Source organism: Abrus precatorius, unplaced genomic scaffold (genome assembly GCF_003935025.1).
Source record: "Abrus precatorius isolate BTA unplaced genomic scaffold, Abrus_2018 Scaffold11, whole genome shotgun sequence".
NCBI classification, from domain to species: Eukaryota; Viridiplantae; Streptophyta; class Magnoliopsida; order Fabales; family Fabaceae; genus Abrus; species Abrus precatorius.
This window is the reverse complement of record NW_020874303.1, coordinates 10,766,700-10,910,878: the sequence shown is the minus strand read 5'-3', so window position 1 is coordinate 10,910,878 and position 144,179 is coordinate 10,766,700. Positions and strand designations below refer to the sequence as shown.

The following is a 144,179-nucleotide window of genomic DNA, read 5'->3' as shown; positions in this document are numbered from 1 at the left end:
AATGTGGAAAACAACAAAATTTAATATGCACAATTAGTTCAAGTGCAATAATAATATGCCCATCACAAAATTTCTTACTTACTATGATCCCGCCTAAGGGTCTCAGATCACAATAAATAAGAGAGACGAATACGATGCACAAAGCTTCATGTCACAAGAATCCTAACACAGATAGGGTATCAGTACAAAATTGACATAAACAAAACACAACTGCATGGTATTTTCAAATCACATTAATAACAACATATCAATAGGATATAGTTATTATTAATGCAATATATAATTATATAATTTACACAAGTCATGTGTAAATGGTCTCATGATAGGTGAGATGACATTTATATAGAATAATCATGCATTTATAATTAATTTAAATATGTATGTTATGCATGAAATCATAATTATACCATAGTTACATCAAATAATTTATATAAAATCAAAAAAATTAAAATATATAACATTCAAAAGGAGAGTGAATAGTATAAAAATGTCATAAATATCAAATAATAGTATAATCATGTGTATTTTAAAAGTTTGGACCATATTCCATCAATAAAGTAATTATTTAATTAATTTAGGCACATGTTAATTAATTAAAAATATCTACAGTGTCCAAAAAAATTTATAAAAATTGTCTAAAATATCAAAAATTTAATTTCAAAGGGATTAAAAAAAAAATTTGGGCCCAAATGGACTCCTAGAGCATCCTCTACGCGCCACACTCTCCCAGCCTCATGAGTGGGCTTCGTGCACCTAGAAAAGAAAAAAAATCATCAGCTTCAAATGGGTCCAACAAACCCAGAAACTCGACCTAGTTCAATCTTGCATTCTAGAGCACCAATTCATGTTGTTTTGAAGACATTCAGCCATATGGGTGTATTTTGAACAAAAAAAAAGGAGAGTTTTGAGGGCTAAAACAAGCGCAGCTATAGAGGATTCAAAGTGGAATTCGAGCAACCCAAACAGTTTCTTTCAACGAGTAAAGGTCCACTACATTCTTTGTGATGTGTACAACAAAGGCTTTATGACTATTTGTTGAAAAAGGTTTTTATTTTAAGGAATTGAAATAAAACAAAAATAGGACAATGACAAACGCAAAGAAGGAAAGAGCAAACAAATTCTCAGTCTAAATTGAATAAAATAATGAATTAATTATTAGGTTATATTCATGTTCAATTTATTAACAAAAGCCTGTAATCAATTTTTTTTTAAAAAAAAACTTTACCTTTTTGAGAGAATTTGAAAGAAAACAATTGTAGGGTTCATAGTTTCAAAAAATAGGAAATTGTGAAATTCTCTTAATATACTCAACAAAAATTAACAATATTTGGATATGATATTAATGAATATAAGAGGAACAAAGGCCCTAAATTATTTTTCAAATCCATACATAAAATTATAGCATTTTGATTGCTCAAAGTTAGAAAATTACGATGTGTATTAAGTTGGCTCTGATACCAATTGCAGAATTTTATATATAAAATTAAAGATACCAATGATTATATATAACACACATCATAACATCTCAATATAATTCCAGCGATATATGATTAAATAATTGCATTAAACGCTTACCTAATATGAATATGCGAGTCATAAGCAATCCTTCTTCTCAAGTGAGTTTGTATTACTCTCTTATCTGATTGCTATTTTTCCACATTAGTAACTGTCTAATAGGGTAACAGTTATATATAAGCATAATCAGATGAGAGCAGGAACCTCTCACTCGACACAAAGAATGGCACAACCCATCACGGACCATTCACATTAGAGTCCAATCACAAAATCTATATAATTAATAATAATTATACATATTTATTTTATTTCATAATTAATAACAATATAGATATAATAATTTAATAATACTAATTCACAATTAATATAAATATTAATATTAATGTTAGAAAATATAACAAAAGGAAAAAATGAGAATACTAGAAGGTTGGTTCAATGAAGACTGGTCCATAGTAGAATCATATTTTTTTTATTTTTGGTGTGGGAATGATATGTTATTAGGACTTCGCATTTTGATTTTGCAATTATTTAATTTAAGTTTTAATGTATTTTGATTATGACTTGTAAATAATGAACTCATATATTTGAGGAATATCAAATATGTTAATTATTTACTGCTCTTTAAATTTTATTTTATTTAACGAATTATGTTGCAACGAGAAACATTTAATTATATTTTACATTTTATCATTTTAAGTATTATTAAACTTTTTATGGATTGAATGGTGAAAAGTGGAAGTTTTATTAAGATTTTGCTAAGTTTTCTTGTATCACAATTAAGAAAGACTTAATTAATAATTTAATTAAAATTAAAATTTCTTATAAATTATGAAAAATGGTTTATAAATTAAGAGTGCTATATTTGTTAAATATAAAATGAAAAGAGTTTATAACTTTTGAAAGGTAATCTTTTAAAAGCTATTAATGCATGTTAACCAACTAACTATCAATATTTTTATTATATTTTTACTCTTTATTTTTTTTTTTATAGACAATTTGAGTTGATGTACAAGTAAAACTTCACATGTATAAATTAGTTTTGTTGCCTTTTGTTCTATTTATCTTTGCAACAATCACATTCCTTTTTCTTTTCTTTATTTTTTTAATCTATTTTCTTTTTTTTTCTATCTAAATATCTTTTATATTAAAAAAATATATAATTTAAAATATTTCATGTTTAAGTATATATGAATAAAAATTTTATTTTTATATAATTATATAATTAATTTATCATAAATAAATAAAATAAATAATAATTAATTTTAATATTATATATTATTTTAAGTCATTTAATATAAATAAGCTAAATAATTAATTAATTTGTCAAAAAAATTTAATTTTATAAATTAGTATGCAACTATAAACTTTCATGTGCGAATTTATAGTTAAAAACTACAAATTTACATTTTTTTTTACTCGTTTTATCGGTCATAGCCTAAAAGTTGAAGTTTGTTTACATTAAACCCGCAGCTTATTCAGGTGATATTTAAATTGCAGTTTTTGTTACTGTTGCATTACAATTGCTATGACACTGATTGGTTTGGGTTTAGGTAACGACTGCAACACTGAGATGCTGTAGCACAATTTCAAATGCTACTTAAGTCGTTACATGTTACTTAAATCTTTTATTTCGTAATTAGGTTTAGATAGATAGTTAAATAACTTATAAAAATGGTTTATAATTATTATGTTTTTTTTTAATTTGTTTTAACAAAATTTTTATTTAATATATCTTATTAAAGGAATCTGTTTTTAATTTATTCTAATAAATATTATAATTAAATTTAATGATATAAGTCATCATTAAAATATTACATTAAATAAATATTTAATTAAATCATATATATAAATGTTTTTATTCATTAAATTTGACTATAAAAATTATAAAATAAATAAAAATAAATTTTATATAAGAAATTTTAAAAAATCATAAATTGTGCTAATTTAGTGACTTTAAACATATTTCAACACTTGTTTAATTTCTTACTAATTACTAGATCACAGCATAGTTTTAATTAATTTGTCAATCGCTGTCTACGCCTAACTCTTGTCATATGCTTCTCCCAGCCATTATCTTCACGTTTGCATCTCATTTTCGTGCTTCGATTTTGTCCACAACGCATCAAACCACTTCTTCCCCGCCAACTAACTCTATCTCCGAATATTGTGCCTGATATGTGCTCCACGTATCCAAAACGTGTTAATACTCGAAACTTCTCTTGAGGACTTATTGTAAAAGGAATAGAATTTACAGAGTTGCTCTCATAAATATGACCAGTGTTGAATTATAAGAATAAAACGACAATGTAGATGTCATTTTCCACAGGTTGTGTGTTTTCGTCACCCTTATCAGGAACATTCGGTACAATTCCAAGGAAATAACCAATTTACCAGTTCGGTACATGTAAGGTATTTATTGGTATGAGTTGCATATTATGTATCAGTTTTTCTGACTTTCGGAATATTATATTATTGAAAATTTTTATATTTAATATATTATAATTATAATTATTAAATATTATAATTTCTAATAAATATTTATTATATATAAATTGTTAATTATGAATAATATTACACAAGTTAAAAAAAAATATTATATATTTATTTTAGACATTAATCAACCCTTCAAATTGTGAAACTATAATTAGAATGCTTAGTTATAAATAAAAAATATAAAAGATAATAATGTCATTTATATTATTAAACTTTTTATCATTCTCACTTTTTAATATTAAACATCCGAATAGGAGAGATGTTTAATTCTCTTTCTCTTCTCCTCTTTCCCTTTTTAAACCATTTTCTCCCTTCCTCTTTCAAGTTAGATACATTACAATTTTTTCGGCTCAAGTTAACTTGAGTTAGTAAGTAAATAGTGCATGAATGGGCCTTTTTAAATTGTTAGATTTATTTTTTAAAAATTAAACGGTTGAGATATTTGACATGTAATTTAATAATACTAATTTTTATATATTTATGATTTAATCTTCTTTAAAAATTTGTAAAATTATTTGACCTTTAAAACTTGTTATTTTATCTCTTTATATGATTGTATTGTCATTTTTTTATCTTTTCTAAGCAAATCTTATATGCATATGCATTTAGGTAGTGATTTTAAAAAAATTTACATTCATATGCACTGATGCAATTTCAATTTAAAATTACAAATAACTTTTGAACTAATAAAACATTGAATGTCATTTTAAATATTTAGGATTCTTTGCAAACTCCATGTATGAAATTTATGATTTTCATACACATTCACTCTCACAATCTCAATTCATTATGAAAATAAGTTTTTGTATTGATAAATTATTCAATGTTATTTTAGATCTTCCTCATACTTTTTTGGTATAGTGGTCGCATTTGCTTTGCATAATTTTTGTACATTTTGCTTAAACCATATTTTTATCACTTAAGTTAAAGTTACAAGAAAAAAATAGCTCACGGGATAAATATCGCTTAAGCGATCATTAATTTGCTCAAGTCACACAAGATATTCAAATATTTACTTAAACAAATAAAGTCCAACTTAAGCGAAGATTAAATATCATATTTTTGCTTAAGCTAAATTATTACAGCTCAAGCAAAATTGAATTATTTAAACTAAAAATAATGACTTAAATGAATATTAAAAAATTTATATTTTCACCGATGTATAAAATTAGCTTAAGCGAATATGATATTACTTAAGTAAAAATTATAAAGAATAATTTTTTTACATTTTTTTAGCTTTTAATTACATTTCTTTAGTCATTGTCTTTAATTTTGATTTAGCTAAATTGTTTGTTTTTAAAAGAATTATGATAAATATATGTTTTTTATAAATTTAATTGATTCTATTTATAAAGATCACAATTCAAACATGACAATGCAAAGAGGTTGCAAGATTTAGGAAACATGTTTGCATTCTATTTGGGAAGAAAAATAAAAACGAATTGAAGCAGGATAAATAGTAATTAAACAAGTTTTCTACGATACTATTCTAAATATAGATTACTTGATTTTATTTTATCACTTATTTTGGATATCACTTTCGAGCTTTTATTACTTAAATTTTAACAACAATCATGAAATTTATCGAAATATTTATTAGAAACACAAAGAAAATGTTTGAGTTAGCTTCAAAAATAAAGATGAAATAAAATGAGTTTGAAATAATAGAATTGGATTTTATGTAAATGAAAAAAGAAACTTACTTTTATAAATGTTATAATTATGTTTTTAAAAGGTATTTATTTTAGAAGAAAAATACTTTTGAAGGACTTGTTTAAAATATTTAATGTTTTTAAAAATCTTTAATTTATAAAATTTATTAATAATTAAATTATAAATACTATAACTTTTAAAATTTGTTATAATAAATTATCTTATTAACTTGTTTATGAGTCATATAATATACTAATTCACGTTAGTTGTTATATTTTTTTAAAAATCTCTTAAAAAATAAGATTATTTATATAAGATAAATATGAACTAAAAATGTTATTACAAATACTTTTAAAATTATGCTAAATTATAAAAGTAATAATTAATACCTAGAAATTCAATATATAATATTACTTAAAAATTTTGATGAAATTTTAGTGCCTGTTTACATTCTTATTTAAATAGTGATAAAGTTACTTATATTTCAATGTTACTAATTTTATATTTTATTTTAAAGCCATGTCTATCAGTAAATAAAAAAATCATATTTGAAATTTATTAATTTAAGTAATTTAAAACATCAAAGAGATATATTTAACGTTACTCAACTAAATAAACAGAAAAGGTACATCGTTACATAAAAGTCGCTCTTTTAATAATTCAATCAACAAATGTATTAATAGTAAGATTTCGTCAAATAAACAAAATTACAGAAAAGGGATAAGAAGTACCAAACCTGAATGGTAGCTGAAAGAGATCGATGGTAATGCTTGGAATAAACAAAAAAGAAATGCTAGAAGTGATTTAGAAATAATCAAACTAAACTCTGACTCCAAAATCAATAGTACATTTGATATTTTGCTGACTAATCAGACAAAAAGCCAGAACGTGAGAATGGCAGAATGAACAGTAAGTATAAGTATGCGTGCAAATGTAAGAAACACTAAACACGCTCACCCAAGCAAATGCTGGGCGAAGGTAAGTATATAAAATAAGATCTACCCGCTTAAAGAGGCAAGAGAAAAAGCGAAAAGCTAAAAATAACAGAATGTTCTCTCTCTTCTCTCTTGGGTGTGTTTATGTGTGGTGGCGCAACATCTCTATCTCTTGGGGAGACAACCTGCATATGTCTAATCAATTGCTCCATTTTTTGCTTTCCCTCAACCCTTTAACTTCTCTTATTGTTTTTGCAGAGGGTAATTTCTTGAATACCTTCCACCCACTTTTGCTCACTTCTTTTACAGTGAAATTTAACAATATGCCTCTTCATGATATCCCCTCTTTCTCACCATCAGAATGAACACTTGCATTTTACCATGTCTGATTAATTATTGTATAAATAATTTGCTCAAATATATAATTTAGGTTTTATTCTTTTAGTACATATAAAAGGAAAATATTAACCAATATCTTTTATTAAAAATATTATTAATATATCCTCATAATTTTTTATGTATTTATATGACTTTTAATATAAAAATTGTTTAAATTTAAATCTTTTTATCAATATTTTTAGGACATTAATTAACAAAATATCATATAAAAAAGATAAAAATGATTTTAATAACATTAATAATTTAAAAATCATTCTCTTGTCGTCAATTAAAAAAACTTTACTGTGGAGCATGTGAATTAAGTTTCAAGGGTTGTTTTAATTTAACATATAATATTAAATTAAATTTAAATCTCAATAAATTTAATTATATTAAATATTTAGAAGTTAAATTTTATTATTTATAACAGTTATATCCAACTTGAATAGTGTATTTAGCATAGCTTTTACGCACACCAAATCACTTGTGCATTTTTTATAACTTTTCTTTCACTCAACTAAAATATAACACTAAATAAAAAATAACAATTGGGAAAAATTATATTTTTAACTATAAAATAGTCTTTTAATCAATAGAAAAAGAATAAATACAAAACTATTAATTAGGAAAAATATTACTTAATTATACAATTTTTTAATTAAGATAACAAGAAATAAGACAAAAAGAAATTAGAAGAAATGATTTAAGTCCCTCTCCCTTTCTCTCTCTTCACATGCGCGCAATATATTTATATATCACTCTAATCTTACAACTGGCCAAAGATCCAAACCTTCTAAGGATTTCACTATGACAGATCCTCAGTCCAATTTATACAGTGGATGCTTCAACTTCATGCCCCTTCATTCTCACTACACTTCTTTCACTAATTCTCAATCCAACCTATTCTCTTCCTACCCTTTTCCATACTCAAACGACAACACCTTTTCCATTCAATCCGAACCTTCATCTTTGTTAGCTCCTCCTTCTTCCCCTCCTCTCAGAGAAGCCCTTCCTCTCATAAACAACATAAGCCTCACAAATCAGAAGGAAAATGAACCCTCAAACAGTACTAGCGCTGTTGAAGAGGAAGGGGAGAAGAAAAAGGACAAAGATGAGAGCCTTTTGATGACTAGTACTGAAGAGGTTGATGATGAAGCTGTGACAGTAGCACTGAGCATAGGGCTTCCTAGCATGGCTGCTTCTGATCTTCTGGGATCAAGGGAGATGTCAACTTGTGCACAAATGGGTGAAAAGGGGGAAGTGAATGTTATTTCTGGACACCCTTTGGATAGATTAAACAAGGTTCAGTATTGGATTCCCTCCCCTTCTCAGATTCTTATTGGTCCTACTCAGTTCTCATGTTCTGTGTGCTCTAAGACTTTCAACAGATATAATAATCTTCAGGTATGGAAATATGTTATTTTTTTTAATTTCCTTGTAATCTTTATACATAAAAAAATGTAAAAAGAAAATCCTGGAAACTTTACATACAGTACTTCTGTATTTCTTGTGCGTGTGTGTGTGTGTGTTTTTTTTTTTTTAAATGTAAAGTCACCAATTTTCGAAAACATTTTCACAATAATATTGGCACAGGTGAGGCCTGCGGTGTTTCCTCATTTGGTGTTCTTATCTATTCTTTTGCATGGTGTTTTGGATCTTTGTGTGTGTGAACGTGACTAGCTTTTTGGTATTAGACTCAGAACTTTGATTAAGGATTGCATTTGTTTTTTCAAAAGATATTGTGTGTTTGAATTAATGTTCCTTCTGTATTCATGTAGCCCAGAATTAATATTGTGTTGCGCTGTCTAAATTTATGAAATTATTAATCAAAGTGCTATTTTCAGGATTTGGATGTTATTTATCATAAGTGTGAGTTCACTATTGTTAAAAGCACAGTAAAAACGTCCAAAGCCAAGTCTAGGAGAAGATTCATACATCGAATCACCTGAAATGTCTCGAGAATAACGAGCCACTCCTCTACCCCATGATTTAATTTTTGTAGAATTGAGAAAGCCTCGTTAATATTCGTGCCAGTAACTATTTTGTGCAAATTGTAAAAGCTTCCGGTTGCTGCGCTATACGCCATCTTGGGGTGGAAACTAGAAATATTATTATTTGATCCTTCTGTTTGGCATTTGTTTTGATTTTGCTAGTTAATTAATATAATAGTATTTTACCTTGTGATTTCAAGGGCAGTTTGAAAGTTGAAGCTGATTAATGAAACATCCATGGCACTTTCATAAATTAATATATCACTCTTTCTCTTTCTCTTTCTCTTTCTCTTTCTCATTATCTTATTTACCTTTCTTAAGAACTTTTCTTTTGATGGTGGGAATGGGGAGCTAGTTTCAAATTTCTGGTTGTTTGATATCTGTTTGGCTGCAAGTTATTTAAATCTCAAAACTGAGAATGTGCCAAGTCTGACGGTGAAAGAGCTCATAATTTGGTTCTCTCTTTTTGTACATGTATCAATGAATTTCATTATTAGAGCTAGTACTCTAATAACGTGAATAATTTTTATACTATCATCCAATAATAATTATTTTAAAAATTATATAATTGGTATTCTTTTAATTGGTTCACTCTTTTTTATTTATAATTTACGTTGTATATCAAAATTAAACTCATTAGAATACATATATTAAATTTCCCATTACTTTGCAGATGCATATGTGGGGACATGGATCACAATATAGAAAGGGGCCTGATTCTCTAAAAGGGACACAACCATCAGCTATGTTGAGGCTTCCATGCTTTTGTTGTGCCCCAGGTTGCAAGCACAACATTGACCACCCAAGAGCAAGGCCCCTCAAGGATTTCAGGACTCTTCAAACGCATTATAAGAGAAAGCATGGCATAAAACCCTACATGTGTAGAAAATGTGACAAAGCATTTGCAGTGAAAGGTGACTGGCGGACACATGAGAAGAACTGTGGCAAAATTTGGTATTGCTTATGTGGGTCTGATTTCAAACACAAAAGATCTCTAAAAGATCACATAAAGGCCTTTGGCCATGGCCACGGTGCTATTGACATTGATTGCATGCAAGAAGAGGATGAAGGGGCCTCAGAAATTGAACATGATGGGGAAAGCTCAATGTGAAATTAAATTGGAAAACGAAAATTGAAGTGACTTCTCATGTAGTTAATTTCGCATACATGCTCAATTGTAATAGATTGTATAATGTGTATTTTGATATACCTTCTTTTTTTAGACTTTTTTTTTTTTAACATGTGTTATCAGAAAAATATTTTAATAAATGAAACATAAAATACAAAGAAGTAAAAGTATTCACTATCTAGAAAGCATAAATTATATTTAATATTTTCTAAAGTAATAATGTAAATTATTTATTTACTTGTTTAAATTATTGACACTGTTAAACGCTAGCTTCTTAAATAACTATGAATACCAAGAAGGGGCCATGGTTTGATTGCAAATCATCTTCAACCAGCCATGAAACAGCTAAGGATGTGGAAAAGAGAGCAATATGGATTAAGTAAGGAGAATAACTTCTTTCCTATTATAATTTCCATACGAAATATTCTGCAATTTTTTTATAGAGTTTCACGTCGGTAACGTTTTGTAAATAAAATAGATAATTTACCCATTATTCATTGGGTCAAAATATATCCTTCACCTGCGTTAGATTTGCAGAATTAGAAATTTTTTAAAGCTAGTTCCAAAGTGAGGCTTGTTCTCGCAACATATGAAGGCTTGAAGCTTGTAATTTTTTTTAGGGTAACCTCGTATAGTTTTGCGCTTTCTTAATTTATTTCTTACATTTTCATATCATTAAACTCTCTTGTACTTCTTTTGTTACATCACTCGTTTCTGCTCTCAAAATAATTTGTATTGACCAAATAAATATAGAAAGTAAATAAAAAACAGGGAGGTAAAATATAAATTATCTTTTTTTTTTTTCCCTATACGTAGGTGTGTGCTTAACATTTTTAACTTATGTTAATATCATTTTAAATATCATTATTTTTTTTCTCTTTAAATATTAATTATTGGTCCCATTAAATTCTTTAATTTTTGACAAGTACATGATCGTTAACAGATAAAATAAATAAAAGTTTAAAAAATAATTATATTAAAAATAAAAATATTTTGACATTTAGAAAACAAATTTTTAGAAATAGTAATTAATTAAGCAAGAAAATTATTACATTAGGTCACTTGTGTAGATATTTAATTTTGTAAATTTCATGTTTCAGATGTCTAATTTTATGAGTGAAGGGAATGTATTAAGATTTCACACTTATAAGACTTAAAAAATTTCTTCTAAACTAATTAAACATTTAGAGTGTATTAGATTCGGTTCATTTATAAATAATATATGCTCAAATTTTGGGTTTTCAACTTCTCACTTTATTGGACAATATTTTCATGATTTTACAGTGTTTCTTTTTATTTAGAGGCTTAAATTAAGTGTATTTTTAAGCTTAAATTTACGGTTTTTTTTTGTCGGGTCCACGTTTAGCAAACATTCTCCTTAGTAACTCATGAGTTAAGGATGTCGTTCATCATTTTTTTCAACACCAATGTGGGCACGTTCTAATCCTCAGTATATAATATTTTTAATAATGTATTGAACAAATTGTGCAATCTAAGATTTTGATTGTATTTCCATTTGTCATCACTGGTTCACTGTTAAAGGGCAAATGTGTTTTTTTTTTTCTTTTAATAGGATCCATCTTGCTTTGCTAGATTTTAGCTGCTACTGAGATATTAGCTTTCCACGTGGGTAAAATAAAAGTTATTACTTTGTACAAGCCGACAAGAAATAGTAGGCTAACATATGAATTCCACCGTCCATCTTACGTATTTTATCTATGATTTAACTTTCTTTTATTTTTAAAACTTTTAATTTTGTTGTCATTGCTTTTAGGATTACTATTGTGAGAAAATACAATTGAAAGATATTTTGAAAATTTCGAAGCATTGGTAAATTTCTTTTTTGTGAATGAGTTCTATCACTTTGATATATAATTGAAATTGATAGACATTCTATAATTGGAATGAGGTTTTATATTAGGGATGGATATTGTATCTTCTGGACTGACAGTACCACTGCACAAGATCGTATTTATTTTTTATTAATATATATTTTTTTAAATAGGAGTTTGAAACTGAAAAAAGGGTCAAATTGTATAGTCCTCACTTTTTGTGTTTTTTTTTTTTTTTTTTTGTAATTCAATGGAGAGAATATGCCCCCTCTACTCTGGTTAATTGAAAGATTGATAGAGGCCAGAGTTTAGACGGAAGAAATAAACTTTTGAAGCATTGAACATGTATCTGTAGAAATTGAAGAAATCAGATTTCATTTTATCAGTTTCAGAACACTTTAAGATTTATCATTGGAGTAAATTCCCAATTTTAACGTAAAAAATTACATGTCTCCCTATTTCTTTAAAAATTTTAGTCACTCAATTAGTCTCTGAATGTACTTTTCTTTTTTTGTAATAAAACCTTTTTTGTTAGATATAAATTTACTATTTTTAGATACTTAAATTTAGGCCTAAAAGTTCATATTAATAAAATTTTAAATAATAACAATTTTTGTAAAAAAAATTATTGTAAAATGAAAGATATTTAATGGACAGATCTGTGCCGTTCATAATCCATGATTTTGTGATTAAGATTTACGCTACCTTGTCCTTTTGCGCCAAAAGTATTAGCATGATGCTATTAAAGATAGCAATTTCTCTCTGACAGAAAATAACGACGATTATATACAGGAAAAAAAGATAATGAAATAACTTGGTCTTTCAGACGTGAATGAAACTACTATTTTTTTTTCAATTGAATGAATCTTAAGAGTGCGTAACCTTTGTACAGTGGCCATGCCATATCTACTTTGATGATGGTGCAAGTCTATGTTGCTTGGAGGCAAGCCACCGTTTTCTGTGGGAAAGAATAAAAAAGTGGGAATCAACATTTGAAGGTGAGGGTGGTAGAGGAGGAGTTCTAGTTCTAGCTATAGGTATAGGTATAGTAGATATATAGCTTGGCCAGATTGCCTATTATATATAGCTTGTTTCCCCACATATATAGGTTTAATAGTTTGTGTTGTATTGAATGGCTCTAAATAGGATGATTTGGAATGTTTGTTTGTACATTTTTTCTGGCTGTTGAATTGTATCTTGAGGCTTCTGTCGGTAGGATTGCCTTAACCCAGATAATGTTAAGAACGTTTATCAAGCAAACTGCAAGTAATTCAATCTTCCAATTCCACAAAAGTTTGATAACTTGAATTTAGAGATCGCAATGGGTAAAATATCTGATGGATACCCGCAAAATTTATCCATAATAAGTAGGGTATTTACCCGTTATATAGATACGGGTATGAATGTGGGTAAAAACCCACAAAATTTAATTGGAAATGGATGCAGGTATGAGTATCTAAGTATCCACCCCGCTCCATACCCGCATATATATATATATATATATATATATATATATATATATATATATATATATATGCTTTGACACCTAAGGGTACCTATTAACTAAGAATAAAATTTACTGCTTAGGTCATGTGTTAAGAATTTTCTAAAATGCTTTACGTAAATTTATATCCTACTTCTCAACTTCCCCTCAAATTTGATATCTAAAGTTTGTTTGGTGGTGTTAGTTTTAAGTTAATTTTTTTAGAAAAATCAAAATCAAATTTTAGTTTTATAATTTTTAGTTTCACTTTTTGTGAATTTTAAATTTTAATGCTAAATTTAATTTTAAATTACAAAAATCACTTCTTCCTTTTTAAACAATTTTGTTTGGTACTAAAATAACAATAAGAGAAAAAAAGAGAAAAAAGGAAGTAAGACTTGATACATAGTAATATAGAAACAATGATAATTATGATAATAGCAAGTCCCTTCTTAAAGAAAACTGTGCTAGTAACAATAACTTGATAATGAAATTAGTGAAAGCAGTGACAAGTGCTAGTAGCACACTTTTGGATAGTTGTGAATGTGACAATTTGATAGAACTAGATTAATATAGACAAAAAAAAAAATCAAATTAATCGTATTTTATAAGAAAGCCTCCTAATCAAGGTGACCATGAGAGAGAAAGTACTACAAGGTTCAAAGGTATTAAAGAAATCTTAGACTCTCCCTATCCCTACAATAATTTTATTCCTTTTCCTAACCTTCCTTTTATATATCCTAATCCTTTTAATATGAACTTGATTTTTTAATGGTTTGTCATCAATACTACTCCCCTCCATCCCCACAAAGTATACACATTGTCTTCAAGGTGAAATGTAGGAAATTGTTGCTACAAAACAGATAAAAATGTTTGAAAATTTTTGCATGTTGGTAACTTGTGCCATTTGACTAAAGCCTTCACTGCACCTTTAAGCATTATGTGAAAATCTAATAAATCCTCTAGTAATTATTACAATTCTCAATCCTCGATTAGCACATCTAATAGTGGTTGGGGTTGATGTGTTCTTGGTACAATCTTTTTTAGCCTACTAAGATGGAATGTTGGGTGAATTTTACAAGTGGCTGGGAGGTGTAATTTATACGTAATTTCCTTAATGCGTTGGATAATCGGATAGGGTCTATGAAACCCATAGATTGAGCTTCTTGTTTCATTTTCAAGCTAAAGTCCTCAATCTATATAGTCGGGCTTTTAAATAAACCTAATCTCCCTCTTGAAAAACTAACTCTTTTTCTTATTTGCTTGTACTCTTATTCTATGTTAGGCCAATATTAACTTGTGCTTCGATTCATCAAACAAAAGGTCTTTGTCTTTTATCAATTGATCAATTATGCCAATGCTACATGGATATGGATTGCCTTTAAAAAAGACAAAAGAGTACCTGACATACACCACCTTGAAAATAAGTCATTTTAGTGGAGCTATGATATTTAGTGTTGTACCAAAGTTTAGCCCAACTCAACCGTTAAGACCACTATTTGAGCTTAGAACCTATGAAACATCTTAAATAGGTTTCTAAGCACCAATTTAGTACTTCTATTTGACTAATTCTTTAAAAAGTTTTCAACCAACAGACAATTATACATGTCAATTGAAATAAAAGTAAATGTTTTAGACATTTCCAATATCATTCTCACAATGACTATATTGCAAACACATACTATTATTGTTCCTCATACGTTAAGAAATTTTAAAAGTTGTAAATATTGAGAATAAATAGAGTTTGAAATTGTAAAATAAACAGAAAAAAAGAGAAATCATAAAGTTATTTTAATATGAATAAAAGCCTAAGACTTTGGTTTCTTCGTATGATTATCTATATGTTTTTTAATTTAATTTCATTAAATTATGTTAAAGTAATCATCAATCATATAATCAATTATCACAACTATCCAATGATCTTGCAATAATGACACACTTTTCTTATTTATGTAAGACTAATAATTATATATAGTAACAAATAAATAAGAGTATTAAGAAATATTTAGATTTATTAAATTTAATTAATTGATTGAAGACCTAGCTGTTAAATTGATTCTCTTAACTCCTAAACTCAAATTACTTCTTGATGTTATGATCATCTTTCAATTGGCTTTGCTCTTAAGTGATTAATTTAAGAATATAAATAAAAATAAATAAATAATTTTAATTAATAAATAATATCAATATCGTAAAATCAAATTGGGTTTCAAAAGGGATTAAATCATAAGAATCCACCTTAACTCATGGCAAGAAGTATCTAATTACACATAGTGATAAAGATAAGAGTAAAAGTAATTAAACACAAAACATCCATAACAATAAATAATAAGAAAAGAAAAACTCTCATGGTTTATCTACCCTGATGGAAACACAACTTTGTGATGAAGAATAAGAGATAGAGGTGAGAATAAGTCTAGAGTCAAGTATTTAGTGTTAAGTGTCTCTTCACCAGAGATAGTAAGTCCTTTTATTAAAAGTGTAGAATCTAAAAAGATATTATTTGCCTTCTAAAAAGATATGATGTTATATCATATCTAAAATTAAGATCTAAATTTAAAATTCAAAATTCAAATCTAAAATCTACTCATTCTTTGCTTATTCAATAAATTTTAATGATTTGAGTTATTTTAACCAAGTTACATTGTCACCATAAAACTAAAATAAACTTAGTTAGCTTAAGGAGTAAAACAATAAATCTAATGAAAAAAAATAAGGGTAATAGCTTTGGAAAAAAATTGCATGACCATTGACTGTAAGCAGTATTAGTATGAGTGATTTATAATCATAAAAAAACTAGGATTAGAATTAAACTAAAAGTAATTATAAAGAAGTATAAAGGTGAAACCACAAGCCTTAGGTTCATCTCGAACAATTTCGTGTTGGAAGTTGCACTATTTTCTCTTTACTTTTTATATTTCTTTTGATTATTTTCTCTTTATTTATATTATATATTATTTAAATTTAAATAATTAAATCACAATAATATTGGTAATTGAAAACAATTTATGTGGAACAATATTTCATAAACTTAATTTCAGCTCAATCGTTATAAGTCTCTTGTAAATTTAGTGTTTGATCTAGAATTTGAAAAAAAAAAATTGCATGTAGATAAAGAAAAGAATTCATAGAGCAGAGGATGATAATATATATCTTAACTAGGAGCTTAACATACAAAATGAGCTTCACCTAGTTTTGCCAACCATTCCATACCAAGAACCAAAATATGCACCACCTAGCTCAAATAAGTAGAAGTTTTGTTGTACTTGTAGATCCTATAACTATACAAATAAACCATTTCAATACCTCTAACTACTGACCTTGTGAACATCACTAACCTTTACCCAATATTGAGGAGTCTAAATAACTTATTGATGTTGTAATCAATCAAATAAAAAAATAATTTAAATGCAATAAACTAGGAGACTAACCTACGTCATTCTCTTGAGAACCTTGGTTACAAACACTAAAAACAAAAAATAGAAAAATAGGGAGAGTTTGAATGTAAGAAAGAATGTATTTAAGAAATTAAAACACCAAAAAATTCAATAAATCAAAAGGAATCGACCTACAATTTTTACTCTGCAAAATAAATTTGGTTTCGAAATTAATCTCACAAATTTAAATTAAAGAACACATGTCTTTAATCTAAACTCTTTGAATGATTATTAAAGATTTATGATTGATTTGATATGTTCTTTTCCCAATCTGATTTTGAATGTTCAAACTACACAAACAAATGTTTTGAGATCACAAGAGTATTGAATTTGACACATGAATTATCCAAAATTGTATCAATGCAATGCGAGACTGAAAGAAAACTATTTATGATAGAATTGAGAATGTTAAAAATAAGGTTTCAAATTGAATTGAAATAGAAATTGTTACCTCATCGCTTTGTGGGATTGAATTCACAGGTCAGCCTATGAAATTACTCCTTTATCACAATTGTAAATAAACACTAACATAATTTTAAAGAAAATTATCATGGAAAAGCTAAAACAAATTTGAAAGAAAGAATAGAAGAAATAAGAAAGAACTCAAAAAGGAATTCCATATAAAAATTAGCAAAAATGTAAAAAGAAAGAAAGTCAAAAGATAGATTCTCTTCATTCTTCTAACTACATCTCTTTTATATAGAAGCTAACTCTAAACTAAACCTAAGATAATAAGTACATAAACTAAACTGGCCATAAAGTATAATTAGGCCCAAATTATAATATGAAATATTAATGGACACTTAATTCTCGTAACAACATCAGGGAGTCAACTTCAAATGCCCATAACTCTTAGCTTAGAACTTCAAAACCAATTAATGAAGTGTCAAATCAAAGCTGGGTTAGGTTTCCAACGCAAACAGAACACTAAAAAATTTCACCTACATAAAATGTTATGATCAAAATAGTGAGTAAAGGTTAAAAGTACTAGAATACAAAAATTAGGTAGAATTACTAATTAAGGCTCAAACAAATAAAATTACCCTAAAACAGTGAAATAATCATAGAAATAGTGTCAAGAAGTAATATTAGTAATACTAAAATGTCAATATAATATGACTCATCAATAACTAACATATTAAGATCTTTCAATTGTGTGGATATGAATTGTAAAAGCCTTGCAATCTACTAATGTCAACATTTGTTTCCCTTACATCATTCCCCCATAACTTAAGGTATCTCTTAACGTAAGACCGGTCATACTAATAGGATCTAACTGAATAGATTTTACTCCCTATTATATATTCTTCTTTTTCCCATCTTTTATGACTTCCTTAGTTTCATTCAATTGCTCTGCTAATATCATAATGTCACACTCCAAAATTTCCTTACTTTTAGGTTAATTACTAATTGTATCAATATAAATAAATTAGAATTAGATCATATATATATAGTTAGGAATTAAAACACATTTAGTCAAATTTACCAGAAAAACAGACGAATTAAGGAAAAATCGAGTAACGAATTATAATGTGTAATCTAATTTTTATAAAAATAATTACCTAAAAAATAATTTTGTTTTTATAAATTTATACTATCTTAGTTATGTATTGCAAAAGTTATAATCAATTTTGGTGAATAAAAATAGAAAATAAAAAAAAATAGGTTACAACATTGGCCAAAAAGACCAAAATACCCTTAGATTAGGCCTAGAATGAAGACCCATGTTGGATAAGGAAATGATAATAAAAAAATTCTGAAATTCTTATGGCAAATTATTGGGCCAAATGAGGTTGTATTCGTTCAAGAACCAGACCCAAACCTCAACTAGAAAATTCAAACCAATTTTTTTAAATTCAGCACTCAAAGTGGTGTGAAAAGGGCTAGGCAAATGGACCAAAACTTCCAATTTTGTAATCTTATTTTATCCAACCCAATTGGCATGGTTTTGGCACAAAAAAATAGACTAAATTTGTCAATAATTGGACAAAATATCAGCTGAAGTCAAGGAAACCAATAAGAAAGAAGACTTGGTTTACTAAAATTCCTTGATGATGACACAAGGTCAATGGTTCAATCCCTAACCAAGGAGCCTAACCAAATGCCAACTAAACCCAACCAAACTTAGCCAAAAATAGTGTTATGTGAGAGGTTAAAATCTGAAATTCGAAACCAGCAACTAAAGGCAAACTAACAAGAAACACTTAGGCCAACTAGATGACATCACAAGGGTCCAAAATATCCACTTTGAGCATAATTATTAGGGACCACTTTTCACCTTGATAAAATCTGAATTTGGGAAAGCCTCCAACAGCAAAGTTACTCCACTTTAACCTATCTAAATGTTCGTGCACCCTCTGTTCCATAAAAACCAAAAAAAAAAAATTAAAAAGCATTCCCCAAATACAAGGCCTAAATTCACGTGTAAATGGAGGAAATTGGAAGATCTAGCCAAAATTCTTAAATCCAGCCAAACCAAACTCTTCTATTCACATCCAACACATGCTAAAAATAAACCCCACCACTCAGCCATGTCACTCTCCAAGCCAACAAAGTAGAAAAACTCCAAAAACACCAAATAACCCCACCACCAAATTTAGCAAAAGAACTTCAACATTTAAGGACCTTTTTGGACAAACTCAAAGCTAACTTGGAAGGGCAGTAAAGAGGCTCAAACCAGACCAAGAAAAAGAAGAGAAAGAGGAGATCAAAACATCCTTGCAACCTCACCCACGAAGACAAAGACAAAATCAAGTAAGGGAGGGGAGTATAGTTCATAAATTGGGAGAATACTTTTGCTAATTAATTTTTAGTCAAGGGAACCCTTAACCCTTTATATTAAATGAAAATTTCGTGGGTCTAATTGATATATGGAAACAAAATTTACTTGCACAAGAAAATCCAAGAAAAACGTTAAAAATAGCGAAAATAGAAAATTCTGCAGAAAAATCTTAACCAACTGTAAGTAGGTATTTTAAGGGAATTTTATTGATGAATTTGCTTGTTATGTGTTATTGTTATGATATTAGGCTGATTATATGTGAATCCATGCCTTGAAATTGATTGAGGGTTTTGTTAAAGTTTTTCGTTTATAATCAGGAGTTTTCTGTTAGAAATTATTTACTATTTCTGTAAATATTCTTTTGATGCATGATCTGAGTTCTAAGTTTTTGTTTAAGTTTTATATGGTATAAATACTATATATAAACTTAGTGAAAATTTTGTGATTAGGCTTTGGTAGAACATAAAAATGAATTTTCCTAAATTTTTAAGAAGATTTACGGTTCTAAGACAGTTATAACTGTTTTTATGTTGATTTTTATTTTTCAGATTTTTTTTAAAATCATGAAAATTCTCCTAAGATATTACCTTGTATTATCATAGTATTCTTGATATTTTGGATTTATCTTGACTTGAAATAATATTTTAAATGTATTTTTAAAGATTTTGAATGAAAGGGAAAAGGGAAAATGATTTAAAAATGGAGAAATTACTAAGAAATAAGCTAGGGACTCTTGGACAGTTTTTGGAACCTGTGAAGTATAAGAATCATACGAATATTGACCAAGTTATGAAATTCTATTTGAAAGATTGGACCTTTAGATGAGAAAATACTATGATTGGACCATAAATGGACTTCAAGAAGTTTAAAATAATTAATCAGATGAGTAGTAGGACCAAAGGAATGTTTTTAACCATATTAAGACCTGGACAATGACTTAGAGGAAAAGGAAAAACGTGCTGGACAACCTGACTTCTTAAAGTTTTGGAAAAGGGACCTAATTGTAATTAACATAAAGTAAAAGGACTAAACTGCAAATAATGTAACCTATGAGAAAATCTTTGCAAAAATTTTTGTTTGTATTTTATTCATGTAGATAGTTAAATTTTGAAACTTTTCCCACTGCTTTTACTTTTTTTGGATTTAAATTTTATTAGTTATAATTTTTCTAAAATTCAGCTACATGAAAATAGTATTCTGGGGGCAGTATACCTTGATTCAATTTTGTTTTAATATCTCTGTGTGGAATTATTTTATCTTTATTTTTTTTATAAAATTAGACTTATTAATGAAACTATTCTCACTGGTTTCACTTTATTTGGAATTGAAACAAAATAGATATGAATTTTTGAATATTATGATGTGTGAAAATGATTCCTGAAAACAGCTCACTTTAAGTTCCTTTATTCTTATAATTCATGCATAATGTGATTTTATTTATGTTTTTATACAAAACTATACTTCATGAGGAAACCATACTCACTGAGTTTACTTAAATTGGAGTTAAAACAAAATACTTATGATTTTCTAAAGTTGCTGTTATATGAAACTAATGGTTTGTGCATACTGCTGAGATACTTGATTTCGTTTTTAAGGATATATATGGCGTTATTTTATTCATATTTTTTTCATGAAAATAGATACTATAGGGAAAATATCCTCACTGGTTTGATTAATTTTGGACTTAAAATAAAATATTTATGATTTTTATATTTAACTGATTCTAAGAAGTGAGTTAATGTGAGCAATAGAGAATAATTAGGACTATTTCTGAGATATGAAAGTGATGAATTTCTACTTGTATTTTTCTGTGAAACTATATAAGCAAAGTGAAAGAATGCATTTCATGAATTTTGATGGTGAATTGAATAACTTATGATTTTTTATATATGCAGTTGCAGAATTATGCTAACTTGTGACCTGTACTAATAAAATTAAAGCATGAATTAATGTATGTAAACATTTTGAATTTGAAAGTATTTTTACTCTGAAATATATATAATAATGAAAATAATCTCATTAGTCTCATGTGTTTTGGAAGAGAATTGAATTTATTACAAATTTTACAATTTACTGGATTCTAAAAGTGGCATCATGTAAGCAGTAGAAAGAAACTAAGTTAAATGTTACTTTCTGTGTAAAAATTATTTATGTGTATATATATATATATTTTTTTTAAAGTAGACACTTAAAGAAAGAAAAACTAGGTGATTTCATGATTTTTGGATTTGTATTGAATTAGTTATGAATTTTACAAATTTATGCATGAAATCTGAAAAAAAAATTTGAAAATAGCCATGTCCATAAAATGAATGATTTTGATAGTGTGTATCCAATGGGCATATTAATGGCTAGGATTCATTTTGTGATTATGAAACAGTTCATAGGGACAGTGGTTGAAAACGCTAGGTACAAGCAAGGGGCAAATAGTGTTGGTTTTACCATAGGGGATAGTAAGGTACCCAAGTCCTAGCAAGAGACCAAACCTAGCTAATTTGTGTCACAGACAGTGGGAAATATGCTAAACTATCCTGACAGACAATAGAGCATACCAAGATTGGTTAGAGTATGAGCCGCTATGAGTGACCATAATAGAATTTGAGCATGGTTGCTCGGTTCCCTATTTGGGATGTTGTACTTATGGCACTATCTCGATTGCGGGCACAAAACTCCCAATCTTCAACCTAGAAAATTAAATGAACAATTAATTACTCCATGGAGGAAAAAAATAATACGAATAAAATACTATGAGATGTTTATTCATAAGTTATGTAGTGGTTATTTTTATTCAGCAATTAGTATTGCCTTATGAAATAATTTATGAATGATTTACTCACCCTTTCTTTGTTTGTGTCTATTAACTGTGTTATGAATGCAGAATGAGTGCTGGGAGTATTCCTATTCCTGAGCAGAACATGACTTTTAGTATGGGGTCAGGAACGTGAAGCCATAATAATGCTAATCAAACTATTATCTTTACGGGTTGTGTGATACTAACTATTACTACCATTAATAACCCCCATATTGCTCCCATAATTATGCAAAGTCCTGTTAGAGTTGAGATTCCCTACCCCATGTATGGTGCAGCAGCTTACCTGGGCCTTCATGTTGATCCTCCTCCAGATAGATTAGATGACTAGAAGAGAGATCTGCTCGTAAAGAAAAAAAAATAGTCGACAATGGGGTATATGTAAATTATGAGTGCTTAGGATCTTTTCATCTGACCTTCATTTTTCTTTAGTTTGTAAAATACTTGAATAACCTAGAAAAGGTAAGAGGTCTGTATTAAATTATCTACTGTTGAACAACAGCTCATATATATGTAGATGTGCATTATGTGTGGGATATACGTCTTCATCTATGTTTATTGAACATGTTAAATTTATTAGAGTCTCTAAGTTGAACATAGTAACATAATAATTGGGATGAAACTATTAATAATAACGGGGACGTCTCACATGACCCCTATAATTATTTGTTCTTGCATACATGTTTTGGGAAAATTTTCTCATTACACCTAAAACAGAGGTTTTTCCTCTACTTCTCATTGTACTCCACTACAAACAATTCTTTAAAACTCCTTCCCTCTTTGACTAGTTCTTATATTTTTGATAGGTTTGTTAATAGAGTTTATACTTGAACCATTGGAGGCTGAAGATTCCACACAAGTACCCCCATTCCCGATTATTGTTTCTTTGAACTTTGATCGGCTATCGTGTGCAACCATTCTTGAAACCAAATTACTCTTATTATTAGTCCCTCATTTTGCTCCTCATATACTTCCAACATTTCCTTTCCTCAAGATTACCTGATTTTTTCATCAATCAATTGTGTCATGTTTATTATTTCCACTAGGACTCCATTAAGTGTAACTTCAATTCTACCTCACCTCTTCTTTGAGACCATTTAAAAAAATTCTCTTAAAATATTATTATTCAATGATTTTTAGAGGTCTCGCATGTATCTCAAATTGTTTATGACATTCTTGCACTATGTCCTCTTATTTTAATCCTAAAAGGATTTCATATGGATTTTGTATCATTGAAGTTTTCAAACATCAAATGATTGCTTACTTAAACTACTCCCAGGATAAAATTATAGGACAAGATTCCCACCGTTATGGCCACAGTCATGCCATTTCTTCTAATCTAACCATGATCATTGATATATGTTCTCCTTCTAGTACCCCCCACGTAAATGAAAATACTTTTTGATCATGTTAACCTAACTATATGTGTCTTCTCCCTCAAAAATTGGGATTTCAAGTTTTCGTCATCGATCGTTCTTTTCAATGATGTCTTGTTCTCCAGCCTCATTCATGCTTCCAGCATCCATACTTAAATTGCAGCGTAAGCCTTCTTGAATTTCTCCTAGTCTCAACAAAATTTATTGTACATTATTTTCGGTGTTATAAATATGTGCTTTCATTATTAAACAACGTTGAGTCTCTTCTTGTTGTTGTCATAATTCTAACAAACTCCTATCAATGCTTTTACTCAACCTTTCATTATTGTCCCTTGGTGACCATTTTTGTTAACACTTGGTAAGCGGACCAAGCTTTGTTGTAGTAAATTGATATCATTCTCAAGGATTTGGTGATAATAGTGATTTCCTTTCTTGTTTATATACAACAATGGAAGGCATGATTGAAATCATGGTTTGCATGAAAATAAGTAAAAGCAAATAAAGTAAAATTTAGTAGAAAACCTTATGTAAGAAAGAGATTGGATTCAAATGCACTTACAAACACTTTATCTTCAATGAGTAAATATGATTTTAACTATCTTACTTTCATATTCATTGAGTAACTTAACCAGATCCCTCAAAATTAAGTCCTAAGGTAGTTAATCCTAAAACATTATTCCTCTATATGTAAGAATAATAACATCTTGCATTAAAAATAATAACTTGAAAATAAGTGGCTAACAAACCCAAGTCTATTTCCAGTACGAGAGTTTATTAGGTGTGATGATTTAGTTCAGATTAAGAAAATGTTTTCCAACAAAATTTCAAACCCTAGTTCATAAAACGGCTGATCAAGTCGAAATAAGCATTAAGATTAGAATCACAAACAAGTAATGTAACTGAATATCATATAAACTCAAGAAGAAATAGAGTTAATAGTTACATTGAATCAAATCCAAAAGAAATTAGCCACTCATGGTGAGGGCCATAGCAAGATATAAAATGAATTTACAAAATGAAGTAGAAGGGATGAAGAAGTCTCGTTGTTCTCAAGCAATCTGTTCCCCATGTCTTCCTTGTGCTCTATTTTTTCTTGGATATCTCTTTCTTTCGATATTTGTGTCTCCTTTCGTCTCTCTCTCCCAGATCCCTTTTTATACGCATCTTCAAAATAAGAGAAATTTAGGAATTTTAATTTCGTCACTGCAACTATAGATTCACGGCTGCAGCTGCAGATTCATAATCATGGTTATAACTCTCTAGAATCCTTGTTTTGTTGCATAATTTCGTTGCTACAGTTGTGGAGTTAAGGTTGTAGCTCTAAATTTTAGACTTCATCAAATTTTGCACAAAGAGAGGTGTTTTAAAACCAAAACACTACCACTCTTGTAACTTCTTGAATTAGATTAATTTACCTACTTCGGAGATTAACATGCCCAAAATTATTTATATTTTAACCCAAAAAGAGTGTCAAATTAATGATAAAACATGAATTTCTAGCACTTAACAACTCTCTCTAAGTTACTTTTTGTTTGTCCCTAAACAAAACAAGGACAACACAAGCCAGATTACAAATTACTTCTTTATCAACAAGAAGAAAGTTCAGCAATCAATTCACCTTCATGAAACCATTTTTAACTCACTTGAAGTGCCCACAAAATCAATCATACTCAACTATAGAATTCACACGACAAGTCAATAACATGAACACTACAAATCAGTGACCAAATACAATTCTCACGAGTGTATATCTTTCATAGGTGAGTGTTTTTCTAAACTCCACACATCATTTCTATGAACAAGCATTGATATCATCTCTCCATTATCGCTCTTGAAAAAAAATTAAGAATCACAAGGACTTTTGAGGGTTATAATAGGGCCTGATTAATGAAGAAGACATGATTTTTCTGACTAAGTAAAGTCCCAAACTCTAGAAAGCAAAATGGGTTATAATAGGGCCTGATTAATGAAGAAGACATGATTTTTCTGACTAAGCAAAGTCCCAAACTTTAGAAAGCAAAATAAACATGACTAACATCACTCAACAATGTTTCATTATCTTCAATTTTTAATTTCAACCACATCTCTCATCCAAATTTCTTCCATCAAAGTTCACTTGTACCCTCTTAATAAAATTTTTCTTTTTAACTCAATGAGGAGAACACCCTCTTTATTTTAAAATTTATGTACACTATTTTAGCTTCTTTCTCTCTTCTTTTTGTTTTTTAAGCTACTTTTGCCATATTTGTACCATGATAACACTAGAGAGGTAATTCTCACTTTAGAATTTACAACATGCTAATTTTTTTTTTCTTCAACCTTAACAAACTTCACTCCCCCCAACTTAACCTAAATTCATTTTCATCAAGCGCTCTAAGGTTTGGTAAGGGTGAGGAATTTGCATTTTTGTTTATGGTTAAGGGTTGAATAAAGCAACAGGCTCAAATAGGTTTCAAAAATATTTTTCTTTTTTTTTTTTCATTTTAGGATAGTGATTTAGCTCTAAGCTATTTTTTTTTCTATACATAATAAAATGTCATGATCTTTTCCAAAATTTCTTTCAAGAGCAAAAATTTCAAGACTCAACCAATGCAAACACATATATTATGATGATGGCTCTCAAAAATGTAAGTGTATGCATCAATTAAGGCACTCTCACTCACCGACTTGGCTAAATAGTTCAACCCACTGACCTATCATGTCAAGTTAATGAAATGCTTATGAACTCGATAATCATGAATAAATTGACTAAGTGCAACCACAAATGAGTATTGAAAACATTTTTTTTTAGAAAGTGAATTTCAAGATGAGATAATTCCTTTCTTGTTTATATTCAAATAACTTATTATAAACCAATTTAATTTGAAAAAGTTTAATTGTAAGGTTAAAGTTTAAGAATGATTTTTTATGCTTCCCAAAAAATTTGTCGTTGGTTAAACCACCTAGTTCCCAAAAAATAGTTAACCTTTGCTATCACTTTACCTATTTACAACAAGGTCATTGCATTGTAAAAAATAATAATGACCTTTCCAAATACTATTTTCAAACTAAACACCAAAGAACATCCTAAAAACTAAGTAGTAATGTCATAACCACATAAAATTATAACTAATAGCAACTGAAAATAAACTAAACCAACTAAAAGTAAATTGTAGTATTTAAATACTGGAATTTAAAATTACAAAAATTTAAAATGGAGCTCTTTTCTCCACAGTTAGACTTAGACTCTTCCTCCTCTTGCTTGTCCAACAGCAACAGGCTGTGTACTCTGAACTCCTGATTGTCGCACTCCACCCCCTCTTAAGAAAATAAGATTATTCATAGGCCACAAAACTTGGTCAACAAACTCTTCAAGGGTAAGCCAAGGGTATATGCTGCCTCCAGTGTCAACCAGGTGGAGTGTGTATGGTAGTAGAAGTAAGAACCACAAACATCTTGCATGGAAAAGTGCTCTTATGCCATAGTTCTTGAAATTTCATCAAACACCAGAAATAAACTAATCTTCACAAGAATTATACAAATGCATTCAATCCATGACAAGTATCTATGATATGCTTCAATAACCACATTATTCCAGTGCATTCATCCATTCAATTTCATATAATCATTTTGACAAACACTTAGCATGCAGCTCTTTGAAGTAGAATTTTCAAACATATTTTCATTTATGTATTAGCCAAATTGTACAACAACTTAATTCACATGTAAAGTACATTTGAATCAATCATTACAAATTATCCACTACTTGCAAATTCCACAATGGTTGGCTTTTGAGGTTAAGGTTAATCCCACAACCTTGGACTTCAAAAAGAAAGCACAAATGCAGAAATATGAAATAGCTCAATGAAATTCTAATGCACTTAATCAAGCAAGATAATCCATTTCTTCAATAAATCCAATATACAATAAAAGAGAAAAAAAGCTTGGGTTCCTTCTATGGTGAATATGTAACCACAAGCCAGGGAGAGAAAAAAAGAAAGAAGCTTACCTTTGATGCACAAAATTGAAGAACGAGAGTTCCTAAGTCTCAAAATGCATAAGGAAATGAAGGGAAATGGAAGAAAAGTGAAGGCTTAGGACAAGAGAGTTTGGAGAGCACGAGTGGCGCGAGGGAGAAAATGAGTGAAATTAACATTTTGATTTAAACTTAGACACTTAAAGTGACTTTCGCGCCTCACCATTGTGGCCTTGGGTTTGAGTGTTGTAGCGCTGGTTTATTTTGGCAGAGAATTAGCGTCACAGCTGTGAAATTGGGCGCTCCAGCATTGGCTTACAAGGACCCCTGGGACTTCTCCAAAGAGTTGGGGCTATGGCTGTGGGTGAGGGCTGCGGCGCTCATATCAGTAAGTTATTCTAGGGTATTTTTCTGCTAAATCCGCTATAGCTTGGATGAGGGTTGTAGCGGTGAGATTTAGGAAAATTTAAAATCTTGATTCTCATTCAACATTCTACTTCTAACTTCTCTTGAACATTTTTCTTCCTACTTAATCTTTCTACCAACTTTCATTCCCTTCTCTCTCCACAAAAAGACTTCAAATCAACTCAATTAAACAAACTCATATAAAGTAAATCATACTAACTAATCATCTAACGATAATTCACAATCTATGTAAATGCATATCAAATTAACTAACAACTAACACACCTCTAACTAAATACATATCAATACTTATAAAAACACTCAACACAACACTCAACTAAGCAAGCAAACAAGCAACCAAAATGACTTCAACATTCAACATCACACACACACACTTGATCACACAATATGGATACTACAAACGAAAATTCACACATAATTAACACCAAACATGCTAATTTAATGTCTTTAGCTTGACATTGCCACATGATCAAATCTCCTTGAGATGTGTGATGGTAACGAGGCTTTCAACATCACAACCCAAATAAGACTTAAGTCTTTGACCATTAACTGTCCATTTTCTTCTAGTGGCAAGCTCTTCAAGTTCAATTGCTCCATATGGTTTAACAAATTTGACCAAAAATGGGCCTGACTACTTTGATTTAAGTTTACTTGGAAATAGTCTTAACCTGGAATTGAATAGCAACACTGATTGATCGAGTTGAAAGTTCCTTCTCACTATGTTTTTGTCATGATAGGCCTTTACTTTGCTCTTGTATAATTTATTGTTCTCATAAGCCTGCAACCTCAATTCTTCCAATTCATGCAACTGAATTTTTCTTCTTTCACCAGCTGTCTTCATATCAAAATCCAATGCTTTCAATGTCCAAAATGCCTTGTGCTTCAGCACCACAGACAAATGACAAGCCTTACCATAAACAAGTTGAAATGAAGTCAACCAATTGAAGTATTTAATGTTGTTCTATAAGCCCATAAGGTATCATCAAAGTTCATGGCCCAATCTTTTCTTGAACTAGCCATAATTTTCTCCAAGATCTTCTTTAATTCTCTGTAGGAGACCTCAACTTGGCCATTGGTCTGAGAGTGGTAAGGTGTAGTCACTCTATGCCTCACTCCATAATTCTCAAGCACTTTTCTCAGTTAAATATTACAAAAATGTGATCTACCATCACTAATATGCACTCTTGGAGCACCAAACCTGCAAAACATATTTGTCTTCAATAACTTGATAATAGTCTTGGCATCGGCCTTCTGAGTAGCACTAGGTTCTACTCATTTTGACACATAATCCACAGCCACCATGTAACACTCTACTTTTTAAAGTCTAAATAATAATAATAATTTGTTGTAAAACAAAAGAATAAATTGATTTTATTCAATTCCTGAAATATAAATAGGCAAAAAATTTGAACTTCTCTTCATATTGAACATATTTGCAATATTTTTACTATTTTACGATTCATTTTTTACTATTTAAATCATAAATATTTAAAAGAAATAACAATTTATTTATAATGTAAAACGAGTAGCATGAAAATGTAATGGCATTGAAACTTTTCTAAAACAAATCCTTTCATATTACTTTACAAAAACATTATCAATACACTTTTCACAAATTTAAAATTCAACATAAAATAATATGACCGATGAATGTTACAAATACAATTTAAATTATTACTTACAATAATTGATATCAAACCTTTCCAATATTTAAATTCATCATTCATTATTTACATATCAAAAATTTATTTTTAACTAAGATTTAATCAAAACTTTTGTAACTTTAATACAATTTAAAGCCTACAGAGCAGATTCTTTCTTGCAATACCATTGAGCATATGATCCTAGAACGGACCATCCTTCACTTCAATTCCTTAAAAAGTGGTTATAAGGGCGAGTAATCTCATCCTGAATAATTTATTGATTTAAGTATTATACAAAAAATTGCACATGAGACATAAATCTGTGCCAATATAATAAGAACAACTAGTTTCAATACTAAATTAATAGAACTATAATAGCAAAAATTTTGTCATTTACAGTTTAAACCATATAATATGTACTAACATAATATCAAGTCATACATTACATTCGCTAAAATTACAACAAGTCAACAAATCATCCATCACTTTCTCATTACTTCGAACATACACTATATTCATACTATTTCCTCCATTTTTATACCAAGCAGTATGTCATAATAAGTGCATTACAACCATATTAATCAATGCATTATGATACATGCATTATAATTACACCCGTCAATGTATTACAATACCTGTATCATAATTACACTAATTAATCCGTTATGATACACCTATTATAAACACACATCTCACAAATTCACATTCATTACCTTTGGGATCCCTTGAGGTTTTACATATGTATAGATAGCTGTTGGTTAGCCGCAACAACACAGATATAACTTGCATTCCTTGGCCCCTTTTAGCAAAGGCATAGTCAGGAGTCTCATCAAGAGATGAGTGTGTGGCCTGTGAATACTTTTCCTTTCAGCAAATCATTATGCACTCTCTTACACTTAGTATTCACCGCCTTCACTTCTCCAAGATTTTCTAAATCTTCTCCAAACTCTATACCCCAGTGTATCTCTGTAACTATCTATACAAGATCTCAACATTTCTCATGACCCTTACTTCCTCAGCATTTCATATACATTCGATTTCTCAACAATTTTCATTCCAAACCATTTCTCTCAACACTTCAATATTTTCACATAACACACATCTTATCATCATTTTAGCATTTCATATTTCATACAATTTATCATCATTTCCCTTTCCACTTGATAATATATCAGTTCTTTATTCATAAATTCTGAGTAAATCCACAATTGCTATTTAAAACAATCAAATATTTTTCATAATAACATGAATTAATATTCATAAATCTCTACATTCATCAATTATCAAATACAAACTTAAAATTATGACAACACACAATTCCAGTATTAACAATTTCTTCACCTTTTTCACATTATTTATATCAACAAAATGTGCCGAAGGTCAATCACCCTCAGTCTCAAACCAGTCATGGAGTTAAACACATACTAAGTTGAATCATAGAGAAATTTGCCAGAGATTACACTCTCTTGGTCTTTTATAGAGTCGTCTATCCTAGGATTTGATCCCTTATTGTTCAAAGTCATAATACAACATTAATTATACATATATATTAACATCAAGATCACAAATTTCCTTCAAAAATTGTTTTACTCGTAAATTTTGTTACAAAATCTCATCTAGGCATTTTTCAAAAATAAATCATCAGGCTTTCATGTTCTAAAGATCCCGATTAATGAAGGCTTTACTATTTAGCACAAAAGTATTAAAGTTTCTAAATCAAAATAGAAAATACGAGTTATAGTTCAGGATTTACTCCCCTTACCTGAAGACGAGTCTTTGAGATCAAATCCTTCTAGAGAATCGAAGGAGAGAAATAACACTTCTGATGGAAAGTTTTTATCTGAAATATAGAGATCTCCCTAAATATTACAAGATAAACACCTATTGAGAAAGAGATGACCGAAGAAAAGAGATAAAACTAGTTATTTTAGCTCTGAGAAACTTACTTGGAACCGAATGGAATTGATATTTGAGCTCGAATCTGGAAGAGATTTGAAGTTCGGAAGAGTTCTCCCTTGAGAAGGGAAAAAGAGAAAACATGCAAAACAAGGAGAAAAGGTTGTTTGACGAGAAATGAATGTTTTCAGGGTTGTGGTTCCTTAAATAGCCTTCTAAACTCGCGCGATCTCGCTTGAGCGACCAGATTCTCGCTTGAGCGAGATCTACCCTCGCCTGAGCGAGATAACCTGACAATGAGATTACTTATTTTTCTACTATTCTCATTTGAGCGAGGACACTCTCGCTTGAGCGAGATACAATCTTGCCTGAGCGAGATTGAATCCAGAGACCTCCCTATTTTCCAGTGACTCCTCGCTTAGGCAAACTCCATCTCGCTTGAGCGAGCCACCTCTTCGCCTAAGGGAGATTCTCTGTCACCTAGGCAAGAGGACAGTTGGGTCAACCTTACCTTTTCTCGCTTGAGCGAGAAAGCTCCAAAACACCATCCTTTAGAAAAATCCATCTCGCTTGAGCGAGACCTATCTTGCTTGAACGAGAAGTCCTGCACCAAAATTCCTATTTTAAGGTTAACAAAATTGAGGGTGTTACACATTACTATGTATTCATTTGAGTATAAAGATGGTAGTGGACCAACAAAATCAATTCCCTAACAATCAAACAATTCAACTTTAAGGATGGTCTATAAAGGTAACTTATGCCTTTTTAAAATTCCACCTATTCTTTGGCATTTGTCATAACTCTTGTAATACTCATGAGCATCCTTGAAGAGAGATAGCCAATAGAATCTTACTTGTAAAACCTTGGTAGTTGTCCGCTCACCATTGTAGTGAGCACCATATGGAGAATTGTAGCAGTGCCATAGTATATCTCTACATTCACTCCCTAACATGCACTGTCTCAATAAACCATCAGCTTCAATCTTGAAGAGGTAAGGGTCATCTCAGACGTAGAAGTTAGAGTCTTTGAAGAATTTCTTTCTCTGGTGTCAATTGTAATCCTCGAGAATAACTCATGTTGCCTTGTAATTTGCCATATCAGCAAACCAGGGTCTTTCACTTACAGCAAACAACTTTTCATCTAGAAACTCTTCCAAGACCTCATGTTCTTGACTGATCACATGTTCATTTACAAGTCTTGATAAGTGGTCAGCAACATGATTCTCACAGCATTTTCTATCTTTAATCTCCAAATTAAATTCTTTAACAATAGAATCTATCTGGGCTTAGAGTCTGCTTTTGTCAACAAGTACTTTATTGTTGCATGGTCAGTATGCACAATAATATTTGAATCAATGAGGTAAGACCAAATTTTTTAGGTGCATACACTATAGCAAGTAACTCTTTCTCAGTTGTTGCATAATTCACTTGAGTTTCATTTAACGCTTTACTTGCATAGTGTATGATATGAAAAATTTTATCCTTCCTTTGACCCAAGGCAGCTCCTATTGCATAATCACTAGCATCACACATAAGTTTAAAATCATATTTCTAATCTGGTGTTGTGATAATGGGAGCTGAAACAAGATTTTTCTTTAACAATTCAAAAGCTTTTAAACAATCATCATTGAAATTAAATTTAATGCTTTTGAGAAGAAGGTTACCAAGAGGCTTAGCTATCTTGGAGAAGTCTTTAATAAATCTTCCATAGAAGTCTACATGCCCTAAGAAGCTCCTGATTCCTTTAACATTGGTCAATGGTAGAAGCGTAGCAATGACCTCCACTTTGGCTAGATCAACCTCTATTCCTCTTGCTAAGATTATATGCCCCAATACAATTCCTTTAGTCACCATAAAGTGACACTTCTCCTAGTTGAGTACCAGGTTTATCTCCACACACCGCTTCAATATGATGTCAAGATATTTCATGCAAGCATCAAATAAGGATCCAAATACTGAGAAATCATCCATGAACACTTCAATGCATTCTCAAGTAAACACTGAGAAATCATCTGTTCTTGAAAGTTGGACTGAGATCTAGAAGTTTTTTTTCCCTTCTAGTCTGGCTCCTTGATTTTGCATATGGTGAAGGCGATAAACACTTGAATTTTGACTTTCAAAGCCATTCTCCCAGGAGTTGGGAGGATTACTCCTCCACCCCAAATTATGATTGCCCATAAAATTTGCCTCTTCTTGCTTAAATTCTGGGCTTGTAGGAGCTCTTACAGACTGGTCTTGAGCCTTCATTAAAGATTCTGGTTGCTTTGCAAGGGCTGCCATTTGGTTCATTAGTGGGCTGCTGCTCTCTGCTTGGTAGACCGGGGCAGTCTCTTTCCTCTTGATGTCGTAAGAGTTAGTGGTGTGCCACTGAAAGTTAGAAGATGTCATCTTATTTATTAGCTTGCATGCATCATCTAGATCTTTTCTTATGAGGGACCCTCCTACTGCGGCATCAATTATAGCCCTAATGGTGATTGATAGGCCACTGTAAAAGATTTGCACCTGTCTCCATTCGGGATATCATTATGAGGATATCTCCTCAAAAGCTCTCCAAACCGCTCTCATGCCTCAAACAAGGATTCTGCTTCATATTGTTGGAAGTAACATATCTTTGTCATGATTTTTGAGGACCTTGATGACGGCAAGTATTTTCCCAAGAATTGTTTAGCGAGGTCCTCCCAAGTTGTGATGGGGTTGGCTGGGAGTGAGGGGAACCAAGCATTCACCTTTTCAGATACTAAGAATGGGAAAAGACGGAGTCGGATAACATCGTTGGAGACTCTGTTGTATTTAATGGTATTCGTCAATCAAAGGAACTTTGTCAGATGGAGATTGGGGTCTTCATTAGGTATGCCTCCAAACTGTATGGAATTTTGGACCATGGTTATGAGTGTTGGTTTAAGTTCAAAATTATTGGCCTCAACATTAGGGGCTGCAAAGCTTCTAGGGGTGCCTCTAGCAATAGATGTCATGTAATCTTGAATTGAACTTCTTCCCTCTGCCATTTCTTGCTCTCTAACTTCTTTTCTTTGTCTACGCACTGTTCTCTCAATCTTCGAATCAAACAAACAAGTTATAGAGCACTTAGAGTAAGTGAGCATACATTAAAAGAAAATTTAAAATAAATAAAATAAAATAAAAAATTATAAAAAAATAAAAATAAAAAAATTAACAATAAACAAAATAGAATTAAATAAAGCAAAACACAAATTGCTCAAATTAATTAAATTTGAAAATTTCTTAATATTGAAAAAGCAATCCCGACAACGGTGCCAAGAACTTGTTTAGAAGGCAAGTGTACCCATCGAGAAGTAATAAAAGGTTTTTAAATTAAGTTTCTGAAATATCGTCCCACAAGAATTGTTTTCCAATTACTAAGAATTTCCTAATTCAATTGTTTAAGCTTCAAATATACGAGATTAATCAAAACAAGAATTTATAAAATCAATTATGAAAATAAGAGTAAGGAATACAATGCACGTCTTGGTTCAACTTATCAAAGAGGAACCTAGGGCATATGGGTTTTCTCATTCAATCATTTATGTTATTTTTCTGTTTAACTCTAAATCTGATTTTCTTGTGATTACCAATCATTCATACGAATATTCTTAATACCCAATAGTCATGTAATATTAATATTCTTTTCTCTAAATTAACATCCCCAATGGTCATGCAAGACATCAATTTAAGAAAGTTTAAGGAGTTTATGAACTAGTTAATTTAATAACGATTAGAAGAGAAAGATTGGTTTGGTCCACCTAATCCTTTATCTCGTTTTACCCTATAGATCTATTAATTAACCGAGATACGGTTACCTGACAATATAATTAATTTAGAATTAAAAAAGAAGCGCAATAGGAAAATATCTAATCACAAAAACGAAAATTAAATTTAGATTCAAACATTAAAATCTAATAAATTCATGAACAATAGTTTTCAGAGCCCTAGCTATGGACTTAGTTAGTCATGCTAAAGACAAAAAAACTAAAACAATCATAAACAAAGCCATAAAGAAAAGTAAACTAGAATTAGATGAGTTCTCAGTCTTCAAGTATAGTCTCTCAAAGCTCTAAGTCTCGCCAAGAATATGCTAAAGATCCCTTTAGAAGAAAGGTGAGGTGAAAGAGCAAAAGCCAAGGTGTAAAACGGTGTCCCTTATGATGCCTAAGGTCTCCCTTTTAATAAGGTTTGAAAATCCTAAAGACTCTTCATAATTAGACTTCCCGCAGATGAGCACGGCTGTGCAAGGCCTTAAGCACGATCGTGCATGGACTCGAAGCACCCCTGTGCTTGTTGAAAGGGTCTAGGCGTGCTGACTGTTGTGAAGCTCTATTTTTCCATTAATTTGGGCCTAAAACGCACCCAAAGTCTACTTTCGGCATCTTTATACCAAACTGCATAATTAATATATAAATTAATATAAACTCCAAATAAAATAAAAGTCAAATATAAATATATGGGTTATAAAATAGAGCCTAATTATAGACTTATCAAATCACAAACAAGTAATGTAACTCTGAATATCATATAAACTCAAGAAGAAATAAAGTTAATAGTTACATCAAATCTAATCCAAGAGAAACTAGTAACTCATGGTGAGGGCCATAGCAAGATATAAAATGAAATTACAAAAAAAAATAAAAATGAAGAAGACTCTTTGTTCCCAAGCAATCCATTCCCCACGTCTTCCTTGTGCTTTGTTTTCTCTTGGATAACTCTTTCTTTCGATATTTGTGTCTCCCTTTCATCTCTCTCTCCCAAATCTCCTTTTATACGCATCTTTAAAATAAGAGAAATTTAGAAATTTTAATTCTGCCACTACAGCTGTGGATTCACGATTGTAGCTGTGAAGATCTGAATTTTTCTAATTGCTTTGTCTTCTCACAGCTGTAAATGCAGATTCATAGCCATGACTATAACTTTCTAGAATCCTTGTTTTGTTGCACAATTTTATGGCTACAGCTGTTGATTTGGAGCTGTAGCCCTGGATTTCAGACTTCATAAAATGTTGCACAAAAATAGAGGTATTTTAAACCAAAACACTACCACTCTTAGGACTTCTTGAATTAGATTAATTTACCTACTTAGGGGATTAACATGCTGAGAATTATTTACATTTTAATCCAAAATGAGTGGCAAATTAATGATAAAACATGAGTTTCTAGCACTTAACATCCCTACCATGAATCATACTCATGAAAGTAGAACTTAGATAGAATTTGATATAATTGGATTGATATAGATAGAAAACAAAACAAATTAATCGTATTATTCACAAGAATGTATGTTGATCAAGGTGACCAAGAGACATAAAGTGCTACAAGGTTCACATGGTATATTGAGATACCCTTGGCTCTCCCCGTCCATACAGTAATTTTATTCATTTTTTTATTTTACTTTCTCATCTTCCCTTCATATACAATTTCTCATAACTTCTTCCAACTAACATTTAGTTGGGTTCCGATCTCATATCCCTCTCCTAATTCTTTTAGCATACACTACCTTTATTAATGGTTTGCTATCACAATTACAATGTTAATAAATAAGTATAATAGCAATGAATATTGTGCGGTGACAATGATGATAATTTATAGCAACAACAATTATTATTGTAGAAAAAAACAAAAAACAAAAGTAGTACTAGTGATGACAATTGTCTTTTGCTAGTAGTGATTGTACAAGTGACAACACTTAACTTGTGGCAGTAATAATATAATTTTGAGAATGACAAATGGAAGTAATTATTATGCATGTTTTAAAAGAAATGAAAGTTTAATGATTTATTTTATTATTAAAAATAAATTTACTTTTTTATTATTATTTTAAAATTTGAGGTAAAATTAAATTAAGTTTCATTTCATTTTATTTTAATTGGATAGCATTTATTTTAAAATTTTCATTTAAAACTAAAAAAACAAAATAAAACTTGTAATTATCGCTAGTAGGCCCAAATTTATCTACATTGCAAAAAGTGCTCTTTCAAATAAGACAAGCAAAATAAGAAAGTGTTTGAACTCCACTATCGCATAAATTAATAATTTAGTTTATAAAATTAATATCTTTTTTTAGTTTAATTCATAAATTTTCCTGTGTACAAGTCAATTTCCAAATTAGTTAGCCAATAAATTTTGAGAAAGTATCTGAATCACTTATTAGTGTTTAACAAAGGTGCACAATATTTAACTAACCAACTGAAAATGATGAAATTGGTAATACTGAACACTCGAAAGTGGTTGATGAATGGGTCCATGTAGATGTGGGTTAATTTAGTCCCAGCTTTAAGTTATATATGGGTTAGGTGGGGTCAGTCTGTAACATCCTACTTTCATTTAAATAATTTCTTCTATATAAATGTGGAAATATCATCAATTAGTTGAATAAAATGGGTAAAAGATATATGAATGTATAAAATATTCCTAAATATATATATATATATATATATATATATATGTATTTTTCATAAATTCTCAACTGTCTTAACTTCTAGAAAAACTAAAATGATTATTTGGCCTCTTTTCTTGAGTAAATTAAGTAAAAGATCAATAAATATATAAGAAATATTTATTCATGTAAGTTTAGAGTTATTAAAATTGAGTAAGATAAAAAACTTCAATCATACACATTTTAATTTAATACTTTACATTTAAAGAAAACTGAAAAGCTATATTAATCATCCTTCACCATAAATTTTATCAAAGTGCTTTAACTCTAAATTAAAATTTTCATCAATATAATAGTATAGAGTACATAATTTTAAATAGAACTTATTCAATAAAATCTTTACAGTTCTCTCTCTCTTATTAAATAAATAAAATCTTTATCATATAGCATATACTCAAATTTAGGGATATATAGCTAGTTTTTTTCTCTTTTTTTATTTTCCTTTTTAGAGGTTTGAGAAACTTTCTTGTGTCTTCCCAAATTTTTTATGAAATTTTCTTTTATATCATTGTTGTTGTGTTATTCTTAATTCATATGTGTGTCTAAATTATTGTAGCACAAATTCTAGGTTAATTTTTATGTAATTATTTCATAGTTGAATCTTATTCATATTTTTTAGCAATTTGTAATAGATTGCTCATACTCTTAATGCTACCATTGATTTAGGTTATTTATATGATTATATCATTTCTCACAATAGACATATTGATTAGATTTTCAAATTTAGAGCGTCTTTTCTCCTTTTGCATTGCCTAGACATAGAGATAAAGATACATCGTGGTTGTTAACATTTCTTCTTGCACGTGTTATTCTTAGTTGGATTTCACTAAAGCATTGAATTTTATTACACTAACAATTTGGAACATGCAAAGATGACTATTAAACTAGATTGAATTTATTGTTTATTTTTGTTTTGTATGAAAATTTGTATAATTTCTCTTGTGCATCTAATGCTTCTTTTAGATGCATTGAGAAATGTAATTAGCAATGGACACATTAGTTTTATACTCAGACTTGAAGTGAGCTTAATTGTTTTTTTTAACTGCTAAATATAAGGGTTAGGCTTTCAATATAGTTATTGTTATTATAAGCATGCAATATTTGTGTGAACGCTCAATTAGACAATTATTCTACATGAAGTGAAATCTAGAAAATTTTTATGCATTTCTTGTGATTGAAATTTTATGGTGATATTTTGTTTTGTGTTATTTATTGCATTCATTTTTGTTATGTACCATGAGCATTGTTTTATCTATATATTTTTAATAATTAATACATTTTAAATAGTCTCTAACAGTATAATGTCAAATTTTAATTTCTTCTTAACTGAAACATATATTTAAAGAGGTGTTATTGATTATGTCTATAAAACATATCATTCAAAAGTAATGCCTCAGTCATGAGAGTGATGTGCCATAATATTTTACATTTGTGGTATCTCTCAATTCATCATTTCGATAATATTTGTATCTCATATATAATCATGCTTCCTAGAGGCTAAGTTTTGGTAATGTCATTCTTTCCTTTATCGTTGAATTTATTTGATATGCAAATGTCTGACCATTCACGGCCAGTTTGCTATGGTCATTGGATAGTATGGCAGTGAACGAAAATTCGATGGATAGACCTTGTCCAATTCCCTTTACGAAGACCTTGTTGAAAACATTTAACGGAGAACACCCAAAAAATAGTAATAATGGTACCTAAAAAATAAAAATACTACAATTATATGAGAAATAAAATAAACACAAATAAAATCATCAGTTTGGCTTAGGCCTGCAAACTGGACTAAAGAATATTTCGCCACCACCAATAAATTACACGGTACATATAGTCACTTCGTAGTAACACTGCACTAGAAAGAGCAACGATAGATGAACAACTTTGAAGTGCTTTTTTCTGCCCCTCTCTTTCGAAGGGTGGAAGTATATATACATATATTTTGAATAGGAAACAGCTCATTGCCAACATATGTAGTTAACTGTAAAATTGAGTTATAAGGCAACCAATGAGATAACTGACATGAAAATTAAAGCACGACGGCTAACAAAACTTTAAGTACATATAAATGATAAGTATTAAATAAATAACAGTATTACACTTCTATGCTTCAGAAAATTTTGGACCAGGTTAGAGTGAATGGTTCTACCGAAAAAAATATGAAGTAGTCAAGTGTTTGTCTATTCAACTCAAAAATCGAATTATTAGAAAAACAGTAAAGAAGCAATCGAATTAGTATAAACCAGTAAATAATTTGATATTTATTTATAACTTCTTCCTGCTCATAACTATTTTGTAGCCAAACCTTAGTTTGATGCATTTGTTTCGCGTCTGTGTTTATGTCTCAAAACGCAGTTGTACAGATTTCCAATATCTTTGGAAATTCAGTTGGTTAAAAATACAATATATTTGTTTCCTTTTTTAAAAACACTTTTCTCTTTTTAAAAATAAAAAATAATACAATTTTGTATTGTATTTTGTTTTAAAAAATTGTTTATAAAAAGGATACCAACATTCTCTAAGACAGAAAAAAAAATCAATCTTTTCGCTTCAGATGTAAACCAAGCATGTTATTAAAGCCAAGGGTAATGTTGCTTCTGGCCGAGGCTCAAGATTGGCATATAGTCACTTAATTAGACGAACAGGTCAATATCTTCCTATACTAAATGTGAACTTCATTTGTAGGATAGGCGATAATGAGTTAAACTTCTGGTTAAGGAATTTTTCTTCTGATTTCATGCTTTAGTCCCTTGTGATTTTGCAGTCCACAATATTTATTGCTTTATTTGATGCTCTTAAGTGTTCAAGCTTAAACTGGTTGGTAAGGAATGTCCCATGATGAAACAAACTAGATCATGATCATGTATCTGAAATCAAGCTTCATCTCAAAGAAACACACCCAACATTAACAGGATTTGGTTTATTACCAAAAATCTTACCAATCTTTTAGCCCATTAACCTTGAATATTGCAAGTTAGAGTAGTTTAGCTTCAACTGAGTAACCAGATCCATATTGTCTTGAATTTGAATTCGGGCTATGAACATGAGGAGTAATCTAAAGGATCATGGAAATGAAACTCTCAAAGGAATGATTCTAGTTCCAGCCTCTGGAATTTCATGACTCATTATTCTGACATGAGAAATCAAATTTTCCATGGAAACATCTCCAAAATATTTTGGAAACTCCCACGTCTCATCTCAAGAGTTTCATTTTTCAAGCTACAGTAAAACAGAACTCGCATCAGATTCAACCACAAACCACACCACATAATATTGAGGCCTGCAACCGCTAGTCCCTATTTTTCACTGTAAAAATTCCACATGAATGATTCCTAATAAAAGTTTCAAATTGAATTCAATTGTTCTGCCCAAAATGCAAGCCTGTAGACATGTAGTAAAAATTCTAATCCATCAAAGAAACTGGCTTTAGTAATCGGAAACTGAATTTCCATGATCACCCCCCAAAAACATCAGATATTGGGTTTTCAGACTACAAACAACCAGAAAAATACACAGATTCAACCGAAAACCACAGAGAATTCAGAGTTGCAAGAGCTAGTCTCTATTTTCCTTGCAAAAACTCACCATCAGGGATTCCTGAAAGTTTCAAATTGAAGCCAATTATACCACAAATTCAAGCAAGCTAACAAGCAGTAAAATGCAAATTTATCAAAAGACCCAATCCTCATAATAGATATAATCATTATCACTATAAAATATAAAACAGCAGAAGCTAATTAACTAATATGACCCCACTGTCTTAAAAGACTCATGAACATGCCTCAACATGTCCTTATCTCTATTCCATTCTGGAGTGGGAGCATTGACAAAATGAGCGTAAAGCTTGTTCTTAGCACAAGTCACTGAGATCAAGCTATGAGCACTAGCCCCATCAATCTCGTACACATAATAAACTTGTCCTTTATCATCCTTCACCTCATCAGAGATCAAGCTATCTGCACTAGCAATCAAGTCCTGCAAGACCACATCAGAGAGTGCCAAGTTGTTCAAAACCACATCCTTTGGTGCAAGTTGGCGAAACCCAGCTAAGAAAGTGAGGTACTCTTTCTCTTGCTTCTTCTTTGGGTTGTAGAACTCACTGTCAGTTCCATTGGTACCCTTTTCAACCTTTGACACCAACCTTTCCTTCCATCCATCAGGCACATCATACACATACTCAGCTGAGTCTTTCTTGCTGGCATTGCCGCCATAGCCGCCGTAGTTTGCGGCGCTGGCGGCGGTGCCGTAGTAAATTTGGTAGTTGGGGTCTGCTGCTAAGGAAGGTGAAGGTGCAGCTGTAAGGATGGTGGCTATGGCTGCAGCAGCAGTTAAGGTTGTTAGAGGTTGTTTGAAGGGTAGTTGTACGGGGAAGAGAGGCTTGCAAGAAGAGGAGGGTGGTTTTGGTGTGGTGGTGGCGGCGGAGGAGAGAACGGCTGTTGGTGATGAGAATGTGGTGGTGGCCATGGTGTTTTGGATATGTGGGTGGGGAAGTGTTTTTGTGTGTTATTATGATCCATTGAAACACAGTGGTTAAGATTGTTTTTCTTATCCGGATTGGGCTTATGTGGATGCTGACATTTTAATCTCTGCTTACTCTACCAATGGGAGTGTGACATGTGAGATTGCGAGGGACATTATTCTCATATCTCTCTCTGTGTATATATATATATATATATATGATAATTCATAATTAAATAAAAGAATTAAAGTAAAATCCTTTTAGATTGGGTGATGATAAAGTACATAAAAATTTGTTATCAAGGTATTTTTAACTTGACATTTTATCATTATTTAAAATTTAGTATTTCAAAATATTAGTTTGAACATATTATTTGTCTTCAAAACTATTAAATTTTTAATATTTTTAGTCCATTAAATCACCGTCAAAAGATTACAATCATGATTTCTCATAGAATGCAAGGACTATAAAAATATTAGTTTTAATATTATTATACTTTTCGAACGAAAATTATAATTCATTTTTTTAAAAAACTAATTTTTATATATAAAAAGTAAGAATAGAAGAAAGAGAGAGTTGAATTGATTTTTTTATTTTTGAATTTCTTCTGAACTAAATTTTATTCAATAACTATCAATTTCAAGTTACACACAATATATTAAACTGAACATAGATGTTTCTAAAATAAAATTAAGTTTTAATTTAAAGACTTTTTTTATTAGTGTAATAAATAAATAAATTTTCAAAAAAAATAAACATCAAAAGTTATATTGATTCATCCCACAATTTCAAGGCTACATTTAGTTCCTGAGAAATGTTAAGAATTTCATTATAAAATACTTTACACATCAAAAGATTTTACTCTCTAAACATTTTTTTCAGAAATCTTTTCAAACTCAATCTCAAATATGCTAAGAATAATTGTTTAAATTAATAATAAAAGTTAAAATATATAACTACATACACCAAAATAATTAAAATTCATTTTTTATAATTAAAAATTAAAAATTTATTTATATAATATATAGTTTTTACATGAAATTAAAAGAAACATCAAGATGTTTTAAAAGAGAATAAAAGAAAATAAGCTATCACATGGCACGACCTACATTGAACAAGACTAGTATTACCTCTTATATTGACAAAATTAGTCTTGCTTACTAAATGGACCAAATCAATTAAGTGTTGCTATGTGATAACATCTTACTCACAAAATATTATATTGCACTTTTAAGATGTAAATTTTATTTAATTTTTAAATAAGTATCATATTTAGGAGGAATAAAACTTGCTAATGACATGATCAAAAAAATACTCCTAATAAGTAAATAATTTTTAACATTATTTTAATAAATTTATTTATTTATTTATTTTTGTCAAAAAGTCCCAAAATTATGAGAACTAAATATATCTAAGAATTAAAAATTCCATAAAATTTAAAATAAAAAAGACACAATCATGTCAAACATTATCACTAATTTAAAATTTAATTTAAACACACCAACATTTTTATACTTATTTTGGACTATTTCTTTTCCATTGTATAAGTAAGAGTAAATCAATACCGAGCCAACCATACAAGTCTACATTGCACCTAAAGAAACTAAAAGATCCTCCGTATGTAATGCTGACATTTGAATATACTTTCTTGCTTTGTCCTTACACTCGCCCTTTATGGTTTGGGCTACAAGTGTAATTAGACGGGTTGATTCGCCTTTAAAGAAAAATAATTTCCAAATCATTGAATTGGTTAGATTTATATTTTTTTTTCTAACCCAACCAAAACAGATATTATAAAATTTGGATTGATTTGGGTCTGGTCGTCGTGTCATTAATTTTTATCAAAAAATAAAGAATATTAAAAAAATCATATAAAATAAAAAGAGATTTACAAAAACTATTAAATGTTATCATATATTTTAAATAAATTTAAAATTCATCATAATCCAATAAATTTTAAATTAATAATCTTTAAATATAGTTAAGTATAATAATAATATTAATAGTCACATAAATCTTGAGGGCTGCTCTTTTGATGAACTTTTTTCTATTATATAAGCATATAAATCTTAATTTTTTCATATATATTGATTGTTTGGATAATTTGATTTTCAAATGTTACAACTCATTTAGATTTTTCTGTTTAGATTTAAAGCAATCCAACTATTTAAATTATTTTATTTTTTTATTGTCTCGGTTAAGTGTTTAATTTTTACAAAAGTTACATAATTTAGACTTAATTTTATAAAAAAAAATTTGTTAAGATATAATACCTACTTTTTTTCGCTAACTTTATTTTTACTGATCCAATCAAAAGTTAACACTTAACATTATCCAAATGGACCACGTCAACTAGAGAAACTAAAAACAAAATACAAAGAAAAAAGTAAAGAGTATTTTCTAACAAAATATTTTATATAAACTAAGTATAAGTTATGTAACTTTTGTAAAGACCAAATACTTAATTAAGCTTTTAATTATTAATTTAAATTAAATTGTTCAAGTTTGAATAGACCCCACCTTACACCTTATTTAGTTTACATATTTAGTATACTATAAATCCCAAGAATATGGTAAAGACAAACCTATGCATGGGAGAAAAACTGCAAACTTGTAAAAGGCATCCAAAATTTCAAATGCAAGTTCCAACCATGCTATTCTATGCTTTCAATAACAATACTTCTCCAGATCTTACATGTTCCTTCAAATCAATTCTGGCTTTAGCATAATTTTTTTGCAGCTAAGAGCAATAAACAATCAAGCAAAAAAGGACACATGCCTTCAAAGAGATTACTTATTTGATACATTGCCTAGATGGAGTCATCAAGCTCTATGAGATGCAACTTGGAAGGATCCTTTAACCTTTTCTATGATGGTTGTAAGGTGGATGGTCTCTAATTTATCTATAGATAATATAGATCTAACAGTTAGTAGAAACAGAAATAGAAAAAAAGGAAGTAATAGTGAGGTTAAATGCTTTTACTACAAGAAAGAAAATTTCTTGATTGTTGATGAGATGCCTTAAATTTGTGAATGATTCAATTTTTCTATTGTCTCTTGAATTTTAGTCGTTATTGTTTAAATGAGTTGTTATAGTGAGTTACAAATCATTATGTATGTAAGCTTTAAAAGTTGAAAAAACACTTTTAAAATTCTCTCAATTTACATGTGGAAGTATGTCACATTAATTCAATCTCGTTAATTTTTTTTTTCTCTTTCTATTACTCATATTTTCCATTCTTGTCATAATAAAAATTAAAAATAGAAAAAAATAGAGAAGAGACTTTTTCACCCCATTGAATAGGATCCAAATTCCCTCTTGTTGTGATGGTAACTGAACGTCCATTTTCATTTAAATGAAAATGGACTTACTTAAGTAAAAATGGAGAAAACAACAAATTTTTTACATTAAATTAGCTTAAGTGAATTTTTTTGACTATAACAAATTTTGCATATTCGTTTAAGCAAATTTATGCACTTGAAAAGAGGGAGATTGAGTGTGAGGGAATAGGGGACTGTGAATGGATAGAGATGGGGAGAACGGGTGGTGGTGGAAGGAGAGGAAGGTAGAGGAGTTGAGTATGAAAAAAAGAAGAAAAAGGTGGGTATGGAGGTGGGATGAAAAGAGGAAAAGAAGAGTTAGGTATGAGGTGAAGGGAAGCAGAGTTGGGTGTGAGAGGAGAAGGAAGATTAAATATGAAGATTGAGAAGAGAGTGTTAGACATGGAAAGAAAGAGATGAGAAGATTGAGAAAAAAAAATGCAAAATTCGCTTAAACTAATTTTGAGTAAAAACATTTTGTTGTTTTTTCTATTTTCACTTGAGTCCATTTTTACTTAAGCAAAAATAAAACTAGATGTCTAATTTCCACTACAACAAAACTGGATCCAGATCCCATTGAATAAGCATATTTTGGTTTTAGTGCAAATCATAGTGGAATTGCACAATGTTTGAGCAAGATAGTGCAAGTTTTATTGGCATTTGGTTTTGAATGGTTCGATGTGTATATTATGCTCAGATTAAGCTTTTATTACATGAACCTAAATCAATCTCTCAACTAAATTATTGTCTATAAGTCATAGGAATCCTTTTTTTGTACCTTATCTCTACCATTAATTTTTTTTAGATAAAAAAATGAAATTGAGATGAATAAAATAGAAAGGAATCAAATAGAGATGAAATAAAAATAAATAATGTAGTATTTGAATGAATAGAAATAAGAATTAATTAGATAGATTAAATTAAAATATATAACTATTTTATTCCTACATTAATAGTTTAAAAATGTATCTATTAGAATTTTAACATGTTTAAACACTTCATTCATTTGATTACACACATAAACTAAAAAACTTTTATGTTGTGTTTCACTTTAATCTATAATATTTCAATATAAACAAATATATGGTAGAACGACTCTTAAATATAGATGTTTGATTCAAGTTAAAGTTGGTTAAAAAATGTTAAGATAATAAAATTCTACACTAATAAATCAAAAATAAATTAAAAGTATACAAATGAATGAGAGTGCCTTAACTCATAAGTGTTTAAGACACTTTAAACAAGTAGGTTATTTAAACTTAAAGTACTCTATTTATATATTTTGGATTGAACTTATTTTTTAAATTTTAATATAACACTAGAGTTTAAATAAAAAAATTAAATCCTAAAATTAAAAAAGATAGAAGAGTCAATACAATAAAATTAATAGTAAAAATAAATTAATTTTATAATATTTTTTAAAAACTAACTTAAATAATAAAATAAAAATAAAATACATGAAATACAGACTAAAACTTAAAATAAAAAAGTTAAAAAAATATAAATCATAAATAAGTTAATTAATTAAATTTTAAAAAGAGTATTAAAATAATTAAATAAATAATATATAAATAAAAGAGACAGAATGATAATTTATATAAATAGATCATTTTCTAGGTCTAATCTCAAAATCTTAATAAGAAACAAAAATTAAAAAGAGAAAATGAATGATAAAGAGTATTTTGATTTTTATTTAATTTTTCTAAAAATAAAATATTATTTTATTTTTAAAAGGGGTAACTATTTTTAAAACAGAAATAAAAGATGTTCAGATATTCTAAATTTTTAAATTTGTTCACGTATATAAATTAGAAGTAATAGATCACAACGGTTCGATAAATGATTGATTTTGAAGATACCATTCAAAGCCTTGAATAAAACCCCATAAACCCCTCTTTTTACGTCCTTCTTCTTCCCGCTGCAGTTTGTGTGCAGTGTGTGACTCGTTTGGAACAAAGACGAACCCCGCAACTGACCCATCATCGCTATGGGTCTCAAGCACGATCCTTTGCAGCAAAGCACCAACCAGTGAGTCATCACCTTTTACACAATGTTTGAAAATGGGCATAATTGGCTTCTGTTGTTTTTCACTGTTATTTAACTATCTTCATCTTCCCTTGCATAAACTTTTGTTTTTAGGGTTGATGCTTGTTTTGTTTCTTCAATATTTTGATTTTGTTTATGCTAACGTTGGTTTTGTGAAACAAGGTTCAATGGGGGTAGCAAGTTAACCGAACACCCTTTCGATGATTCTGGCTTTGACCAACGGTACCTAACTGCTCCCATAAAAACTGCTGTTGACAAGTTCCAGCTTCTTCCTGAGTTCCTCAAGGTAAACTCATTTTGTAGTGTGCATTATGATTATATTATGGTTTATGAGATAATAGCAACGGGTGATTAGTTTTAAATAATTGGTTGTCACTGAATTTGGAATTTTGTAGGTTAGGGGATTGGTAAAGCAACATTTGGATTCTTTTAATTATTTTGTGAGGACTGACATAAAGAAAATCGTTCGCGCTAATAATCTTATCGTGGCGACTCGGTACCCGCACATCCATCTAAGGTATGAATGGAGGTCTGCGTATAGCTTGTCCAATTGTATATTCTTTAATTTTTATGCTATGAACTGAAGTGATCTAAATTAAGGGTGGCCGGTGTGGAATTGAGGAATGGAGTCAATATTTTAGTTTATGAATGACTTCTCTGATTGCTTCAGCACTTAATTCTGACAAATCATGGCAGTTTAATTTGAAGCACATTTTCTATTTTTCTTTAGCCTTTCGATTCTTGAGCTGCTTTTGGTTGTTTTACTGATGAGTTGATGTATCTGCAGGTTTTTAAATGTCAGAATTGGCAAACCGTCAATAACAGTTGATGGTTCTTCTGAGGATGTCACTCCTCAAAAATGCCGCTTAACTGATCAGACGTAAGATTCATTACCCTCAAAAAATGGTCTGATGGTTTTAATTGGATATTACTTGGATATTGATAGACTTTTAATCAATATGCAAAGATGTTCTCATAATTCACTTGTTAAGTTCTATGAATTTACAGTTTTTTTGAGTATACTTATAATGATTGAAAGTTATAGTTAGATCAAATCTCACATTTTTTGTTGGGCTGAACTTGTTTGGTGAATAATGATTCATCTTATGCTGTATAATAACAAGGTACGCGGCTCCGATAATTGTTGATGTTGAGTACACGCAAGGAAGTCATGATAATCCAATAACAGATAGAAAGGTATTTGAACACTACTGTAATCTGGATTTGACAAAGATCTGTATTATTAACTTTGGTTTTGTTTTTCTTTTCACAGAATGAGGTGATTATTGGAAGAATGCCTATTATGCTGCGGAGTTGTTGTTGTGCCTTGTATGGGAGAGATGAAGCTGAACTTGCTAAACTTGGTTTGTATAATTTGAAATACATCTATCGTTCATTTTTCCCATTAATCCCATTTCTTTTTTCTTTAATAAAATCTTACATGGTTTAGTTTTCTTTTCATTAGGTGAGTGCCCCCTTGATCCCGGAGGATATTTTGTAATCAAAGGGACTGAGAAGGTGATATTCATCTATTTACTTTCGTAATTCTCAAAGCAGGAGACACTGCCTGAAAACATGAAAATTGATATTGTTAATGTTAACAAGGATAAATAGATAACCGTTTTAAATTGGCATGTGGCATATCAAACTTGCTTAGTTATTTAATTTGGGATCCTAGAAAGAGCTTCCATTTTTGTTAATATATGATCTCATCTAAACACTTTTCCTTTTATCTTTCTTCTAGATGGTTTTTGTTTTTCCTTTCCAAATTATGGTTACACCAATCAATTTCAGGTGATTTTGATACAAGAACAACTTTCCAAGAATAGAATAATTATAGACATTGACAAGAAAGGAAAGTAAGTAACCGATCGTACTATGATTGTACCTTATTCTTTGCTTTTTCATATCTGCCTCTGTAAATACATACAAGCATGTCTACATGTATGGTTTTGGTCACTTCCCCCTTTTCTATCCTACCTGGTAGTCTAGTACAATGCTCTTAGGTGATAATGTGATAAGAAACATTGGTGAATCATACCACAAAAGCTAGCCGTTGTAGTTGTAGAGCCCAAAGCCTTATAAACCCCACATTAAAATCTCATACTACCAATTTGGGACTCAAGTCCCCTACCTTGCAATTGGATCCTAACATAATGTTTATTCACATATTAGGTAATTTAGTGTTGCCAAAGTAGTAACAAGGTTTGATGAATTTCATTTACCTTCCTAAAGTTAGACACTGTATACAGATAATTTGGCTTTTGATTATTGTGTATGATTGAATTTATTTCTGTATATAAATATACATCTACTAGGAGTCGTCTCTCAAGCAATTAAGCTGTCAATAGTTTCCCTGTATTTTTAGTTAGGTTTGTTCCTCTGCTATTCTCTCCTTCCTTTTAACCGTGGTCAGTTCTATGGGTTTTGAAAGAACTTCCAGTTGCCTGTTAGAAAATAATGAAATATAAAATAAAATGGATTAATTGTTTAGCATCTTATTTAAAATCTTAGATGATACCTGTTATTTTTTTCAATATCCTATAGTATGTCATTAGTATTTCTGTGTTGATAATGGCATGTCATTAGTATTAATTCTATAAGCACCATAGTTCATATAAAAGACTAATCCTTATAGGGAATTTGGGTTACAACGGGGTTTGGCAAAAAGTAAAGTAGCTCTATTTAAGCAAGGTATTGAGGAATCAGAAAGAAGGTTTGCTTAAAAGTGCTCTACCAATTTGTAAATGTATACATATTGTATGCTATCAATACATGAATCAAAGGAAAAGTATGTAGCGTTCGGGTACAAAATATGATTGTAGAAGCAGTGTTTCTTCACGGAGGAAAGCTAATGCTTTGTTCCTGTATATTTTTTTCTTTGTGGATTGCTACCACTCCGTTTTTATGCTTGGTGTTCTGTTCTCTAACTATGACTTCTCTCCTCTTATCACCAAAATAGAAGAATAGGTTTGACAAGTCGTAGCATCTGGCAGGTTGTTCCTTATACATAAATGTTCATGTGCTCTGTAAAATTGCATTTTTTAGGAGTAATTAACAATTTAGGTCCTGTTGCTTGATAGAAACTGATCTTTTAATGGATAAGGTCATAGGGCTTGGTGGTTTTGGAGGTTATCCTATCTTATTCTTCTCTTAGCTGTATTTATCCTCTTATTTCTCCAGTAAATTTTCTTTTTTCTTTCCAAAAAATGTAACTATATTATTCATAACTTTCAATTTAGTTGTAAATTCATATCACTATATAGATGTTACCGATGGTTTTGTTTTATGTTGTTATATTTGGGTTCCTATTTTGGCTGTCAGCATTACTGCATCTGTTACAAGCAGCACGGAGAAAATAAAAACAAAAACTGTTATTGTGATGGAAAAGGAAAAGCTGTGGCTACAGTTGAATCAATTTCCTAAAAAGGTTTTCTCTTTTATGCATTTTAAATATTAATTATTTACTTTAGCCCTCTCATTCCATTCAAATTAGGCTTCGTTTATTTTTTCTCTTGTAATATCCTATAGGTTCCTCTTATGGTTGTTATGAAAGCCATGGGGATGGAGAGTGATCAAGAAGTTATACAAATGGTTGGACGAGATCCTCGTTATAGTTTGCTACTGTTGCCCTCTATTGAGGTAATTCACTCAATAATTACAGGAGATTGGATAAGCGAGGGACTTTTACGATTCATTACATGATTCTTCGCTCAATCCTTGCTTATGCACCCTATACTATGTTGTTATTTATGTTATCAATGAATTGTTAAATATGTTTTGCCCAATAATCAGGAATGTACAAAATGTAAGGTATATACACGAGAGCAAGCATTAGAGTACCTTGATTCAAAGGTTTGATGTTCTTTCTTATTCTTGTCTAATTGTCATTTTTTTCTTGTATTTTTATTTTGTATTGAGGTGGATCACTAATGTTAAATATCAAGTTGCCATGTTTTGAATATCTTTTCATTTCATACACCTTTAATGCTTCATATTGATGCCACCTAAAAAAGAGTTATCTATATTTCGTTTTATTCATTTATACTGGCGTAAAGTATATAATATAGCTTCTCATAAAAAACATTTGGTGTCAAGTAAGTTGGTGAGCAGGACGGATGTATCATTTGAGCTTTATTCAACATGAAAAAGTCTGTGGCTTTTGTGTTATATTTTATTTGGACTAAAAATAGACATAACGTCCTTAAATATCCTGCTTTCATACACCCCTCTGCGCTTCTGGTGAGGGTTCCTTGATCTAAGTACATTTTTGTGGACTTGATCTTCATTAAATAGTCTTGTATTGTGTTGTCTTGGAAATTAATAGTGTGAGGGAGCATCTTCTATAAAGTTCATCTTTATTAGATGTTAATTTTACTGTTAGAGATTGCTTTTCCATATGATGAAATGTTTATTTTATGTAGTCTGATCTTGCTAGGACAGTTGCATTCCATATTTCCATTGCAATAGATCATTAGACTGCTGAAACAATATTGCAGATATCAGTCTAAAGCATCCAGACATGCTGCCTTTTGTCCTTTTATGCTTTTGTTTAAATCTTATTTTCAACAACCCGTTTTATCTATGAAAATACTAGAGCGAAATCCAAACTGCAAACTAGGTATCTTTGGGATTTATTTTGTGCAGTTAAGTTCATGTTAAGAGGAAGAGACAAGGAGAGACAAATGATAAAATCTGAGTGTTAAGAGTGTAATAATAACAAGAATCACATGTATTCTAATTGGCAATTGCCATAGTTACAAGGTTTGGTTTGCCTATTTACAGTGTCTGCACTTTTTCCAAGGGAGAGATAGACAATTGTAGAGTGAGGATTTGGGGGAGGTTTCAGGTCTCAGAATAACCTTGGGTATCTTTTCTGTTGCTGTTATTGACAAGTATTTCTGGGAGTCTTAAGAAGCAAGTCTCTGTATTTCTTAAAGAAGTTCAAGTTCCAGGATTATCATGATTATGAGATATCTTCCCTCACACGTGTGATTGGATAGTGTTGCTTTTTCTTTATAGTATGTCTGGCATGGTTGTTGGTTCCAATAGACTTACAAGGAAATTGTAGGGCTCTTTTGAACTAATGTTTTCTGGTTTTGTGCTCCTTCTATTTTCTTATTCCAGGTGGATGGCTTATTCTATAGATTGTCTTCTTTCTCTTAGTGAATTATTCTGTTATAATCAGTTAGAAAAAACTGTTCAATAATCTTCAAAACAAGTGATGTGCGTACTTGTGGAATAACTGACAGTTGCTGAATTTGATTTATTTATACACCTTTTACAATGTTTCTAATCTTGCATAAATATGGTGAATATTTATTTTTCTTTTGTATTTATTGCTGATGCCTGTCTATTCATCAGGTAAAACGTCCCATGTATTCAAACAATTCATCTGAAAAGGTTTCATTTCTTTCTCTCTATTGAGTTTATTTTTTGTACATGTCATGCTTTGGATAAAGTAATATATAAATCCTTATCTCTCTTCAATTTTGTGATTTTTTATTTGAACCTTTTATATAAATAGGAAGGAAGAGCATTTTCAGTCCTAAGAGATGTATTTCTTGCAAATGTGCCTGTAAGTTTTCTTTGAATCTTAAGCTTCTTTTGAATTTGAGTGTATTTCTTTAGGACTACTTGATTTCATTCTATTTAGTATACATGTAATTCACCTTAGTTGTGTTTGGTTTGGTCTCTGTTACTGTTTCTTCTGTTATCATTAGGTTAATCAAGATAATTTTCGGCCAAAATGTATATATGTTGCGGTTATGATGAGACGCATATTGGATGCAATTGTAAATAAAGATGCAATGGATGACAAGGTAGTATCTCTTTCTTTCTTTGTTCCTTCTTTCCTTCCTTCCTTTCCTTGATAAATAAAGAACATGTAAAGATAGAAGAGAAAGTTACGTATGAAAGAGGAAAAGAAATCCTCAAGACCTAAAGAAGTCACAACCAAAACCAAAGGAAAGAAAACAAAAAACTTTGATAAAGAAAAACGTGCAACTGAACTGGCCTAGCTCTGTGATCTAACAAAGACACCCCCTTACAAAAATCATGAGTAGAACACAACAAATAATATTCAAGCATTTTTTCCCAACCAAATACAATGAGAACAACGTCAAAGCTTTCTGGTGTCTCTACTATCAAAATCAATAAAGGAAAGTTGTAAAAGCAAATTGGTGGAAAGTAACTGAGTATACACAAATTGTACGAGTCTTATATATTTAAGGGTAAAATGCATATTACACCCTTGTACCTTTACTTTTCTTTCAAATGATCTTCCTCTCTCTCTCTCTCTCTTGTGTCTCTTAACACATTCAAATTTGATTTAAGTTGAAAATATTACTTTTTCAGTTAAGATTAACATCATTTACTGATTATTTAATTCAGTACCCCTTCAAAAAGAATAAACATTTGGGGTCAAGAAAATGTTAAACCAAGGTTAAAATTAACTGTAAAAGTTAAGTTCATATCATAAACTGAAGTGAGTGAGGTTGTTTGCAAAACAGAAAAACTACTAGGTATTAAGTGAACTAAACATTTGTGTAGTATCATGTGAAATATTATACACTACTACACTAATTTCTATGATTATATGAAACTATTTCTATACTCTTCTCAAATTGATGCTTGTGGATTATGTGTACCATGCTTGTTCTTGTTATGGATGCTGCTATTTCTGGGAACTTAGTGAATATGTAAACTAATTGATCGTTTGAATTGATAAACTAGTAGTGCTACATCCAGACAAAATCTTTTCTTTGGAATAAACTCTGTTGTATTTGGCTATTTGCTATTTTAATGATAAACTCTGTTGTGTGCTATATGCCAGGTTGGTTCATTGTAATATCAGTTGCTTAATTTCTTAAAATTTTAAATACTAAAGCAACTGTTTAAGCCACATAATTTTATCAGTTGCCAATATTGCGGTCCAACATACTGCTTCTGCATGTGACTTGAAAACTCCCTAGACATAAAAACCATTCATTAACCTTTGCCTAAAAAATTAAGGCCTTTAGGGTAATTGGTTGTCAATATGGTATCAAAGCCTTCATGATGAAATGATAAAAAATTCAATCCTTGCTGCCCTTCTTCTGGTTCTTCGAAATGAGAGTTGAATTTCAGCACAATTACTTATATGTTAAGGTCAGATCTTTTGTCTGGGTTGCTGTTCTTAATAGGACAACACAAATTAGTAGCTGCAGAAGTGCATACCTCTCACTGCTTTGTCTCCCGTATGTGTATAATGTGGTGTTCTAGTTTGGAAATTGGGCTTTATCTCCTTTTAATTGTTCTGCACCAAGATTTCTTTGGAATAATTTGCTTGGGGTTTGTGGAGAGTATCAGGTCTGCCTTGTGAATTTGCATTAGTTATTCCTTATTAAGTGTAGAGGGTTTGATCTTTATGACTTGATTTAAGATAAGGTTGTGTTTTTAAATTTCCCTTGGTGCTCTATTGATGGTTTCTTTAAAGGCATCTCATCTCTTTGTTAGGCATGTAGAGAGATTGTTGTGCTTTTTTACTTTGCCAATCTTTTAGCTTTTAGTTGTTTTTTGTCCTTTTGTGAGGCTTTTGCATTTTCCTTTTTTGCACTCTTCCCTTCTACCCTAGTAAGTTTTCTTTTTGCCCCCTTCCCCTGAAAAAAAAAATCAACACAACATAAGGTGCGCTTATGCATTGTCTGCGTAACATGCCCAAAGAACTCTTGCATGAGGGTCTGTTACATATAAAACAATTTATGCGCCTTCTCCATCTCCAGCAACTAAGTTTAAGGAGAATTGGTTCTTGATAGTAACAACTTGTTTGTTACATTTCTTGGATGCTAATGTGCTTTTGATAAGAACATATCTCCAAGTGTAACAACACATTAGAGGGAGAATTGACTCAATTTTCTTTCGTTAAGCCAATGACTTGAGATCCTTTGTTATTTGGGTTGCACCCAAAGTAGTAAATCGTGCACTATAGTGGTGTTGCAGCCTGGCGCCGCTCCTGGTGACCTTGTAGCGTCGCACTTCACTGTTGTGCCTGCAGTGGCAGTAATTATGGCTGCTTTCCTGTCAATTTGCAGCACTATTTTGAAAAAGGACAAAAAGCCTATTGGCCATCTTTTTAAAGCCATTTGAAGTTTGAACATCTTTTAGGGGGGCACCCAACACTAGTTCAATAGATCACATAGGTCTTTCACACAAACCCAACCCTAGTAGCTAAACCCAACTCTAGTTTTGATCCAGTCTATCAAATGGTATCAGAGCTCTGATCTTGGAGTTGTGGGTATCAAATCATGAAGATGATTCCAACATTTGATGGAGAGTGAAAAATGTAGGCCATTGGATTGGCAGAAGAGAAGCTATCATGGGCTGCAACAACTTTGAGAGGTGCTGCTCTCAATTGGTGGCTTTTCTGGTAACAGAGTAATCAACAGGCAAATTGCTGGACCTTTGTGATGTCAGTTGCTCAAGAGATTTCAACCTGAATATGATCCAAATTTTTTTCCATCTGCTGGGGATGTGGAACAAGAATATTGGGTGCAAGAAAGCAGAAAAATAGATGAAGATCCTGAGAGAAAAGACCAGCAGCTTAGACACCATAAACAAATGCAGAAAAATGTGCAATTGTCTAAGAAGATGAATGAATATCATGGAATGGTCTAAGAAAATGAACACAAATCATGGAAACCAGAAATCTAGGAATCAAAGACAGAGGCAGAAATTCAAAGGGAACAAGTTCACATTGTGGGTCAAGAACAAAAAAATGGAACAATTCGATGGATTGGGACAATGGTTGAGATAGAGACACAATTGGGGGTTCTGTGAGGTTTGTAAACAAGCTTGCTTCTGTGGAAGGAGACTTTATTTTGAGTTGTGAGATGAAGAAACACATGCAGCATCATTTGGGTAATGAAGAAAGGATGACAACAAACCATGATTTGCCTAGAAAATCTTGGCTTCCCAATACACTTGGAGAGGCAATGATGCTCTGTTTCAGGGCTAAAATTATGAAAGAAAACAAAGTATTGGAAGAAATTTCTTGCAGCCACTTGTTTGTGTCTTGAGGGTATTTTGGGGCTGCAGTAGCAGGGTTGGCAGTTGGCTTAATCAAAATGTTTCAAATGAAGGGAATCCCAATACAATTTTGTTTTGCAGTTGCTATAGCTATTCACCTTAAGGACAAGGTGAATGTTTCAGGGAGGGAGTATTGTTAGATAATGCCCCATTAGTTAGTTGAATTAATTTGAATAAGGCATGTTGCCTATAAATAAGGGGTGGGGTTAAGAGAGGGATATTTCATCATTTGTGATGAAAGGATTAGGGCCTTTAGGCATTGGTCTCTCGAATACCGTGAGTTGTAGTAGACGAAGTGCATGGTTATGTCAAGTAGTATAAAATGTTAACAATCCACAGGGACTGTGCTATTAAATTTAAATACCAAATGTTTGCAATCTATCTAAATGCATCCAATTAATAAGATGGAACGAAGAGAAAGTAGAGAAAACAAAAGGATTAAATAACGCAATTGATTTAAATGGGAAAGACTCAAATTTTAAGAGCCTTCTAGAAATTAGTTTCACCACAAATTAAAATTGGCGAACATATCAAAATATACTTCCTGTTTTCCAATCAGAATGACTATTTCATGGAACTTGTTTAAATTGATTAATCACACAACAAAAAAATGATTGGTGGATTGATGGTAAGACACATTGTTTTCCTAACAAATCTCTAGGATAGCGTCAGATCTGGTATGGTGTATCTGTAAAGGATTGTAGAGAAACCCTGGGCTTTTATGAATGTGAAGTATCATTTTACCCTGCAGCCTTATCTATAAGGAAACAATGTATTCCAAAGTACAATAGAACTTAACTTACTTAGAGAATCTTTTTCTACTTCTGGAAATCGTCATTTGGTGACAGTTGTTTCCACTAGCTTGCTATAAGCTTTTGATATTTGCGTTGAATGAAAAGAGTTAGTGATCATTTGCTAACTGTTTTTTATATTGTAGGATTATGTGGGGAACAAGAGGTTGGAGTTATCTGGCCAGTTAATATCTCTGCTTTTTGAGGTACTACCTTATTTGATTTAATAACTTCCTGACTTGTGTAGTCAGCGTAGATATACTTTGCATATTTTTGAATTGTATTAATTGTTATTTTTCTGTCACTTGTAGGATCTCTTTAAGTCTATGACAACTGAAGTTAAGAATTTGACGGACAAAATGTTAGATAAGCCGGACAAGGCTAAGAGGTTTAACATTTGTCATGTAAGCACTCTTCAATGTATAAGACTTTCTTACATAAAATCCAATGTTGCCATTGGATGCTTTGGCTAGTCACTTTAGAGAGTTGTGTTGATACAGTTCTCTTTCATCTCATTTTCTTCTTGTTTATTTTGGACTTATAGTCCAAGTTGATTTTTTTTTTTTTTGGTTAATAATTATGTATTGGTTGTCCTTTTATGTCTTGTTAAAATTGTTCCTATGGCAAAACCAAAAAGTGAAAATTCTGTGCCATAATTTTGATTGTCTACTTATTACAATCTCCATAATGTGCAAATATATTGTTATGTGAGATCAGTACTGCCTAGAATACTGTTAGGTTTCTTTGTAGGTTTCAGTTTTATAAATTTCTGTTTTCTGTTATAACTGTCATCTAATAGTTTGGCTGTTTTACAAGTATAAATATTGGTTATGCTTGTCAATTGATTAATTCATAATACAAAGTTTACTTTTCTCTCCATCTCAAATTCTTACATGGTATCTCAAAGCTTTGTTCAATCCTAACCAGTAACCATGGTTTCTATCCAAAATACAATACACTCACATTCTTCCCATCAAACTTCATGAAATGAATTTCCTTCAATGGCTTCAACAAGCTGATGTGATTTGAGGCCACAAATTGCAGAAATATATCATGAATCCCCAAGTCCCTTCCCTTTCTGATATCTTATTGAAGCTGACTGAGAAACTGACAATGTCAATCCAACTTAACTGGAGTGGTATCAACAAGACTCTTTGCTTCTCTCATCCCTCTCTGACTTGATTCTGGCTCATGTTGTTGGTCTTGGTGACTTTTATAAAGTTTGGGACAAAATTCAAACTCATTTTAATTCCATCACACAGTGAAATCCACTCAATACTGTTTGTAGCTTTGCACGATCAAGTGGCAGTAAGCTTGGTTCTGATTATCTTGAGATAACTTGATCAGTAATTAGCTTCTCTGTTAATAAAGTGTGTTAATTTCTTTCTCAACCTTTACAAGAACATGGGAATGCTGTAACAAGAATCCTAAGGTAGGTACAATGTCTCAGGGTCTTTTATTAAGATCATCTATCTCAGGGTCTCCTCTAAGTCTGATCGCATTTGTGATGTTGACTAGGCATCTGATTCTGACGACAGAAGATCAACTTGTTGCCAGCACTACAGATGAAGTTTTATGAGTTCAGTAACTTGTTTGTGTACTCGGTCCCTAACCTGACACCAAAAAACTCTTGAAAATCGTAGTAGTCTTTGGCTGATAATCCCTATAGATAAACTTGTGCATGCTTTAACACATGATGTTGAGTGTTGACAAACAGTCAACATCTGAACATAATGTGACTTTCTGGCTAGTTTCTGATCTTGATGGACTGATGGTTTGTTGGGACTCTTAAAGTTGAGAAGTAGCTGAAACTTGATTTATTCATGTGTCATCAATGATCATGTAATTCTTTTAACCGTAGTTTGCTTTTGTACACCTGAAAGAGATACTTGCTGATTTTATTAGTTTGTTTGTTCAGACTTCTTGTCTATTGCTTTGTTCTTCCCAACTGATCTTACTGTGTCTGGCAACTGGTTTTCTATTTACATTTTTTCTTTTGGAATGTCCACAGCTTCTTGGTCGAGATATCATCACTCTAGGTTTGGAAAGGACTCTCTCCACTGGTAATTTTGAAGTAAAAAGGTTCAGAATGGAAAGGAAAGGAATGACACAGGTTGGATGTTGTTACCCTTTCTATTATTTCCTTCATATCTTTTGGGTTTATTATAAAAAAAGTCAATTGGTCTGGCTTAGGTACCAAGGGACGTACCTAAGGGGCTTGGAATCATCTATTATATATGACATATTTCCTCTGATGAAATTTCTGTACTTACAGGTACTACAAAGGTTATCATTTATTGGTGCTTTGGGCCACATGACAAGAATCTCACCACAGTTCGAGAAGTCTAGGAAAGTAAGTGGACCTAGAGCTTTGCAGCCTAGTCAGGTGAGCTGCAATCCAATTGGTAACATTTTGATGGATCATCTTAATGTTGTATAGTTGGTTGTATAGAAAATGCTTGGATCTTTTTATCTTTCTACTTGACCTTTGCCTAGTGGGAAAAGGCTTTTGTTGTTGTATTATTTAGCTTAGGATTTTTATTCTAAATTATAAAATCTTATCTACTTAGGAACTCATACCTTCATGTTTTATCTCTACATTTGATAGTGGGGCATGCTTTGTCCTTGTGATACCCCTGAAGGTGAATCTTGTGGGCTTGTAAAGAACTTGGCTTTGATGACTCATGTCACAACTGATGATGAGGAGGCCCCCTTGGTTTCTTTGGTATGTTCTATGTGATTTTATTGGTTGATGAAATTTCCCTTTTATTGTTTATTAGTATGACTACTTTTGTAAACGATTTATTGATTATAGATGTTATTATACCCAAATAGTGGGATTTATGGCATTTTCAAAATTTTGTTGAGGCTAGAATTGAATTGAATTTGGTTTGGCCGGCAAAATTGAATGGGTGAACTAGTGAGGAGGGAAGAGAGTGAGAAACCATTTTGCCTCAACCCGACTTTTGTTGCAGTGTGAGAGGAATGTGCGGGGAAGATGAAGTTCATCAGATATATAAGATTCATAAAAGGTTAATTCAAAATGCATCATTTTAGTAAAATAGAATAGAGTTATTTTACCTTCCCTTCCCCAAATCACGTGATAGGCATGCGAACTGCTCTCGTCATGGCTTCTAACTCCCACAACTACCACAACCTGATAAACTCCCTGCGACGTTGTGGCAGTGGCAGCCAACGGCGGCCATCTGTAGATGCCTAGTCTTGCAAACTTCACGCACCAGATGTTTTGGGCGTGAGGGGTGTGTGTTAAGATATCTCATATTCACTAAAAATAGAGCCAAAATACTCCTTATAAGGGTTAGGGTAGCCCTTTTATTAGCTAACTTTTGGGAACGAGCTAAACCCAAGTTTCTTAATACTAAGGATCTATCTCAGCTATGTTCCAAAGACTTCTAGTCCTTTGGGTAAAAGAGGAAATGAAATAGATCACAGTTCTCGACCAAAACTTGATATCGCTGTAGTACACAAGGTTCTCAAGTAGTAAAGAAAAGTATTGTATCCACAAGGACTGTGTTGTTGAGTACCAATTTCTCACAATTCAATTATTTAAAACACACTGAATGAATTTTGAAATAAAGAAAGAACATAAGATTGCAAAAGAAAGAATTTTGAAAGCAAATAAGATTGGTGAGATTAGAATGCATTAGGTTCATTGCAAATTTGCATAGATGAAGCTAAATAGATAATTGCTCATATTGAATTTTATAAGTTTTGAAGGTGAATTATTCGTAGGTAATTATTGGTTCTTTTCGTAATACATGTTTAATTAAACAACTCTTACTTTCTTGGAAGTTGTATTTAACCAAATTCTTTAGAGTTCTATGATGATTCAATTTTGCTCTCAAAGGCTCAAACTTACTTTCATGAATCATGATTAAAACCCTGAGTTCAATTTATGTATTCTAACATCAAGGTTCTCCTTTCAGTCCTTTCCCTAATGTCTGAGATCATGCAAACATTATTTTTAAAAAAAATTGCAAGTATTAAGAACTCTGTAAATTGAATAAAAATTTATAAAACACCAATAAGCTCGAAAGGAAATGCAACACACAACCATCTTACAAATTAGGCTATCCTAAATTCTAGACAAAGGAATCACTCAGTCATATTTGGTGTACAATCCATGAATATAATCCAAATAACGAAAACATAAAGAAGCCAATACAAAAGATAAAGAGAAGAAGAGAAAACTGTAATATCTATGGCATTGAGCCTCCTTCTTGATGAATTCCCAACCTTCTTGTTTGTTCTTGGCACTTTAATCTCAGTCATTGTCCCTTTATTTTGCCCTCACATTTCTATTTATAATTAGGGTTGTTAAAACCCTTTTTGGCTTGCTTAAAATTGATTAAAAACATGTAAAATTGTGCCTAGGAAGTACAACCCACGCTTGTGTATTGTCCACAGGCATGGTGTGAAACTTTTATAACTTTGTTTTCTTGATGCTTCTTGAGGGAGCTTGAACAACAATTGTGGAAATTTTCACAGGCTGCCTGTGGAACTCTATGGAATTCCAATTTTGAAGGCTTTCAACATGAAATTTGACCACAACCACCACGGTTGCAACCCACGCTTGTGTATTGTCCACAGGCAGGGTGTGAAACTTTTATAACTTTGTTTTCTTGATGCTTCTTGAGGGAGCTTGAACAACAATTGTGGAAATTTTCACAGGCTGCCTGTGGAACTCTATGGAATTCCAATTTTGAAGGCTTTCAACATGAAATTTGACCACAAACACGTTGCAACCACAGGCATCCAGCAGAAAACTTTCTAGAAAGTTTAATTCTTTCTCTTTTTGGCCTCAATAGCTCTCAATCTTGATTTACCACACCAACTACATTGAAAAGTATAAAAACAAACAGTTGTCTGAACTAAGAATAAAAGTAAATGATAAAGACTAGTAAAATGCATGAATTTATTAGATTTGGGCATAGGTTTGAACAATAATTATCTGTCATCTATGCGCACATCATATCTCTATATGGTCTTGTCTGATCATGATGGGTTCGATTGTTAGCAGTGAGAAATACTAATGGCAAACTTGTCATCACAAAATAACTTCATGGGAATTTCATATTTTTTTTCTCCGATCATCAAATATGGAGAGGTCTTTATCCATAATAACTCACTAACCAAGCCATAGCTCTAAATTTTGTCTCTGTACATGATTCTGCAATAACATTTTGCTTCCCCAATCACCAAGTGACCATCTAATAACATGTAGTACCTTGATGTGGATTTCCTATTAATAATCAATCTTGAATAATTTTAAAATACTCAGGATGTACAAATTCAATTCATGAGATGGAATCAGAGGAAGAGTAGTAAAGGACTAAAGAAAAATCAACTTAAGACTAAACCACCCAATTTTTAAGATACACCTCCCTTGAAATTTCAGCTTCATGTACTGATGTTAGGACTTTCATAGAATCAATGGCTGAGATAAAGATGTTTATTGTCCAAGCCATGGGTGGTACTTCAGACTTTAGAGGGCTTATTATGCAGTATTATCCTTTGTACATGCAAGGGCAAATAATTTGCTTAATTGTTCCTGTCAGTTGTATTTGTATCATGTTTGTTAAGAGTATAAGCCTAACTCTAACTGAGTTTCCCTTATTATGCACTTCTAGAAGTTAGGTAATTAGTTTCTTATGTTGTTATTACTAACTGACAGCTGTCAGTATTGATTTTCTACCTTGTCCTTCCCAGTAGTTTTCTTTTCTTCCTTTCTTTTTCTGCAAAAGTCTTCTCTTAATAAAAAAGTTATTAATCATAAAAGAAAATAAAAAAAGTTATTGAAATAGTCACTTTGCTATTTTATTGAGTATTGTTTGATTTAGGTGTAAAATACAAATTTCCATATACTTCATTTGTTTAGTGTGTGATACATTGCGATTTATAGTGTTTCATTGTTTTGTGATAGTGCTATTCTTTGGGTGTTGAAGACATGGAACTTCTCTCTGCCGAGGAGCTTCATACACCAGATTCCTTTCTTGTCATTTTTAATGGTTTGATCCTGGGCAAGCATAGGAGGCCACAGGTGTTTGTCTCTCTTTTATCGAATGTATAATTCATAATAATATTTATTCATGATTATATTCTCATTTATTGTTAACCTTTTTTATTCAAGCGCTTTGCTACTGCAATTAGGAAGTTGCGGAGAGCTGGTAAAATTGGCGAGTTTGTGTGTGTCTATGTCAATGAAAAACAGGTGAATAATTCTGCTGCAGTTGTTTTTCCTCTGATTCCCTACCCCCTTTGTTTTTGTTGTTTTCCTGTTGTTATTTGGTGGATAAATTCTTGCTTGCTTTAAGCTTTAATTTGTGTTTCATATTTATAAAGATGATAATAATCTTTTTTATCCATATTATGTGCTTGATTTTGGGGTTTTTTCTTTAAATGTCAATAAAAGCTTCAACTACTATTTAAAATTTAAAATGTCAATATCAAGATTGAAAATATTTTTGGGGTTGCTCTAAATCATATTGGTGATTTTCATTTAAATATTAATTTTCAACAGTTATTTTAATGTTAAAAATATGTGAATGAATGTTGGTATTAATGGACAAGCCTGTTTACAGCATTGTGTCTACTTAGCTTCTGATGGTGGTAGAGTTTGTCGTCCCCTTGTCATTGCTGACAAGGGAATATCAAGAGTCAAAGAGCATCATATGAAAGAGTTAATGGTAAGTGTATCATGTGCTTTCATCCTGGAAACTAAAGAAAGTAGATTTTGAAAATTTCTTTTACACTTTTTCAGGATGGAGTTACAACATTTGATGATTTTTTACGAGATGGCTTGATTGAGTATCTTGATGTCAATGAGGAAAATAACGCATTGGTTTGTTCTTCCCTAGTCACTAGTAGCTTCTTTTATCATTGAAATCTTATTCCTGATAGTGATAATCCGTAACCTCTGTTACCTTTTCTTCCTTGCTGCAGATTGCTTTATATGAAGGAGATGCCACATCAGAAACAACTCATATTGAGATTGAGCCTTTCACCATCTTAGGAGTTATTGCAGGGCTAATTCCATATCCTCATCATAATCAGTCACCTAGAAATACGTATCAGGTTGTTTCTCCCTCTATGTATAGCTAAGCTACCTGAGATATTGCACTTCTATGACTGAAATGTGTTCCTCTTCAAACCTAAAATAACTTTTGTTTTGCTCACTGTAGTGTGCAATGGGGAAACAAGCTATGGGAAATATAGCATATAACCAGGTAAGTTGTTTTGTTGGTTATATGACTGGAGTTCAACGATGCATGAAGTTTAGACCTAATGAAATTATATTTCCATTTTTAAAGTCTTCAAGTTTAGATTTTGTTTTAATGAATCAATTTTTAATAAATTTGTGTCCCCATGGATCTAGAATTGAAATCCTAAGATTTGCACGATTAAATTTTATGTGTTTCAACATGGTATAGATATTCTACACTATGACCAAGTGGTTGGAATATACCTATATTACGTGTGTATAAATTATAGGGTAAACCCTCTCTTTAGTTCTTGAAATGTGCAATGTGACCAATGTTAGTCCTCTAAAATTGAAATTCTAAATGTTAATTCCTAAAACTAACAACAGTCAATCAATCAATTTAGTTGTCGTCAAGAAATGTTAAAATTGAGCAACGCAGTTGTTAAATATATGTAATTATAGTAATAAGACATGTTTATCTTTGTAATTATGTTAATTAGGTAACTGCATATTCTATAAATATTTTGTAATTATTGCTATTATTAATATAAATATATGTTCTGTTGTGTAATTGAAACACATAGATTCATCCACATGTTCTCTTACTTTTCTCTCTTTTTACAAAAGTGATGATTTGTCATGTTAAGTGACAAGTAAGAGTCCAATCTAGACCCAAAACATCGTTTTAGGATTTTCCAATTATAGTTCATTCTTTTCGTTAAATTTTGAACTTTAACTTCCCTTTCTCTTCTTCATTTTGCTTCGTCTTCTTCTTTGGACACTTATCCATCTCTGGCTGCAGCAACAATGACGTTCAAGATCTCCACAACATGATGGATGAGAAGTAAAAGAATCGCAGAAAACGTTAAATATATCCAAATGTTATGACATTCAATATCTAGATCTACAAGTTTCCCCATTCCTCTCTTGCTTGAATTTTTGGCTTTGCTTACATTCGAGGACGAGTTTGTATTGTATCTTGTTGCTAAACAGGTCCCTGCTGGAGTGGATGCCCATGGCCATTGGAAAATCAAAACAGGTGCTGTAGGTGGCAGAAGCTATGATGGAGCAGCAGCGACGTGTACCACTTTGATTGTTGTTGCAATTTGAGATGAATAAGTGTGAAGGTGGTGTTGTAGTGACAGGGGAAGTGATTGTGTTGGTAGTAGAATGAGCTTACCTAGATCTTGGCGGTGAAGTCGAAGAGGAAGAAGATTAATAAGTGCCAAGAAAGAAGAAAAAGCAGAAGGGAAGAAGAGGAAGGGAAATTAAAGCTCAAAAATTTCAAAAGTCAAAGATGAATATTAACTATTTTTGAGAGATGCTAAAACATTATTTTTTGTCTAAAGTGGATTTAAACATATTACTTCACGTGATAAATCATTATTCCACTGTCATATTTGAATGTTTTTTGACGACAAGGACTAAAATGATTGATGACTCTTAATTTTAGAGACTGTTAAAATCTCTCATATTGGTTAAGAATAGAGTCAAAATACTCCTAATAAGAACTTGAGTAGTCCTTCTCCTTCTTTAAACTAGCTTTTGGGAGTGAGTGAGGCTCAAGTTCTTAATATGGTATCAGAACTTATCTAGTTTGAATGTTGGGCTGTCCACAAATGTCTAGTCTTGCAAATATTACACACTAGATGTTCAGCCTTGAGCATGAGAGTTGTGTGTTAAAATGTCCCACATTGGCCAAGAATAAAGTCAAAATACTCCTTATAAGGACTTGGATAGTCTTCCTTTTACAAGCTAACTTTTAAGAGTAAGTTAGATTCAATTTTTCTAATAGGGACTAACATTTAAAATTTAGAGGATTAATTTGTAGACGTTGCACATTTAAAGGACTAAAGTGAATGTTTACTCATATCATCCATTATTTTCCTTGCATTTCATTTTGTTGAAATGTGACTGTTTTGTCAAACTTAGAGAAATGTAGGCAGAAAAACTGTCTTCTCCTGCTGGAGAATTCTCTATATATACTGTTTAATACAAGCTGATTTTCAGCCCAATAATTAGCTAAACGGCTATATTTACATTTATCCTACAACTTAATTAAGGAGAGAATAACAGTTACAATCCTAATTAAGAAAAGAATAACAGTTACAGCTGTACAATACAATTGCATATTAAATGTCCAGCTGTGAATTTGCTGGTTTTAATGACTAGAAAATTTGCTCATCAATTCCATTGACATCCCTCCTCAAATTGATGCTGGCAAGTCTACAAGCATCAATTTACCAACAAGAAGATTGTGCCGCTGACGTGTCAAAGTTTTAGTGAAAATGTCAGCAATCTGCATAGATGTTGAGACATGAGGTAGAGTAATAATTTTGCGATCATAGGCTTCTCGAATAGAATGACAATCAACCTCAATGTGCTTCGTGCGTTCATAATAAACTGGATTTGCTGCAATTTGTATGGCACTGGTGTTGTCAGCATGCAGCGGAGTTGGTTGGGTTTGAGAGAATCCAAGCTCTATAAGGAGACCACGTAACCAAATTATTTCAGAGCATGCAGTAGACATTGTACGATATTCTGCTTCAGTGGATGACTTGGAAACTGAATCTTGTTTCTTGCATTTCCATGAAATTAGAGCATTACCCAAAAACATACACCAGCCAGTAGTTGATTTCCTTGTGTCTAGACAGCCAGCCCAGTCAGCATCACTATATGCTTGGAGTTGGAGAGATGAATTAGCAGGAAAAAATAGACCATGTTTGGAGGTGCCAAGGAGGTATCGTATGATGTGGTGTACTGTTGAAAGATGAAAATGTCAAGGAGATTGCATGAATTTACTCACTGTGTGGACAGTAAAAGAAATATCCGGACGAGTGATAGTCACATAGATAAGACTACCAACCAGTTTGTGATATAAAGTGGGATCTGGGAGAAGTTCACCTTCATCTTTGCTATATTTCACATTAACTTCCATCGGGGTGTCAACAGAGGTTGCATTGGTGAGGCCAGCTAACTGAACCAGATCCTGAATATACTTTTGCTGATTTAAAAATATCCCTTTAGGTTGATGATGTACTTCTAACCCCAAAAAGTAAGTGAGGTGGCCAAGCTCCTTCATATGAAAAGTTGAATGCAACAAGTGTTTAATTTTAGAAATAGCGGCTTGATCAGAACCGGTCACGATAATGTCATCCACATAAACAATAAGCACCAAAATGCCGTTAGAAGTCCTCTGTAGAAAAAGAGACGGATCATATTGGCTTTGTGTGAAGGAAAAGCCAAGTAATGTGGAGCGAAATTTTTCAAACCATACTCTAGGTGCCTGTTTCAAGCCATATAAAGAGCATTTTAGTTTGTAAACAGCATTAAGCGAATGTGTGGACATACCATTAGGAAGTTTAATGTAAACTTCTTCCTTGAGGTCCCCGTGGAGAAATGCATTTTTGACATCCATTTGATGTAATGGCCAAGATTGTGATGCAGCAAGGGCAAGTATGGTTCGCATAGTAGTCATCTTGGCAACCGGGGCAAAAGTCTCATCATAGTCAAGTTCATATTCTTGCTTATTTCCTAGCACAACTAAACGAGCTTTGTAACGGTCTATGGATCCATCCGAACGAAGCTTTATTGTGAACACAAATTTGCTGCCGAGAGGTTTAACAGATGGGGGACATGGCACAACATCCCATGTTTGATTTTCTTCTAGTGCTAGGAGTTCTGTCTCAATAGCTTGCTGCCAACACTCATGCTCCATTGCTTGTTTATAAGAAGAAGGAATAGGGACCGATGATAATGTTGCTGTCAAGGATAAGGCAGAGGTAAAACCATACTTTTCTGGGGGTTTACGAGTGTGGGAACGTCGTCGTAGGGGAACTGGTTGCAGCCCTTGTACTGGATCAGCAGGCAAGGAATAATCTTGAGGGGGCCCAGGAGGATCTGGTGGCTGATTTTGAGTGGTATGACTTCGTCTGTGGTAGGTTAAGAGAGGTCTAGATGAAGGCTGTCCTGCAGAAGAGGTAGAAAACAATGGCAAAATAGAAATTTGGGAAGGGAGAAGATCATGATAAGTTACAAAAAAATATTTATTTTCCTGAAAGATGACATTTCTAGATACCCGAATCCGACGAAGGTTAGGATCATAACAGAGAAAACCTTTTTGGTGAGGAGAATATCCAAGAAAAGCACATGCAACAGATTGTGCAGTGAGTTTAGTGCGTTCTTGTGAAGGAAGATGGACATAACACACACAACCAAAGGTTCGAAGAGAGGAATAATTGGGTGGGTGACCAAATAACCGGATAAAAGGAGAATCATTATTTAATGATGTAGATGACAAGTGGTTTATAAGGTGAACAGCAGTGGAGAGAGCTTCACACCAAAACCGAGGTGACACATAAGACACCAACAACAGGGTGTGGACAACATCAAGCAAGTGGCGGTTTTTTCTTTCGGTTATCCCATTTTGCTGGGGGGTTGAGGGGCATGTCCTTTGAGATATAACACCATTAGTTTGCAAGAAGTTCTGAAAAGAATGAGAAATGTACTCTCCTCCATTGTCAGAGCGAAGAATTTTAATTTTGGAGGAAAATTGGGTCTGAACATAAGCATGAAAAAGTTTGAAAGCAGACAATACTTCATCTTTAGCGCGCAAGAAATAGACCCACGTAAAACGACTATAATCGTCAATGAAAGTGACAATATTTATAACTTGCATGAGAAATAATTGGTGTCACCCCCCATACATCACTGTAAATCATATCAAAAGGTTTGTCTATGTTTGATTGATGTGTCGGAAAAGGAAGAATTTTACTTTTGCCATGTTTACAAGAAAGGCAATCAAATTGAACAACATGAAGAGGTGGGGACTGTTTATTTCCAAGAAAACCAGTTTTTAACATGTGATGCAGTACATTGGAGTTTGGATGTCCAAGACGCTTATGCTATATCTGATAATCAACAGTAGCAGAATTACAAGAAACAAAAGGTAAAGAAAGATTTGGAGACAAAGGGAAATGAAGTGGAAAAAGGCGTCCAATTTTAGGCCCCGTCGCGATTGTCTTCCTTGATTGTTGATCCTGCACAAGACAACCAGATTTTGAGAATTCTACAAGACAACCATTGTCAACTAATTGACCAACAGAAATTAGGTTATTAGTCAGACCAGGAGAGACAAAAACATCGGTTAGAGATGAAGAAATATCACCAGTTGCTATGATAGGTAAATGATTTCCATCAGCAGTATGAATCTTGAGATTTCCAGAATATTTGGTGATATTAGTAAGAAACTGAGCATTGTTGGTCATATGGTTGGAAGCCCCAGAATCAAAGTACCAAGGTGAAGATGTAGAAAAAGGTTTACCTGAAAGTCCCAAGGCAGAGAATGCAGAAATGATCATTTGTTGAACCATTTCAGGAGTCAATGTTGGAACTGGAGCAGGAGCAGGATGTTGGACAGAGGCTGTATTCGTAGAACTACTAGAAGTAGAGGAACTAGCCAATGCTGTAAAAGCTGTTGCAGATCGCTTTGGTGGTCTTGTTGGGCATTCTTTAATAATATGGCCATCCTTTTTGCAATAACTACAGAATTTTGTGGATAGTGTGAAGCATAATGTCCAAATCCTTTGCAACAGTAGCATTGAACAGCACTTATGTCACGGCCTTTTGGTTTTCCTTGTGCTGCGTAAGCCACTGGGACAGTAGAGAAGCTTTGTTGGTCAATGGTTGATTGTGTGAGAAGATGTTGTTCTTTATGAAGCAGTTCATTGAGGCATGTATCTAGTGAGGGTACAGGGTCTCTATTCATGAGATTAGATCGGACACCTTCAAAATCGGATCTCAATTTCATAAGAAATTGATTTCGTTTAGTAGTGTCATGAATTGATTGCATTGAAGTAAGACCATCAGAAGTCAAATTTTCATAAACTATGTCAGTGTAATCTGCCCAAAGATTCATGAAATGAGAGTAAAATTCAGAAATGGAGAGACTATCCTGTTGAGAGATGGCGATGTCATGTTCAATCTGAAATCTGCGTGCAGTGTTATTCTGACTATAGATTTTCTTCAAATAGGCCCACATTTCTGCTGCAGTCTTGAAAGGTCGTAAATTCTGGATAATGTTTGGATCCACAAAACCTATGAGCCGCGCCAGGACTTGAGCATCCTTGACCTCCCATTTGCGATGTTCATCCTTCTGTTGGTCTTTGTTAGGAGCAGGAGTGCTACCATCAACATGACCCCAAAGATCTCTTCTTTTGACAAATATCTGGAATTGGAATGCCCAGGCTGAGTAGTTCTTGCCATTTAGGCGGACCAATAATACGTCATACTTTTCAATAGACATGATGCTAAAGAAAATGAAATAGTAACTAAGGACCAAATCTGGACTAGGATAGAATTGAGAAAAAAAACAAGGACCGTAAAAGCTTGGACTAGGACAATGATCGGAAAAATTGGGACAGGGCTAGGCTAGGATCGTAAGCAAGACTGATACCATGTCAAACTTAGAGAAATGTAGGCAGAAAAACTGTCTTCTCCTGCTGGAGAATTCTCTATATATACTGTTTAATACAAGCTGATTTTCAGCCCAATAATTAGCTAAACGGCTATATTTACATTTATCCTACAACTTAATTAAGGAGAGAATAACAGTTACAATCCTAATTAAGAAAAGAATAACAGTTACAGTTGTACAATACAATTGCATATTAAATGTCCAGCTGTGAATTTGCTGGTTTTAATGACCAGAAAATTTGCTCATCAATTCCATTGACATGTTTCACATCCTTTTTAGTTTTGAGCATGGGTTCTTCTAGGAAGGATATACAGTAAGAATTATGATTTATTGTTATCCTGCAACTAAATATATGAATGCTTAAGCTATTATTAAATTAAAATCCCATAAATGGATTTTATCTTACATGTCCCCATTGAAGTAGCTATTGGTGCAAGGCTTATCAATAGTGCTAGGCTTCATGTCACAGCCAAAGGTAACATATTCTATCTTAAAAAGAAAATTACTGGAACTGTAGTTTTGAATATTATTTGATAAGTTGAAAAGGGTGAACCTTGGACAACAGTTTGCCTTGTGATCTAAAAGTCATGGGTTTGAATCTTGTAAATAGCCTCTTACTTGTGTGGGTAAGGCCGTGTACATCTACCCTCCCCATATCCCACTTGATGGAACCTTGTAGGCTGAGTATGTTATTTACAGTAAACAACATAAATACTTTCCTAAAATAAGTCCGAAAGCATGTTATCTATCAATCTATTGTAATTTTCAAAAATTATGGCACAAACAATGTGGGACTGTTACAATACTCCCCCTAGAGCTAGTGAGGTCATGAAATCTCTCCATTGGTAGTCCTTTTTCGAACACCTTTGCCAGCTGAACTCTTCATGGAATATAGCTATAGTAATTGTTGTTTACATGTACATCAACATGCATAGGAACTTTTGAGGAATTTTCTTAGGCAATATATTTATTATTTCAATGAATTATCTAAATTCTTTCAACCTGTATAAATTCATTTCTGATATTATGTATTTACTTTCCCCATGAATGTAGATTCTAATTGGATAAGTGATGTTCTCACTTAAGCATTTTCGGTAATCATAATCTCTAAAATCTCTTTTGCCTTTAGTCTTGAGTTGGTCTCACAGTGCGTTAAACTTGCTTCTGCCCTGGTCAAGAACCTACCATCTGGTCTGGCAGATATGTAATTGTTGACCCATCATCCACTGTCACTGCCACCAAATGTTTTTGTGACTTGACCGTGACATACCCAAAACCTTGTTGTTGGAAACCCCTCCATGCATTTCAAAGTGCAGTGCCCTTATTGCTGCAGGTTAGTCAGGCACCACCTGCCTGACGTTGGGCCACGGTATGTTGGCACGGGTAATTTCCTATAGCTGTAGCAAAAATCTGCCTGCCCTCTAAATTATTCAGTCAGTTAGGTAGCTAGGATTCAGTGTGAATATATATTTTACATCTCTATTACTCGTAATCAATTAATACAAGAACAGTTTTAGATTTTTGGAGTATGTTTGATTTCTATTTTAATAATAGTTTTCTGTTTTTAAAAATAAAATATAATACAAATTTGTATTGAAATTTTTAAAAACAGAAAACTGTTTTTGAAAAGGGAAACAAACACTCTTAGTAACCCTTTTTCTCTCCTCTCTTTTGCTCTTTCTGAAACTTAGTAGTGCTTTGGCTTGTGGGTCTTCCTCGTCCATGTTAGAATTCCCTTCGGCCTTTCATTTGCTACCATCTCTTGGCCTCTATTAACACAGCTGATCCATCCCTGCTCCCATTCGATTCCCAGTCTTCTGAAAACAGCCTCCTGATTTTTCCATTTTCATGCAGCTCCATTATCACTTTTTGAAAGATTAATAGTGACAATTATTTGAACTGGTACATCGCCATTGAGGTTTGGTTTTTGGATAAAATTCTCTATGACCATTTAATTAAGAAAGCAGAAGACATTGATGAGAAAATCTAAGATGAATGGCCAAAGATAGATTTTGGTCAGTATCCTTGTGGCAATCTGTTGTTCGAAACTCAGGTCTCAGAACAAGAGAAAAACCAATAGAAAGTGCTAGTGGGACAAAGTAGAGAGATTTGAGTGAATCTAAGTTTTCAGAATCTGAAGAATGTGATTTTCAGTTCTAACAAACTATTAAGAAGATCATCCTTGTGTAGTTGCGTACGATGGTTTTGTTAAAGCTGTACACAACTGTAAGAACTGTACGTACACTAACTTTATAACAGTAGAGTAACTCCCTCACTAATATCTTTTAGTACAGAACTGCAGTGATCCAGCGATCTCTCTGCTACAACCCGTCAAACTTGGATGGGTTTATCAAAGAGAACTGATGAGAAACATTGAGTTTCTTTTGAAGTTCTCCAAATCATAGTGAAGATAGAGTTTTTGTGAAGATGCTAGTAGTACATGTATTCATAGCAGGGACTTTTCTTTAGCACATTTTCTCTGATGAAAAATAACTTTTTCCATATGTTTTATTCTCTCGGGTTGTGTGCTCTTTCTTCTGTTTGCATATTGTGTGTTGAGGTCCTGTATATTGCTTCACTCAACGTATTTTTTTTTAAGAGATCAGTTGACCAGTGTGGAGAAATATCCATACTCAGAACTTGATGAACTTTATATCTGTCATTTTGCAGCTAAACCGGATGGACAGCTTGCTTTACCTATTGGTTTATCCTCAACGGCCTTTGTTGACAACAAAGACAATTGAGCTGGTGAGTATAATTTCAATGGTTACTTTATTAATGAATCGACACTTGAGACAGAAGCCAAAACTCATTTAGGGTATATCTGAATGCTCAAATGTCATTCAACAGTCATTGAATTTATAATTACGTTCTGTACAAACTGAATCCCTTGATTATAGGAATTGACTGAGTAATTACAGCTGATCCTAATTACCTTATTTACATAACATATCAGATTTCTATATACAAGAAAAGAATGGTAACTACCTTAATAATGGAAATATTGAGATTCTCAACACTCCCCCTCAAGCATGATGCATATATATCATATGCATCAAGTTTGTCGCAAATGTATGTTATTCTTGGGTCTTCAAGTGACTTAGTAAGCATGTCAGCTAGTTGGTTATTAGAATTCACAAATGATGTAATATTCTCCCTAGAGAGAACCTTCTGACGAATGAAATGGTAGTCAATCTCTATATGTTTGATTCACTCATGAAAGACAGGGTTAGAAGCATTGTGTAAGGCTGCCTGGTTATCACAAATAAGACTCATAGATCCTACCTCACAAAACTTTAACTCGAAAATAAACTGCTTTAGTCATACAAGTTCGCATGAGGTAATGACCATTGCTTGATATAGCTTCAGCACTTGATATAGCTACAACATTTTGCTTTTTACTCTTCCAAGCAATAAGGTTACCTCCAATCAATACACAATATCCTAAAGTTGATCTTCTATCACTTGGACAACCAATCCAATCTGCATCTGTGTATGCAATAATATTAGTGTGGCCTCCGTTTTCATAGATTAATCCTTTCTAGGAGAACCTTTGATGTATCTCAAGATTCAAATCACTGTGGCTTACAACACTAATTGCGAAGGGCCTAGTCATAGTAAGATAATTCAATTTCCCGACTAATCTCCGATATTTGCTTGAATATGAATACAACTCCCCCTGATCCAGCATAAGCTTGACATTTGTATCATAGAAGTATCAATTGGCTTACAATCCAACCTTCCTGTTTCCTTCAAAATATCAAGAGCATATTTTCTCTTAGATATGCCAACAGCAGTTTTGATTGAGTTACTTAAGTCCCAAGGAAGTATCACAATCTACGTAAGTTGGGTGATACCATTATGATCATTGCCTATGATAAAAATGTCATCTACATAGACAATAAGATAAATGCACTGATTAGTAGAAGAGTTTTTATAAAACACAGTATGGTCTGTCTCATTGAGTCATTCTAAACTGTTAGAGTACTGTACTAAATCTACCAAACCATGCTTGAGGACTTTAAGGCCATATAAAGTCTTACATAACTTGCAAACAAATCCTTGTGACTCCCCCTGAACAACAAAATTAGGAGGTGACTCCATATAAATTTGTTCTGCTAGATCACCATGGAGAAATGCATTTTTATATCTAGTTGCTAGAGGAGCCAACAACGTATAGTAGCTATGGATAAGAAGAGGCAAACTGAGGTCATCTTTGCAACAGGTGAGAAGGTATCGCCATAATCATCCACGAAAATTTGTGAGTAGCCTTTAGCTACCAATTGGGCTTTTAGCCAATGAATTTGTCCATGTGGGCACACCTTGATAGCAAACACCCAACTTTATATTTCCCAGGAGGAGAGGGAACAAGAGTCCAAGTCTAGTTAGATTCTAACGCCTACATCTCGTCAATCATAGCCTGCCCCTAGATGGGAAAGTGCCTCCTGGACTGTTGTAGGTAGTAACAAAGGAAATAAAAGACACAAAGGCATAATGGGAAGAGGACAAATGGTGATAACTTAAGAAATTATAGATGGGTGAGGATTTTGAGTTGAATGTGTACCTTTTCAAAGGGCTATTGGTAAATCAGCAGGTGTCTCAGATGCATCAGGAATAGGTAGAGCAAATGACGTAGGAGATGGATTGTTTGAATCTTTGACAACTACTTCCTTCAATGGAGCAAGACCAATGTTGTTAAAGGGTGGCCATGGCAGAATTTAGTGGCGGAAAATGTAGAAAAATGGCATTTACGCAGGAAAAATTGAGTTTGGCACTGACTCGACCTGCTCCAAAAAGAAAATCCGTGAGCCCAAATCCTAAATCACATATTTTCTTCCTTTCTTCATCACTGTGGAGCGGGGGGTCCCCCACGTGATGCTTGCTGTGAAGTATTTCTTTAGTTGCAGAGGTTAAGCACTAATTGTAGTATCTAGTGGGTGTACACTTTTGAAGTGTAATGGAGAAAGAGAACGAAATTCTAATCTTGCCCTTGCTTTATGTATTTTAGGGGATTTTAAGGGCAAAATAGACTTTTCCCACTTAAAATTTTTACCCTCTCTTCTCAAGCGGTAAATTTTCTGAAGGGTAAAATATTTAGGGTTCTCTCTACTCTGTTTTTCTTCCTTCTTCTCTAAACCCAACTTCTCCTTCATCTCCTTCACTATTTTTGCCAGAGAATACATCCTTTCCAGCTGTTTTCCGATGTCCATTTTCCATTTTGCTTCTTTGGGCTCTGCTCCTCTTAGTTTTTCCCTCTCCTATTCTTTTTTTCTCAATTCTGTTTTTCCCTCTCCCATTTTGTTTTACTCCCCCATTTTTTTTGTTTTTCCTTATTATTTTGTTTTCTTGATTCTATTTTTCTGTTTTCACTTCCAAGTTTCCTTCTCCATATTTACTTTTTTGTTATAACTTCAGCTTTTTTTCACTATTGTACAACTATTTTATTCTTTTTTCTCAAAACCTTCCTTCTTTTATATGTAGTTAGTTTTCTAGTTTTATATCACATTTTGCTCTTTATTATTATTATTATGACCGCTATAACCTGCCATGGCATCCGCCATAATTTTATGGCAGTTTTTTGCTTTCTGTCATGACCCGCCATTCGCCCTGCCTTTGGTAGCAAAAGGACAAGGAATAGCAAGTAAAGAGGGAGTAGGAATAGCAGGAGTCTCTGGCACATCAGAGATTGAAGGATTAGTCACAAGAGGAATATAGTGAGGAATGGGAAAAACTTGGGAAACCGAGTTTGAAGAGACTAATGTGATGAAACATTGTGTATCTTCAGAAAATGTGACATCAGCTGACCTATAGAAGCGATTAGTTGATGGGGAAACCCAAAAAGAGACACTTAACAGCATGAGCGGATAATTTGTTAAGACTTGGAGTGAGATAATGGACAAAACAAGTGGAACCAAAAACACATGGGGGAACTATAGAAGGGGAATCATTAGGAAACAAAATTGAATGAGGTGCTTTGTTATTTAAAGCAAAGGATGGCATCCTATTTATTAAAAAAGTTGTTGTAAGGACAACATCTTACGAAAATTTTGAAGATACATTAGCATGCAACAAAAAGAGTTCGAGCAATTTCAATAATATGACGAGATGTTTTCAGTTGAAAAATTGGTACTGGACAGAATATTGAATGAATATTTCTCATTAAAATTTTACAGTGTACAATGGTGCCCATTTATACAGCTATGGTAATTAATTCTATGTTAAAATCATGGGTGTCAATCTTACCCAATTATACTAATTACATAAATAAAAAAAGAAAAAAAAATAGGGAAGGAAATGAGAATATTTTACAACATTTTCATTCTGCAATACCATTTTGTTGAGGGGTGTGTGGACAAGTGGATTGATGAAACATGCCATGAGAAGTCATAAAATGATTATAAGATGCAGAAAAGTACCAATAGAGCAACTAAATTGTGTTTGAATTTCATTGCCAAAATTCAGAAAAATTGTAAATAATTTTGAGTGCTGTTTCATTAAGAAAATTCAAGTACATCTTGAGTAGTCATCAATGAAAATAACAAATACCTATGTCCTAAGATAGAATTAACATGACTAAGATCCCATACATTTGAATGAACAAGATCAAATGGAGATTTTGCTTGACCATGGACAGCACTCGAAAAAGAGGCATGATTCACACTCTTAAGACTGCAAATGAGAGAGGTGAAGAACCATTTTCTTCAATTTATTTAGACTTTGATGACCTTGACGACGATGCAAGAGAAGAGGGGAATTTGTAATAGCGCAAACAACAGAGGATGGAGGTTGGAAATAATGGGAAAAATTATATGGATTGACGGTTCTTTGGACTATGCATTTTGTTTTATCAGGCTCACGGAATGTGAGCTCTAATACCAACTTGAGACAGAAGCACAAAACTCATTTAGGGTAAATCTGAATGCTGAAATGTCATTCTGAAGTCATTGAATTTATAATTACATTATGTACAAACTGAATCCCTTGATTATAGGGATTGACTGAGTAATTATAGCTGATCCTAAATTACCTTATTTACATAATAAATCAGATTTCAGGGAAAGAATGGTAACTACATTAATAATAGAAATACAAAGATTCTCAACATTGACTTTGATTAATCTATTTCATTTTAGGTTGGATATGATAAGCTTGGAGCTGGTCAAAATGCCACAGTAGCTGTAATGAGCTATAGTGGTTATGATATAGAAGATGCCATTGTCATGAACAAGTCATCTCTTGATCGTGGTTTTGGTCGTTGTATAGTTATGAAGAAGTATGCAATTTTATTTGGTGATTTTATGCTTTGGTTGCTGCATATTTCATTATCTAAGCTTTTAAGTTAGCATTGATGAGCTTGATGTTCCCTGCTGTATAGGTACAGTGCGATCATTCAAAAGTATATGAATGGCACATCAGATCGAATACTCAGGCCCAATAGAACAGCAGACACCACAGGACGTATGCAGGTAATAATGTCATTGTAGAAATTAATTTATTTATTTTACTATATTTATCTGCTTAATTTTTATGTTTTTCTCTTATAATCCATTGGTTAATGCTGATTCTCTTGCTGGAATGTGCCTATTTGACAATTTTTATTTTGGTTGCCTTCGAAGTTTTTGCCGACTTGGTATTAACATTGTCTATACGTCAATCAAATTAGCATCTCATTTCATATCATTTGACACATTATTTTATCTTTCTCCTTTGCTTTGCTTGAAATAGAAGATAGGATTCTATTGATGAGATATCCATTATCCCTGAATCTGTAATGAACCCAGGAACGGTAGAGAAACAGTGAATACAAGCTATTTTTCCCGGGATTTTGAGAGCCAGAGATCTCTCCAAAACCAAGATTCAATCAGACACAACACCCTTAATCTATTCTCTATATCCGTTCAAATATAATATCTTTTCCCCCTATCTTTTATGGCTTGTCTCTGAAAAATTTTGTTCAGATTCTGAACAACACTCTGACTAATCACTCTGATATTGTAATCTGTAGCATATACAAAATCGTACCTCTAAGTTGTGTAATAATTACTAATGTTAAAATCATGCTTGCAAATCAGACTAGTTGTGTGTACTAATCACTCTGATATTGTAATCTGTAGCATATACAAAATCGTACCTCTAAGTTGTGTAATAATTACTAATGTTAAAATCATGCTTGCAAATCAGACTAGTTGTGTGTCAAGTGTTAACATACACTACACAATTCCTTATACTCTCTTACCCATTATTATTAATTTGAATCATTTAGTTGTCTGAAATGGTTTCTTATTCCATTAGATTTTTTCTTGCTTCCTGTAGATACTTGATGATGATGGGATTGCTGCTCCTGGGGAAATTATGCGGCCAAATGACATTTACATCAATAAGCAATCACCAATTGATACGCGTATTCCAATTACAGGATCTGCAGCAAATTTGCCGGATAGGTTTGTGTTTTAATTTTTGTTGTAATTTTGCTTCAATTGTAGGGAGGTATTGTTGAATATATGTTGATTCAAGTTTTTTCTAAATATTTTCTTTATATCCAGTGCATATCGGCCAAGTATACAAACATTTAAGGGTCATGGAGGAGAAGTTGTTGATAGGGTGGTTCTATGCTCTGATAAGAACAACAACATCTGTATCAAATTTCTAATTCGTCACACTCGTAGGCCTGAGGTAAATTCTTGTTTGGTTTATTATTAGTGTGTTTTTTGTTCGAAGTACTGTCTTGATTTCTTTATCTGAATTTGTTTTCTTAGCTTGGGGATAAATTTAGCAGCAGACATGGGCAGAAAGGAGTTTGTGGAACAATTGTCCCACAAGAAGACTTCCCATTTTCTGAGCGAGGCATTTGTCCTGATCTGATTATGAATCCTCATGGATTTCCAAGGTAATATAGTTCATCTACTTGTCAATTTCCTCATAAGGTAAGTGGGGAACCTACCTATACAGGGAGACCTTTTTATTTTAGGCAAATAATTGAGTTGAAGATGTCCCATATTATTAGCTTAGAATATGGCTGAAATACTCCATACAAGACTTAGGCAATCTTTTCTCAAGCTAGTTTTAATCTTTTCTCGAGCTAGTTTGAGTTAGGCCCAATTAATTTCTAATATGGTGTGAGAGCCTATTAGTATTAAGTTTAAATGTTGGGCCCCTTGTTGATGTTCAGTCTTCCAAACTTCACACTTCATATGTACATCCTAAGCATGAGAAGCAAGGTAGTTAAAATCAGGATTTTACTTCAAATTGTTAAGGGGAGTATAAATTGCAAATTGAATCTTTAAGATTTTACAAAAATCATATATACATGAAATGGATTTATATTAAGCATATAAAATATCTTCAATTAAAAAAATAAAATAAAAATTAACTCACTAAAAGTACTTAAATAAACATGCATTGATAGATCATAATTCACGTTCCATGAGACTATCAAGCATAATCCATAAAGTAACAACCCAAAACAGCACAAATCACTACATTTTTGACAAATTACAAGGTATAAACACAAAATAAATATGAACTACTAACTAGTCATATTTTAAGATGTCTAATCTAACAATTTTGCCACATTAAAATTATAAGGATTCATCTCCTTCAGCTTAATCATCCAAATTCAGCATAGAAGCATCATCAATAACATTATGTCTGGCTTGGTTTTGAACCAAGTTCTCATCCAAGTCCAAATTGTCCACATCCAAGTCCAACCCTTTAATATCCCTAACATCATTTTCTCCAATCCACTTATCAACAGATGAAATATCATAAAGGTCTAGATCACGAGCTCTCATAATTTACTTTTTTTTTTTACCAATTTTGAATTGGCCATGACAAAGATAATATCATTCATTGTCTTTTGCTTCAAGTGATTTCTCCTCTTGGTATGGACCTAGACACATTCAAATATAATTATTATAAGCAACTAGTAGGCTTGTAGTTAATTGAAAAGAGCATTACTAAAATTTTACCACATCAAAAGGTACTCTCATTACATTTATATCTTGATCTTAATACACGAATAACAAACTTTTGAAGCTTAATGTTCATCTCCATACGACCCCCACCAATCAGTTGGGCCTTCTTCTGAATTGTTGCTCTAGTTAAGGGGCTACTGAAAAAGTCTTTTCTTTCTTGAAATTGTAAGTATGAAGATCAACCTTGACTTGTTCTTCAATATCAGGCATCATTCTTGCCATACAATCGCATAGTCCTCATTTAACTTTAAGATTAACTTTTAGTCCAAAATTATAATGTAATTGAGGGTTGAGACAGCAACATGCAAAGGCTTATAGAGGCACATAATTAAAAATAAAATAAAATGAATGAATTTTCAAACAATAAGCAAAAGACTACAATATTTTAATTTTAATTAAATTTGATAGATAATCAATTACTTCTTCTTGATACCATTGAAAGTTGTATGGATGGACTCTCCAGTTTGGTCCATTGCCTCATAAAGAAAGCCTATGGCTAGCTTCTCATTTGAACTAACCAAGTGATTAAATGAGGTGCACCCTTTTATCAAATCAAAACATTCCTCCAAAATTGGGTGTCCAAAACAACTTCCTCCTCCAATTTTTCCTCTCTTGTCCTAGAAAACTTACTAGACTTCCATTCATTGCCTGAGAAAATTTTTAACAAAGCTCCTTTGTTCTCATTAAGCCACCCCAAAGTTAAATATAAAGTGACAAATTGAATGATACCTAGTCTTACCAAATCTTTTCCTTTTGTGAAGCGCTACAACTTGCAATTATGAAATGAAAGAGGTCCTTGAATAAATATAGGTTGTGATTCTTCTGCCCTTTGGAATTGTTTCCTCATGGAGGGTATCTTTTTCTCAAAGTCTTCCAACATTAGATCAATGCAATGTGCAACACTAGGAATCCAATATAAATACTTCCTTTTCTCATCAATATCTCTTCAACAACTTTATAGTTTGTTGCATTATTAGTCACTATTTGCACTGCATTTTCTTGACCAACCTCTTCTACAACTTCATCAAGTATCTTAAATATTTTGTCAGTTGTTTTGGTGATGTGGGAAACCATCAATTGACTTAAAAAATACTTTACCTTTAGGGCTGTTCACCATGAAGTTAAGAGTGGTTGTCCTTTTATCAATCCACCCATTTGTCATTTAGTGCAACCAACACTTCCAATCAGCCTTATGTTCTTCAATAAGCTCTATTGTCAACTTCACTTCTTGTTTCAAGTACTTCATTCTAGTCTCATGATAAAAGGGTTACTTAAATCCTATGTTGTGTTGTGCAATTAACTCGTGACAAGACATTCTTCACTTGCCACTTTGAAAGCTATGGCATTGTTGTGAAAAAACTTTGTAATTGCTTGACATGCATTCTCCCTTATACCCTTTCTAAATATGTTGTTTATTGTGGCTTGCAGACCAACACCTTATTTGTTGAAAAACTCTTCGATCCTAGCACTCTCAACTTTGGCAACTTCAGTGGCTTTTCTCTTTTCACCAATTTCTAAAGAGTCTTTATTAGCTAATTTTTTTAATCAAGGAAGTAATAATCTCCATCATCTCCCTAGTACCTTTTGGCAGGGCAGAGTATGCACTGAACTTTCACAATTTCTTGAACTGAAAATCGATAATTCCATCCCATATCATCCTTGTTTCCATGAGCATTCTAGGGAACCAACCTATGAGGTATACTTGAAGAGCCAGGAGTAGTGGAGCTATTAGTTGCAATTGGGACAGACCTAGAATCGTCACCACGTGAGCTTTGACTAACACCCTAGTTTATTTTCATGGAATAGAATCTCAAGTTTAATTGTGGTTTCCATGGTAAAGTTCACCTTTTAGTCTATTAAGATGTCTTACATTGATTAGGAATAGATCCAAAATACTCCTTATAAGGGTTAGGGCAGTCCTCCCTCCTATGAGCTAGCTTTTAGGAGTGAGTTAGGACCAAGTTTTTTAACATGGTATCAAAGCCTATCAAGTTTGAATGTTTAGTTGCCCACAGATGTCCAGTCTTGTTGGATTCCACTCGTGCAGATGTTCAGTCCTGCAAATTTCACGCGCTAAATGTTCAGTCCTGGGCGTGAGGAGGGTGTATTAAGATATTTCACATTAGTTAGGAATAGAGTCAGAATACTCCTTATAAGTGCTAGAGCAATCCTCTTCTTATGAGCTAGGTTTTAGGAGTGAGTTAGGCCCAAATTTCTTAATAAGTGTTAAGATGTCCCACATTAGTTAGGAATAGAGTCAGAATACTCCTTATAAAGGCTAGGGCAGTCCTCTTCCTTTGAGCTAGGTTTTTGGAGTAAGTGAGGCTCAAACTTCTTAACATGGTATCAAAGCCTATTCATTTTGAACATTGTGTTGCCCACAGATGTTCAGTCATGTTGGGTCCACCCATGCAAATGTCCAGTCTTACAAGTTTCACGCACCAAATGTCCAGTCCTGGGCGTGAGGGAGGTGGGTTAAGATGTCCCACATTGGTTAAAAATAGCCAGAATACTCCTTATAAAGGATAGGGCAGTCCTATTATGAGCTAGTTTTTGGAAGTGAGTTAAACCTAGATTTTTTAACATAATCCTTCCCTTAACATCTAAAATTATGTACATAAGAGGCCTAACAAATTCACAAGCATTAAAAATACCAAGAATTAATCAAGAATTCAAAATTAATAAAAATCCTCAAACATTCATTACATCTTCATAAATTTGAATTTGAGCTACTCCTAAACCAAGAAAACTACTCATTCATTGTTGGATTACAAACCAATAAAATAAACTTAAGACATAGCGGAAAAAACAAGATTAATTAACAATATAGTAGAAAAGAGAAAGAATCATAATCTTTACCTATAGGAGTGTGTTGCTCTAGTGCATGAAGTTTGTAGGATTAGACATCTGCATGAGTGGCCCAATAGGATTGGATATCTGTGGGCAGCCCAATCAAAATGGATAGGCTTTGATATCATGTTAAAAAATTTGGGCCTAATTCACTCTCAAAAGCTAGCTCATAGGAGAACTATTCTAGCCTTTATAAGGAGTATCTAGCTCTATTCTTAGTCAATGTGAGACATCTTAACATCTTTCAATGCTACAAATTTCTTATAAGCAAATAGTAAACTCAAATTTCTTTCAATAACCAAACTGATTTGAATTCTGAACTTAGAAATTAATGTTATTCTTGACCACATATTTTAAAATATGACATTTATAGAATGCAAGGCTGTTGTTTGAATACTTGTCTAGATTCATTAGCATAGTTACCACAGTTTAGACTATTGGTCAACTATAGTTATGATTTCTCTTGTATGCTTAACATTAAAACAATTTTATTTTAAAATAAATATATACAATTACAAGATGTTTGAACATGGTAACATTTTTTTTTATGGTATCAGTCGAATGACTGTTGGAAAGATGATAGAGCTTCTTGGAGGGAAAGCAGGCGTTTCATGTGGTAGGTTTCATTATGGCAGTGCTTTTGGGGAGCGAAGTGGTCATGCTGACAAGGTTGAAACTATAAGGTATCTTATTTGTCTGTCGTATGACATTCATTCTGTGGTTTATCCATGTCTGTATTCTCATACTTTTGTTGCTCCTGCAGTGAAACTCTTGTGAAAGCTGGCTTCAACTATAGTGGGAAAGATTTCATATACTCAGGTTTTCTTTTTCTTAGTTATCATTTCAGGTTGTGGATGAAAGGATTTTGTAATATTCTATGGGATTGAGAAGTAATATTACCTTTGGATTGGCATGTATATATGGTCAAATGTCTGGTTAGATCCGTCAAAGTATATTTTATATAAGAAGTTGAATATGCAATGATTATGAATTGGACTTTTGGCATTGTTTTTACTGGATCTTTGAAGTTGCAAATAAAATTTGAATAGTTAATTTCTTAGAGCAATATAATTTACTGTTATTTTTGGTAAGACATTTAATTGACTATGTTTAATAGATTTTGAAAAGAAGTCTTTATTCCAGTATGTACTTTATATCCATGATTGATAGATATGTGAAAGCATAAAGGCAGAGTTGAGAAATTTTTGTGCCTTTTCTTGGCCTTCTCCAAACAATTTTGAATTGTCAATCTCTTGTTTTGCAATGACAAATAAATATTTAAGTTATGTTCAATCACTATTGTTTACCTTTTTCTATTTATCAATCTAAAAGGTGTCCTGTTTCACTCTTTCTTTTTCAGGTATTACAGGTTGCCCATTGCAAGCATATATTTTTATGGGTCCAATTTACTACCAGAAATTAAAACACATGGTTAGTGAATCCTTTCAAAAAAGATTTTATATTTCTGTTGAGTAATAATAAATGTTGCCTATATGTGGCTACCAACCTTAAAATAGCAATATGCCATGTTACAATTTGTTAATGAGGGTGTTGGAATCCCATAAACACAAACATTTGTGTCTAGTACATTTCTCTAGATTATGATGTGATTGTTCTCCTTTGATCGTTTTGAAAATTGTGAACTACTATTGGCTTGTTTCATGAAGCATGAAGTTAGTGCTACATTTTTACTGTCTCAATATTCAGGTATGATTACAATTATTTAAAAAAGATTACAATCATTTTATACCTAGTGTGAATTATCCTGGTAGGATATTGCTAGTAGTAAGATAAGTGAAATAATTTCTGTTCTTTTGTTGTTGATCCAACAGTAGATTAAATTAAACATGCAGTCTGTATACTTGACACCTTTTTTCAATTTAGTCACTGCACCAAGAAACCTAAATTTGGTTCCTACTTGAACAATGTTAATGAATCAGGATCTTATTGCCCTAGTTATATGTTTGGACCCTCCACATGCAAAGACTCAAGTGCCACAAAGGACAAGTGTTAGTCAAGTCAGCAAATTTCCAACATTGATATAACTGTAGGGACTGATTCGATACATTTTTTTCCATGCTGGACTAAACTATAAAGTAGTCAAATATTGGGGCTAAAATCTTTACTTTAACTTATAGAATTGCTTGGGGAAAGTAATATTTTTTCTCTCAGTTGTGACGTGCCTGCATATTCATGTCAAGTAGTTTTCAAGCAAAATTTGTGGTGTTGATCAGGTGCTTGATAAGATGCATGCTCGTGGGAGTGGCCCTCGTGTCTTGCTAACTAGACAGCCTACAGAAGGGAGAGCTAGAAATGGAGGTAACGTGTTGAATTTATACTATATTAATAAGTTTTTGAAATTAATTGTTGGAGAAAATTGTTACTAAGATTATTGCTCCTATTCCCCTACCTTACTGAAAAAGTATATGGTTGAACTTGATTTCAATTTTCTGTTATTTTGTTCATTTCCATTTCTAAATAATTTTGTGGGTAAAGTTCTGTCTTACTTGTAGCTTCAATCTACACAATGTTTTATCCATTTTTTAGTTATTTTGTATAGAGTTTGTCATCACTATTTCTATTAGAGTATACATATGTTTGCAGGTGTAAAGAACCTGCTATTAGCCTTGTATAGTTATGTACTCATGTTTTCAGTTAGCTGCTAGTTCAGGAAGTTAGTCTTTTTGTTTTCACTTGCTGTAAAGCTGGCAGTCAGTTATGTAACTTACATCTCTCTATACAATGGTCATGTATCTTCTCCATGATTAATCAACACAATCACTTTCAGAGTTTTACAAATTCTCTCTTCACTCAGAAATCTAATATTTTCTTATAATTATTTTCAGGTCTACGGGTTGGAGAAATGGAACGTGATTGCTTGATTGCATATGGTGCTAGTATGTTGATCTATGAGCGACTCATGTTGTCTAGTGATCCCTTTGAAGTTCAGGTATTAATCTGGACTTTTATATCAATACCGAGCATGTCTCAGTCTTGATTGCTTGTCAGCAGTGGCACTCCATTTTCATGTTTAGTTTCATTTCAAAAACCTATTAGGAGATGAATGGTTTACAATATTAATCACGAAGACAATTTTTTTGTAGAGAATTGTATTCCAAATGTTCATCCTACTTTCTGCATTTGGGTCACTATGTACTCGCCATAAATTAGACTTACAAGGTTAATGATTTAAACAGAAAGCTAACATTTTCTGTTTAAATTAATTGAGTTAAAGCTTGTGTTCAGCATGGTTTTCCGTTTTGGTGCTGAAAAACGAGGACTAGTTGAAGGTTTAGATTGTGGCTCATGCTTGTAATCCATTAATGTAACAAATCTGAAATTGCATCTGCCATGCCTCATCCAAAATTTGAAAGGCCTCTTAAAATATTGGTTTCATGATAGATTACCATTTCGTAGAGGTGGAGATGATGCTCTTTGAGGAAGGATCAAGAAGGAAATAGATAATGGAGAGAGATATTGAGGAGATAGGTTTTATATAAAACTAATATTTGAAAATTTTCTTCATGCATTATATTTTATTGAAAGTTCTGAATTTATACAAACATACAATAATTTATATTGTTTACAGAATATTCCCTAATGAAGATAAACCTGATATTATGTTCTTAATTATTGTATTTACATATCAACACTCCCCTTCAAACTAGAGCATACATATCATATTCACCAAAGTTTTTACAAATATATTTCAGCTGAGGTCGCCTCAATTACTTAGTAAACAAATCAACCAACTGGTCATTAGAAACAACGAGCAATTTCACTTGAAAGAACCTTTTTCTCTAATAAAAGGACAATCAATCTTTATGTGCTTAGTTTGTGCATGAAAAATTGGATTAGATGCTATATGTAGCACAGCCTGATTGACACAAATTAACTTCATCTATTTAATTAATTTTATGCTAAAATCATGGGAGTCAATCATACCCAATTATGCTAATTACGTAAATAAGGAAAGAGAGAAAAATAGGGAAGGAAATTAGAATATTTTACAACAACACATCACAAGCGCAACATGGAGGAAAAGAGTGAAAGAGATGAAGAACCGTCTGGGGGGATCACCAGAGCCTAGGAAGACATTGGACAAGGTTGCCAAAGCAAGATCGGCATCAAAAAGTGATAGACGCATGTGAACAGAGGTAGCATGTGTGGACGTGTGTGGGGGTAGTTGGCAACGATGCTTGGTTGGTGGTGATTTGCTGGGAGGAGGCACTCCTGGTCTCAGCCTCAGATCATAGAAAGCTCTTATTTCATGAGCATATGATAAAAGAAAAATGACAGTCTTGGTGATTTGCTGCATAGTAGTATAGGACTGTTGTTAGATTGACCAACCCGATATGAGATAGTTGTTGGCCAACTAATAGGAGTTGATAAAATATTGATTTCGTAAGTTTTAATGCCACGCTTATAAGCTCTAGTTGACCCCCACTCAATGTTGACCATATTGCAAGGGAGTTTTGTAACACAAAACAATGGACAAAATGCAAGAAATTCCTGTCAACTAAGGGTCATGTGCAGAAAAGATTTCCTCTTTTTTAATACTTGGGAGAGAGAAAAGAGATATTGTGTGTTAAAACTACATCTGGAATCAAACTTTATGTAAATGGCTGATTAATTATTCCCAATAACTGTTTACATGATGCACTGAACCTAGATATAGTCATGCATGACACGGTTCTAGCATTCACTCTTAGGTAACAGCATTCATATGAACCAAGCTTGTACAAGTGTAACTAATTTAACGATCTCAATGATTTAGGGAAAACATCCACCACTTGATCATTTGAATTGGCAAAACTAGTCTTAGTTTCTCTAGATTGGATCATTTTTCTGATAAAGTGATAATCTATTTTAATATGTTTGGTCCTTTAACGGAAAACAGATCTAGACATGATATGCTATGTGGCTTGGTTACAACAAAGAAGAAACAAGTCATTAAGTTTATTCTAACATTCATGCCATGGTCATCATGTGTGAAAAATTGTATAACATTTGGTTAATTTTATGAAAAATTGAAGTATTGTTCTCTATAATTAAAAAATTTTATAACATTTGGCTGATGATAGTTTACTTTATACACAGGTCTGTACAGCATGTGGGTTGTTAGGATATTACAACCATAAGCTGAAAACAGGTGTTTGTTCATCTTGTAAGAATGGAGACAAGATTTCTACCATGAAGCTGCCATATGCATGCAAACTTATGATTCAGGTATAATGATTAATTACAAGCAAATTATTCTGAAAACCAATTTTAGGATAGTACATCTTTATAATTAGGATTGGATCATTGTAAATAATACCAACACTAATATATATCTGTGTCCATCTAATATCTATATACACATATACATACACACACGTGTGTGTGTGTCTATATACAGATAAATATATCAGGAGTGAAGAGGGGAGACCACTCTGTAGATGCACAATCCAGCTGTAATCTGATTGTTCTTAATATTCTTTAAGTTTGTGTTAGAGTGGGTTTCTAACTCTCTCTCCCAACAAAATCTTAAATCTTCTGTGCTCACTGCAAAGTGGTAAAATCCTTCCTTCCTGTACTTCAACAGTGGGAAGTCCTTCCTGCCAATACACTTGCTGGCAAGTTTCCAACGCCTAACGTGGTTGGAAACTATTGTGCTTTCTAGAGGACATCTGACAACATCAATTAAGAAGTGAATACATAGTTAAATATTGGTAAATATGAAAAAACGGTTTTATCACCTTAGGTGGAGTTAGCTACAAGAATCAAAGCTATTGCACAAAAATAGATAGGTTGATTGTGTATAACTTTATTTGGTTATGTCAGCCTTGGGATTAGTGGGCTAGCCGGTGATGCAAATAACAGCTGCTATATTCCAACACTTGATGCGGTTATAAGGAACTTGTTAAAATAGTTTTACCATTCATATAAGCACTTGCGCCTACATATCTTCAATTTGAAATTGCTCAGCAATTTGTATTGAATACATTTCACATTCTACTTCCCTAAGAATTTGAAGTAGGTTGTGTTGGTATCACAACACCAAAGGAATATACGTAATGCCTTTTAATGTTTTTCTTCGTTTAATGAAGTGTTGATTTAGTCACCGGTACAAAATTTGCTTATGCTGTAAAGTCTTTTTTTTTTTTTTGGTGATTTTGTCTCCCTGGCTTTTGTTAATAAATTTGATTTGATTTGCAAAATTTTCAGGAACTCCAATCAATGAATATTGTTCCCCGCTTAAAACTGGCAGATGCGTGAATTTAATTGATGATCCGGTTCTGGTAATGCAGATGTTACTGTCTGGGCGAATAAAAGGCAGAAAATTTGCCATTGGTCACCAACTATTTCTGAAGTTACTTAGATCTCTTATTAGTCCCTTCAATTTTGGTCTTCCCCCCCCCCCCCCCCCCCGCGGGAACACACACACACCCCTTCCCAAAAAGTTTGAAAAAATTAGCTTTTGTTGCACATTGTAGAAAAACAAAAAGAAATCCATTGATTTATTTAGTTTTAATATTATAATCAAATTTCATGATGTGGCATTGTTTACCGTTAAGGTGCTATTATGTCGAGGGTTTAAAATTTTTAAAGGGTAAATTGATACAAAATAAATATTAATAGCCAACGTGATACCAAATAAAGACATAACCGCATGTAGTGTCTGTTTCTCGAAAGACCCATCCAATGGATTTTTTTTTCCCATATTCAAAAGAATCAAAGCATTTAACTGTTGCACTGTGGATATAAGGAACCAAAACGTGAAACATTAATGTGTAAACTTTAAATAGTTTATAAATTTTAAGATTATTATGTGGAATTGAGATGAGAATATTCATGACTGCTCGATTTATGCCAATTCGTGGGGACTTTAATTGATTGTATACTTAATCCGTATTTGCCTCATTGCTGAAATAACATGGAGATATTTATACGCTATATAAGCTACTGTAGATCAATCAAGTTTTCCGAAATAACAGGCATCATGTGTCATTTTGTTACAAAGACATTTTAACCTATGATCTTCTGCATCTTATCGAAATCCCTTGCCTCCAGTTCACCGACCTTGTTACTTTTAGACACACAGCAGCAAAGCCCATCAATCTGAACATTGCTAAAGTAAGCTTGTTTCAATTTTACTGTGTCATCGTCCCTTGAAAGTTGAAACAATAGATAAATGAAAAAAGTTTGGTTTGAACACATTCCTAAAAGTAGAGTTGGACATAGTTGGAATGGGAAGGAAGAATCATACTCTATATGAGAGTTCTACCATATTAGCTACAACCCCTGACCTCAGCGATTGAGAAACACCTCTAGAGAGGCATCATCTGTGGTTCATTCGTTTCTCTGTTTTTCATGATATTCAAAGCAAAGAAATCAGCTTTATTGGTTCTCATTTGGGGGAGTATATTTAGTGTTTCTGGTAATATCATCTTCAACTTTGGCACTGCTACTCATGTTGGTGATGATAGGGTGAGAGATTCACCTTATTTTTTATTTTCTTAGGCTATGTTTGCGAGTCAAATTTAGGAGGAGTTAGAGGGGTCTAAATCTTGTTTGTAGGTTAGTTAATTAGGAGGAAAAGGATTAAGAAGTTTTTGGAAGTTTTTTTTAAATCTACTAAAATCCTTTGAATGCTAGTCTTTTTGAGTTCTCTTATTTTGAGGATTTTTTCTCTAAAAAATATCTTTTGAAAAAATAAAAAAGATAAAAAAAATATAAATAAAACATATAAAAGACAATAATATCATTTATTAGCTTAAATCTTTCGTTATTCTCCCCTCTCAATACTAAACATTCAAATAAAAAAGGAGTTTAACTTCGTTTTTCTTTCTTTTTTCTTTCTTCTTTTTCTTTCAAACTCTTTTCCTTCCAAAGTTTCAAACAACCATTAACGATGCTTTATCTCTCTGTTATAACTTGTAATTATTGATCTCACCATGAAAGTTTTGCTTTGGCTAAGTTGATATAATTTTTTTTTCTATCAATTGCTTTGGTTTATGGTGTATCCACATCACTTGCAAATTGTATGGCAAAACTAACCTTTATGTAATCAATTTGAACTTGAGAAGAATAAGCACACTAAAGTACTTTCTTTTTAAAACACTTTCCTAAACACATTATTTTATTTCTTAAATTTTTCAAATGTTAAATAAAAAAATTTCTATATATTTTGAAATAAAATTAGAGAATATATGTGTTATGATAAATGATTACCATATCATTCGCCTATTATAATGTCAAGTATGTAAATTTTCTCATATTTTTAATTCCAAAATAAAATAAATATTTCTATTATTTCTTTTAAAATTCAAACAAATACTTTAATTGTAAATTCTCTTATGTTATATTTAAATAAATTGTTAAAAATTTGTTAATTATTTATACAATAATTTATTTTTATAATAATAATAATAATAATAATAATAATAATAATAATAATAATAATAATAATAATGTATAGATTATCTTAATATTTGTTCGTTATAAAATTGTAAAGGTTAATTTAATTACATTATCTTGTACTTTATGCATGCGAGTTATTTTACATTTTATTTTTAAAAAAATTAGATGTTTTTTCTTACATTTTTTATTTTAAAAATTAAAATTTTGTTTAATAAAGGTAATATATATTATTCAAATATTTATAAAGTTGTAATATGAAATTTTCTCTTATATCTTCTGAAAAACACAAAATCACATATATCTTTCTCTAATTGTTTTAACACTTTCATTTGTAAATACTTTTCAAAAAAGTTTCACAATCAATTTTATTTTTTTACAATATATTTTAATAAGGTTTTCATTTTCAATTTCTCAAACAAATACTTTTTAAAAATGTTTTCTTACATAACTATGTAACCTTTATATACTTATTTCCCACTTTGACACATAAGGGTAGAGATCAAAACTCATCAATCTCAATTATATTTAAAATATTTTTTTATTTAATTTAAAAAATTTAAAATATAAAAATATTTTTTAAAATTATTACTACTCTAAATAAATAACTTCTTTTCATAATAATAAACAAAATATCAAGTCTTTAGGAATGAAATAAATACTTCATTTTTGCACAATTAATGGAGTAACTATTTTAATAAATGTCATTAGGTGTTAGTACCTCCCACAATCATGACAAGATTCTCAAATAAGCAAATTATTTTTCAAATTTTTCTAAAGTTTTTTAAAAATCTTAGTGGCAACTTTTTCTATCTTTGTTTTCTTTACTCTTCCATATCCGATTTGTCATTTCTCCCTCGTCGTGGCTTTGATTGTAATAAAGTTCATCCCCCTTAACATATTCAAGATAATTTTTTTGAGTAATCTTTTGATAGAAGAATCTATAAGATTTTTATCACTTTTTCTCATGCTTAATTAAGATAAAATAATTTTTTGTTAAGTATTTGACAATGTTGTGTCTCGTGTATATGTGTTTCTCTTACAATTTATAGACATTGCTACACGCTATACAATAGAAAAAGATATGAAATAAATGTCCCTCTTACAATTAGGTCTCTTGACTATTTTTCTTTGTGACATGTAAAATTAGGAGTTATGAATTATGATTTTATAATAAATCTTATCATATATATTTGTTTAGCTTTATATCGAAGAGACTGCATAATCTCTTAAAGATAAATTTGTATCCACCGGTGAATCTTACCTCATTATTGCTTGAAACTTAATTTGCATCACAAAACCCTTTTGAGGTTATAGGAAAGTTAGAGAAATGCAAACACTAATCTAATATACTTTTTAGGTACTTCAACAATACCATGAAAGTATTATAACGATCATCGCTAGGATTATAAATAGATATTGCTTACAACATACCTAATATTAGGTCTAATATACTTTGAACGCTTATAATAATACCAATTGTTTTAGTATATTTAAATTGAGATACATTTTACTATTTTTTTAAAATGATTACTAAGATCATAGGTATAGCAAGTATCACATTATAGCTATTAAAATTCACCACTAGTTTCCTTGCATAATGAGCTTGACTTAGAGCAAAATTTATTTATTTTTTCACGCCAAAAGCATATAAGTTTATCCAAGTTTTTCATTTAAAATTTATAATTTAAGAATTCCTTAGTTTTATTCACAAGTTTGAAAAAAATAATATCTCACATCCATGTGCCCACATATGATAAATTATCAAAATCTATCATTTTTGCATATATACATAAATTTAAAGTGTTTATCACAAGGTATAGTTCACTTCAATTTTGTTGAATTTTTTATATCACTATTTAAGAGTTTGTTTCTCAAGGTTAACGAAATTATGTGCCTACGCTCATGCACTCAAGGCTAAAAGAAAAATAGTCTTACAAACAATTTATAGCAAAAATATGATATTAAGAGAGTATTTTTGTTTTTCTATGTCAATTCCTTAAAGAACCATCCTTTTTATACAGGTGAAGAAAAGTTTTGTTGCAACCCAAATGTTAAAGCCATTAAAGTTGAAATAAAATCCATTTAAAATTATTCCAAAAAGATAGTTTACACATGAAAAGCAACCAAGCAATTGTCCAATGTATAAAATACTTAAAACCAAAAAGGTAAAAAAAAATTATAATATGGTTCATATTTGTGTGTGTAACAAGTGATTAACATGCTTACTATGTGGCATTCTTAGTAAAAAATGTAATACAAATTTTATTTAAAAGAATAAATAAATTCAAGAATGGATAACACTTGAACGTCATTAACTCTGCACTTGTAACACCAGAGCAAGATTATGCACTCTTCAATGAAGAAAGCTTTGAACTAAGAATAAAGAATCAATTGAAGAATAAAGAAAAGAATTCCCTGAGAAAGAATAGATGCCAAAATTGAAAAAAAAAAAAATCTCACAAAGACCTCTCTTCCTCGAGAGTTTTGATGAAGACAACCAGCAGAACAACCATAAAAGTTTTTTAAGGTTGTATTAATTTTTTTGAGTTTTTGAGTTGTAAAAACAATTAAAATTTTATATAAAAAACAAAATAAAAAGTTTCCAACCTAAGAGAACAACCTTAAGTTAAAAGATATTTAATTCAACAGTAAGTTCAACTTGATCTTAAATATTAGATAACTAGCCATAAGAATTAAGAAAACAAATAAAACTTGAATGATTTTAACATTAATTGATTTTCTTACGAGAAACTTCAATAGATTAAATTTGGAATAACTATGATAATTACATTTTATCTCTACTATTTTATTATTATTATTATTACTATCCATATATGGTCGATTATGAATGGTAGAAATCAAAGTTGATAAGTTCTATTCAAGAATTTAATTAGATATGGCTACTCCTTAATCAATAATATAACTTCAAAATAATTTTGTATATCTAGAATTAGCTTTAGATAATTGATTGTATATTATTTTAATATATTATATCACTTAATACGATAAACTCCCAATTAATTTAGAAACTAACTCTTAGTTATTGATAATAATTGAAAGTTTTTTTTTATCTCGTTATAATTAAATTTTATAGGTTGTATCTTTTGATACCTTTAAAACTCTACACTCAACCAATTACTTGCACTCGAGATTTAAGAGTGCTAAGAGAAACTAAGTTATATTTTAAGTCAAAAATTATAATGAACTTAAGTAAAAGTCCGTATAATATTATTATCAGACTTGATCTAAATTATACAAATTCCAACAATCTTGAATTGGGTATTATTATCCATCAAGACAACTCCACTATCAACAAGTTTAAGAGTGGCAAATAAGTCTTTATAAGAACATATGTGAAAAGTACATCCAAAATGAATTCATTCAATTTTATTCTTTTTTCTCAAAACTAACAAATAATAAATCACTGTTAAATTTAATTTCAACAGTAGCAGTGTCGACAGGTTAGTAAGGTTTTTTTTTCCTTCTTTTTCTTGTTATTTCTTCAAAATAAAATAATTAGAAATATCATGCTTCAATTTCTTGCAATAGCAATAAGTTTTGTTGGTTTTTATCTTTTAGATTTGGACCTAAACTTTTTGAAATTAATATTCTATTTTTCTAGAGTTATGCTTCTCACATTTAAACCTTCACTTTTTTCTTTAGAATGAACTTCAAGATCAAATTTTTCTTTCGATAGTAAATTTGATTTCACATCTTCAAAGGAAAATGACATATCATTGCTACTATACAACATTTTTTTCTTTGAAATGTTTATAGGTGAATAGTAAGGAGATAATCAACAAAATAATTTTATCTTCATCATTAACTAAAATGTCAATATTTTTCATATCTATAATTATAGAATTAAACTTATCAAGATGAGATTGAATAAGGGTACCTACAAACATACAGATAGCATACAAGCGCTATTTAAGATTAGGCTTATTTGTAAGACTCATCGTCATACATGAAGATTCCAATTTATCCCATAATGCTGCAACACTAGTTTCACTAGCTACTTCACAAGAACCTCCCTAGACAAGCAAAGTTGAATTGTCAAAAGCGTTCTCTCATCCAACTCATCTCATTGCTCATTAGTCATACAAGTCAGTTTCTTTAACTTCTCATCCAAAGCTTTTCTTAATTGAATAAGTGCTCTCGATATCACTTGTTAAGATATATGCGCTATGTAGAAGCTCAAGATCAAAATCAATTGAAAAGTTGTAAGAAGAAAAATAAAATAATAGCGATATAATTTCACTAAAAAAAAGAGAGTACAAAATCTTCTTATAATGATGATGATAAGATAAAGAAAAAAACTCTCTTAAAAAAAGAAACAAAGATGAACGATGAATTGATGATATAAAAACTAATAACTCAACTCCTATTTATATAAGATACAAATGAATTAAAACTAATATATGAATTAGAGGTTAGTACAAAATTAAAGTTAAAACTATTAGTTTCAATGGTAGAAAATAAAGTGGAATGTGAGTCATCTACTTAATAAATATGATTAATATAATGATGACATAGGAAGGGAGAATTTGAGAACTTTTAAAAAAAAATGTTGTCCTTGGATTAAGGAGAAGGGATATTAATGTTCGTAATAATTTTTGTTCTTCAAACAAGATTAAAAAACAAAAGATTATCACTCATATACATTAAAATTATATCTTAAATTGTCAATTGATTATGTGAGAATATATTTAAATTGATTAAGATGTTAGGTTTCATTATGAAGTATGTGTGAATCTGAGAAAAAGTGTGTTAAAGTTCTTATGTTACATGTATGATGATATTTTGGTTGGTTAATTGTGTAACAATAGTTTAAAACTTACTACCATGAAATTTTTTTTATATAAATGATATAGCTAGAAGGATGCATCATTTTATTTCAAAATCATTTTTATTATTTTATTCATCAAGATGAAATTAAAAATATCGTTAAAAGTAATATTTTTAAATCCTCAGAATGCTTGTTTGTAACTTGAATTAATAGATTTTTAAGACTTATAGTAGGACCACTCTCTTTGCTGTAATTTTAGGTGGACCCTCAGTTCTCTGTTAATGTATTAAGTTATATTCGTCATTTTATTACAATCTATATTGTTTTGGGAACATAATTGTAGAACTATAGATAAACAAATAAACTAATTTCCTCTTATTTTAACAAATAAATAAAAATAGAGGTAATATATGCGTGTAAATAATGCATAGTAAATAAATAAGTTAATTCATCTTAAAAATATTAATTGCCATAGTATGTAAGTTCTCTTTCAATAGCATGAATTTAAAATGAAATATATTAATTTAAAGATTATAGAGTCATGGACTCCTAATTCCCAAACTCCTTTAGAGTAATTTATTTCAGAAGATCTTTTCAATAATATATGAAAAAAAATTGATGCTTGATTTTACATGTACTTGCATACAATATTAATGAATATTTTAAATTAATTCCCCTTAATGTTCACAATAACGGTAAAAATTTCTTAATTTTCTTTTTAAAGTATATTATTCCCTTTAAATGCGTCAAACAATTTTTTTATTCTCAAATTCCTCGTAAGCAATTAACTTTAGAGAGAAAAGTAAATCTCAACGATGGATGAAAAAGTTAATATCAAAATAATTAATGCACAAATCGATTTAATTCAATAATAAGAAAAATAAATAAATTTTAAAGCTAAAAAATTAATTATATGAGATTAAAATTAAATAAATTAGATGATAAGATAATTTTTTTTTTATAGAATTAAATCGATTAAGTTTATCCATCAAAATAAATCATTTTCAATATTTGCGCTAGTTAAAATTTTGAATTAATACTATATTATAAATTAAATTATTTATTTACTATTCCTTGAGAAGTAAAACACATCTAGCTGAAATTATTTAAAATTAAATTAAAATAATTGAACAATATTTAAATGTAAAATTAAATTAATTAAATGATATGATCAACGTGAGTTAATTAACAAATATTATTCTTCCTTAATTTATAGTTTCAATTTCAAATCCCATAAATACTGAAAACAAAAGTTTTGCAGACTCAAACATACTATCCTAGTTTAGATTAAAAATAATAATAATTAAATACTATAGAACATGTTTAAATAAAAATATTTATTAAATGTTTATTTAAGACTAATCTTTAGATAAAAAATTTACAAACTTAATTATAAATTTTACTAAATAAATTAAAAATAATATTTTATAAATTTATTTTAAAAATTTTTAAAAATTTTAGAAAATAAAAAAATTATTTTGTAAATTTAAATATATTTCATATTAGCTCTTAGAAATTATCTGACCACAAATACCCGAGTTTCTACGTAAATTGCGTCAAGAAAACGAATTCAAAAGTTTCTGTTTTCGGTAAGAATACCAACATTTTTATTATGACAGAAAAAATTCAAATTTTTTTTTTCAATGTATTTCTTTTTACATTGAATTTGAAAAAAAAAATATTTTGTTCGTAATAAAAAAATTTCGTAAATATTTTAATATGAAATTATAAAGTACATAAAAATAATTCAATTTAATTTCTGATTAAAAAAACTCACAAATATTTAAAGAAACAGATAAAATACTAAAAATAAAAAATTTTACATTAAAAATATAAAAAAATTACTAATTAATTTTTAAATCATTAAATTATTTTACAAGAATACTGATTAAAAATATTTTTATTAAAGTTTACCTTTAATTTAAAGTGATCGATCACGTGCATTGCACGTCCCCAAACACGTTTGCGAAAGTGGAGAGAGTGGTGGAGCTAGTTTTAACGGACCCCGACACCGCCAAAAGAAGCCTCGTACCCGTTTTCAAATGGGTCGCACTTAGGTTTACATCTTCAGCAATCTTTCCCTTCCCTCATTTCCATAACTCTAATTTCTCAATTCTCACTCCATCAACCATGTCTAACAGGTTTTGTCTTTTTCCATTCCACCGATTCTCGCTTTTCCTTCGATCCCTTCCCATATTTCTTCGATTTCTCCTACGTGCTTTTTCGATTTTGCCTTTTTCTATGTCTGATTCGGTTATTCTTCGTGATTTAGGTGCAGGAAAAGAATTTTTTTTATTTTTTTTCTTTTCTGTTTGCGTTGTTGTTTGGTGTGATGGGATAATCTGTATTTGCTGCTGCTAATGTGTTTTGATGCTTCCTTTTCGTTTCTTTTCTCTTTGTAGTAATTAGGAATTCTATTGAAAACCAAATGTGATCAATTCTTTTTCTGATAAGGTGGATGTGGAATCGTTGGCGTTTAATATATGAGGTGAATTGAACGTTGAAGTTTATCCTATAGGTTTTTTTCTTCTTCTTTTTTCTTTTTGTGCTAATGATTCATTTGAAGTGACTTAGATAAATTGTATGTGAGGATGCTTCAATGCTTATGAACGTAAGGGTTTTGATTTGTACGATGTATACGCTCCTTGTAATTTCCGGGCTTTTTCTTGATTATGTCTTTGAAATTTGTTGATTAATTTATTTTAAATCCGTGAATTGTCTTAGGGTATGCAAGTTCTACGCTCGTGGAGCGTGTTTGAAAGGGGAGCAATGTGATTTTTCTCATGAAAGAAAGGATGATGTAACACTAATTGTGATTTTCATATACTATTTAGTGCCAATAGATCTTTTTATTTATTTTCTTACTTTTGTTTCTTATGTGAAAAACAGATTTGCACCTATTATCAAAAGGGATTCTGTGCCTACGGTAGCAGATGTAGATATAAGCATGTCAAAGCTTCCCAAGCATTGTCCGTGGCATCGTCTTCATCAAATGGACGCCAATCCCCTGCTTCAGATTCTGTTTTAAGTCAGACGGCTAAAGGTACATCAAATTGGGTTCCTAAGGCTGCAAGGTTGCCTTCATCTTCATCAGACAAGCGTGCAAGGTGTTCACAACGTAAGCATTTGGCCTCTCTGGGGAATGGTGATGTTGGTGAATCAAGTGCTAGTAGTGCTATACCATCTGATCATTTGTTTTGTACATTTTCCGCTGCCAACTGCCCCCTTGGAGATGAATGTTCTCGCATGCATGGAAATCAGTGTTTATACTGTAGAAAATTTTGTTTACATCCTACTGATCGAAAGCAAAAAGAAAATCATTTAAGGACTTGTGAGAAAAAAGAGAAATACCTTCAGGCTGTGAAAGATAGTCAAGAAATAGAATGCAATGTTTGTTTGGAGCGTGTTCTTTCCAAACCTAAACCATCTGACTGTAAGTTTGGGCTGCTCCCTGAATGTGACCATTCTTTCTGTTTATCCTGTATCCGCAATTGGCGTAATAGTGCCCCAACCTCTGGAATGGACATCAATAATACTGCTAATACAGTGAGAACCTGTCCTGTTTGCCGCAAACTCTCGTATTTTGTCATTCCAAGTGGTATTTGGTATTCTACTAAAGAAGAAAAACAGGAAATTATTGACAACTACAAGGCAAACTGCAAGTAATTTCTTTTCTGCTCACATTTCCTTACTTTGGCCAGAAATTGTTTTGTTAGTTGTTGACTGGTAAATTTAAATTTATTTAGTTTATGGTTAATTGATCACAAGGTATTTTGGAGGGTGATTGGTTGTGAAAATATTCCCTCCTTCTCTCATCCTTGCTTACACTTTATATCCTTACTCCTACTCCCCACCCCCTCTCCACATCACACAACAGTCACACACACCCAAAAAGTACACAAAAATGCAAGTACCCACAGGATCCCAATATTTGTGTCAGATGTTGATGTGTTCACTCTTTACACTTTCCTGTTGAGGAGGGGCCAAGTTTGGTTATTTAGGCGGCAATCTGATGGTTAACAAAAACTAAGCCAATTTGTGTTAATAAAGTGTGCATGTTTTGATATGTAAATTTTTAACTTACCATTCTTGTCATTTTTTTCAGACTAATTGACTGCAAGCATTTTGATTTTAGAAATGGGAATTGTCCATTTGGGGCTAGTTGTTTCTACAAGGTACCCAAGCTACCTTTGCTCTTTTTCTTTTGTTTTATTTTTATATTTTCCTTGGGAAATTTTGATTATATAATGGTTGTTAGCAAATGTGAGTACATCAATTTTTGAGCAATAAATTGCTCTCCACTCCACCATGCTTGTCCTTCCACCTAATGGATATTTATTAATCTGTATGTTTCTTAGATTATTTTTTACTATGAAATTAATCCATTTTATTTGCCGCACATAATTCATATGTTGTCTCTTTGACCTTGGGATCAGTTGTTGTCGTGTTGAATTTGATTCTATTTATATAAACATTATGTGGGCTTACTGTCCCTCCATCTGGATTGAGAAATCAACAAGATTTTTGAATTTATCTTATAGTTATTCTTTAGTCCTTTTAGGATATTGACTTAGGCCATGGATTGATCAAGAGCATCCTATAGTTTAAAATTTGAAATTTTGAGAAGGTTGATTTGGTCAATGGTAAAATATTACTAAAATATTTTGCCATCAAGCAAACTAATTGATGGTTGTGTTACCATGCTACTGTTATTGTTATTAACATGCATTACCATTTATAATAATATATTTGGTACTGCGAAATGAACTACTTAGTTGATTGACTTGATTCTATATATTACATTTTATGTTCTGTATTGCCTTTATTTATCTTTATAATGAAGAAAAAGAGTATTGGTAGTAATTGAAAACATAATAAACTATGATTTGGAGCTATTTTAATTTGTGGTTTGTCTGAGGAATGTTAGCAATGCACTCTAAAACATTTTTTCAACGCATTCCTAGTTATGGGCTAAATGTATTGAAAACTACAAAAGTATTAGCGAGAAACATTAAATGACGAATGAGAAAGAGTTAGATTTACATGATTTTTATAGTTGTCAATAAATTTTAACCAATAACTAAGAGTGTATCAGAAAGTGTGCTGCTAGCATTTCTGTTGTTTGTTTTGATTCCTAAAGTTCCCTTGTTTCTAGATTTTGAGTTTTTGACCAATGATGCTGGGTGTCTTGTTTCAAACTTGAATGGAGACATTAAATAAATGATACGAAAGAGGGGAATTATAATTTTTCTAAAACTTTTAGTTACACAACATGAAATTAAAATAAAAAAAAAAGAAATTAAGCCTCATCGGGTATGCTTTTAGTTTGAACTAAATACTAATAGGCTATAAATATCCTTAATGAAGATGAAAGACAGTTACTCAAATTTCAGATACATGTAAATCTGTCTTTATTCACCCTTTGTACTTTTAATCGTTGATGCAGCCTAGATCTGTTCTCTAATGATTCAAATCTGTTGTTCTCAGCATACAGTGAAGCCAGGCTCATACACATGGATACATAACAGGCCACCACCTCAACGGAGACAAAACAATTTTGATATGTATGATATGTTGGACATGCTCAGCGAAGTTGATTTATCAAGTTCAGAATATTATTCCATCATGAGGGACTCAGAGTTTTTTGATGATATGGATCCATTTGACATGATGGCTATATCGGATAGGCTCACTGGTGGATCAGGTCCTTGTTTAGGTCCTTTTGATTCTGATGACGAGGAAATGGGTATTTTTCAGATGGCTGCATTGTCAGAAGAACTAGTTGCTGGTGTGGATGATTTTGGTCCTGAAGATTTTGATGATGAAGAATTCAATCCTATGGAGGCAGCCATTTTATCAATGATGATGCATTCTAATATGGATGAAGAGGAGGAAGAAGACAGTGACGAAGACTAGTAGATTTGCTTAGTTCATATGAAAGCCCATTTTTAGCCAGTTTCTGAGGTAGCCTTTGGCAGTATGGTACCTATCATCTTGTTTTGGAAATTATTTGGGCAGGAACTTCCAGATTGATTCTAGTTTATGATATGCTTTTACTCATGCCTCTAGCTGCTATTCGTGATAATATGCCATTTTTGTATTTACTGGTATGATGCTATTGAAGGAGTTTGGCTCGAGGGTTTGGTTTGTCTTGGCTCATAGTTTGCACAGTGAATTGTGATTGTGCGCTATAAGGAAAGGCTTGTCATCGTTGGTCCGTCGGCGATATTTGCTTTGTGTGTGGTTATTTTTTCGTCCAGTTGCACCATTGTAATAAGCATAGAAGATTGAACAGTTCTGGGCCTAGTTTCGTAAGCTTTCTACCTTTGATATTAACTCTTCAAATTTACTGATAGATTTTTTGAGCGTCAAGTATTTTGTCTTTTTTTTTTAACCGAGGTTATTTTTTTCTTTCTCCTTGCAATTTTAAGAGTGTTCGTTTCGCGTTGCTTTTGTGTTTAGGTGTTGGTTTAAGGTATGAATCTAATTAATCGAAGTATGCAATGCAACACACTTTTATAATATTACTATGTATTCTGTAATAATTATCAAAATGATGAAACTTATTTTTCTCTTGAATACAAAAACCAAGTATAATATTTTAATTACCATAAAAAAGAAATCAATTATTTCTCGAGGGATGATAATTATATTATCAGAATAAAAAAAATTTAGCTTCTATCAACAAGTATTTGAAGTGGCTTCATTTTATATTTAAAATCATATTATATTGTAAACAATATATTCTAGTTACATGTTTAAAAATTAGTTGCAATAAATGAATTATTTAATGCTGTATATTATATAGGACTGAAACAAAGATTTGCTATTTTGCTAATCTAAAGAGGGTTTTGACAATGCTTTCTAAACAATCAACTTAATCGTTAGATAATGGACTGAAAAATATAACACACAAACGTTGCATATAAGTTGTATTGATTTTTACAGATGATTTTTTTAAACTTATGAAATTATTGACCTCAAATGTTTTTAGTATATGTATAGTTTATCTCATTTTAAAAGGCAATCGTTTACTTTTATTAGTTTTGTGAGATAGCTTTCGAAAATAAGCAATTGTTTTTTAAAATTGAATCAATTTCAAATATAAGTGTAAAAAGGTTTCTTACATCTTTTTTATTGTGTAAAATTTATTTTGATCCTATTTAATGCTACATGGGTGTGAACGAATAAAATATTATAAACAGAATCACAAATTATTTTTATTGTGTTTGTGTATTTCATTTCACAAAATTTTAAAATCTTTTTTCTCTAAAAGGAATATACAAGTAATATTTTATATTTTATTAGTTATTTTAACTATCGTTTAAGAGTATTTTCGAGGATTATAATTTGGTTTGAACATGCTTTGAATTACTAAATTTTTGTAATTTTTTCATTTAGTCTTTCTAAGCATTTTTTTAGTCTTTTTCGTTGATGTAGTTCAACAAAAAGAAAAATTGATATTTGACAGTTTTTTAATGGACCAAATCAGCCACGAGAATAAAAACGAAAATTTGTAAAAGACTGAGGAACAAACAACAAAAATTGTTTAAAGAGACTAAACTTAAAAATTCACTAAAATGTGAGAACAAATTATTTAAATTTTATAAATTTTACATAACTTTAATAAATTATGCGTTTTGATGCATAAATAATATGTTAGGTTTAAAAGTCCTTGGAATACAAAGGTTTATTATTAAATATAAAAAAGTTTAGCAATTTGTTTTGAATATTATGAAATTATATTTAAAATATTGTTCATTTGCTTTTTATTGTACAAAATGTTTTTTGAGAAGGTTTTGTGCGTTTGTGACTGACATAAATCCATCAATATTTAGATATATGGTCACTATAAATGATAAGAAACTATATCAATTTCAAAATGGTTGAACATGAAGATCAACACTTGTCTTATGTGTAAAGGACAACAACATACTTGAGGAGTTTAAGTTCAAGATGAGGCTAATTCATCAAAGGATTTGATAAAACCACCAGCAAAGAAGAGAGTTTGCTTGAGAAAGAACAAGATTTGAGTAAAGAAAAAAGTTAAATTAAGTTAGCATCACAAGAAACTTTGAAAAGAATAAAAAAAACTTTTAGAAAGTTCCTATGACCATAAAAAGAATGTTCTCAATCAAAGAAGTAATCCATGAAAAAAATATTTTGCCAAGAGCACGGTACCTAGCTTGAGTTTCCCTCTTCCTCAAAAGGCTTCAAGGTGACAATAAAAGGCCTTAACTTGAAAACCTATATGTTGAATTAAATTTCTGTGTGAATTTATAATTTGATGTTGTTTGTCCTCAATCTCTTTCATTAATACGATTGAATGTTGTCTAGATTTTGTTTGGATAAAAAGATAAAAAGTATGATAAATATTAATGTTTTTTCAAAGGATTTAAGTTAGGACCAGACAAAATATTTAGTTATACAAATTCAATCTATAACTAATGTTAAACTAGTTTTGAAAAACTCGATACACATTAAACTAATTTTTTAATTTACTACATTTGTGTAATCAAATTTAGTATTTTAAATTTACTTTCTAAAATCATATTTTTCTTTATTTGTCTAAAATCAGATTTTTAACATACTAATTTAATAATAGTATAAAAAATATTTATAGCATATTTTACTAGATTTAAAATGAATTTAAAAAATAAACTAAATTAGTTTAAAATTTAATCTATATAATTAGATTTAAAATAGATTTAGATTAGCTTTATACAAATCCAATGTATGCCCACCCTTAATCTTTTCAAAATATAAAAGTTTGTTTCCCAACTAAAGCTAGCGTCTAAGTGCCTAACATTGAGTAAAAAGATAAAGGAAAAAAAAAATATGATTAAAAATAGAATTATACTTTTTATCTTTTTAAATGATTCGGCAAACAATTGAAATACATAGCTTTTATAAGTATATTAAGAAGTTATAAATTATTTTAAATGTTAGATGATTTTTTTTCCCCACAAAACTTCTTGCAAGTAGGTTTTTTTAAATGAAAACTATTTTTTGACAAATCAAAATTCAAATCTTGATATAAATGAAATATAAGATAGTAAAGGGTTAGAAAAGACATTGAATAAATTATTTGTATTAGTTTACCCACAAGCAATCTAGGTTTAGTTTGTTATACATAGTTAATTTTTCACTATTTAGATAAGTCAACACTTTTTGAAGAATCGTATAAATTTCTCTGCACTTAACAACCAAGTAATTTAGTTATCAAACAAAAGTTTAAATGTTACCACTAATAGAAAATTATTATTGCTAATAAATTTATCAAAGAACAACTAACTATGTTTATATAAGGAATAAAAAATATTAAACGAAATATCTTATTTTTTGAACATTATCTCTATGCATTTAATACGAATTGACATTAAAGCTACATTTTCTTATAGAAAATTTGTTTCGAGGTGCTAATTACATAGGTGACAAGAGATGTTCACATACTTGAGAGGAATTTTCTATTCTTAACTTTAAAAAAAATTGTTATGCTAATTTTTGAAATAAAAAAGAGGGGGAAAGTATTTTTATTTTTAATAGATATTCTCTAATTTGATAATTTTTCAAACATAAAAAAATAAAATGCTAAATTAGTGTAAACTTAATGTATCAAGTCTTTTTTGGTTTATTTTTATAAATATTATATAATTCGAATTAAAAAAAACTTTTCCTCCTTATCTATTTTCTCTAAAACCTAACTCCCAAATATATTTTTAAGAGAAAATTCATGTCATATCTTCTTTTTGCATGTTAGGCAGTTGGCTTAAGTCTTAAATAAGTAAACATGCATCTATCTTGAAATTCTTAACTCCATATAAACTTTAGATGAACTAGAATATGTTTGATTTACTTTTTAAAAACAGTTTTTAGTTTTTAAAAATAAATTATAGTATAAAAACATACTCTTAGTCTCAAATTCTCCAAAGTAGTTTTCTTTTTAAAATGCTACTTCTTAAATGTTTGTTTAGATAACTTATTTTCTATTTTACTTTTTATTGTATTCACAGTAACCATACATTCAATAAACATTATTAGCTTCTGTTAAATCCATACAATGATTATACATTTGTTTCTATTAAAATTTGAGAGTTATACAATCTTAGATATAACTCTAAAAAAATATGTATTTTTTTATTCTGGTTGATACTAAGTTTGGAACCTAAGTACTATAGTGCCTAAGTGCTAGAATTTCATGTGTCCAGGGAATAGTTGACCTATTTTTTAAAGAGTTTTTTCTTGATTCAATTAGATACTATTATTTCAAAACTCGATCATGTTAGACACTTAATATTATGAATGACCATTTAAATAATTGACAAAAAATGTGATATAAGTATGATATGATATGAAAATAAGTATGTCTAAATTTTTTTACAATAAACTATAAAGATAGTGTGTGCTAATATGAGTTCATATGCATTGCTTTGCATATTATATTAATAAAACCATAATGTTGCTCATGAATATTGTGAATGTGATGGTTTCTCTTGATATCAATGTGAAAAGTTTGAATCATCGATTTATTATATTATTATAGGTATTAATACGTTGTAAAAGAAAATAAATGATATGATATGTTTGTGTTGAAATTATGTACATGACATTGGAAGATGAAAATTAATGATTTTTTAATCTTTATATGAGATTCACAATTTAAAACATACAAACACATCATGATATTGATTTTAGGATTATCTTTTTATGATGAATATGACAATCAAAGTTATATTCTTTAGGTATTCACACGAACAATTTTATTAGAAGATCTTTGTCATTATTATACTAGTTGTAACAAGGGAGAACATAAGCTACATACTTAAAGTTTTTTATAAAATAAAAAAAAAATCCTTCAATTCTTAGATTTATTTTTTATTAGTCTAATCTAGTTAGATAATAATTATAATCTAACTAGAATTTGTTTAATCTAACATGCTTATTCTTTGAGTGAGATCCTATAAATTTTTCTAATATTTGGTATGATATTAAATATAAATTATTTATTTTTCATACTATAATATGAACAATATTTAGTAATATCTCATTATTATCTAAATATTAATAATATTATTAGATTGATATAACTTATTTATGTGATATAATATATATTATATAATTAGTCTCTTTGTCTATACAACTAAATAAGCATAAGGCATAAAAGATGTAACTTAGTAAAGTCTAATTTTTTTTTATACTTATGCAAATTTTTCCAAAATAAATATCTCATTTTTAGTATTTAGCTTATGGTCATACATTTTTTAGTTTAATTATATCAATAGGCCTACAGATATTACTCCTATTATAAAGAAGAGATAAATTTTATATAAATTACTTATAGTATTTTATATAATTTATTCTATGTCTAGCTTTAACTTTATGTTCACCTTGTTACATATGAGATTTGATGAGATTAAAACATAGAATTCATTATGTAGGAATCAACTCACATTTACCATTATTGCATTCAAAATTTGTTATCACACTCATACAATAATTTATGTAATGTTCTTGTAGTAGGTCAAGACATTATATTATTATTCCTAATGCGTATATATAGAGACTTAATATTTTGTAGTAAGTACTTTCAATTTATTATATCATTCTAATATTAATACATAATTATGAATATTTTAAAAATAATACTAAATAAAATCTCTTAATTAAATTATTTATTTAATATCATATAAAATTCTATATACTATTTTTAGTACATCACTGTATGGTTTGGAAAGAAAAAAAATGAAATGCTTCAAAATATTAATTCTCTTTCATATTTATAAATTTTTTAATAAATTAAATTAAATATTTGGATGATCTTGATTTTCTCCAATGATTCATTCACGGGAGATAATCTCGTTTCGATTTTTAGTGTATACATCAACAATGTAGGCTATAACTATGTTATACTGAAATAATGAAATGAAATGTAAAAAAGAAAATTAATGAAATTGATAAAGATGAGATAATGTAAACGTAGTAAAATGTAAGAGAAATGTATGAAGTATGACTATATAAATATACGAAGATATTTATTGGTTATGGCTTATAAATTGATTATAAATTAATTTTAAGATAATATTAACCAATGGTAACTTATATTTTGATAAGAGAATTTATTTAGATTTTTATCTCCCTTTTGTAATTTTTTTTGACATTTTCAAATTTTAATCAAAGCCACTTAGTTTTAGTGATTTTGTATTCTTTTATAATGATGCAAATAATTTAAATATGTGTCTAAGGTCATCTATTGGTTTTAAAAATAAATTTTACATTCATGTTAAACTAATAAGCTTTTCGCAACATCTCTTTACAGTTATACTAATCAAAATTGTTGTAGAATTTACGTAATATTTACCACGTGTTACTTCTCCCAATCAAGTGAAGCAACTAATTTATTAAATTTAATAAAATATAATAATATTGTTGATAAATAATCAAATTAATGACTTATACATTAGATAAATAAATATATCTATTTATGAATAATAAATAAATATTTTATTATTACAAATCTCACAATAAATAAGATAATAAAAAAATTTAATATTTATATCTAAAAATGAATTTTTATTTTATAATTAAATTTTAAAATAAGAATAATTTTTATAAAAAAATTTAAAAATAATATAAATGTACTAAAAAAAAACTAACCTAATTTATTTAATAAATAAATCTATCCCAATTTAAATCTAACTTGAGTATTAAGTTTTTAATAATCAAGAACTGAAAAATATAAGGAATTAGTAGCTCAAGACCTTTATTTAATGATTGGTAATGAATGTTGTTGACAGTAATTTGAGTGATTTATTGTGTTAGGTTTTTCACATGATTTGGTATTTAATTTTTTTATATATAAATGTATAATTTTTCTATAAAAAATTAATAAAAGTATATTTTGTATTTGCGGAGATAATAAGCTTATTTTATTTAAAATAAGAAATAACCTTTTATATTATTTATTTATTGATATCATGAATTAATCTTATTGTATATATATTAAGTATAATTACATATTTATTATTATTGAATTATTGTTGATTTAATCATTATAAATAAACTATTAATTAGTATAGCTAATTTTAAAGGTATTATTAAAATCATAATTTAATAGCATATTTCTATTTTAAAATATATTTCTCGGTGACGTTAATTCTTTAAATCAGAATATTTTTGATACAAAATTTAAATATAAAATTTTATTTTAAAATGATTAGACACATTGAACATCCATTAATACTGAATAATATATTCTTTAAAAAAGAAAAATAATATTTGTATAGTGTTTTTTATAAATTAAAAAAGAAGGAGAAAAGAAATAATAAAACGAGTAATATAATAGATTTATTATAAACAAATATTATAGAAATAATTAAACTTGCTAATAAAAATAGGAGAGAATAGAGGAACACTTGAAGACACGTGATCATATGACAAAGCAATGTCATAGAAATGATAGGGGAAGTGACGAAGAGGAAAAGACTTGGGTAGGTTGTGGTGTGGATACCAAACCAAGGTGGAACGTTGTGTTCTCTCCCCCATACTTATTTGCCATCCAAATCTAACTTCCAAAATTTTCGCTTATTTCCACCATCCAACCATTTCTCAGGTCCTCTCAATCTTAATTTGAGTGGCTGCAAAACCCCACGTGCTACCCTCCTTCATTTGTTTTTGGCTCTTTCTTCATATTCACCTCTTTTTTCATCCAATTGTCTCTTTGAGGTTTAGGGTTTTGATCATCTCAGCTCTCGCTTAATTTAAGGATTTTCCTTTTCCTGAATAATCGCCATGTCTAAGAGGTGAGATTGATTATCATGAATTTTCTTTGGTTAATTGATTTTTTTTTTTTATTATTTTGTGGATTTTATGTTTTGTGTTCTGCAGTTTCTTTGATTCTGGAGATTGTTGTTGTTTTTATAATATTCGTTTTATTTATTGTTCTTATAATCTTGTTTTATTGCTCTTTGAACTAGAGCAAACATTTATGTTTTCGGGCGTTGTTTCATTAAATCAGAATTCAGATGAAAAAGGGTTGAAATTTACAATCTAGAATCCTGCTTTTTTTTTTTTTTTTTGCAACGGTTTGTTATTGAATTTCAAATTTCGTTATTTGATTCATATGGCTTTTTAAGTGGAAACTCAATCAGGTTATAATTTTTAACGTATCATCATGACAGGCAATATACCATTCCTGGATGTCTTAACAATAATGAATTCTATATGTAGGAGAGTGAAATTTGATATTGCTATCTTGTTTATGATGATTGTAATTGATACTTATGTGTTTTCGTTTGTGGAAATATGGATTGAAGGGTTTTGATTTTTGACGTTGATTATTGATACTAAGGACAAGTGTTGTTGTGTGGGCCTTTTCTTTCACTGTTAATTTTCCCTGTCTTGTCTTTCTTATGCAACTTGAAGACTATTCTATTTTCTTTAATTTCTTATCTTCTGAATCCTCTAGGGTTCTTTGTAAATTCTTTGCCCATGGAGCATGTCTGAAAGGGGAGCATTGTGAATTTTCTCATGACTGGAAGGATCCTCCAAATAATGTTGGTGATACCAGCTCTTCTTTGCTGAAGATCCCACTAATTGATAGTTGTTAATTTACTTTTCTCTGAATCTTTCTGCCTGTTGTCTTGTTATGACAGATATGCACATTTTATCAGAAAGGAGTCTGTGCTTATGGTAGTCGCTGCAGATATGATCATGTCAAAGCTCCTCGAGCACAGTCCTCCACACCATCCTCTTCCGTAATTGAACACCAGCCCCTGGCTTCAGATTCTGCTGCTTTTGGAAATTCTAGAACTACATCAAATGGTTTTGTTACAGCTGCAGATTTTTCTCTTTCTGGGAGTCCTTACCTTCTTCCTCATAAACCAGCTTGGAATCAAGAATCTGAGTATCATGAATTTTTAGGGGAAGAAGATGTTGGTCAATCCATTATCACTTCACCTTCTGAGCATTCAATCTGTTCATTTGCTGCTGCTGGAAACTGTCCACGAGGGGAAAAATGTCCTCATATTCACGGGGATCTGTGTCCCACCTGTGGAAAGCACTGCTTACATCCTTTCCGATCTGAGGAAAGAGAAGAACATATGAAGAGTTGTGAAAATAAGCAAAAGCATCTTGATGCATTAAAACGGAGTCAAGAAATTGAATGCAGTGTTTGCCTGGAGCGTGTTCTTTCAAAGCCTACAGCAGCTGAACGTAAGTTTGGGCTGCTATCTGAATGTGATCATCCATTCTGCATATCTTGTATTAGGAATTGGCGTAGTAGTAACCCAACATTGGGGATGGATGTTAATAGCACATTAAGGGCTTGCCCTATCTGTCGTAAGCTATCTTACTTTGTCATTCCAAGTGTCATTTGGTACTCAACAACTGAAGAAAAACTGGAAATCATTGACAACTACAAGGCAAAGCTCAAGTAATTTCTTGATCACTTGCAAAATCATCTTATGACTTCTTTTTCTTTTCTTATCCAATTAATCTGTGATCTAATCACAAATTAAGCGAGGAGAGTTTTAACTTTGTGTCACCATTGTATGCTACTTAATTTATGAGGGGTGATGGTATTGCTACTTGACATCCATTTCCTTTCCTCCTCTATATTGGTCAACATGTGCAGGGGCAGTCAATGGCCAGCCATATAGCATATATTTCATTATAAGGAAAAATTTTGCTCATCTGAGTGAATGACTATCACCTTTTATGATATTCTTTTGGTAATTGTTTAACGCCATGTGTAGGTCAATTGATTGCAAGCATTTTGACTTTGGGGATGGAAACTGCCCTTTTGGAACTAGTTGTTTCTACAAGGTAAATCTGTGAAAATAACTAGTTGTGGGTCCATCTTTCTTTGTTCCTACTAAACAATTGTGTTAAAATTATGATGTTTAGATGGTAGTTTGAGGTTTTGAACTGGGTTAAAAATGATGCTTGATTAGTTCTTTGAGCTATGTATTTGCAAAGTTGACTGGAGATTGATTTTGGTTGACTTCAATTGCAGCATGCATATCGAGATGGCCGTCTTGAGCAGGTAGTTTTGCGACATCTAGGGGCTGCAGATGGCAATACTGTAATTGCTAAAGACATCAGGTTGCTGTGCCCCTTTTCATTGTTTCTTTTCTCTGGGCTTGTGCTATTTAACCTTTCCTCTCTTCATCTTTTTTTTTTTTGGGGCTTCACTAACACAATACCTGATGCTATCAGGTTGTCAGATTTCCTTGCTAACATGCATTTAAGATGAAGGATAACGTTCATATGCTCCAGTAAGTTCCAAACATGTGTTTCCTTTTACTTAAATTGACGATGACTTTTGTATATGGATTGATGTATAATAATGTTTCTTTTGTATCCTTTGCTTCATTATGGTTTTCAAGAAATGTTCCTGCGTCAAACACCCAATGGGAGAACTCCCTTGTCAATTAACCAACAAAAATACTTGATATGTGATTTGATTTGCTGGATACCTCATCTTGTGTTTCATGCTTAGTTGTTCTTTTTTTAACTTCTCTCTTTTAAGCCTCAAATTTGATTGTACTTTGGGAAGCATCACCATTTGTTCTTATGTTTATAAGCTGAGACAAACCTTTATGATATTTATGCAAGTTTGATTATCTTGTGAATTGTCATTGGTGATTGGTTTTATGGGTATGTGGAGGTCATGTCACATTTAGTAGCCTGCTGGTATTTTTACATAAGTTGTGTTTTGAGTTATTCTGGATTGGGGTTAAAGACATGAATGGACTACTATGTTTCCTTCTAGCCTTTTGAACACAGATTACAAACTTCAATTGTTTGCACCAAAGTTTCTCCTTTTACATCTGGACATATCATATGGAATAGAAGGAACAATTGAAGAAAAGAATTGACCTGTATTTTGTTGTTGCTTAATAAAGGACAATCATACTAGGTAGAAGGAAGCACCATTTCTTTTGGGCCATTTTAAGCAATCTTTTAGGGTCTTCCTGAATTATGAACATTAGCCATTAATGATCAAAGCAAGGGGAGAACAAGCCTTAGTTGAATACAAGGGATATTGTCTATGTTGACTTTATTACTAATTATTTCACTTTCCAAGTATTATTATTTACAAATGTATGAAACATATAAACACTTTCTGGGTTTCTAGGTTTAGGTACTTGGAATTAATTCTATAGAATGATGGAGACATTAATGAATATGTTACTCATAAAATACAAGTTAGGTGGTTAAAGTAGAAAAAGACATCAGAAGTTATTTGTGACTGTAAAATATCTATCAAGCTGAAAGGAAAGTTTTATTATACTGCAATACGACCAACTATCTTAGATGCTAGTGAATGATAGGCCTTAAAAGAACAACACAAGAAGAAAGTGAGAGTGACAAATATGAGAATGTTAAGGTGCATAAGTGGTCGCACAAAAAAATATAAGATAAGAAATGATAGTATATGTGATAATATTGGAGTAACATCTATAGTGAAAAAAATGACTCATAACTATATAAGGTGATTTGGTCACATGTAGAAAAGACTTTTAGAAGCACCAATGGAGAGTAGATTGCATGATTTTTAGTTCAGTAAAAAATAGGTCAAGGAAGACTCAAAAGATTTGTATATAAAGTTTTTAAAAATGATATTTTGATTAATGAGATTTATGAAATTTTGGTCTTTAAGCAAACTCAATTGCGTCGTGTGATTCATGTAGCCGACCTCACTTAGTGGGATAAGGCTTTGTTGTCATATTTCACTTTCGAAGCTTGTAATTCTACCATTGAATGAATATCATTTTCAGATGTACAAAGCAAATTGTACAAGAATAAGGATGATATCCAAAATTATGTAAACTACTGAAAGATTAAACTTATGAGTCATACTATGAAGTTGTAGAAAAATTGATTGAACAGACTCGGGAAGAAATTAAGATTGCAAAAATTTAATTTGGTTTTTATGCCAAAAAGATCTACAACAAAAACTATATATCTTTTATGATAGATGATGAGAAAATATCAATACAAAGAAAAAGACTTATATATGATTTTTATTGACTTGGAAAAAGCATATGATCGGGAGAAATGCTATGGAAGGTTTTAGAAAAGAAAGAGGTCTGTGTAACATCTATTTGAGTTATACAAGACATGTATGAAGGAGTAATTGCGTGTGTAAGAACTTATGGAAGTGTATTTAAGGACTTCTTAATTGGTATAAGTTTACATCAAGGCTTCAGTTCGGATTCTTGTTTAATCTAGTATTAAATGTGTTTACAAGTGACATACAAAATATTATTTTTAAGTGCATGCTTTTTATGATATAGTATTTGTTGATGATTCGAAAAAAGAGGTTTATGTTAAACTTGAGATATTGAGGGAGCCTTTAGAATTTACAAGTTTTTGTTTGAGTAGAAGTAAGACAAGGTATATGCATTACAAAAAACAAGATGAGAATCATGTGTTGGATGTTAAAAATTAAAATTGGAGATAATATTAACTATACCACAAGTTTCCAAATTCAGGTACTTGGGCTCAATTATATAGAATGATGGATAAATTAGTGAAGATGTTACTCATATAATATAGGTTGGGTGGTTAAAATGGAGAAAAACATCAAAAGTTATTTGTAACTGTATAATACCTATCAAGTTGAAAGGAACGTTTTATTGTATTGCAATTTGACCAATTATCCTATATGGGAGTGAATGCTGGGCCTTAAAGGAATAACGCAAAAAGAAAGTGGGAGTAGCAGAAATGAGAATGTTAAGTTGGATGAGTTGTCACATTAGAAAAGATAGGATAAGAAATAACACTATACAGGAGAACATTTGAGTAGCATCAGTAGGGAAAGTGGATTGCATTACTTTTAGTCTAGTAAAAAAGGGTCGAAAGAATCTTACACAAAGTTATTAAAATATGCTTTTTTATTTACCAGATTTTTGAAAATTTAGTTTTTAACCGAACTCAATGGTGTTATGTGATCGATGTAGCTAACCTTACCTAGTGGGATAAGATTTGGTTGTCGTTGATGTATGAAACAAATAAACACTTTCTATCTATTTATGTAATTCCTTTAATTGGTCTTTTGTTTTAATCTTGTTTTTGGCTCCCAAAATATCTAGCTCACATGCCTGCTCTTTTAAGCATTGATTGTTTGAATAGAACTGTTATTAAGCCCATTTCCTCTGATTTTCTTTTTTTCAACACTAGTTGTTTTAATTGCTTTTTGTGTTTCAACTCTGCAGGATACTTGCTTAAAAATGACATACTTCAATGTCAAAAGTTATTTTTTTTATTGCAAGCCAAGCTCCTCTTCTTGTTTCTATGGTACGTACCTTTTCAGTAAACCATATGATGCACTTGATAACCCAAAGTTTTCTGAATAAGTTTTGTTCGACTTGATTTGAGATTTATCGTTAAATTTGTCAAATAGCTAAAGTTGATACCCACAAAATATTAATTCCTGCTTTCAATCAATTTCTATCATGTAAGCATTTAAAATTTTCTCAATTTCATCGAGACTGTTTGCGTATGCAATATTTGAACCCTCTGGCCCCACCACCAAAAAGGAATAACATTTCCTTGAAACTGTCCGTCCTTTCTTTCAGTCTCTTACTTCATTCTGTTGCCATTTTGTCACAGAATTCATCAATGTTTTATTATCTTTTGTTAAGAGATGTAGTATAATGCCATTCACGTCTATTAACCTAACAGCTCAAGTTTTTGAGATTGTTGGTTCTTGTTTTCTTAGCATGATATGAGAGCCTCTGTGACTATGTTAGGAATTCTTGAGAACAGAAAACTAAGAACTTTTAGTAATGGATAAGAATCACAATACAGATAATAATGAAGGAAAAACATCCCTCCCCAGAGCTGTAGCTCTTCAGAGAAAACTCAGTGTCTGTGCCCTCTTAAGTTAATATCTAGTAATTTCCTCTTCACTATCTGGATATTATCCTTCCCGTAATTTAAACTAATATTCTAACAGAATACTCTTAACAAATTCAAATCTAATCTTATCCTATCATAATCTTATCTCGTCTCTTAATAGAATCCCAAAAGAATCATCTTCCCTAACAACAGAATGCAAAGTTATCTAATAAACCAATACTAGCAGAATACTATCATCTTCTTGAATATCTCTTTTGTATGTAAGTGCCATGTTTCAACTGGTCCACTGCTGAATTCTGAACTTTTTAGTATCCTGGCTAGTAAGTAGACTAAGTGGTGTATTGCTTGATCATTTCCACTCGTGGACTTCTAATAAGAAGTTGAATTTCAGAACAAGATAGGTGGGCCTATGCATTTTTCATTCTTTGAGTGGAGTAGGAGGAGGTAAAAAAATAAAGAAGAGAAGATGAAGGAGAAGAAGATAGAGAAGACAAGACAATAGCAGAAAAAGACAAAAAATTGAGTTAATGTAGTTAACAAAAAATAACCTATTTGAATAAGTTAGAAGACGAAATTAAAAGTTTTAAACTCATGGAACTAAAGCAAAAAAAAAAAAGTTCAGAAGATCAAAGGTATAATTTTACCTAATAATAAATTCTTAAATTTGGGCTTAAGAGTAACTCCACCTCAAAAGTCAGCTTGTGAGGTGAGAATTGCTTTAGTCTTTGTAAAGTTCTTATTTGGCCATATCTATAGTTTATGTGGGACTTCAACACACTCCTCTCACTCAAGATTGAACATTTGGAGTGTGAAATTGTAGACTAATTTTTTTTAGATATTGCACTAGGAATGCTGTAGGGCCAAGCTGGTTGCACCTAGGAAAGCCTAATGACCAAGTAGGTTGTGCTGGGCAATCCACTAGGTCAAATCAATTGCACTAAAAAAATTTGTGCAGCCAGTTTTTTTTTTTCAGTTAAGGTGGACCCAATATTGGATTTACACTAGATTGTGATACCATCTTAAATTTGGACTTAAGCTTAACTCAATCTCAAAAGTTAGCTTATAAGGTAAGGAGTGCTTTAGTCTTTATAAGCTCTTGTTTGGCCATATCTATATTCAATGTGAGATTTAACATAAATAATCAAACATAGTACAAAACTCGTGAAAAATTACCAAAGTACCAAATAAGTGCTCTCCATAACAAAATTGTATAATTTTGATATACAATTTGAGTTTTCTGTCACTTTTCCTTAATTTAATAATCCAAAATTGTATATTCCATTGTATATATGTAAATTTTTTCCTAAATGATATAGTATATTTTATGACTGCATGAAGTTGCATATTTTGACAAATTTCCACCTGATTTTGAAAATGTCTATTTCCTTCTTGATGTAATGGCTTGAAAAGTTCGGCACAAGCTTGAATGTAAATTGATAGGAATGTGGATTCATTTAAGAAATATGGAGACTGGCTCCTTACAATTGAGGTAAAACCTGTAGAGTTCTTTAAAACAGAGAAGGAAAAGATGCCTTAGGTAATCCAAGAGACCGGTAACTTCCCTGCCAAAATCCTCACTTATAGGAAGGTGAAAAACATAGTAGAAATAGAGTGAAAAAAAAATATTTTGATGGGTAGAAATATGAGGGAAAGAAGTGGAACAAATTCTCTTCCCTTATTTGGATGACTGAAAAAGAGAATGAAAATAATTATATAGATGGTATATACAATTATTTTTATAATAATAATACAAAATTAATTTAATAAAGATATTTAAATCTTTTAATATAGTAATTTTTTTCTTAATACTTTTTTTAAAATTCTTTTTCAATTTTTATATTATATTTAGAATTATTTATTGTTGAAATAAACTAACATAAACTGAAAAATATCCTCTTCATAAACTGTTCATTTCACAGCAAAAGAGAAACTTTCCTTTTTTGTTTTCTTCCACTAAAATACAAAGCATTCAAACCATGAAAATATTTTTTCTATCTTTCCTCTCAAAATCATTCCATTCAAATAGCCCCCTTCCGGTATGTCCCACATGACATCTATTTTATTTCCTTCTTATGTCACCCGTTAATCCTTGATTCCAGTGTGACTTTAGTGTCATCAACTAACTAACACAAAGACTTAGGCTGTTAGGTGAAGATGCATGAATGGTTTTGTATTATATCTCTAACATGTTTCCTCACACAAGAGTCTGTTGGGGTTTGAAATATGGGTAATGCATAGTCTCACCTACCTTGTGCTGAAATTCAACATTTTATTAGAAAGATGGGGACGGCAAGGGTAAAGATGTCTTTGTACTTGGACATACTGTTATTTTTTGTTTAATTAGGCCAAATGCAAAGTAATTGGAGACACTATTTGATTCTATAGCTACCAAACACAACACATAGATTTGAATGTTCTGATCCTTTCTTTTCTATTCTATTTGTCCACATGCCAAAAGATACCTTAGTCATTAAATCGCTATTATTGACAATAGTGATGTGTCCTTGAAGCATCTCCTCCAACCTCACCCATACTATGCTATGGAGCCATAGCTGAATGTACAATGTAGTGTGGTTTTCTACTTACGGATCACCATGGCTCCTTCCCAACAAGTTTAGTCACTCTATTAAATTCTATTAAATTATGTTTGGTACTCAAATTCGAAAAAGTATCTATTATATTGCAATTTTTTTCGCTTGTTCATCTCTGGAGGTAAATATGGTACCCACTCCTTCAATTGTGGCCAATGTATAGTAAATCATATTCTAGGATACAATCAAGATAATATTCAATTCTCTAAATAATATAAGATATAATATTTGTTAAGTTTGGACTTTAAACTTAACTCAAATCCAAAAGCTAGCTCATAAGATGATTGCTTTAGTCTTTAAAAGCTATTATTTAGTCATAGCTATAATCAATGTGAGGCTTAAATACACTTTTCTCGCACTCAAGATTGGACATCTTGAGCATAGAAATTGTAGGAATTTTTGTTTTAATATGGCATTGGATAAGCCATGAGACCACAGGTAACACTAGAAAATTCATGGGACCAGGTAAGTTGAACTAGAAAATCCACAGGCTAGGTTAACTGCATTGGAAAAATGAGTGGGGCCAGATTTTATTTTTAATTTAGTCAAAGGTGGCCCAATATTAGATGTATGATAGGCTCTGATACCCTGTTGAATTTGGGCTTTAAGCTTAACTCAACTCCAAAAGTTAACTCGTAAGGTGATGATTGTTTTAACCTTTACAAGCTTTTATTCAGTCATATTTATAGTCAATGTGTAATTTCAACAATATTAATACCATAACAACAATACGAACATCTATATTTGCTCAGTTATATGGAGCATACAATGCTATTGGACATAATTAAAATTAAATTTTCAAAGATATTATTTATTACGAAATATCTTAATAATTTCTTCCAAAGTTCTTTTAGGTTTCCTTTTACCTTTTCTCATTGGCCTAAATCATGCAATTCATTTTCTTCACTAGTACCTCTAGTGACTTCCGTTGTACTTGTCTAAATTACCGTAATCAATTTTTTATTCTTCAATAGGTGATATTCAAATATTTTCTCATTCGCAATCATTTCTTTTGTCCTTTCTCATATTGCCACCATACATAAACATTCTCATTTTTGCAGCAATCTTTGCCAACCAAATGAATTCAATAAAAAATGTCTCATTAAATAAATGCCATGACACTGTCTAGAAAGGTCAATACACAACTGGTCTATAGAGCATACACCTACAACTTGAGTCTGGCTGTGGAAGCTTGGCTATATTGTTTAAGATCTAGAGCTATAGCTAGGACCCATCCTCCTTCATGGGTGAATCTATGTCCAGTGGTTTCAAAGGGTGTTCTTCCTATTCAATCTTCACGGCTAATGAATGACCCATCCTCCTCTGTTGGTTGGGTTTTCTTGTTCATCTGTCTCCACTTTGTTACCTAGAGGATGGGCTTTGTAACCTAGATTCTCCTACCTCTATTCCCTCTGTTTCCTCATTGTGAACCTCCTCTGACATGGAAAAGTTTCAGTCCTTGTTAAGCATGTGCACCCTCCATTCAAATCACATCACCTGGCATGTATAGTTATTTTTCCCAATCTTAAATTTTTGTGAAAATAAAAATATAAAGAAACTATTAAAGTAAAAGTGATTTCTGTCAAAGGAGTAGGCATTACCAGAGTGTCAAAAGTTTGCTCCATTGACATAAGAGCCATGGTCAATAAGGGCCTTGACAGCCTCTAGCAGCGTTTATGCATGGTGTCCTTTCCACATTGAAGTGTTGTATGACACTGATCAACCGAAAGCATTATCTCCTTCCAACACGAGGATTCAAATCTCTTCTGATGACTGAGAACTTGTGTATCCAATTTGTCCAGCAACCTCCTCTTCTGATCCATGTTCCTCTCCATTCTTTGCAAAGATGTCCTTAGGCTCCCTAGAACGCTAGTGATACCAATTAATAGGAACTTCGGTTTCCTTAAGAAAATATGGAGATTAGCTCCATACAACAGAGATAGACCTCTAGACTAGAATCCTCAAAGACAGAAAAGATACCATAGGTCATTTGGATGTCTTATGAAATCCCAAATCTTCACCTAATAATTGTCTCTCTTTCATTTCCCTCTCTTCACATGCCCCCGAGCCTCTAACTCTACCCTTGCTTTATGCAAGTTAGTTATATCCCAAGTCCTTCTGCCCTTGTTTGTAGTAACCAATTGTAATAGCACACGAAGGCTAGTGTTTAAATGATTTATTGGATTTGAATACTACTCGAAAATTGTCCCATCATATATTTTTTCTCTAAGTGTTAAGTGGAGTTTAGTTGTTGAGTGTTGACTAGTAGTAAAGTAGTAACAGCAAAAAGGGTTATTAGTGCTCTTTCAGGCAAGCTGTTCTCTCTTTCCTTTAGCATCGGGTTTTGGTGTATCTCTCTTCTACCTTTCTAATTTTTTTCTTTGAAACAATTAATTACTTGTCCAAGTTGTATTATAAACTATGGTTGCTAACAATGGTTTCTTTCTTATTTTTAATCAAAATTTCAGAGGTACCAGGGAAAGAAGCAGCACTGTGCATTCTGTTGTAATAAAGTGCATGTGTTAAATGGTAGATTGACATACTACGACGGTATGAACTTAATAAAAACTAATTTTTAAGGCATATAAATCCAAATATGGATTGATGGTGGTATACTCTACAGAATGCACTCTTTTTGCCATCAGTGAGACAATAAGAAGCGTTTACTTTTGTCTGGTGGATTTGAAAGTTATATGCAAAAATTAATTGGGGTGAAGTTTTCCTGTTAACATTATTGAGATCTTAAGATATACTAGTTTATTGTATACTGGATTCCCTTCTGGGTGAGGCATTGCGCCAAGGGACTTGGGAAAAAGTTCAAAATATGTATCGATTTTGTTATATTCATAGGACCTTGTCAGCGCCCTTTTGCGGCTGATATTGGTAACATAACGTTTCCCCCAATCAAATTTTCACTTACTGAATTCACAAGTGACACCCTTTGTTTAGTAGCTAGTGAAATTTCTTTCAATTTAACGGGCACTTTGTTTAGAGTAAATTTTATCTAAATATTATTTAGTTGAGCATTGCTGAATATTATGAAATTTTTGTGACGAAAAAAAACGAAATAAATGTGGAACAATCGGGTTAAATAAGTTTTAGAATGGACAAAAGATGGGGAATTGATGGAAATCATCGCTAGGTCTTCAGTATTGTCTTTTTCAGAGTTCATTTCTTAGCATTTATGATTTTATGTATTTAGTTTTACTTAAATTGATTTTCTTCTATCTCATTTCAGTCGCCATAATATTATGCCAAAATTTTACGAGATTAATTTTTCTAAATTAAACAACCCCGCCAATTTGAAATAAAATCCAAATGTATAAAGTTTGAAAAGGAAAATAAAGACATAACTGGGTTTGAATCGAGTTTTTTCTTTTTGTTAAAATAAAAACTTACAAATGAAGATAAAAGTTGTTAAACAACTGTCGTCTAGTTAAATAAACCAAATATTTTGTTTCAAAGATAATTTCAAAATCTAAGATACTTAGTGCTTAAAAGATGAAAAAGCAGCTAAAACACACATAAATTTAGAATATGTTTAGTTTTTGACAATTTGTTAATATTTTCATTATGAAGTGCTTCATGTATACAATCTATGTTATTAAGCATTTTTTATACGAGTCTCTTCATGTTCAATATCTAGGTATTTTTTTTTAAGTCTTTCCAAGCATTACTCTTCTAAGAACAAGAATAAGATAAGGTTTATGCTATTAGAAAATATAGAAATAAAGCTTGGGGATAGTAAAAAGAAAAACAGAAGCTTGGCAACAAAAAGAATGAAAGAATTTTTTTATGGACAAGATATTGCAGTCACCTTGACAAAAAATAAAAGCTTCTTTTTACACATCGTGTGAACTTTGCATTCCTTCAGATTTATTAATTAAAAAATGTTTGTAACACTCTAATTTACACCATTTTTAACGCACTTTTAATTATTTATTAAAATTATTAAAAACTACAAAAATATTTAATTAGAAATAAAAAAATTAAAACTTACATAAATATTGTAATTTTTAATAAATTTTAGCTAAGTTAAAAGTATGTTAAAGAGTACGTTGATTCCTCTTCATTCCTTTTTTCAAAAATAATAATAGTTTGAGTAAAGTGGTATAATATTTGGATAAAATTAATACTCATAGTTATGTATGTGTTCAAACACTTCTTTCATTCATTAGTCTCGCTTAGTTATTATAGGCTTTTACTTCCTTTGGTCTTAAATATAAGCAAATATAAGTTAAGGTATGATGGTATAAAATATAATTTTTTTTTTTGTTAATGTCATACTGTTTAATAAAATTATTTTTAAAATATCCTTTATTAATTCAAATTTTATTTTTAGTGACTTTTTTTTTTATCATCAAGACATGACATAAAAAATTACATGCAACTTTAAAAATGAAATAAGTTTCCATAATTTAAGTCTTTTTCCAAAAAATATTTTTCACCTTTGACATTGGCATTTAGTATCATTTAATGTTAATAAAAAAATTAAATAATCTTTAAGTGTTTTTTTGTGTGTGTAATAAACATTATGAAGGATATATTAAGAAATGAATTTCTTTTGTTAGATTAAGTTATGAACATTAAATGAGATTAAATAATATTTTTTAATAAATGCAATTTAGTTACTTTTTTTAGCTTATATTTTAGATTAGAAAGAATACTTGATAAGTTATACAGAAAATAAGCTGTACAAATGATAACTTTCTTATAGTGCGATCACTTCATAATATCATTGATTTAGCAAAAACTGATATTCATTTTATAACTGAATATTTCAACAAATTTGTTAGATATCTTAGTTCATCAACATTTTTGTAATTCATCAAAATTTTGAGGTGCTAACCTTTTTGACTCTAACAATCTTACCCTTTTTTTATGATAATAAAAAATTATTTTATTGAATTTTAATGACTATGCTTTCAATATCATAGCATATTTATAATAAGAGAAAAATAATCAAAGCATGCATAAATTAATTTCGTTATAATAAACAAATATAACAATTCATCAGGAAAAACAATTACAAGAGTAAAAGCAAAAAACACATAATTTATCAACATTTGTTGTAAATATTAACTCCCCCTTTTATCATTATCAAAACATAAAAAACGCACACAGAAAACGAAAACATCATCGGCATCTATCCTTAATGAAGCGTTGAAGGGTGGCAAAACATGTCTCAAGGCTTAAGATAAGATTCAAGCTTACAAATCTGAGTTTGTTGGATAGATGAGTGTTGTTCCATACACTCAATGCATTATTCTAGAGTGGAGACATTTTGGCTTGAACAAATTTTTCAAAATGAATTTTAGGTAAAAAGATGGGAACCCAAAAGGAAAAAAAAAAAAAAACGAAGTTTATTGGATCATTTGGGAAAGAGCTAACGTAAAAATGTTTAGAAAACTTTAAAAGGCCACTTGTGACAGCAATAAAATAAATCAAGAATGGGTTGAGTGTTTTCAATTTTGGTAACTAAAAGTGAATTTTGCAGAAAAATACTTGAAGAATATTTATGTTATTTTAAAAATTTAGTTTTAACTCCTAATACCCGCAATTCATGCACTCCATTCAGCAAACATTCATGAGAACTAACCAATCATAAGAATCACTTAAAAAATTGCAATACAGATTAGATCCATTGCTAAATTTCATTTATCATTCAACATCCATTGTCGCTTTTAAGTTTTCATGCCCTTCTCAGAAGCAGGATCATTGCGATTCCTAATATAAAAGTTCTAATGTGTTAAGTCTCTTTATTACTATTGTCACTGCCTCCAGCAACCATGACTGAAATGAAGCTCTTACATTTGCGGCCTCACCCTTAACCATGAAATGAAACACCATTTTCCATGATTTTTGGTAGCAAGCTCTTCATCATAGAGATGTTGAAGGCCAAAGCCCTTACCAAAGTCATCAAATCCAATATCACCAAAGAGACAATCTCATAAAACAAAGAATCAAAATCAAATTAACATTTTTGTACTTGTTTCAAATTTTGACGAAGGAAAGCATACATAAGTTCTCCAAGACATTCAAAGACATAATAATATAGATGGCTGTTAATTATTAGTCTAGGTCCCATTAATACCCCCTTAAACTCATGGAAATCGTAGAAATCTGTTTACAGTGAAAAATGACAATTGTAAACAAATAATCTAAAGATCAATCTGGAAACTGGATTTAGGTTCTCTTTGGGTTCTTTTAAGTGTGTTATTAATGTGATGCTCAAATTAACGGCGTAAAAGAGTATTAAGCAAGGATAGGGAATAGTAATTGTGCAGAATTGAATCAAACGTAGATGCTTTTTACAAAAATGTAGTAAATAAGAAAAAAACAGCGTACAAAGATATAAGCGACAAGCACTTGAACTAAAATGCAGAAAGGTAAATGCGGGAATGTAAAGGTGCTGGAATGTAAACTTACGACTCCTCACAACGGCGAACAACGGCCACTGTGGGTCTCCTTGTAGCTGGTGTCTGGCGCAGTGCAGGGTTTCAGCGTCTCAGAGTGTTTAGGTGCGGTGTCTGGGTGCAAAAAGTCATCCTTTGTAAAATGGCGCTTTGGAGTATTTATAGACGTGAAGACCACCACCGTTCTCCTATTTTTGTGGGCACTTCTTAGTAACTTCCTTCAACTGTTGATGCCAATTATCCACGATTGCTTGTGATCGTGTTGTTGGTTGGGGCTTCTTTCGTAACTGCTATTGCCCACGATCTCCTTTGCGTAGTGGTGAATGTTTGATAACTGCTGGTAATCGCTTTTGGGTTTTGCAATGACTTAACCTATCGAGACTCTTGCTTTTCGAGTATTTCTAAGAAAAACCTAAGAGACTCATTTAGTGTTATGACCTTAGAAAAATTTCTTCTTGTCTTCTCTTTTCGAGCAATTCTGGAGTTTTGAGAGCTTGTTTTGGCCTTGTGGACTTAGAATATTTTCTTTGCTCATTTCTGTTTTTCGAGCAATTCTGAAGGAAATCTGGAGCTCAACCAAGTTTGTGGACTTTAGAATATTTTCTGACCATTTCCTGTTTTTCGAGCAGTTTTGGGTGTCAGTGACTTAAAAACTCCTCAAAATGCCTCGAAAAGTCATCAATTTTTGTGGACTTAGAATATTTTCTTGTCAGTCCTGTTTTTCGTGCATTTTTGGGTGTCCGTGACTTGAAAACTCCTCAAAAATCTTTGAAAAAATCCTTAGTTTTGTGGACTCAGAATTTTTCTTATTAGTCCTGTTTTTCGAACAGTTTTAGGTGTCAGTGACTTGGAAATCCCTCAAACTACTCGAAAAAGCTTTTAGTTTTGTGAACTTTGAATATTTTCTTGTCTTTCCAGCAGTTTAGAGAAAAATCAACAATGTGACAAAAAATCTTCTAAAATAGCTCGAAATGTGTCCCTAAAACTAAAGGTAGCTCGAAATGTGTCCCTAAAACTAAAGGTCTTGGATGGTTTTTCAATATTTTCTTATGTTTAGACTTATTCTTTGGCTCCTTCTTGACCCTCGAAACTTGTTGACATGTAGTTTCCTTCACGATGATTTTTTAACTTAGAAAATTTTCCTTATCCCAAACAAAATCACAAAAAAAAAAAGAAATACAAAAATCAAGTATTTTTTCATAAAATAATGATGAGTTGAATTTTTATTGTCTGTTTTATTATTTAACAAAATTCAGTTGATAGTAAAAGTTAATTTTTAATAGGTTAAAAAAAGAGTTAAAGACTGTATCCAAACAATATAAATTTTTTAAGAATTAAATACTTAATTAAGCATAATAATAATAATAATAATAATAATAATAATAATAATAATAATAATAAGTGTGTAATAAGAGTGTGACCCTTCATTGTATTTTTCTTTTGATATACATTTATATTGTTCATCCAAAGTTAAATGAGCTAATATACACTTTTTATGTTGCAAAAAATATATATTATTTGAATTAGTTAAAAGTTAAAGTTGATGAAATAATTAATTATAATTACTTGTATATATGAGATAATTTTTCTCATTTTAACCAGTAAGTTTATTATTACTCTAAAATGTCTAGTCACACCTTTTTAAATAATTTTAATATAAAATTCTCTTTTATATTAATTAATTAAATTAATAATAATATTTAAATAAAGAATCACAATAGAGATTTTGGAGTTGCAATAGATATTATTCAGTAATAATTTTTTTTCCCTTCAATACTTTTTATTAGTCAACCATATTTCTTCACAAATATTCTATAAATTATGACATGTAATAACTGATATTGTACATATGATATTGTCAACTTCAATTTCTACGACAGAATTGTAAAACTAATGTAATTTTTTATTAAAAAATATCAATTATGTCAAAACTACAAAAAATATTCATTTTTATTAATATAAAGTGTTTGACTTTTATAACATTGACTTTAACAAATCTATTATATATGATTTACAATGAAAGTTATAATTTATAATAGGTGTGGGCAGGGAGAATCAATCGACCTGAACTCGTATTAATTGAGGGAAAAAAAATAAACTCGTTGGTTCGGTAGCTGCTCTAAATGAGTGAAAGATAACGGGTATTGGGGGGTTGCAATGGTTGGGTTCGATTCTGGGTATCAGTTACCAATGAGATCCGAGAACTTTTGCCTAAAACTAAAAAGGAGTAGTTTAGTTGAAACCCTAATACTAAAACACAACACTCGAGCTCTCTCATATCTCCCCTATTTTCTTTGCGTCGCTGCTTGTAACGCCCCAAATTTTGTAATATAGTTTGATTGTTAATATAAGTGTTTGCATTGACTTTTTCGTGTTGTGTATTTATTATATATGTGTGTGTGTATATATATATATATATATATATATATATATATATATGTATGATGTGAGTGGATATTGGAATTTGCACTTGAGTATGTGATGAACATTAAATGCTGGTGTATATAAATGCTTATGGACGCGTATAAATATATTTGTATATGATTGAAGTGGATTGATTGGACTGAAAAAAAAGAAGTCAAGGGTGTAATACTGGGACATCCTCGTTGTAGCGAGAGGATTCTTGCTGCAGTTGTAACGCCCCAAATTTTTGGTAACATTGTTTAATTATTAAGTATCTATATACATATATTTTGTGTTGATTGACATGAAGATGATGCATATATGTGTGTAATGATGTGGACATGTATGAAAATGATTGTTGGAAAGTCTGTATAGTATAGTTGGAGTGTAATGTGAATTATGACTGGACTGGAATAGATTGAATATATATATATATATATATATATATATATATATATATATTTGTGTGTGCAGGCTAAGTGTGGATGATGTTGCAGGGCATTCTTGCTGTAGCGAGAGGCCCCTAGGTGTGAGGCATGAAACTGTGCCTTTCTCGCTGTAGCGAGAAAGTACTGGGAGAGAAGGATGAAACTATTATCTTGTCGCTGTAGTGAGAAGTCTCTCGCTGTAGCGACAAAGCCACAGTTTGAGCTGCATTTCTGGATGCAATCTCATTGTAGCGAGAGGGTCTCGCTGTAGCGAGGGAGGGAGTCGCTGCAGTAAGGGGACCTCGCTGCAACGAGAATATCTCCCTATAGCGAGAGTGTCGTGACCAGAGAGGATTTAAAGGGGGTTAAGGTTCGAAAAAGGTTATTTCTCACCTTTTCTTTAAAATTTCTTCGATTCTCTTGACCTAAAACCCTATCCCATTGATTAACTTGCCTCCAAAGCTGTTCGGGAGCTTGATTGAAGGTTGGATTCATGTTGAGAATGCTTGGAGGTGAGTTCTAATGGTTAGGATTTTCGTTTTTCATTCCCTTTCTCTGTTTCTCAGTTTCCTTGGATTCTTATGGAGTTCTTCCATGTATTTAGGCCAAAATCCGTGTAGAGAGCACTTCCGTGGTTGAATTCGAGTATGGGTCTTCAATCCAAGGTAAAGAGGGACTCTATCCTATCTCTTTGGGTTAGATGATCATGTATTTTAATAAATATTGCAATGTGGTTGAGATAAAGGGTAGGAAATATGTATTTGATAGAATTTACTATGTGTTGTGAGGTGTGATAGCATGTGGAAACCCGTGATGGATGATTGTGTGGTGTGACTAGGCTAATACTTGATGAATGAGGAATGTAAATGTGAACTATGTTGAAAATATTGTGTGAGTAAATAAGGGCAATGTGTGTGCCGTGCAATGTGAATAAGTGTAGGTCGAGAGCATTGTACTATGGTGAATATTGTGTTTATGGTTGAAATGAATTATGTTGTAAATGCATGTGGGCACTTGTGCCGTGTATTGAGAACGATTATTGTGAACAAATGTGGGCCTAAGAGCCGTGTATAATAAATGACTGTGAGCTTTGTGCTGTGTATTGTGACTAAATGCTGAAATGTGTGTGGATAGGGCGTGCTAACGCCGTTATATTGTGCTGTGAATGGTTCAGAGATACACTAGGGGTGTGGAAGATGGGGACGGTGGAAATACTTTAGGAAAGAAATAGTGGTGGTGACACCAACAGTGAGTGTGGGTGCACCACGGGTCACACACTCTCTTCCTAACTAAACCTCTGACCACTACCTTTGCTGAGTGACCCGTGACTGCCCACGTGGTATCCATGAGGCGAGAGTGACCGGTGACCATTCATGGTGAGAATCTGTGATCACAGTGCAACAGTGAACGTGGCTGCATGTAGGGAGTGCGCGCATGTATGAATGTTTTGATGCCATGAGTGCATCGGTTATGAATGGAAATGATATGCGTGATAATATTGTCTGTGATTATACTGTGTAAAGTGTATTAGAAATAATGTGAATTATGTGCAAGGTGAGACTCTATGCTTATTTGTGTGTTTGGTAGTGTAGAGTATCACCCTTACATTCATTTTTCAAGTAATCAAGACGATCAGCACTAGACTCAGTGAAGGGTTAGATGGAACTGCTATAGGGCTTAGAATATTATTTGGAGATTGATGTATTAGAAATGGTCCTGTAGCAGTTATTTGATATAAACTTGCCCCTTTCCCTTTTTCGAAATGTTTTATGAAACTTTTATTATTCTGAATTTGTGAAATTATTATTTATTTGAAATTAAATTTAAGGTGTTACAGCAGCGAGAGAGCCATGGAAGAAAGGCGTGAAACTGTTACCTTCTCACTGCAGCGAGAGGTCCTTCGTTGTAGCGACAAAGCGACAATTTGGGGTGCATTTCTGGGTGCAGTCTCGCTGTAGCGAGATTCTGCAGAAACCAGAATGCAGTTCCCTGTGAGATTTTCGCTGTAGCGAGAGAGGGTGTCGCTACAGCGAGAGAAGGTGTCGCTGTAGCAAGAGTATTGCGACTAGAAAGAGATTTAAAGTGGTTTAGGGTTGGGGAACCTTATTCTCATATCTACCTTCGAGATTTCTTTGATCCTCTCAATCCCAAACTCTATCCCACCGATTAACTTGCCTCTAAAGCTGTTCGTGAGTTTGATTGATGGTTAGATTCGTGTTGGGGACGCTTGGAGGATGGAACCTATATGTGGGAGACGATTCTAGTGTTGATTCACGTTGTGAGTCTTCAAATTGAGGTAAGGGGGACTCTACCCTATCTCATCATGTTTGATTTTCATTTATTCTATTAAATATTGCAATGTGACTGAGATAGAGGGTATGAAATGTGTATTTTTTATGGAAATTGTTGTATGTTTGAATGCAATGTGATGGGTGGTGAGATAGTTGAACCCTTGTAATGAATATGAGCCTGTATGGCGTGTGATGTGAATGAATGTGGGCCTGAGTGTCGTATGCAAATATGATTATTTTGTGTGCAATTGCAATGTGTGTAAATGGGGCATGTTAAATGCTGTTGTGATGATGCTATAAATGGTTCAACGATACACTAGAAGTGTGAAAGATGGGGATGATAAAAATACCTTGGGAAAGAGAGAGTGGTGACGACACCAACAGTGAGCTTGAGTGCACCATAGGCCACACACTCTCTTCCTGACTAGACCTCTGACCATTACCTTTGCCGAACAACTTATGATCGTGCATGTGGTATCTGTGATGCGGAGGTAACCGGCGACCTTCCATGTTGTGAATCTGTGATCACAGTGTCACAGTGAGCGTGACTGCGTGCGGTGAGTGCATGCATGTAAAATGTTTTGGTGTCATTAGTGCATCGGTCGTGAATTGAAATGAATTGCTGAACTTTGTTGTTTGTAATTATGCTTGTGTAAGATGGGTTATGAATAATGTGAAGTATGCGTGAGGTGAGACTCTATGTTTAATTTTGTGTATGTGTTGGGTAGCATAGAGTACTCACCCTTACATTTATTTTTCAGGTGACTAAGACAATTAGTATCAAACTCAATGAACGATGGATGAAACTGCTATAGGACTTAGAAATTTATTTTGAAAAAAATTTGATGTACTCATTAAGTCCTGTAGCAATGATTTGATGTAAGTTGTAACTGTCATTACTTTGAAATATTTTAATGAACCATGTATGGGGAAAAACTATTTTTGAATGAAATTTTATTTTCTCCTATTATCTGAAATTTGACATTTAATGAAATTAAGTTTAAGTTGTTACAGTGCCTCCCTTCTCAATGCGTTTCCTTCCTTTTCTCCTCCTGTCTTCCCTACCTCCTCCTCTCCCGTTTCTTCAGTAGTCAGCATATTCATTCCCTCACAAATTGAAAAAATCAAGGAAGAAGGTATATTTCTGTCTTATTTACCATTTGGGTTCTAGTTCTGGAGGTGCTGCTGCTGGTTTTAGGGTTGGAGTAGAGCTGTGTACTCAGTCATAACCAATGAGAAATCATTGAAATCGTATCATTTGGTTGTTTTTTTTATTTCATATTTATTTTTAAATCAATTTAATATTTATTATTTGTCCATTAATTCAGAATTTATATTTTTCCTATAGTTTTCAACTTTTTGGAGTGTCTTGAAGCTATTGGACACTTGTACTCAATACTTTTGGAAGTCATCACTCATTATCATATATTTTGGCAGGGAGTATATGTTGGGTTCTACTTGATAGTTGAGTTTTATAAACTATTTCTAAATGTTAGTTGGGACTGACTCATTTATAATTTCACTTACTTTAATTGTTTTATTGTTATAGTTTTGAGGCTTAGAGTTGTATCTTTGCTGGCTTTGTCATGATAATAATTGTAAATATATCGTAAGACAACGATAATATGAATTTTTCAATATATCTTGCGATTACAATTTTTAAATTTGATTGTCTTAAAATTTGGTCATTGCCTCATTTTATTTTATTTTGTGTTAGAAATGTTGTTTTGGAGGTGCTGCCACTGGTTTTGGAGTTTGATGAAAATTCACAACAAATTCTGTTCAAGTTAGCTTTCATAAAATAAGAATTCGTTTTATCTCAAGCATATTCATTATTTTATTTTATCATATTGTTCTCTTTTATTTTCAGTTAATGTAATAATAAGTTGTTGAAGTTTATGTTGGAATCATTAGATTATTAAAATAATTCATAGGATATCTTATATAAGCATGTTTCTCTCTATTAATTTGAAGTTTAAACTAGATAAAATAATTGTGTATTATTTTTTCTACTAATGCATTAATTTTTTTCATATAAACTACTTGGCTATTGATTACTGAAGTTGAACATATGCATCACTTTAAACATCATTAAATATGATTACTTATGTGAATTATCATTGTTGTTGTAATAAATAACAAACTTTAAACTCTAAATTATTATAATGATAATATTTTTAATGTTATGGACAATAAACTAAACTGTTGACTATTGATGATTGATGATATATTAATATAATATTTACTCTTTCATGGTGATGATATTATTGATATAGTATTTAAAGTTTTAGATTTTGAATTGTAATAAATAATTAAGTTTTTTTTTTCTTGGAGTTTGAATTATAATGAATTTTAATTTTTAAAATATTTTTATTTTAGATTTTAAACTGTGAATATTGTAGAATGATACAAATTGTTCATTAATTTTATTTTATATTTTCTTAACATGAGGATGATTTAATTAGGTGTTAAAAGAACGGTACAATTTTTTTTCATTCCTGAACCAGAATTTTTGATTCAGTAAAAAAAAACTGAAAATGGATTGAGCCTGTATAATCTGAAAAAAAATGATAAAGAAGCAAAAATTAGAATTGGGCCTTATCTTTCAAAAAATGGAATAAAGTAGTAAAGATTTTAACCTGAACAATCTGTAATATATTTGAAGGCCCAATATTTTGACCCATCCGAGATAACCCACTAGTCTGACCCGGTACCCACTCAACCCAAAACTCGTGTGACCCGATTCTTTATTCAGTCGGTAATGGGCCTTAAAATTAATCCATCAGTTTGCCTCGATTCTGGGTTATTGGGCCCGCACCCTCCCGAACCCGACCGCAGCCCACCCGTAATTTATAAGTTAAAACTTAATACTCACGTGCACTTTATATATAATATCCGTACTACCTATAATTTTGGTCGTTTCTACTGTTCTCGCTGAAGATGTGGTCCCCGGACAAGCTGTATTTGTACCGTGGGCCTAGCTACTTTTACTTTTTTGTTTGTAAATAATGGAGTTTTTTTAAAATTATTAAATTAATGTAATTTAAAAAATATTAAAAATATGGATATCTTTTTTTTTTTTTAATTTTCTTTACGTGAACTTTTTCTCATAATTTTGAACTGTCAAAATTATGTGTCAGTTAAAATGGTCAAATTTTGCGTTTTAAATTACTATAAATTTGTTTGACAATAATATTTTTTTAATAAATATGACTTATTATATTTGAATATGTTTTAAAATATGTTTAGTTTAATAATTTTAGAACTTAATTTCTTTAAAATCATATAATTAACAAAATTAAATATAAATTTTTTAAAAATTAATTGATATTTTAGGATAAAATAAAACAAAAAATGTTAAAAAATAAAATTAGAGGATAAAAATAAATAAAAAAGCTAAATTGCTAATTTTACCTATATATAATATGACAACATTTTTAAGATGGAGGTAGTGTACGGAGTAATAATAATGTGGGGTATAAATGCCCCTACTTAATTTTTAAAATTTATAATGATATTACGGTATTAGGTTTGGATTTAGGTTTCGTTGAATTTAATTTTATCAAAGAATTAAAATAATTATTTAATCAAATTTTTTATTATATTAGTATTGTCATGTAAAATACTATCTTTGTTCTTATTTGTAATAAATTATTAATATTTTTTAAGACCTAATATAATTTATTTATTTAGATGTATTCATTCTTAATTTTTTTATATATTCTTATTTTTTATAAGATTTGTTTAATAAATTAGTTACATTTTATTCTTAAAGATAAATACAATTATTTATTTAATATATAAGATGCTAATTTTATTGTTTAACGCTATAAATATTTTAAAAATAGAATATAAATTTATAATACATAACTGATTTTTCAATGAATTAAATATTTATTTTTTTTAAACAGGAGCAGCAAGGGATAACTTTTATCATCTAAAAGTTGAGTCCATCGTTAGATATAAGATCTAACACACAACTGCAAAAATGAAAACCTGGGAATGTTGAATGAAGTCATTTTAATTTGAGAGTCGTCATTATATGAGAATATATTTTAGAATATTCAATACCGAAAATGTGATCGTAAAAAAGCTAAGAAAAACAACATACAAAAATAACATAATGCCTTCATAGAATTCTTCAACAATGATCCAATCCTCGTACATCCTTTTATTGAACATGAAACCACAGGAACATGACATACCGAGATAGAAACTGTGACAATGTGCCCATTTTTCATTCCCACGTTCGCACTCCCTTTTTCTTAGTCTCCTTAATTTTAGTAAAAAAGAACTACATGCAAGAGACATGGATCAGTAGAAGGTCTCGCTAGAGTAGATCATGGTAGAGCATCAAGCCCTTTGGTGAACAAAATGGAGAAAGTATCCATTTCATTCTTGGGTAAAGCTAAGCCTATTTCAATTCCACCCTCAATGTCTCTGCTTTGTATGAGTGAAAAAGCTCCTGTAAAATCAATTGAGATCTCCTCTATTTTCTTGGGCCTCCCCCACCCAAAATCTAATTCATAAGGCTTCAATTTTGGAGACCAGGTAGCATACACGTGCTGTTTTGACCCATGTAACACATCCCAATCCAAAATCCATTTCTCTGCACCCGCAAAAATTGATGCATCAAGTTTCTTAATCGTGCTTCCAATTGCTTTAGCTGCAGCAACAACCCCATCTTCTCCTAGTATGTCTTCTCTCTTCACTGATGCCCTGCCAAAGCCAACACAATTACCCAAATACGTCATTGGCACCGCATAGTCCAATCTAGTTATTCCACCAGCAATGAATCCCAAGTATGTGTTGTCTTCATGGATTGCTTTCACATTCACACTTTGTTGGGTTTTGAGTAGACAAACCCATGTAAAAGCACAAGCTAACACATAAGCAGATAAATGAACAGGCTGAGGCTGGTTCTTATCCTTGCAACAATTAATAATCAAGCATTTAATTTTCTCCATTTGAGTGGTACCCATTAAGAAAGTGGCTCGAACCAAGACTGAAAGATCTACCAGTTTGGCTTCTCTACCTATGGCAATACCCTGTGCTAGTCCTCTTTTTTTCCATTCTTTCAAGAAAACCTCTTCAAGGCCATTTGCGTCAACAATCACACTTCGGTCACAACATGGCAGTGACTTTGGTCGGAATGTTGAAGCTGACCCTGAGCTACAATATGAGGCCCATGTCTTGAAGAAATTGTGGAAGGTTCTCCCATCAGCAACAACATGGTGAAAAGTAATACCGATGCAAATGCCAACACGTGGGAATAATGTTACTTGAATAGCTAGCAAAGGAAACTCATTACCTTCACATGCCAATTTGGGTACAAGTAAGTGGAAATCTTTGACATCTCTAATGTGATTGCTACAAAAGTGGTTGAAGTTGCCATTTGACTCAGATATTGTCAATGGAACTGAGTTGTTATTAGTGTAAATGAGATGAGGTTTGGAGTGATCATGTGATGGCACAAAGCTACCAGCAAAAGGATAGTAATGTTGAAGTGTGAGGGAGAGAGATTGCTTTAGTTTTGGGAGTATTGTAGTTGTGAAGTGAAAGGTTGGGAATTCATAGAAAAAGAGGGGTTGGCTTGGAGAGAAGAAGAGCCAAGGAAGATCAAAGAAGGTTAGTGGTAGGATAGAGGTTGTTGGAGTTGTGTTGGGTGGGGGAGTGATTCTGCATTGCTCAAGAACGTTCACTGTGAAATGTGTGTTGGACATGGTTTAGATGTTTCAGTGGTAAGTGGTGAGGAAGATAACTTGTTGTAATATGATGGTCTCATTGATGTCTCTATAATAATTAAAATTGAACAAAACATGTCCCGACAAAACTGTATAGCAACAACCTTTCGCATGATTTGTCTAAAGTTTTCATTTTTCATTTATTTTTTAATTGATTATTTTTAATCACTTTTATTGCACCCTTTTACGAAACGTTTTCATGAATGTCTTTTCTAATATTCACCAGTTCTCGTGAAAAAAATGTTTTTTTTTTCTCATTACACGAAGACAGTAATTTTTAGTCAATATAAAACTAGAGATAAATATGTGAAATGATTAATTTTTTGAGCATAACTGACGCACAATCACATTCTATGGTTAGACTACTCATTGGAGGATTCAAATTGCAATTCATTCGTGTAACAGGGAATCAGTGGATCCAAAAATCGGGTAGATGTAAAATAAATGTATCTATACACATTTTGTAATATATATATATAACGAGGCTAAAAACTAAAAACAGATAACAAATTAGGCACTAGGCCTAGGCCACAAAGTATCTAAAGAATCAAGTCTTAGAAGGGCAAAAGGGAAGAGGAAGCCTATAAAAAATGGAAGCTTGTAACTCATTATGTAACACCTTAAATTTAATTTTTAAGTAAAATTTTTATAAAATGAGAGTAATAAAATTTTCATTTAATAAAAGATCCCATTACAGAGTTTTATAAAACGGTTCAAAACAATAAAGGATTACAATTTATATCAAAGACTACTACAGGACTAATTCAGTTATATCATAATTTCAAAATACAATCTAAGTCCTATAGCAGTTCATCCTCCCTTCACTAAGTCAGGTGTTGATCGTCTTGGTCACCTGAAATGATAAATATAAGGGTGAGTATTCTACATTATCCCACACACATGCATAATATAAAGACTCACCTTGCATATCTATAGGTGTTCTAATATATTCTACTCAAGTCTAGGCAATCACAAACAACATTTCAAACATATCATTCTAGTTCATAATCGATGCACTCATGGCACCAAACAATTTACACACATGCACTCATTGCACCTAGCCACGCTCATGGTAGCATTGTGATCATAGTTTCACACCATAAATGGTTGTCGGTTACCCCTGCCTCTAGATACCACGTGGGTAGTCATGGGTCACTTAGCAAAGGTAGTGGTCAGAGGTCTAGTCAGAAGGAGAGTGTGTGGCCTGTGATGCACCCACGCTCACTGTTGGTGTCACCACCACTCTCTCTTCTCCAAGGTATTTCTACCATCCTTATCTTCCACACCATCAGTGTATTGCTGAATCATTCACAACATCATTACAATGGCATTCAACATACCCCATTCACACGCACACATTTCTCATTCACAGCACACGACACAATATCCATAGTCATTAATATTACACGGCGCATAGGCCCACATTCATTCACGTTACCTTCAACGCACAACATTTCTAGCTCCTACACAACAATTTTCAGCATAATTTACATCAATTCCTCATCCTAATCTATTCATAATAGGGTTCAACATCATAAAAAATCATACCCAACATGCATTATTTATCAAAACACACTAGTTCACATGTCCTATCTCAATCACATTACTAAAACACAGCAATTAAGTTGATTTCCAAACAAATTAAGATAGGGTAAAGTCCCCCCTTACCTCAAATAAAGACCCACACACCAATTCAACAAGGTAGGCGCTTCCCCACACGAACTTGGCCTAAATACATGGAAGAACTCCATGAAAACCCAAGAAAATCGAGAAATCAGAGGATAGGGATGAGAAACCAAAATCTTAACCATTAAAAATCACCTTCAAGTATTCCCTACACAAATCCAACCTTCAATCTTACTCCTAAGCGGGTTGGAGGCAATTTAATTGGTGAAATAGGGTTTAGGAGTGAGAGAATTAAAGAAATCTCGAAGGGAAAGTGAGAAATAACCCTTCCCCAAACCCTAACCCCTTTAAATCCTTTTCTGGTTGTGACACTCTCACTACAGCGAGATTCTTTCGCTGCAGTGAGAGCCTCGCTGCAGTAACACCGTCTCTCGCTACAGCAAAAATATCAAAGAAAAATGCACCTTGGTTTCTGCAGAATCTCGCTACAGCAAGACCCTCTCACTACAGTGAGACTGCACCCAAAAATGTACCCTAAATTGTCGCTACAGCGACAAGGCAACAGTTTCACGCCTTCCTCCTAGGGCCCTCTCGCTACAGCGAGACATCTCTCGTTCCCCCCTAGGACCTACCCCCAACCTAAAGTAGCTAGATGAGGAAGTAAAATTAAACCTTTTTCATACATGGGCTTCTCGGGTACGAAATGAGCCCAGTGAGAATACCTTGCAGCAGAACACTTAGCCAAATTTCAGTCTGATTTTAGCATACACATGTATTCTCATCACCCTATATATATATATATATATAATAATAATAATAATAATAATTAATAATAACACATGAAAGTCCATGTAAACACTTATATTAATAATTAAACTATATTACAAAATTCGGGGCGTTACACATGAGCAAGGCCTATCTTAGCCAAACAATCAACACTCTGTTTTGCCTCTTTAAAGACATGGCTAAATCTAACAAACTTAATCTTTTTAAATAGATTCCTAATATTGCTAATAACGGGATAAAAAGGATTACTACAATTCTGGATGCTCCTAGCGAAATATCATCCTTTGAATCACATTTTATTCAAACAAAATGGATGCTTCTAGCTATGACCAACTGCATGCCCCATAATATTGTCATGACCCTTTTCTATAAAAGATTAATAACATCATGCATCGTTGTTCTCTATATGGATTTATTTATGAGATTATATATATATATATATATATATATATATATATATATATTCAACAATTCAACAGAATAACAAGGATCTAAGGGTATTATTATACAACCCAAAAATTTATATAAGTATATATTTACATTAGTTGCTCTACATGAAGATCAAAATACAATTTTTTCAAAATTATCAAATATGTACATCTCGTATTCCGTAGTTAATTAATCTAAACTAACAAAATACATAATATTATAATCTTCCAAAATAAACACTAAACTCATAACATCCTTCAGCCAAACTTTCCAGCATGAGAAGTAGACACATCATCTGTCACACTTGCTCACGTACCATCGTATAGTCATCGCAGTACACACCAGCACAAACAAATGTAAGGGTGAGCTTATATAACTAACCATCATAACTATAGAGTATGAAAATATCAGAAATATTTATACAACTTTTATAATTCTTAGCAAATAACACAACAATCTCAGCCAATTCCTTGTTGTCTAATGCAAATGCAATAGCTCAGTTCTAACTGGTTTAACAGCTCAAATAATCCAAAAGGAACCTATAATTTTCCAGTCCGCAAGTGACCTATCCCGATATTTGGATCCAAACACAACACAACTTAGCATTTCTATCGTTACATGTCTAACCACCTAAACATATAACTCGACTCTAGAATGATAAAAATCAGCATGATGCAACATAACTACACATCTTCGTTCAGCTAGTCTCAGCACTTCAAACTTTTATCACTGCTATATCCAACATAAAGTTAATGAATGAAAGATTTGTCGCGAATCCTCATTAAAACATAAACAGAAATTAATGCAATACTAAGGTGCTAACCTAGGTTGTATCCCATGAATCATTGGATAAGTAACTAAATATCAAACATGTAGTGTGCAATGTATTCAAAAAGCAAGTAAAAAAGGGAGTTTTGTGATTTCAAGTTCAATCAACTTAAATAGAAAATTAAATTGCAGAGTTCAATCGATCAAATGTAGTAACACCTAGTTCATTCATATAGACTCTATCCCTATTCCTCTCAAAATTTAATACTCTTTCTCTCCTCTCAGAATTCGATTGATTTAACAAGCAAAAATCAACCTTATGTTTCCATATGAATTAAGCAATTCAATGGACTCTAATCTCTTATCCCAAGATTACGCAACCTTAGAAATAAACCCAGAATTAAGCAATTCAAGTTTAGAATCTCATTAAAATGAATTAGGATTAATTAAACAATGTCCTCCTCATTCAACCATTAATTCCATTCAAGAGATTAGGAAGAAAAAATTCATGAAAGAAAAGGAATTATATTAACATTCAAAAGCAAAGAAATTCAAGAATCCATATGAACTCACTAAGGATTAAAAGAAAGTTTAGCCCTCCATGAGGATGAGTCTTACAATTACAAAATGAAAGTAAGAAGAAATCAATAACATCAAGATGAAAAATTAAAGAAAAGTGAACAAGAAATGTAATTCAAACCCTAGGTTGGACCCTTGGCTGTCACCCAAGGTCGACCTAGGCTTTCCAATTGTTCCTAAAATGGCAAAAATCTAAAAGTGTAAAAAGCTCCTAAACCCTAATTTCTAAAAATCTATTTATAGTGAATTGGTCGTCACCCATAGTAGCTACTATGAAAACAATAGTAGTTACCCGCAGCCTCCTAGTCCTGTCATTCCTCTCGGGAGAGAAATTTAGAATCTGGGTGCAGGATATCTCGCTCAAGCGAGATCAATCTTGCTCAAGCGAGAGCAAATAAGATTGCCTTAACTGTAATCTCGCCGAGGCGAGAAGGAATCTCGCTCAGGCGGAAGGTGACCTCGCTCAAGCGAGGAGTCGCAGGAGTAATAAGTAGCTCTCTAGACGCAATCTTGCCCAGGCAAGAATGCTGTTCGCTTGGCGAGATGCAACTCGCTTAAGCGAGGTGATTCTCGCTTAAGCGAGAATAGCAGAAATTTGAGAGGTTCCATTGTAACAGCCCGACAACTTATTTGGGACTGACGACTGTCCCCACAAACCGGCAACTTATTCGGGACTGATGACTGTCCCCACAAACCAACACGAGACTTTTCAGCGTGCTTTGTCCTCACTCGCACACTTCCTGGGAACTTCCTAGAAGGTCACCTATCCCATAATTGCTCCAAGTTAAGACTGATGACTATCCCCACAAACCAACACAAGACTTTTCAGCATGCTTTGTCCTCACTCGCACACTTCCCGGGAACTTCCCAGGAAGGTCACCCATCCTATAATTGCTCCAAGTTAAGCACGCAGAACTTTGGAGTTCTTAAGTGATAGGCCACCAAAAAGTAAATGCATTTTGTTGGTATAAGTAGTCCTAATCAATTCCTTTAAGCTATCCTCAACTGTATAGTCCCATACCTACACAGCCTCTGGATCCCTCTCATTCAGGTGTAAGTTCGATTCATTCATGTGCCCTTTACTGTTGGAAGCCTGCCAGGTAGCCGCTCCTTGTCTGTGCCATATTGCACTAGCGATCACTCCCCGCCCTCACCTAGCGCTTGGGTGTCACATCTATTGTCTGGTTTTCTCGCCTAGGCGATGGTGAGCTCGCCCAGGTGAGATCAGACCTCACTCGAGCGAGATTTAGCTCACTTAAGCGAGAGCGCGCGGGCTAGAAGGGTATTTAAGGGGCCTCAACGTCTAGAAATTTCATTTTCTCACCAGACAATTTTTCTCTCTCATTTTCCCTCTGTTCTATCTCCTATTACTCTTAGAGAAAACTTTCCTAAAGCCAAATTTATCTCCAATCAAAGTGAGATTTTCTATCTCATCGAGATTTAGGCGAGTTCTTAGAGCTCAGTTTCTAGTTTTTACTTTGTTTCTTGTCTCTCTTTCTCAAGTAACTTATACCATGTCGTTTTGAGTAGATCTGAGCCATTTGAACCATATTCCATACTCAAACGCTTGATCTATCCTTTCGGGACTTACTAGGAGTTGATCTGAAGAAAACTCATTCTAGGTAAGGAGAGCTTACTCTAGTTGGCTTGATTTAATCAACTAATATCGAAATGTGTAAATATATATATATATATATATATATATATATATATATATATATATATATAAAGATGTCTTTCAGACTAAAGATAGATTGATGTATAAGCAAAACCTTAGGGTAGAAACTAGGGTAAATATGGTTGAGTTGTTTGATTATTAATGTGTGGGATGAATTGGATGTGTTTGTGATGGAGTTTTCTGTTGTTTTATTTCGGTGGTATAATATTTATAAGGCTGAGAAAACTATCAAGAAGATGTTGTATATCATGTTGAGATCAATTGACAAATGTTATGAATAGTATGTTTTAATGTTGATTATGTGATAGTGATAAAATCGTATGAAAAAGTAGTAGGTAGATGTACTGAGTAGTAGGCGAATGTGCTGAGTGGTAGGCAAAGGTGTCGAGTGGTAGCTTCCTTCTAGATTCACTAGTGTTGTGATATCGGATGGAGCTGAGTTGTTGTCGTTATGATTATTGTGATGGTTTATTAATGTTAATATTTTTATTGTCGTAATTGTTGGCACTCAAAAAGTTAATAGAAATAAGTTGTATTGCTGAGTAAACATTGACGAATTGCTAAATGATGAACTACATGGATAATTAGATTCATTTATTTCTCTATAATTATGTTTGTTGTTATGTAAGCTTACCTTTTCTATTTTGTATGTGTGATGTATGTGTCTGGCAATGATTGTACTGTGGTACGTGAGCAGAAGTGACAGATTTTGTAGCTACTTCTCACACTGGAAGCTCCGGCTGAGGAAAGCATGAAGTTAAGAGTTTTGTGAAGATTGTAAATTTTATTTTGTTAGTCTAGGTCTGTTTAGAGGGTTTAGATTATTTACTTACAATCTTCAATGATGTAAATGTTATTATTATTTCAAGAACTTATATTTTGAGCTCTTCGTAGAGCAACTCTTGTATATGTATAAATATATTTATGTAATTGTTGAATTATTTGAAAATGCCTTTGGAGCATTGTTTTCTTGTTGATTGAGATATTAAAATCAAAATTTTA

General features: G+C 31.4%; 6 protein-coding genes and 1 non-coding gene across 13 annotated transcripts; 5 read left to right on the top strand and 2 right to left on the bottom strand.

Moving 5' to 3' along the window:
- Positions 1 to 7,781: 7,781 nt before the first annotated feature.
- LOC113856420 (zinc finger protein WIP2-like) lies at positions 7,782 to 10,076 on the top strand. The gene is made up of 2 exons (XM_027488219.1): positions 7,782 to 8,378; positions 9,639 to 10,076. Exons 1-2 carry the CDS (start codon positions 7,782 to 7,784, stop codon positions 10,074 to 10,076), a joined length of 1,035 nt encoding a protein of 344 aa, XP_027344020.1.
- Positions 10,077 to 34,249: 24,173 nt separating this feature from the next.
- On the top strand, positions 34,250 to 34,356 carry LOC113856689. The gene has a single exon (XR_003502920.1). It is a non-coding gene; the product is annotated as a small nucleolar RNA R71 (small nucleolar RNA).
- A 6,772-nt stretch (positions 34,357 to 41,128) lies between these two features.
- LOC113854948 (thylakoid lumenal 19 kDa protein, chloroplastic) lies at positions 41,129 to 42,708 on the bottom strand. 2 transcript variants are annotated; one of them, XM_027486301.1, is made up of 2 exons: positions 41,930 to 42,708; positions 41,129 to 41,770 (listed from the first exon to the last, which is right to left on the bottom strand). In XM_027486301.1, exons 1-2 carry the CDS (start codon positions 42,635 to 42,637, stop codon positions 41,729 to 41,731), a joined length of 750 nt encoding a protein of 249 aa, XP_027342102.1. In that variant the 5' UTR covers positions 42,638 to 42,708; the 3' UTR covers positions 41,129 to 41,728. The 2 variants fall into 2 exon arrangements, with proteins under 2 accessions (XP_027342102.1, XP_027342103.1); XM_027486302.1 differs by having other exon boundaries at positions 41,129 to 42,708.
- A 5,082-nt stretch (positions 42,709 to 47,790) lies between these two features.
- On the top strand, positions 47,791 to 90,926 carry LOC113853684 (DNA-directed RNA polymerase III subunit 2). The gene is made up of 38 exons (XM_027484202.1): positions 47,791 to 47,981; positions 48,162 to 48,285; positions 48,395 to 48,516; positions 48,787 to 48,879; positions 49,124 to 49,196; positions 49,273 to 49,363; positions 49,465 to 49,517; positions 49,794 to 49,858; positions 51,324 to 51,429; positions 51,531 to 51,641; positions 51,795 to 51,854; positions 53,364 to 53,402; positions 53,527 to 53,577; positions 53,723 to 53,821; positions 58,003 to 58,062; positions 58,168 to 58,260; positions 59,868 to 59,969; positions 60,132 to 60,242; positions 60,465 to 60,581; positions 63,801 to 63,917; positions 64,008 to 64,088; positions 64,459 to 64,563; positions 64,638 to 64,718; positions 64,820 to 64,951; positions 65,059 to 65,103; positions 74,224 to 74,301; positions 78,687 to 78,826; positions 78,929 to 79,019; positions 79,867 to 79,994; positions 80,097 to 80,226; positions 80,310 to 80,440; positions 84,935 to 85,060; positions 85,141 to 85,196; positions 85,738 to 85,808; positions 86,612 to 86,696; positions 87,224 to 87,327; positions 89,478 to 89,606; positions 90,588 to 90,926. Exons 1-38 carry the CDS (start codon positions 47,941 to 47,943, stop codon positions 90,636 to 90,638), a joined length of 3,492 nt encoding a protein of 1,163 aa, XP_027340003.1. The 5' UTR covers positions 47,791 to 47,940; the 3' UTR covers positions 90,639 to 90,926.
- Positions 90,927 to 99,590: 8,664 nt separating this feature from the next.
- LOC113853820 (E3 ubiquitin-protein ligase makorin-like) lies at positions 99,591 to 103,940 on the top strand. The gene is made up of 5 exons (XM_027484470.1): positions 99,591 to 99,713; positions 100,297 to 100,372; positions 100,462 to 101,234; positions 101,678 to 101,747; positions 103,060 to 103,940. The coding sequence occupies exons 1-5, from the start codon at positions 99,703 to 99,705 to the stop codon at positions 103,486 to 103,488; spliced, it is 1,359 nt and encodes a 452-aa protein (XP_027340271.1). The 5' UTR covers positions 99,591 to 99,702; the 3' UTR covers positions 103,489 to 103,940.
- Positions 103,941 to 110,987: 7,047 nt separating this feature from the next.
- On the top strand, positions 110,988 to 123,353 carry LOC113853821 (putative RING-type E3 ubiquitin transferase C3H69). Of its 6 annotated transcripts, XM_027484475.1 has the most exons (8): positions 110,988 to 111,371; positions 112,037 to 112,124; positions 112,224 to 113,002; positions 113,325 to 113,394; positions 113,585 to 113,673; positions 113,788 to 113,846; positions 116,793 to 116,874; positions 122,498 to 123,353. In XM_027484475.1, exons 1-6 carry the CDS (start codon positions 111,361 to 111,363, stop codon positions 113,822 to 113,824), a joined length of 1,074 nt encoding a protein of 357 aa, XP_027340276.1. In that variant the 5' UTR covers positions 110,988 to 111,360; the 3' UTR covers positions 113,825 to 113,846; positions 116,793 to 116,874; positions 122,498 to 123,353. The 6 variants fall into 6 exon arrangements, with proteins under 6 accessions (XP_027340276.1, XP_027340272.1, XP_027340277.1 ...); XM_027484471.1 differs by having other exon boundaries at positions 111,048 to 111,371; positions 113,585 to 113,846; XM_027484473.1 differs by lacking the exon at positions 110,988 to 111,371 and having other exon boundaries at positions 111,426 to 112,124.
- Positions 123,354 to 135,864: 12,511 nt separating this feature from the next.
- Positions 135,865 to 137,290, bottom strand: LOC113855615 (anthocyanin 5-aromatic acyltransferase-like). The gene has a single exon (XM_027487246.1). The coding sequence runs from the start codon at positions 137,288 to 137,290 to the stop codon at positions 135,908 to 135,910; it is 1,383 nt and encodes a 460-aa protein (XP_027343047.1). The 3' UTR covers positions 135,865 to 135,907.
- Between the last annotated feature and the right edge of the window lie 6,889 nt (positions 137,291 to 144,179).

Coding starts and splice junctions, on each gene's coding strand:
- LOC113856420 (XM_027488219.1), top strand. CDS start 7,782: ATGACAGATCCTCAGTCCAATTTATACAGTGGATGCTTCAACTTCATG. Junction 8,379..9,638: donor ACAGATATAATAATCTTCAG/GTATGGAAATAT, acceptor ATTACTTTGCAG/ATGCATATGTGGGGACATGG.
- LOC113854948 (XM_027486301.1), bottom strand. CDS start 42,637: ATGGCCACCACCACATTCTCATCACCAACAGCCGTTCTCTCCTCCGCC. Junction 41,771..41,929: donor TTCATGAGTCTTTTAAGACA/GTGGGGTCATAT, acceptor TGAAACTTTCAG/GAATCCCTGATGGTGAGTTT.
- LOC113853684 (XM_027484202.1), top strand. CDS start 47,941: ATGGGTCTCAAGCACGATCCTTTGCAGCAAAGCACCAACCA. Junction 80,227..80,309: donor GTCACACTCGTAGGCCTGAG/GTAAATTCTTGT, acceptor TTGTTTTCTTAG/CTTGGGGATAAATTTAGCAG. Junction 87,328..89,477: donor GTGATCCCTTTGAAGTTCAG/GTATTAATCTGG, acceptor CTTTATACACAG/GTCTGTACAGCATGTGGGTT.
- LOC113853820 (XM_027484470.1), top strand. Junction 100,373..100,461: donor CTCATGAAAGAAAGGATGAT/GTAACACTAATT, acceptor TGTGAAAAACAG/ATTTGCACCTATTATCAAAA. Junction 101,235..101,677: donor AACTACAAGGCAAACTGCAA/GTAATTTCTTTT, acceptor CATTTTTTTCAG/ACTAATTGACTGCAAGCATT.
- LOC113853821 (XM_027484471.1), top strand. Junction 113,003..113,324: donor AACTACAAGGCAAAGCTCAA/GTAATTTCTTGA, acceptor CGCCATGTGTAG/GTCAATTGATTGCAAGCATT. Junction 113,395..113,584: donor GAACTAGTTGTTTCTACAAG/GTAAATCTGTGA, acceptor CTTCAATTGCAG/CATGCATATCGAGATGGCCG.
- LOC113855615 (XM_027487246.1), bottom strand. CDS start 137,290: ATGTCCAACACACATTTCACAGTGAACGTTCTTGAGCAATGCAGAATC.